Consider the following 121,896-nt stretch of genomic DNA (forward strand, 5'->3'; position numbering starts at 1 on the left):
CAGTACATGTGTTTTTTTTTACACTTTTTAATGCAGCTACCAGATTTGTAGTTGTTTTTATTTTTATTATTAGACCACTCGTGTGGAACATAGGATTAAGCAATACCAGTATTATATATTTTTATACTGAGAAAACTTAAGGCAGTCGACTCATTCCAAAGCTACTTATGTCAAGGCAGTGTACTCATTTCAAAGCTTCCTCTGCCACGTTTCACATTTCTGAGGTCGGTTTTTTCTGCATTTGTTTTTAGTCCATTCCCATTTTAAATATCTGTACTTCTTTTTTTCTTCTGAACATAAGCAAATTTAATAGCATATTGTTGTCCTTTCATCAGCCTCAACTTTAGAATTAAGTGCTGCCATTTATATAGCTCTAGAATTGTAGCTGCATTGCAGATGTAGCTATTTATGTTATTTATGTACCAGCTAGTGAAGAATGCAATTATTCGTTAATTTTTGTTTGATAATGAAGAATTTTTGAATTTTTATTGTTCATTAGATAATGAAGAATATCTTTTACAGGCGTTTGGAGAATATCTTATAGGCCGTGATAAAAAATCTGGTGCTCACAAATTATATTACCCAAATGATTACAGTGCTGCTAATTGCAGACAAATGATGACAAAAGCAAGGACTGAGTCACTTGAAGTGAGGTATAATGTATTCCAGGTACGTGTAGCTTAAGATACTAACTTTTTCTAGGTCTTTTGTTTATTAAAGTAATGACGAGAGATATATGCCAGTTGAAGCATCTTGAGGAAATTTATATTGTTATTAGCAAGTTATCAGAATTGCTTTTCCTGAATCTACCCTCCATTCAGGAATAAACAGTATGAAAGTAGACCTTTTTACTTTTTACCTTAAAAGGTTGTGATTCCAGATAACTTATGATGAATTTTGTAGGACAGCAGTAGTGCCCAAGTTCATCAATTTGGGTTGGACATCAGTGGCTTCAGCATTCCTTTTGTATCACTGATAGTCCTCCAGCTATTACTGCAATTTCTTCTCACTGCTTGCTTTGCCAATGCTACCCAAAAGAGGCTCAAGTTTTCATCTCAAAAGCTTCATCTGTTTTTACACATACTATAAGAAAATACCACCCAAAAAACGATAATATGTGACACAGACTGGTGGGCTGGTGGGACTGCAGACCATAGCTTCAAAAACTCGACTTAAGAAATTCTTAGTTATGTTAACATCAGAAGAGGGAAATTATACTGATACTGGACCTTCTTGACTTGATTTGAAATCCCCCAGGGCCAGCTCAAGAATTCCTTACTGTGCCAGAGGGTTTTCCTTGAACATTGCGTTAAGGAAATTGGTTTCATTTTGTCTAGGTGTCCTTTGACCAGCTAATAAAAGACATATATTTTTATTTCAGAAACATTAAAACTTAAAATTTTAAGATAGACATGAACATACAAAAATGTGAAATATGGTAGTAAACATCATTTGAACCTTTCACTTTTTTTAATATAAATTGCAGTGTTAAAGTAATATTAAAAAAATACCTCCCTGATCTCAAACATACTTGTTGATAAATTTATATACACTCTTAATGCTGTTGTTCTGAATTTGATTAATTTAGTATGTTTTCTTTTCAGGATATTTTGAATAATTTCCATGCAGTCTTCAGAAACTTTTTCTTTGAAAACTACCCTTCACCGCATGAATGGTATAAGCGCCGTTTAGCTTATACTCGCTCAGTTGCAACAAATTCAATGGTCGGATACATTTTAGGTCTTGGTGATCGACATGTTGAAAATATCTTGCTTGACAAATCCAGTGCTGAGCTTATCCACATTGATTTAGGAATAGCTTTTGACTTTGGAAAGATTCTCCCAACTCCTGAAACAGTTCCCTTCAGACTAACACAGGTAAGATGAAAGGTAACAGATGTGTAATGACATTTATTAAAAAAGAGTAATAATTAGTCGTAAGTATGTTGATTTTGGCCAATTGGGAAGCCTGCTAGTGTCCCCTAAAACTATATTAAACTCATTCAGTTGGGCCCAATTAGATGACCCATATAAGTATAGTAATCTCATCAGAATGTGGAAATGTTAAGGAAAATGTGACTCAGTGGTGTCAATAAATTAATTTATGTCCATGACAAGCTTAGCCCATTTGTAATTTCATAATATTTAAATTTACCGTATCCATTTGTCTACACAGGTATTCTTTTAATGGTTAGTAGTTTATACGCATGTGAAAAGCCAAATAAGTTAAACATACGGGAGAATGGAGGAGGATTATGTTTTAGATAGTATCTCCACCCATTTATGAACTAGGCAACCACTGTCTGGTTCTCCCCGGCCCAAGCTTAGGTGGAGAGGGACCTGGGAGCTCATCATGTTTGCATATGCTTGGTCACTAGGGATTTAAGCAACAGCACAGTGACTTTTATCCCTTGCCTGTGCTGCTGATGAGCAAACTTCAATGCATATTAAATGCTTCAGCAGTGATTATTTTTCATGTCATTTCTGGAGGTGGTGTATCATCTTGAAGAATAGTAAAAAGCTGGTAGTGCACCAGTGGTGGACTTTGAACCATTTTACTACTAGATATACAAAATGTTGGTGACCTGATGACTGGACTGCTGTGTTCAGTGAGAGTTCCTCTCAAAATTACAACCTTCATCCATCTTAGGTGTAATTTATACAGTGAAGAGAATAGTTAGAGGATGTATATGCAGTGATATTTCAGTTATGGAAGGCAGAGAGAGACATTGAAATGCCAGAAGAACAGCACAGTAAAGTAGAAACTCCAGTTGACCATGTACAACTGGGCTGCCACTCAGACATTCGTAACACCTGGTTTGAAGAGGAGTTCATGTAAGATACTGATATGATTCAAGACTTGCATAGCTTGAAAAACACTTGACTTGTAGCAGACCTGTCAGTAAGTTGGGCAGCCTTAGGAGTAGATAGTGGAGACCCAGGCCATTAAATACTATTAAAAGAGAAACTATACAACAGGTATTGGCTTCTAAAAAGATCGCTTAACTGACAGTGACTTGTTACTTAACCCTTCTGCTATATAACAGAATTCCGCCAGAACATGGCTCTTCTTTTGTTTGTATGGTATACCTCTTACAGAACACCTGAATTCTCTTGCCTCCCCCCACGCAAATCAGGAACAGTGACCATGACTTGAGCAAAGTGTCCTTCAGTCACTGTTAAACCACAAAACAAATCATCAATATCATTGAAAACATTTTGTGGTACCTTATTCTAAATTATTTAGGTGATGCTTAATGAGGTTTATTGGCAAAGATTTAGATCATCACAAACTTATCCTCAAGCAGTTCCACTGCTATGAGATACTGTTCTATATAGTATTAAAGTTTTTTTTAATTTAAAAGTTCAAATATTTTGCCTGAGTTTAAATTCCCAAGTACTTACATTTCATATCTTTATATTTATTGGTTTACTGTATCAGACATATCCTATTTCTGCTTCCGAGTTTTGGTGGGTACATCAGTTCTGTACTTTGTGTAGCAGAAACATGGACACTGACAAGGAAAATGGAAATTTTTGAAAGGTGTTTCCATAAAATGTTAATATTCATAAGTGGCTGTGGTGGGAAGATTATTTCAGATGAAGAATTTCTGAGGAAATGTGGCATGAAAACAAGGCATGAGATCTCAAAGATGGAGATGACGGATATGCATTAGAGGATGAGAAACAGTTGGTCAAAAACAGCCAGTAGATATGGAAGTAGGAGTACCTAGGAAATCGTGTAGAAATGGGGTAAATAAAGAAATATATCTGATGGCATTGGAGGCACAGGACAAAGAAGAGTGGAGAGAACTCATGTTATATGTGTCAACCACACTAAGGGAAAGGGTGACATGAAAAACTTTTGTGCTGATGGTAATGATGATTTCTATTATTTTTGGTTTATCTTTATTCCATTCCTAAAAGAGAGAAAAATAAAATATTTTGTGGCGTAAGAATTTTATGTTTTCAAAATTAGCATTATTATTACATAAACAATTATAAAAGACAGTTTAAAGTTTTGACAGGAAATGCAGAGTTCAGTGTCACCTGTTTATGCTATTAATGTATTTCAGGATGTCCGTGATGGGCTAGGTGTGTTAGGAGTTGAAGGTCCTCTACGGCAGTGCTGTGAAGCCACCTTACGTGTCCTTAGAAGCTCAGCAGAGGTGTTGGTTACTGTTGTGGAGGTGCTGCGGCATGATCCACTGTATCAGTGGACACTATCACCACAGCAAGTAGCTCGTCTGCAAGATGAGAGTGGCCAGGGAATAGGTTAGTTCAGTAAAATCTGTTTATGTTTTGTAACTAAGCCTAGTTTTCTCCTGTATATTATTTTTAGTACACTGTATCAAAATTCTTTTGGAATGCATTGAACTATGTCAGTTTTATGTTTTTCACAAATTTTTGCAAACTCATGCCTTCAATTGGTGCATTGTAAGTTATTATCTTTTGCAAGATTTTGAATGTCATGATCTTAAATCCTTTGTAAGTTCTTTTGTCTTGACAGCCTCACTTAGTAATTAAGTTTTGTACATTGTAAGTTGTTAGTGTTAGGCCAGTTCTTTACACACTTTTTGTTTATTTTTTTCTTTCTGGTAGGGTCACTTTATTATTTATGTTATTCTTGTTCAGTTTTTTGCTGCAATATCCTAATGAAAGTTATCTTGTAGACATCATGGTGCTTTGAAAGACAGGATGATGTATATGTACAGAATAGTGGGGATAAGTAAACAGTTTTGGAATAAGGTATGGGTATTGCTGTCAGTAGATAATAATGTTGATTGGGGATAAAGAAGAGAAGCTGCAGATTTTTTAAAGAGCTTGAAAGTTTTTGTAAGATGAGGAAATTAGAAGTGAATGTTAGCTTAAGGGTAGGTGGAAGCTAAGAAAATGGAGCATTTAATACCTTCTAGTTTGGATTTGGCTTTGGTTGTAACTAGTCTTGCTCGAGCCCCCTATGAACCATTGCAACAGACTACAGATAGAGACTTGACCTTCAGGGCGGTTTTCTTGCTGGCCCTAGCATCGGCAAAAAGGGTAGGCGAACTCCATGGTCTGTCTTATGACGTCAAACACACTAGAGGTTGGAAGTCTTTAGCTTTCAAATATAATCCAGAATTTGTTGCAAAGACTCAAAATCCTTCAGTCCATGATGAAAGATTTGTCACAGGCTGGGTCAGGAAAGAAATGTCCAAGAATACAATCTCATTTTGGCTACGAGAAACTATCATGAATGCCTATTCACATGCATCAGGAGCTTCAGACGATGTCGCACAGGCAAGAGCGCACAACATTAGAGGTCTAAGCTCTGCTTGGCATTTAAGAATTTGTCTGTTTATAGAATTCTGCAAGCTGGTGTGTGGCGTCGCCAAACCACTTTAACCCTTAAATGCCGACTGGACGTATCATACGTCGACTGAAATTGTCTGTTGGGTGCCGAGTGGACGCACCATACGTCGACGACAAAAAATTTCAACCTTTGGTCAACTTTGACTCGACCGAAATGGTCGAAAAACACAATTGTAAGCTAAAACTCTTACATACTAGTAATATTCAATCATTTACCTTCATTTTGCAACAAATTGGAAGTCTCTAGCACAATATTTCGATTTATGGTGAATTTTTGAAAAAAAACTTTTTCCTTACGTCCGCGCGGTAACTTGACCGAAAATTTCAGAAATTCTTTTGTCATTTTGTCGTAGTTTTTGCACTGTTTTATATTAGCCGTTATATAAAGTTTTATATATGAAAATGTGCGCAATTTCATTTAAAATACAACAAAATACAACCCATGGTTGTAGCATTTATCAGTTTGGAAATATTTTCATATAAATCACGATAACTGCCAAAATTTCAACCTTCGGTCAACTTTGACTCGACTGAAATGGTAAAAAAACGCAATTGTAAGCTAAAACTCTTACATTCTAGTAAAATTCAATCATTTACCTTCATTTTGCAACCAATTGGAAGTCTCTAGCACAATATTTCGATTTATGGCGAATTTTAAAAAAAAAAAATTTTCCTTACGTCCGCGCCAGAAATTCTTTCGTCACTTTGTCGTAATGTTTGCACCGTTTTATATTAGTCGTTACATAAAGTTTTATATATGGAAATGTGCGCAATTTCATTTAGAATACAACAGAAAATAACTCATGGTTGTAGCTTTTATCAGTTTTGAAATATTTTCATATAAATCACGATAACTGCCAAAATTTCAACCTTCGGTCAACTTTAACTAGACCGAAATGGTAAAAAATGCAATAATAAGCTAAAACTCTTACATTCTAGTAATATTCAATCATGTACCTTCATTTTTCAACAAACTGGAAGTCTCTAGCACAATATTTCAATTTATGGTGAATTTCTGAAAAAACTTTTTTCCTTACGCCTGCGCGGTGTTTCGCCGAACATCTCAGAAATTCTTTTCACACACGAATCGTAATGTTTGCATCATTTTTACATTAGTCGTTACATAAACTTTTATATGTGAAAATGTGCGCAATTTCATGTAGAATACAACAGAAAATAACTCATGGTTGTAGCTTTTATCAGTTTTGAAATATTTTCACATAAATCACGATAACTGCCAAAATTTCAACCTTCGTCAACTTTACTTCGACCGAAATGGTCGAAAACGCAATTGTAAGCTAAAACTCTTACATTCTAGTAATATTCAATCATTTACCTTCATTTTGCAATAAATTGGAAGTCTCTAGCACAATATTTTGATTTATGGTGAATTTTTGAAAAAAAAACATTTTCCTTACGTCCGCGCAGTAACTCGGCCGAACATCTCAGAAATTCTTTCGACACGTTGTCGTAATGTTTGCACCGTTTTATATTAGTCGTTACATAAACTTTTATATATGAAAATGTGTGCAATTTCATGTAGAATACAACAGAAAATAACTCATGGTTGTAGCTTTTATTAGTTTTGAAATATTTTCATATAAATCACGATAAATAGAAAAAATTCGACCTTCGGTCAACTTTAACTCGACCGAAATGGTCGAAAACTGCAATTGTAAGCTAAAACACTTACAGTCTAGTAATATTCAATCAATTAGCTTCATTTTTTTCAACAAACGGGAAGTCTCTAGCACAATATTTCGATTTATGGTGAATTTTTGAAAACATTTTTACGTCCGGCGCATTCTAGTTCATGCATCATTTTGTAATAATATTTTCTCTGTGTTGCTTTGATCGTTTTACAATTTGTTATATACCAAAATCATCGCAATTTAGTGTACAATACAAAGAAAAAAAAATAACCCGTTAGCTTTAACCGTTTTGCTCACAGCGCGATTTGTATAAAATTATACAGTGAACCCTCGCTACTTCGCGGTTCAACTATCGCGGATTCACGACTTCGCAGATTTTTTCCATTACGTATGTATATTATAAGAGAAAATATATAGCGGATTTTCCGGAAATTTCAAAAATAGTCGCGATATATGAAGACCCAAATATTTCATTAATTCCATTAATAATTATTAATATCTGCTAGTACTGTTGGTTCATTGCATTATGACATATAATTCAGTACAAAATGAAGTTAAACAAAAGATGCTTCACTGCATCATGGATTTTTCAGAAATATTCATCGAAAAATTAAAATTAAAAAGTACCGCCATATCGGCAGCCATATTGCGGAAAACAGCGATGTTTCATCATGTTACGTGTGAGAAGAACGCTTTGCAGCAGACCGACGCGCAAGGACTGGAAGCTTCAGATATACCCACAGGCACTCGGACAAGGCATGTGAGTGGTACATAAGAGAATATCTTATCACTGTTGATGTTTCATCTTAAATCACTGTAAAATAATTAAAATCCGAATTTCATACGTAAGCAACGCAAGGATACTGTATACAGTCTCGCCCCAAGCTACTGTGCTGTACAGTACACACCATCTCTCTCTCTCTCTCTCTCTCTCTCTCTCTCTCTCTGTCAATGAAATATGAATTACTGTATCATAAACTTTATGTACAGAATTAAAAATAATTTCATTGACAAATTTGTTTCTTTTTAGCAACTAAAAATTATTTTCCTAATTTTTCGTTATTAGTGAGCAGCTTCAGTCAGCTGATTCTCAAAACGTAAAACATTACAAATATGGACGATCTTTTTTTATGCATATTACTGTGATAGGAGATCAAAATAGTAATACAGGCACTCGGACAAGGCACGTGAGTGGTACATAAGAGAATATCTTATCACTGTTGATGTTTCATCTTAAATCACTGTAAAATAATTAAAACTGAATTTCATACATACATAAGCAACTCAAGGATACTGTATACTCTCTCATCACCAGCTTGTCAAGACTTAGTCAAGACTTAGTCTCTCGTCCCCAAGCTACTGTGCTGTACAGTACACACCATTTCTCTCTCTCTCTCTCTCTCTCTCTTCTCTCAATGAAATATGAATTACTGTATCATAATCCTTTATGTACAGAATTAAAAATAATTTCATTGATAAATTTTGTTTCTTTTGGCAACTAAAAATTATTTTCCTAATTCTTTCGTTAGTAGTGAGCAGCTTCAGTCAGCTGATTCTCAGAACGTAAACATTACAAATATGGGACGATCTTTTTTTTATGCATTTTACTGTGATAGGAGATCAAAATAGTAATACAGTGTTTAAGTGCATAGAAGTGTTTATAACAGTGTGGGAAAGGCTATACAGTAAAGCCTTTAAATATATACCATGTATATACATATATGCCTCCCTAGGGAGGGGCCAATGCTACTGCTGAATTTCACTTATTGGGGTTCTGGGCCCCATTATCCGATAGACGAGGATCACTGTATATGAAAAATTTTTTTGCACTGTCATATATTTCAATATTTATATATGATAATATTTTTTTCATTTCTGATGGTTGCATACTAAACTTCAGGCAATAACAAAGAAAAGGAGACAAAAATGAACTCTTAATCTTAAAAACTAAGCGTACTGTGAATTTTTGAAAAAAGCTTTTTTTCCGCTTCGGCGCTAACTCCCGAACGCCGCCGGCATACGGGAGACGTTTTTGTAAATAGAGGCTTGGCGTTAGAGTGTTAACTTCCTTCTACTTGAAGGACGTTGCCCATAGGTCCTTGGGCACTTTTTCCTTGGGTCCAGTGGTGGCTGCTCGACAGCTGGTGTAGCCTCATCCAGTGCCCCTGGTGGGTCAGTTTGTATCTAGTCGAAGATGATGGTATGAAAGTGAAATGAATGGGATGACTGGTCTCTTTTCTTTTCGTCTTTCTTCTTTACCTGAGGATGGTAAGAAGAGGGTTCCGTCATGAGATGGAACTGACATGATATAGGTGAGTACATTGGCCATACTGTTAGAGTGATCATTAATGTAAGGTTCCTTTCAGTAGCAATATATTCCTCTCTTTAGCAAGGGGAGAGAGGAACGATAACAAACCTACATAATTGACTACGTTACTAAGGGATTCAGAACCGATGAAACACGGTTTTTCAGCAACAACTTTTTATCAAAGCATCGGATAAAGCTGAAAGTTGGCAAGTGTATATTTTATAACCCTACCTAATTTTTGCAAGTATTATTTAGAGCCTAAGTTCGATAGTTTTGATATTTATAGAGTAAATGAAGTCACCGATGCGGGACCGAAAAATCACAGACAAGGATCCTAAAACAACCAAGACGTAAACATAATATGACGATCATAAGGCTCCGCCCATCCACCAGGTAGGCGGTGAATGGATATGTTTAAAGAATTTAGGTTTCGACAAATTCGATAATGGCCAGCAGGATATGGAATTGTCCCCGTGGTTGCAAGATGCATTTGTGCTCTGCTTTACCACTTTGTATTGAAGCGAGAAGACCTGTGGCAAGATTTATTTCTAGTGTGAATAGGTAATTATTTCTATGGTGGGTAATGGTTACTTAGCGCCCCAAAAGTGGCAGGAGCTGTTAGACAAACACGCCATTTTGAGGAAGAGTACTTGAAATCGGACATTATCCATGAGAGCGATGGGACCAGTCATTATTGATCTCATGCCAGCTTGATGAAAACGTGGATGATGACCTCCTCCTCAGAGTGACGACGGCGAAGACATTTTTGTAAATTAATTATGTATAGTGTTAGATGTTTTTATTTGTACCTCTAAACATATCTATTAAAACACATGATTATAACAATATGTTCCTCATTCAAACTGATTTCAGTATATTTTCCTTTCATGGCATATCAATATAAATCGTTACATTTGATTGATATTGAAGCAGGTAAATAATAGCTTGAGCTTGCCCTCAAAATCTTGACTCTACCAGTACCTTTTATTTGCAGCCCAGTATACAAGCGCTGTTTAGGGTGTTATATGATATAAATAAAAACCAAGAAAATAACAATGGTTACATTAACTGAAATAAAACAATGGCGTTGACTTTACAACTCTAACAATTGAGGGAAATGAGGTATCATTGCTTTTTCATTTAAATTCTACTTCTAGTGACCGCTCCTGACATGCTGCAAACAGAAGGCTATACAGTGTCAGAAACCTGAGATAAACAAAATGGATTATCTTTGTATTCCCCGCCCTGAATAGATGTAGATCTAACAAATGAGCTATAGACTGGTTCATTATGTGGATGAACTACTTGCACTGAATTATTTGTAAAAAGCAGAAACATTACGAATATCAAGAAAATGGAAGAAATCCAAGCTAACAACTTAGTCCTAACAACTGCTGTGAAGTTGCAATGAAACTCCACAAAATAATAATAATAATAATAATAATAAAATTATTGAGAATGATAGTGTTATCAAGGGGACGATGACAAATCCTGCTCGCCATCATTGATATCGCTGAAGCCTTGTATGGGTATTAAAGGCCAAGAGAGACAAGGTCTACCCAATTGATGTCGTTGCCTCCTGCTTGGAGTAACTATGTAGGCGATGACATATCTTCGAGGTACATGCTCATTGCGGCATTCACCTGCTGATGCAATAAGGAAGTAGACAAAGCTCCACCTACATGGGATATTTGGGGAAAGTAAGCAAACCTTCCCTTTCTCTTGGCCTTGGGTGCTAATATCAATTAGTGAATATGCCATCGCCAGTAGAGCCACAGTGAAGAGACGTTTTCCCCATATAAACTTCTCTTCACTGTGGGTGGAGCCTTATGACGTCATAGGTTAACGTCATTATTGTGTTCAAAAAAAAAAAAAAAAAAAAACCCTTACCTGATTTTGATGGCTCTGGCATAGGAAACCCACTTTTACTCTGGTAAGTACCAGAACTATTGAACTTAGGTAGTAAATAACACTTGCAACAATTAGGTAGGTTATAAAATACACTTGCCAACTTTCACCTTTTATCCGATGCTTTGATAAAAAGGTGTTGCCGAAAAACCGTGTTTCATTGGCTATGAATCCCTTAGTAGTTTGTTATAAGAGCAGATAGCTTCTTGTCTTCTGCATATGCAATGAACTGTGACATTGTATTGAAACCCAGAAGTCTGAACCCAAGATATACATATATCTGAGGTTCAGAAATAAAGGTCATGTTTCTTAGAACTCTCATATTCAAGAGAATGACCGAGTGTGGCAAACCTCCAGTCGGTTAATTTATTTACCTCCCACCAAGAGTAAGCCTATCCTAATGTTAAGACCGAGGCTTTGTTTCATATATGAACAAATGACAAATTTATTAAATTAATTTATATTTTTCATAGCTAACAAACCTGAGGTCTTAACATTTACGGCCCACCTCTAACCACCCCTCTGACAGCTTAACCTGGGGTGGAAGAATAACTGATGAAGCCACGGAGTACTGCTTGGGTATGGGTGGTCTCACATGACTCATGACTAAGGACAGATGCCACTAGTCCTTTGCATATACAATTTTATTGATTTTACCAGATTCCAGCTGGCACCGGAAGCTTATCCTAATGTTAAGACCTCAGGTTTGTTAGTTATGAAAAATACAAATTAATTTAATAAATTTGTCATATTTCCCATGTTGTCCAGAATTCCTTAAATTGTGGTCATGAAGTTCTTATAACTGGTCTTGACTTTGATGATATTAATCATGAGACACATGTCTTCAAGCTGAGATAGATGGGATTTATGGACCATTTCTTAGTATAATTGAATTTTTAACTAGTAAATTACAAAGGATAATTTTTGACAGACACTAGTAATTTTGGGAATGTAATCTGCAGTTCCTCTAGTCAGTGCTCTTGACCTTCTAGTATTTATATTTCTTAAATGTGGTTTGGCTAGCTTGATGCTTAAGCAGTTAACACAAATGTTTTATGATTATAGACCAATTGGTACATGGTCTTTGAACTAAGATTTAGTTCAAATTAGTGTATGGGCATGTTATAAGGTCTGAAGTGAATTGTTTCTTGATCTACACACATTCCTTTAAATTATTGCAGCATTTTTTATGGCCATCTCACTTTGGAGAAAAAATCATCTTCAGTGAGCAGAAAATTGTCAAGAGTATCAAGAACTCTGTAGACCTGTCTATCTATAGGAAGAAATTTTTTTTTTTCTGCCATATTTTGAATATTGTTCCTCAGTCTGGTCTTCAGCAGCTGACTTGCATCTTATATTGGTGAACAAAAACTGAGTTCTATTCAATTTCTTATTCCTCATATAAGTGTAAAACTCTAGCATAGTTGTTTCATTAGGTGATTGTGTATGCTCTGTAAATTTTTCACAATTGTTATAATTCTATACATTTAATTCCTCTAAACAGTACTGTCCATCACACAAGACTAGATAGTATATTGTTAACCCTTGAGTCTCTGCTTTTCTTTTTTGGTTTGAGCTGTAACCAAGTTATGGAATGACCTCAGTCGTGTAGTCAAATCTTTAGGATTTCAGAAACTCAGACTAGGTGTAAAGGCCGTCTTACTGAGCATACTCACATGAATCTCACCTCATATGTAAAATGTTTCTTAGTTTTTTCTTTGCTAATTCTCTTAAGTTTAATTTTACTTTTGCATTTTTTCCGTGCTGGGTTGGCTGCTTTCTCTGTTTGGGGGCTGTGGAATGAAGCATTCTGCTTTTTCAGATTATTTTGATAATATTGAAGATGCAAGAATTTTTAATATCTTGAAGCAATCCAAATACAATCCAAGGGCTTTGAGACAACTATGAGCATTGAGCAAAACGATATGCAAAAAGTAAACCAGATTCCTTCTGAATCCTGAGGGTCACTTACCCAAATGTCACCTAAGTGACAAATACTGTACCAATAAGCACCCAGTATTCTTCTTCCAGTGTTTGCATTACCTGGGGATTTTGCACAGATGCATGGAAGGCTAATTAAAAGCAATGGGTACGTTGTAAAACAAAATTAATTACGTAATTACAGGTAATCTTTTGTCTTTCATGTTAAAGACTACCAGTAAATAGTCACTTAGGACTGCTCTTTTTGCATAATATTGTATAACTTAGTCTGTGATAATTTCCTATTCAAATGCTTGAGACCTATATATTAAAAAATATTTTTATTTCTCTTTACTTATAACTACTGTTTTTTTTAGCTTGAACTTACGTTTCAGATATTAACTCGGCATCTATGGCGGACCGAGTAGTATTGAGACTGCAGCAGAAACTGGCTGGCTTTGAAGATGGTTTTTCTAGGAATGTGTCAGAGCAGGTAACAGTCCTTATACAGCAAGCAACAAATGAACCAAATCTCAGTAGACTCTTCCCAGGGTGGCAGCCCTATGTCTGAATTTGTATTAATAGCAAATTCTTTTATTTAGAAAAAATTCTTGGCGGGAAGAATATATTTTTCAGTGTCTTGTCAGTCTGAAGCTTTCAGTTCTTCTTATATAACATTTATTAAAGGTCAATGTATTACACACATTTTAAAAATAAAGTCGAGATTGCTTTGAAACTTTCATTTTTCAATAGGGAGTTAATTGTCTACTCGTGTGCTTTGGGCATGGACCGAAGGGAATACAAAACAGTTATTGTAACTTTCCTTCATTATTCAGATGTATTCAAGATTTCTTCATTTTTCTCATCACCCATTCTCTGTAGGATCATCATCTCCATCTATCCATTGTGTAATATTTTCTTTGACCAGTCTTTATATCTTATTTAGGAGCAGATCCCATGGTCTAATTCTGTGCGGTAACTAGCCGCGCAATCAAGATTCTATCATATATTCTTCTGCAAAGTGTGAGTCCAGATTTTCTAGTGAGTTTTCATTTAGGCTATGTTAAACAATAGAACTTTTGACTATACAGTACTTAACACAACAAGGTAATTATTAACATAAGATCTTCACAAATTAAATACTATGATAGGTAGTATGCATATCTACTTAAAAACACTAAAAAATATTATGTAATGATGGACAAGGAAAAGAGAAATAATATGAATTTTATTACCATGGGGCATTTTGCATTAAAACATTAGCTACAATTTGCATGCATATGAAAGTAACTTGATACAATGCTGAATAGCCTTGTAACATAAAATACAGTAGGGTCTCGGTTTACACCGCACTCGACCTACGTCATTTATCACAGTCTCCGATAAGTTTTTTAAAAATTCTTGTTCCGTCGTTCGGACATAGATTCAAACTTCACGCAGAACGGATGAATAATGTCGTCTCAAGATGGAATGCAGGGAAGACGGCGTCGGTCACTTGCTATACCCCGTCCTGAATTGTGTTTCGATTGCTCTCTCTCATTTGTGTTGCTTTTTTGGGAACATTTTTTCATTGCATTATGGCTCCCAAACTGTAAGGCACTCTTCTGGTGCAGTGCTATGAAGAAAAGAAAAGCCATCTCCATGGAAGTGAAAGTTGATATAATAAAACGATCCGGAAAGGGCAAAACACCACCTAACATCAGCTGCATGCTGGGGTTCAACCGTAAAACTGTGTTGACGGTCGTCGAAGACAAAAAGTACAGTCATACCCCGAACTTACGCGAGGTTAGGTTCTAGAACCCCTCCTGCAAGACGAATTTTCGCGTAAGTTTGGCACAGTCTCTAAAAATGTAAATAAATGCTTATTTTTAAAGTTTAAACCCTAAATATGACCCTAATCTTGCTCCCAAATTATTAAGCTAACTTTTAAGTGAAATTAAAAGTTACTGTAATTTCATTTAAAAGTTAGCTTAATACATTACCCTTAAAAAAAAAATAAATGGTTGACATAAAAATAGAGTTGGAAGGGAATTTCTTCTCTCTCTCCCTCCTTCCAACCGATCTATTTTTAGAAGTCTCCTCAACCTCTTTTTAATAACTTTTTTATTCTATGTCTCTTTCTCTTTGTTCTGAAATGCTTTTTCATGAACAGTGTTTTTTATTTTGACTAATACAACTCTTAGTTATTATGTCTCTGTGCTTTAGAACGTATTTGCCACACTAGCGCATTTATACTTCGTAGACGGTACAGGTAAAATTAGATCAATTTAACTATCTACTGTACAGGTAAAGATGTAAAGAGAAATAATAAGTTGTAAAAATGTGTGAGTGCTAACTATGAACAAGAGGGAGAGGGAGAGATAAGGTTGTCCTTACTTAAGACTGCAATTATTTATCAATTATTACGGAGACTGAGAGAATAACACCCAAGAGAGAGAGAGAAAGAGATATTGTCCTTACTTGAAATATCAAGTTAAATTATTTATGATTTACTACGGAGACAGAGAGAATAACATAGAGAGAGTGAGAGAGAGAAGTTATTCTTACGTTGATTATCAAAAGATGGAAATTCAATATGAAACTAACTTTTAAATGACATTGAAGTTACTGTAATTTCATTTTAAAGCTAGTGTAATACATTACCCTTAAAAAAAGAAATAATTGGTTGACGTAAGAATATAGGAGAGAGTGAAGATTAGTATACTATTTCTCTCTCCCCCATTCCACTGATCTATTTTTACAAGTCTTCTCAACCTCGTTTTTAAAAACTTGAAACTTCCTTATTCTGTCTCTTTCGCTTTGTTCTGAAATGCTCTATGTCTCTGTGTTTCAGAATGGTGCATTTACAGTTTGTAGATGGTACAGGTAAAATTAGATCAGTTTAAAATTATTTACTGTACAGGTAAAGACATACAGAGAAACAGCAATATGTAGGTTGCGCTAACTACGAACGAGAGAGATATAACAGTTGTCCTTACTTAAGAGAGTGAAATTTTTTATGAATTATTACGGACATAGAGAGAGAGAGAGAGAGAGAGAGAGAAAGAGAATTACGTAAGAAACCTTTGACCTGCTAATCAGCAACACTCCCCTTTCTTGTGATGTTCAAGTGACATCTGACAGCTTTGCCTTCGAGCTTCTTCTCAAAAGATGAGGGAAAGATATTTGTTTGTTTAAAATACATATCACATACGAATTTTGTAATTACAGTTATATTATTATAATTATTATTATTATAATTATTATTATTATTATTATTTGAAAATTAGTGTTTTTTATTAGGTAAATAATTTATTTATCATACAAAACAATTAAACATATACATGTACCATAAAAATTGTCTCATCTCAGTAAAAGAGAAAGAGAGAGAGAGAGAAAAATTATTACTTTTATTAATTAATGTTATTCAGTTTAGACATTGAAGATTGAAAACTTGTAAATTACATAAAAAATGAAACATAAACACTTTTGCAGGGTTTCTCAGTATTCAAAAATGTTCGCATGTCTGAAAAAATTGTGTATGACAATTAGTTAGGTTCCAATGAAAAGTTAATGTGTCTGTGAATTCGTGCAACTCAAATCGAGCAAGTTCGGGGTATTACTGTACATACTTGAACAAGTGAAAGGATCTGCTCCTATGAAGTCAACTGTGATTACAAAGCAGCGCGGTGGTCTCATTTTGAGATGCTTTGGCTGGAAGGCCAGCATCAACAGCATATCCCAGTTAGCCTGAGTTGATTCAGGAGAAGGCTGAAAGTTTGTTTGATACCTTGAAAAGAGAAAAGGGGGTTAGGAGGTGAAAGTGAAGAGTTTGGGGCTAGCAAAGGTTGGTTCATGTGGTTTAAGGCCCATGCAAATTTGCATAACCTCACGGTGCAAGGGGAAGCTGCTAGTGGTGATGAGAAAGCAGCAAATGGGTTTCCTAGTGCGGTGGCTGAAGTAATCAGGGAGGGGGTTACTTTGCTGAACAGGTGTTTAATGTAGACGAGACAGGTTTGTTCTGGAAACAGATGCCTACCCAAACTTACAGTGCCAAGGAGAAGACCACACCAGGACACAAAGTCAGCAAGAACTGACTTTGCTTCTTGGGGCTAATGCTGCTGGTTATCTCACCCACCTTTGCAGTGCCCATATGCAAGACAACCACAGGAGTAAAGGTAAGGAATTGTTTCTTTTTATTTACTGTACAGTAAATGTAAGGATAACATTTACCTTTGCACTGTATGTATGTGATCAGGAATTGTTTTTTCTTATTTTTTTTAGTTTTACTGATTCACATCATTATATCTGCTTAAATTCTGGCTTACAGACAAAATTGGGTTACGTCCTTGCAGTAGGAACAGGTCTCGGACGTAAACCAAGACCCTACTGTATTATGATAGTGTATAGCAAAACATGCTTATTAAAATCGTTAACAAAAGCAAAGTTTTTAAAATTTACTGTGATGATGAATAATAAACTTGGAGGAAATCAAAATTTTATTACCAACACACACAAACCATAGCAAAACATTGATATGCCTCTTTTTTTTTAATTCATTCCTTATACATTCGTTTTTGCCTGCTTCTGTTATGAAAGTTATAATCGTCCCACTTTTAAAAATGTATCCAAAGACCCCGCAGTTAAAAACAACTATAGGCCAACCACAATTGCTACACACATTTCTAAAATGCTAGAATTAGTATTATTAGCAAATATAAGGGAATTTTTATATACAAGTAAGTATCAGTTTGGGTTTAAACCAAATCTAGGCACAGAAATATGTGTTTATGCTTTAAAAAATGTTATCAATTATTACCACGTACAAAGTACGCCTGTATTTTTATGCTTTTTAGATACCAAAACGGCATTTGATCGGGTGAACTATTGGGAGCTGTTTGGTAAATTGTTGTGTCGAAAAGTACCGAAACATTTTGTCAAGCTACTCACCTGTTGGTTTAACTTTCAAAATTTTGTTGTCCAATGGGATGGTCAATTTTCTGGCTCCTTCGGTAGCAGTAATGGCTTGAGACAGGGAGGCATTCTGTCACCCTACCTTTTTGACATTTATGTAGACGACCTGAATATTCGACTGGCTGTTCCAGAATAGGATGTCACATCGGGGATGTTGCTTTTAATAATTTTAGCTGTGCAGATGATCTAGTTATTCTTGCTTCCACTGCTAGGGCACTTCGAAAACTTCTAAAGATTTGTGAAGACTTTGCCATAGAACATGATATATTATACAACACCAGCAAAACTGTGTGCATGTTAATTCCTTCATGTAACAACAAAAGTGAGGAATACCCATGGATTTCATTGCAAAAGACTTATTACAATTTGTAAATTCATTCTCATATCGGGGCCACATAATTACTAGTAACATTAAGAGTAATGAAGATACTGAGCAGCAGCGTCAGAAGCTGTGTGTGAGAGGGAATATGCTTATAAGAAAATTTCATTTCTTGATGATGAAACTAAAGTTCAATTATTCAAAACTTTTTGTACGACAATCTATTGTTCTTCACTACACACAAGAAACTTTATGAAGACTAAGAGTGTGTCATAATGATATAATAAGGGTCGCCCGAAATACATGTAACAGTGCTTCACATGTTTTTGTGACACAGGGTTTGCCCTGCCTTGATGTTATCTGGCACCACGCAGTATTTAGTTTAAAACAGAGATTGGAGAAATCAAATAATGTTTTGATACAACTGCTAAAAGACAGTGATGCGTCTTTATTATTTACAGTACATGATGAATGGCACAGAACACTACTGACAGATAAAACTGGTGTTTTTTATGCTCTGTATTTGGATTGATTTGTGCATGTTTTTTATGTAGATGGAGAATAATATAGTTGGTATTGAGCTTATTTACGCTTGCTTTTTAGGTCTAGTTGCATGACCCTTTTCTTAAAGTTTTTATGTTTATTGGTAAGATATACACTTTTGTAGTGATAATTGTATTTTTTTCTGTAAATTTGTTTGTTTAATGATAAATCAAAATTGTAGACTTGGCACCACTACTTTTTTTTTATGAATGTATTGTATATGAATTCATATTCGAAATAAAGTATTATTATTATTATTAATTCACACCTCAGATTGATAGTCAATATAATAACATGTAAGATATTATGAAGGAGTATAACTAGTCATATATGCAATTTAAATTTAGTAACAAAAAAGAATTTAAGAATTTTAGTGATGAACAATAAACATAAAAGGATTTTTTTTTACCTGCGAACACACACAACATTCAAGGTATATTTACTATCATACCTGTTCCAGTTTTGTTAGATTTGATAAACCTAGGCTCTCCAAACTTTAGCCATATAAAATTTTTCTCATTAAAAATACCGGTGCGTACTATTTAGTTTAAGCTGGCAAACACCAGCCAGAGGAGATTATTTTTATATTTCCAGTAACTCTGTGTCCCCTGCTGACTTGTCTTCTTCTCCTTTCATGAATATGCAGAGAATTTCACTGCTACATGTACATAACAAAACATTATGGGTAGGATGTTGCAAAAGATGCAGAGATATCCAGATTTATTTTAAATTTTTAATTAAAAAGTTGCAATGTCTATGTACAGTAAAAAATTGCTACTTTCAGATTTTTACAGCTAGTATTGTTTATTAGTTGTAGCAGGTTATATACTGTTAACTCATGCTGTTTATAGTCAAACATAAAAAGTGAATTTTTTCAATGTTAGCTATTCATCATCTTACTTTTTTTTTTCAACTGCATGCATGATAGAAAACACTCACTTTAATTGTAATATTTCTGGAGTTACTTTAATTGTAATATTTCTGGAGTTGCATATTTTTTAGGTGTTTATGTCCATCATTATATTTATTTTTCTTTTTGACTGAAGATGCAGATGTATGTTGTAGGATAGCATTGTATTTTGTTTGATAGTAGTATTTGGTTGATAATACTTGATGCTTGAATCATAGCATAATGTTTTAATGTGTAATGTAGCCCAGCCTTTTATGTTGCAGTTTGGGTTGATATGCCACACAAACATACTGACTTTGTACTTCACACATGGTGCAACTCACTGAAATTAAGCTAAGTCATGAGATACATGATAATATACTGTACTGTATATGTTTGTCACTTACACTATTTTCTAAGTACCCCTGTCACAAAGCTTTGTTCATAACTGCTTATTCTCGTTGGTGCAGGGGTGATGGAATGAAGTCAGCTAACAAAAAATAAGCAGTATGCTTGGCCTGTGTAATGTTTACTTTTGAAAGAAAATTATTTTTTTTTAGGCTACTCTTAATGCGTTTTACAATAGAAATGTGCATTCAACAGTTACTTTAACTGATAGCCATATAAAGACTGATTCATAGATGAGTTAACCATTAGCAGTAAAAGTTTTTATTCTGGCTACGAGAAATGATCATGAATGCATATTCATCATTAGCAGTTGCTTCAGCCAATAGTGTGCATGCAAGATCACATGACATTAGAGGGCTGAGTTCCTCTTTAGCTTTCAAGAAGAATTTATCAGTTCATAGAATTTTGAATGATGGTTCATGGTTTCACCAAACCATTTTCACCTCCTTCTACCTGAAGGATATTACCCATGGGTCCTTGGACACTTTTTCCTTGGGTCCAGTGGTGGCTACTCAAGTTGTGTAGCTCATCCAGTGCCCTCGGCAGAACAGTTTGTGTCTAGCCTAAGATGATGGTATGAAAGTGAAATGGATGAGATGACTGGTCTCTTTTCTTTTCTCCTTTCTGTCTTCTTCTTTTCCTATGGGCAGTATGAAGTTTGTTCCATCATGAGCTGGAACGGGCATGATACAGGTGAATGCAGTGGCCATGCTGTTAGAGTAATCATTAATGAATGAAGTTACCTTTCAGTAGCAGAACAATCCTCTTTTTAGCAAGGAGAGAGGAGGATGATAAACCTACTTAGGTCGCTACATTGGTTTGTTATTTGAACAAATAGCTCTTCACCTTCTGCTTATGCAATGAACTGAAACCCAGAAGTCTGAACCAAAGTTATGCACATATCTAAAGTTCAGAAGTTTAGGTCGTCTTTCTTAGATTTTGCTCATACAAGAAGAATGACCAGGTGTGGCAAACCTCCAGTGGGTTAATGATACTTACTTCCCACCAAGAATAAGAGTATCCTAATGTTAAGACCCCAGGTTTGTTCTGAGTATGAACAAATCAAAAATTTTAAAAATAATTTTTTTTTTTTTTTTTTTTTTTTTTTTTTATAATTAAAAAACCTGCGGTCTTAACATTCAAGGCCCGCCTCTAACTACCCCTCTGACAGTTTAACCTGGGCTGGAAGAATACTGATACATCACGAGTCCCAGCTTGGGTTGGTGGTTGTTCCACCTAACTCATGACAGAGGACAGATGCCACCAGTTCCTTGCATATATATACAATTCTATTGAAATTTTTACAGGTTCCAGCTGGCGTTAGAAGATTTATCCTAATGTTAAGACCAAAGGTTTGTTAGTTATGAAAAAAAGGATTTTGACAAAGGAAAAATCTATTTCTTGGGGGGGGGGGGTGTCACCCGGTGAAATAATCCATTCAGCACTTATTTCTAGGTAATTCCGTTGCTAGATACCAGAGAAAAGCTAAATGTAAAGCTGGGTTACTACCCCCCAGAGCAAGCTCAAGAAATGGAGTCGTATATGGTAAAGGGTGAGATTGTCACAATCACGGGACCCTGCCCTATAAAGATTCCCCAATGTCAAAAGTCCCAACGAGAGGTGCCAATACAAGCCCATGCACTACTCGCGGACTGCACACAAGGCAATACTAGTCGCATTCCATGTTAGCACCCACCCCACTAGAATGATGTTTACCATGGTAGGAGAGAATGAAAACGGGTGGGTCATGGGATGACACCCCAGAAATAGATTTTCCTTTGTCAAATCCTTTTTCTGGATCGGGGACCCGTGTCAGCCGGTGAAATAATAACAGAGAAATAAATATTCTTATGCTATTAAAGACTTAAAATAGAGACGTTGAAAACTAGGGGAGAATTCCACCCTGAACATTAGTAAGGTCCTTGAAATTCATGTAATGAAAATAATGTAAGTGGCCACTGCTCTAAGATCATGAGCTTGGAATTGAACCTGAATAGGCTTGTATTAAGAAAATACTTGTTGCCTGATAGCAGACACAATGACAAATTACTTTTAAAATTTGTGAATTTTGCCTTTGGAAAAGTCATTTATTCAACACAAGCCTCTTACCACATATATACCTTGATCCCAATAAAGGAGTAAGACTGATCAAAATCGTTCAACCACTGGGTTGCCAGAAAGGGACCTGTCAGTCCATTTAGAATTCTTTCAGGCATCATTAAGAAGCAGAACCTTTGACTATGCAAGGCACACTGGGAGTTGTGATCAAGAGCCAAAATCCAATTGAAGAATATTTTTTTTTGATGGACATTGCATTTAAGCAGTTTTTGAGTTTCTGGTTTATCTCTTTTGTGTTATTCTGTTATTAATAAATTGGGTGACACATGTAGATTATTCATGGAAGTAGGGATGTGCATTTAATTGTGCGAGTCTAGGGATTTTGGTCACTTCACCTGTTACATTGTAATTCAGGCTATTATGATCAATAGTTTAGTAAAAACATATAATATTTATCAGTAAAATAAGTTTTCATAAATACCCATTAATCATAATTTTAGTGCCCACCTTCCTTCCCACCACCTCCAGATTCAGGTTGGGCAGGCACAGAGAAATGAGAGTTGTTATGCAGCCAGTGGAGCATGAACTGGGCACTCATGTTTGGACTTTTCTTCTCTCAACTCTTGGAGTTGGTGTGACTTTGTTTCACCTGGAATAGAGGCTAATTATAATTAATGGGTTTGTATAGAAACTCGTTGTAAAAATATAGTTTTACTGTTAATGCTGCATTATATTGCAGACAAGAACTGGGCCATAAGGTTGGTCAGTAGGTAACTATGTAAAGTTCAAATGACAACTGGACTTGAAGCTTGTCATCAAAGCTGAGAATAGTATTATTTTACTATTAGAATTGAGACAGTAATCTGACACTGTGGTAAATAAAATAAAATGGTAAAAATCAAATTTATTACAATGAAGTTGTATTATATTTTAATACAAAATGTGACTAATTCAATGAGAAACCCTGGCTGTGAGCAAATATGACAGTAATGAGAAATGGGATCGTTTATTTGCTGTGACAAGGCAAAATCAATGAGATATGAACATCATTGGTGAAAACCAACCATAACCAATACAGGATTAATTACAAACAATGGATTTCATATAACTAATTAAGGTGGACCATTTCCTATACCTTTAACCTTTACAAAAATTACTTGATTAAAAATAAAAGTTAAATTGAAAAAGTTAATTTCATGAATCAAAAGGATATTACACTTTCCCATTGGAATTAATATTTCACCTACAAGGTAATCTATAACAGAAATAAATATAAATATTTTCAGCTACTTTATATACTGGCAAAAGTAGTATTTGTAAATGAATAAAAAAAAAGTATTAGATACATTAGCACTCATAAGGAAAGAGACTATACTGCACTCTATCAGATTTCCAAAGGATTTGAAAGTATACCCTACTACAATAATACTAAATTATAATTAAAGAATAAATAATACCTTAACCAATACTGTACTGCACTGATATTATACTTAGAATAAAGCTTTCAGGCAAATATTAAGTTACCAATTAGAAATGTAACATCTACTTCTTTCATAAAAAAAACACTGCACTTACAACAGTATGAACATTTAATTGGTACCCATGATATTGGCAGTGTAAGTTTATCCATCACTGGCAGTGATAAGTAATGAAAACAGAAACACATGTGGCATATCAAAGGATATGACAAACAAAAGGTTATGTTGAGCTCAGAATGAATAACAGCTGTAATGCCACAACAGAAAGGCATTCTAAAACCAAACACATGATTGTTACCCTCAAAATATTTGTCTAAAAGTTTATGAAAGACTATCAATTAAGTTTCACTGAAACTACCCTTATCTCAAGACCATATTTAGTTAGGAATGTTGCTGAAATATCGAGAATCATATGTACAGTAATCAAAATTTCCTTTTAGGAGGATATTCACAAATGATCATAATTTTCTACATTTAAAAGTTACATGAATTCCCTTCAGTTTCTCAGGTCCTTAGTCCAAGTCTGCATGCTTATATAGTTCTTAAACTGGTTTTCAACTCTTGTAAGATGCTTAAAATATTTTTCTTTAACAAACATTGCTATAAGTTTCTTACTTCTCTTCCCCTAATACTTTTGTACTTTCTCTTCCCCTGGTTTTATTTCATCTCCATTACAAAGTACTGGATTTCACACAGTATAATTGTTCATATCACCCCTTTAGCAATCCTGTGTGTGTGTGTGTGTGTGTGTGGTGCAGTCTTTCCTTCTTCATTACATTTTACTGTGTATTTTCCTCCTCCGTCAAGTCTTTGTTGTTGTTGAAACATAGATATATTTTATTAAAAGTGAAACTTATGTGCGGATCAGATAGGTATGCATATTTTTGTAACACAGTAAAGGTGCGCTGTCTCCAATAGGTTGGTCCGGTGCACCTGCTTCACCACAAACCTGTAATTGTTTAAAACCTCAAACCCACCAAGTTTAACAAGGGCAAACTATGGAATAATGCATCTGATTACAACAAATTATAGCAATATTCACACCAAAAAGAATACTACACTGGCCATTTTATCCAGTCTTACAACTGACCATACATGTTTTAACCCATGATTTATCTAATGAATAGCCCACACGACTGAATACTTCAACACAGAATGCAGGTCAAGAGCAACAGTTATACATAACTTTTGATTATGTCCAAATTTCAACCAAACAGTGAATGTCAAGTTTTGGAAATGACTCTGACCTTCATTTCCATTTCATCTAGTTATCAAATTTTTAAGAACTGCAAGTTAATACATGAAATTTAAATTCTATTAAGACAAACCCTTAAGGCCATCCCTATTACGTTTAGTATTTTGACTGAACTGGTTAATTGCTTATTATTTTGGACAAAAGTGGGTACAATTGCAGAGTGAAATCGTAAAACACCCAATAATCTAAATTATCAAGGTAGCAAAACGTAACTGCAAACATTCTAATTATAGTAAGTACGATAGTGTAGATGAGTAGCTTTGCAAAGCAAAAATTTCAATATATAAAGTGCTGGAACAAGGTAATACAATGCTCACCCAGAGTTGTGGTTGAGATGTTCTTTCAAGCCTGGTTGCAACCAAACTTTTCTAGCACATTTGGTATAATGTGCTGGTGATAGTTTCTGTATATGTTTTAAAACCTAACAATTCAATATGGTTTACTTCTAGTTCAAGCCAATACTTCAAGGATCGCTCAGTTTTTTTGGGAATCATTGATCAAAGTTTTGTAATGCTAAAGTAAACATACCAATGCAGTTTACTGATTCAGTGTGAAAAAAATTAGCTTGAGAAATTGAGCATCGGATTGACTAACCTGGCAAAGATTCTACAGAATTTCTCATTCACTGTGAATTGAAAGTAGTTACATTGTTAATGTTGGTTTGCATTGTCTAGAGACAGGAACTGAATCTCAAAGGGTGGCCGTTTGGTAACCAAGCCTTAAACTTGTAGCTAGTTCTCAGGCAGGTAATCACCATTTCTGCATTTTCATTTTTGCAGGATGACCACTGTAAGGTTGTTTTCATTTGCACAATTTATATAGTAAGTATCAAAATCCTGTCATTTGTTCATCATGACATATTTTAGTAATGTACAATACTCTACAGGAATTTGAAGATTTGAGCTATTCATGGTTGTTGAAAGACTTTTCACTTTGTCACCTGACAGGTAAGTGGAGAGAACACATTATATGTTCAACCCTACAAAGGGAAAACCTGATGTAAAAATGATATAGATGATGATAACATAGTTGTTGATTAACATTAGGGTAGTAATAAATTACTTTCTCACTTGAGAGGCATCGTAAAATTTCATTGGTCAAATGTGTCTAGTCTGAACTCTGCTGCAACGTTAAAATAGTGTATTATAATCCTATGGTAGCTTAAAACTCAGCAATGCCAAGAAATCAACCAATGAACATTTATTTATGATTTAGTCATAGAGAAACATCTTCAGCTGCATTGTAAGTATCATCTATGAATTCATGATTATTATTAGGTAGCTTGATCAGACCAGCTTAAATTATATTATTTTTCTTGATGTTCCACACATGGACATTTTGTGGAAGATTGCTCAGGAAGTTGTAGTCTTACGATTGTTCCAAGGTCCCTAATGACCCATCACACACATGCAGTCAGTGCACACCCCTTTACCTCCCACAACTTTGAGCAGCAAGGTAAATTACTTATGACTCATTAGGTAGACTTATGCTTAGCTCACATGGACAGTAATGTGATATGCCAGTGAAAAGCTTTCAATCCATGATTGGCACTTAGGAACAACAATGGCAGCTAGCAGCCAATTTCCTTAAATGATTGAAAAAGGGATCCAATAAAGTTCATTAAAATGAACACGTAATGATCATGAATTGAACATAAGCAAGCAGCCTCATCACATTCTTCCACTCAGATTATGGGATTCCTTAAACAAACTTAAATGAAAGGCATTGCACTTCTGAAATTGGGATCTGTATTCAATTATAATCAAACCCCTGAATGATTAAAGAGGATTTAAGATCATAGTCATGTTGGTCTGCCATAAATGTAACTAGCTAGTCATCTAATGTCCACTAGTCAAACATGACTAAATAAATTCGTAAGTTTACATTCTAAAACTTGTCAACTGGTACTAGTTGACACTGCATTAGTTTGAAAATGCAACACTACCAGGATTGTATTTCATAATTTACAATCACTGGCTTGAGAAAAAAAAAATTTCCAAGCCAAAAAATTTTTTTTATATGCAAAGTTCAATTTTAGTATGCCTGGGTTGGGAGGTTTTTCTTTTTTTTCAGTAATATGAAGCATATTATGCAAACTTGAGTAAGATTTCCATGCTATTTGATGATACAATGATAATGGTGGGAGTGGAATTAATATTGCTTCGGCAATTTTAGAACTTTTTTCTGTGAAGGCAGTTTCCCATTTACAAGACTGACAAGACAGGGCAAGTAAAAACATAAGGTATCCATAAAGATCACTATTTGTTGTTTAACCAGATAACTGAGCTAATTTATTATATTGCAGCTCTAAAAAAATTTTATAATGGGTTAACTGCAAATGATGTAGACTCAGACAAAATTTCTTTAAAGTTGATTTGTTTCCAAAACCTGACATTTGTTGTCAACTGTATTTTGGGCATTCGTACAAAAACTGTTGAACTTTTAGAGTTACTCTAGTCTGTACATACAAGGATTGGATCATGGGGGCTATTCATTAGATATCCATGTGTCAAATGAGTGACAAATTCTAACACATCAAAATTACTTGTCTGTCCTTTTGAAATAATGAATCCCATATGCCAAAGCTGGGCATGATTTAATTTGCTACTATCATGTTCATTGTTCCATATCTTCTGCCATTACTCATAAAAATGGGTTTTAGATGTTTCATTGTGTGATCACGTGACAGTAGTTGCAACTTTGGCTACTTTATCAAGTTCTTCATTTCCTTTAGTTGGATTTCTAAAGTTTCTTCTTTATATAATGTGTAGTGAAAAGTTGATTTGCTGTGCAAGGATAATTTTTTTGGATATATAATTCTATAATCACTAAACCTTACATATTTCTGTGATTGTGTATCTTTATTCACTTTAATGGCCAATCTTACTGCACATAATTCTGCTGTAAAAATAAAAGCATTATCAGGTAAGGAAAGCTGGTGTTTTGTTGGGTGTTATGGCTGTAAACCCAACACCTGATGAAGATTTGGACCCATCAGTGTATACTGCATAGTGTGGACCTTTACCTCTTATTTGTTCTACTGCATGTTGTTTATGATGTTCTCGGGTATCTGCATAGTTTTTGATAAATAGTTCAAGTGTGTAAAAGTCTGATCAGGTGTCTAAACAGGTATATCTGTTGTCTCCACACTAAATAAGAAACAGCTACTTTACAAGATCCTTGGACAGATGAAGGAGATAAAGATGCTTTGAAGCTGGATCAGATTTTCCATATTTCAAAAAATTTTCTATGGTAAAGGCTGAAATCAATGTTAAAAACTAAGCACATAAAATTTTGTAATAAGGTAGTTAAAATTTTTTTATTATTAGGTAGTTTCAACTTTATCAGTCAAGAGTACTCATCTCTTATGGAGCTGGCAATAAGTTTTAATACTAAATTTACTTAATACATTGCAGTTACACTTGTTTTATGAAAAATACATGCATACCAATAATGTTTACATATACAACAGTTACTATATAATACTGGTAAACTATGCTACATGTTTAGGTATTTCACTGAAAAATGTAGACTTATAACTGACTTTGAAGTCTTGTACACTTCTAAAGTGCAAGGATCCTGTTCTGCTAATTTCAACACATTGTATATTCATGAATGCAGTACTAAACTGGCAAAATCTCTCAAAGTTTCTGCAAATGCAACCTCATACCATTTCTACACTTAACTGCTCGGTTCTAGCAAGACATGCATTGAAAATTCTTGTTTCTTCATTAATTCTGCATTGCAGAATACATATCAAGACATTGGTTCCAATATCCAAACTTGAATGTATATCGTAAGTTCATAAGTTAAGTATACTTAATGCCACATACCTCAATTTCTACATAAAGTCTTGAAAGCTATTTCTCAATAACAAAATATGTGGGTAAAAAATTAAAGAATTAAATACATATGTCTGCAAAGGTAATTTCTTTACCTAAAGCCCAAGAGAAATTGTGTTCATGGTCATTAAGGGTAAATAAAACTAAAACTAATGGAAAAGTGGAAAAAAATCTCCTCCCATATTCAATTTCAGAACCTGAAATTACAACTATTTACAGCCCAAATGTACAAATAGGTACTTAATCCAAGGCGACAAGAATTATCACAGGGAAGTAACTTTGGACATGGTGAGAACTGGCAATTTATATGTGAGAAACAAAAACCTGAAGAATGAGCAATAAAAAATTGTACTCCGAAATATCAGAAATACTTCTAAAAGAAGCAAAATTATCACTTTAGACCAAGTTGCTTCAAACCTCCATTAAAGAAATAATTTAATACTCAACAAAAACATATTACCTTGAGGTTTTGGGTAGCTTCTTTTGATTTTTGCAAAAATAAGACAACAGGTTAAGCTTCAATATAGCCTAACGAAGGGTATGCAATGCTGTACAATCAAACTATTGTTTTCAAGTGTAACCCACAGTACCCTAGGAACAAAAATTCTGAAATACCTACTGTATATCTAACAAATTGGAGGGAGCTAAACACCACATCAAACAGTGCAAGTATCTACATTACAACGGCTTTGTTACCAATGACCATCTCTAATTATTGCAAACTTCAACTGCATAACAATATGTTTCTACAGCTACAAATCAGGTCTTTGAAACTTCCCTTCACACTCTTAGTCCCACTTTATAATACATGTACCTTAAACTTAGCTTAACAAAGCCTCTACAATTACATGAATCACCCTCAAGTACTTCAGCAGCATTAACAAATATGTCCATGACAGGTTGATGATTTTTCTTAAGATAAAGCACTCATGTTATAAACAAAAAAATAGTTAAACCAGTTCATAAAATACGATCTGGGTAATTTTTACATCTGATTTCCAAGAATGAAATTTATTCTTACTGTTAATTTTAAATAAACCAAAATAATAATCATGATTTTCATACCAACTGTAATATAAATATTACCAAGAATATGGGTGCAAAGAATTTTGGCCATGAAAAATAAGCAAAAGCTACTACAATCACATGTACAATAGACCACTTCAGTTTCACATTGGGTAATGTGTCTCATCCCACTTTCATACTTGCCATCATAATACAAAACTACCGGTTTAAGGTCAAGACGCAACAGTGCTTACTCTTTCCATTAACATAAATTTGGAACTACAAACCTATGTAACTATACCTGGGCAGACATTATAAAACTCTGTTTCATAAGATTTTACTTACTAATCCAACACAAACTGGTAGACAAGCAATACTAACATGTCCATTGCTTTCTCTCACATACCATATGGTAATGGTATTTGGACAAGACCAAATTATTCCCTACAAACATGCAAAACTGTCCAGTGTTTAAGTACAATTTGTGATTAACAGAAGATAGTCATCCAAGGAAAAAATATATATAACAGAAGCCAAACATTATGACACTGGATTCTTCTTTGATGCTTGTCCCTTTCTGTGGAACAAAGCCAGACCAGACCAGTTTCGGCACCAAACCTCATTTAGTAAATTACACAAATGACCAAGTCCACTCCACTCTGAGACTGACATAAAGACTGTGTAAAAATAATTGGAAATCATGAAAAAAAACATTCAATACTGTAGTGCCTTCAAGCAAGCTTTTACTAACTAAAATTAGGACAGCCAAATAACTGTTTACTCTACAATTATTTACTCTACAACAATTAAAGACTAAATCACCACTTTTTAATGTCAAGTGCTCCATCCAAAAAGTTAAATAGTTTTGAAAGTAAAAGGTGTTTCTTGTTTCCTTCCAAGTAACCTAAATAAAATTATTTTATCAGTCTTGAATAATCCTGTTAAATATATACAAATTGCTGACTAAGAACACAGCACTGGAAATTCTATATTTCATGGAAAAACAAAATTTTATTAACCTGTTAAAATACTGTACCTAAATAAATAGTCTCTAAAAAAAAGTAAATACCATGATTATACAAAATTACTCAAGCAAATATAAGACTCCAGTACTGTACTGTCAAGAGTTTTGTTGCATGATAAACAGTCTTAACAAGAAGTGTAAGCTATAATAATTATAGTTTGAGATGTAGGTCCATAAGCAGGTTAAATGGACAGACAGAACCCTTCCCTAACCCCATAATGCATGACAGTCTGATCACGGTTTCCAAATCTACCTAACTTACATCCTCACAATCACCATTCTCTATAAAATAAACAAGTCTTATAGCCACTATTAAAGAAGTCCAAAGTACGTATACTTCTACAATAGTTGCAAACATTACTGTCAGTACTTTAAATGGCTATCAATTAAACTGGATAAGTTATTATTTCATCAGATAACTAATCTAATAAACTCAAAAGGTGCCAAAAAAATAAATTTACTTATATATTTATTTTCTGTGTTCTGCATACTTTTGAAAAATAAATACTCGTTAGTAATTCAAGGATTTTGTTACCATGATGAAACAAAGGCAAAGAACCTAGCCAATCAAGACCCACAAAATTAGAAATTCTTATAAGAATAGTTTTCACTCTTTGAACATCATAACTCACAATTAATGACAACACCGTAAGATGAAGATACAATATTTAAGAAAAGTTAAATCCCTTTTATATCTACCTTTATGAACAACAATGCAACGCTTCTGAATCTACCAAATCAATAAAAATCCACATACAGCCAAATCTTTCAAAGTGTCAGGAAAGAGCTAAACAAAAATCATAATCTCCTAAGTCCACAAATTGGAGTAAGAGAGAAGTCAGAATATCTGTTGGTTAGATTTCCAATTTCAACATGATGCTGCAGTTGATAATTATATACAAATATATATCCCAAAAATAAATGTGGTTTAAAATGGAAAAACCTGAATATTTTTCCAAATTCCTTTGTACAATTAAAAAAGGTTTGTATCTTTTTGACCTAATATCCTCATCTAAATATACACAGTATAGATTGCTGGCTATAAATTCTGATACCATGGATTACATATGAAAAGTACCATCCTAAGGATAAGTACAGCTATAAAAGGTATGTTGCTATAATAGCTTGAAACAAAACCCTAAAACCTCTTAGCCATATTTGGTTACACAGACTTAAAATTAGATACAAATCATCACTGAAACATCATTACTGGCACACCTTATGTTACTGATGCTTATATAAGTCTTGTAATAAATTTCATTTTCCACTTATCCCCCCCTATTGGTTGAATTTCCAAAATATAAAACTTTTAAACATATGTAACAATAATTTTGGGACTACTGCATTTCACCAATCTCTAACCTGGACTGAATATTCATGTTTACAGCAATGCTATGATTTTATAATCGGTATAAACTATATATAGTGTATTACACGCTGACTGAAATATATATTTTTTGAATGACCAAACTATAAAATCTTATTTAAAATTTTAACCATTTCAACTTACTCCTACAATGGCATAAATTACAAGTCTGCCCACATGATAAGAACACAAACCTGCATAACTGAAACTCAAGCAAGCACACCTATAAAAATCAATCAAATTAAAATTCATGTAATCACAATACAAATGTATGCAAGTGACATCATATCAAAAATAGTTACAATAACCATTTCAAAGGCTTATCACTTGGAGTGTAAAGGAGGCATTGACTTCCAGTTCTACAGATCTGTGTTGTCCTTCAGTACATGCAAAAATAAATAAAATTTAAGAGCATGCACTATTGCAATGTGCATACTACAAAAATTCATGTGCCTCTTACAACTTAACAATAAATATAAACATGTATTTAAAACTCAGCTCTTCTTGTGGAACTGTGTGAACCGTCTGATTTCGCCTTCCATTTCCTGAAATGTAAAAATATTCTGTTGATTACTATTCCATTTGGTGTGGAGTAAATGCAACTATGAAAGGATTGGATTCCACCCATAATTATTTTACTGCCTTTTAGTTTAATAGTGGTTTTCAATGTTTCTGTTCTCAATACAATTCTCAACCTATTAACCCAAGTAAAGTGAATTTAAAATTAAATATCCACTACAAAAAGGAAACAGCATTGAAAACAGACTAGGAAGGATCATGAGATTTTGATTCACTAAAAATTGTACACCTTACTACTGCACTACTACGTACGTACCTCACCTTCCATCCATATTTGATTTCGGTAAAATCCGTTGACATATTCAAAGACCCAAATACCTTATTAAAACATGCTTTTGATATACAATGCTACAAATATTCTAAGTTAAAAGACGTAAAGACAGACAGACACCATTTCTACCTTCATTGACATAAGCGAGCCTCAAATCCATCTAATGAAAGTTCTACCAACTTTAAGAAAAATGCAATTATCAACAATGTTGCTTGCATTATTCTTTCTTTTTACTCATAATAGCTTACCTGAAGCAAAAGAGTTCGATTAATAGATGCAATGTGTTTTTTTATGAGGACTGAGAGGGATGTATATAGTCGCTGGAGATCATCAACCATTGCTCCATCAGTGGCAGAAATGCATGACTCGTAAACAGCTTCCAGGTGATTCCAGTCAATCAAAACCCCATTTTTTTCTGTGGTGCCTCCACCACCACCCTGCTCAGATGATGAAACTAAAAGGAATGTAAAATTAGACTACTAATTAAAAAATGAAATATGAATAACTGGATTCTCATATCATTAATATCAACACTAAATAAAATATAACTTTCATGTTCCCTCCCATGAACCTTTCCATACTAACCAACAGAGTCTTCTGTTTCAACTGTGGTGTCCAGACTCCTGTCATCCATGTCATCTTTTGCAACTTCTCTTGTATCTTTGGTTAAATTACCAGCCTTTGCCGCCAATTCATCAGCAGCAGAAGTGACTCTCATGCTGTCGTGACTGTCTTCAGTACTCAAGTGACCATTAAACAGAGCAACCTCAGACTCAACACCAACCTGATAAAAAAAAAATCTTGTTTGTTTAAGCTTCATCCAAACGTCTCAAATGAAAAGTACATGCTAGTCAGGTCATTATAAAATTCTGTTTACGGAGCAAGCATGTAAAAGTAGTAACAATATAAGAGTAAGAAGAATATAGAGAGAAGCTACAAGTACCTTCAATCATGCCTAGTGTACTGTGCATAATACATTGTAACAGGCATCCAAATTTTGGAGCAACAAAGCAAAAAAGATGGCATCCAAATTCTGAAGCAACAAAGCAAAAAAAGATATTTAGTCTCAAAATTATTTTATTTCCCTACACTTTTACTTTTTATTATGTGTAAACTTGCTCTTTAGTTGTCTGACAATGTAGCTGTCAGCAATTGGTGGGGTTGGGAGCTAAACTCTGTAATATAAGTAATAAATTTTTATTTATTTATTGTTTTCATGGGTTTTTCATCATAAGCCAACCGCTTTATAATTTAGGTAGGAAGGGTTGAGCTGCTAACACCCTAAAACCAGCAAAGTGAATTGCAGAATCTGTTTGAAGGCTCCTACGATTGAGATACAGAATTCATTGCTCACAAACAAATGGGGAGTCATACTTTTGAGACACAAACACAATGTGGAAAAAAAAAAAAAAAAAAAAACAGGCTTTTATACAAACACATTAATCATTAATAGCCTTTTATGTGTGAAATGGACCCAGTCATACTGACTGAAAAATTTGAAGAAGAGCAGTCCTATGCCTAGCCCATACCCCATTGTCCCACAGAGCATTTCCTGATTCCTTTGCGTCAACTTTCATTTGGAAGTAGTTAGAACTGAAAGACTAAACATTATGAATAATGGGTTTGTATAGACTTTTTTATTGTAAAAACATTATACAAGTACATTAATTATAATTAGCCTGAAAAACAGTTAAGCCCTGAAGAGAAAAGTGGACCTGGATGACAGGCGTATAGCTTCCATACAAAACAGATGCACTGGAAAACATAACCCAAATAATATGAGACAAGTACCCGGGGCATAAGCAGGTATTTCAATAAGAACAAATCTCCATGAGAGCTAAAGGGAAGGCTGAGGAAGAGATGAAAAAGAGTACAATGAATTAACAGGGACACTTGGCTAGCAGCACACAACCTGTGAAAACCACCTGAAGAGAATCATCCACAGATCTGTACCACATGCATATGCATGCATAAAAACATCTGACAGAAACCTGTGAAGTTCAAAAAACTGCTTGAGTTATAACAAACAGCTACAACCAGGATGAAGGAGGGTATTCCATCTTCCAAGTTGTGGCTGGCACAAAGCAGCATGAGATGAATGGAAAGATGCAGTCTGCTGGAGGGACAACTTAACAAGCATCCTCCCCCAACCAAGCTAACATCAGAAAATCAGGGCAAAGCACCAGACATAACGGGCCAAGAACAAACAACTTAACAGATAGTCTTGGCCACAGACTCCAAGGAAAATACAACTTAACAGATAGTCTTGGCCACAGACTCCAAGGAAAATGAAAGTCTCCCACGCATACTGTACATTATGCTGGGAGGAGTCAAAAGGGGTAAGACGTCCACTGAAATGCTTATATGGGGCGAGGGGAATCAGGAACACAGCCCTTAGGGGCAAAAACAATAACTATGAGCACCATAGGACATATTCTACATCTGGGCATTTTTACTTCCTTCAGTGCCATTAGGGTAAAATATTTTTTTTTTTTTTTACAAAATCTCAAAAAATAGTTCCTGACATACTACCAAGATGGACTTTGCCCAGCATGTTGGAGGGATGCAGAATGCACCCAGCATGGAGCTGGCATACTTCAGGGCCTTGTCACGCTGTGAAAAGTCCATTGTTTAGTTGCGTATCTCATAAACAATTACCATTGCATATTGTTAAGATTCTCTCACCATAATTCTGTTTTATCTGAAGGTCTTTTTTGCTGAAAAATTTAATGTAGATTTGTGAAGCATCTACTTTGGTTTTAGTTTGCTCAAAATACCAAAAGGTGTTATTGCAGCCATGATTAAGGGCAAAGTTGCGGGGCATCTTGACGTTTCTTTTATTCACACTTTTGCATTTCTAATTTATGCCAAGAAAGATTTATATTTAATTATTATAGAATAGAATGATGATGTTACACACACACACATTACTTGTCACAGAGACCCATCTGTCACACCCAGACATCTATCAAATATCTCTTATCAACATTTTCTTATATTTTTTGTCCAAATATATAAACCTATAAATAAATGAAAAGGAAATTTCATCAGCTTTACGATACAAAATCTTTCGATAAGTTTCACTGTGTGAGCAAACACTGAAATTTTCAAGTTTTTGGTCAAAAGTGCAATTGCCTTAGTCTGTTACTTCCACATCCCACGAGTCCAAACCATCACTTTTTACTCCATTACACATCAAACTAAAATGTCCCCAGACACCACACCCCACAGAGGTCTCACTATGCTTCAATTGTCATCTTTAGGGTAAGATTACACAAAAGTTAGCAGTTTCATTGATATGTACTGTCACCTTCAAATCAAGATTTTGAGCTGTGTAATATTAGTCTGCATATGTGTGTGCTATACACACATGAACATCATGTTAGGACGCACTACACACACATTGCAGTGGCCGCCTTCTCCCTCTCCCTCTGATCTAGCATATTTACTAACATCATTCAATGCAGTAAAGTACTGTATTTCATACAGAAATGTAATGGCACCTGAACTTAACCGATTTCACCAGAGTCCAATAAACATATATTGTACTTACAAAAGATTATGCCTAAGAGGGTAGATGGTGATCAAAAGAACCAAAACATTTTGACTGACATTTTCCTGGCTGCACCTGTAAGGTGGTAGTAAACAAACGTGCGACGCTTTCCTCTTTGCACTTGTGAGGGCTGACAGTGAACAAATGCGCACATACATGAAACTGACAGTTTCCTGTTTCAGCCTATGAGAGTGGAACCATTTGTTTCCAGGATAAGTGAAAAGACAAGCCCCAGTCAATCATTTGGTGTTGGCTTTCTACCCTTACAGAACCTGTGCCCTGTTATCAATATCCCAAATTTTCAAAGTGATTTGTATTTTTCCTACAGTACACATAAATGCAATGGACCTGCCCATATACTAGCTAACAAGGGAGATACCCACGAAGATGGGGGGAAGGCTATGTCCCTTCAACCGACCTTCCTCATTGGACTCCTGGTCACAAGATATGCACCACAGGTAGAGAATGGGAGTCAGAGGAAGGTTTCCTCCAATATGAAAGGTTCAGCTTTGTATACCAACGAACATAACATTTCATAATTGGAGAATCACTAATTAGGAGGCGAGTGTGCTAATGTGCCTGGAAAATGAGTAAAGGTATGACAATCTGACAATCCCTTAGCAGTATGTACTTGGTTGACCCAACAATCCTGTTAGGAGGAAAACACCCCTTCCCCTTAATGGGAGGCAATGTGAGTAACACTAGATAGGATGAAAGTCGAAGTGCCTTCTTGGCACCACTCCTCAAAGCATTACCACTGAACAACCAAACACAATTACACAAATGAGACCCCCCTCCCCCCCAAGGAGGGGGTTGTCCTGGTAATCCCACTATTTGTCGGGCTGTCACCGCAGGCTTTAACAAGACTGTAACTTTGGACTTTTGAACGATAACCCTCAGACGGAATGAGGTGGTGATCTGACACCACCTGACTGCAGCCCTCATTACCTGTTGCACCAGGAAGTTCTTGCAGAGTACTAGCCAAGGTCAAATGACCCAAAGTTCATAAGCATGTGGATGAGGCTGGGTTCGATTCACCAGCTGACAACCCACAGGCTCTGGAAATGTCTTCTCTTAACTAAAAGGAGATATGTGTTCTTTGGTACCTCCTGATTTTTTCCTGTTAGCTCACCAACAAAATCCTAGAAGGAGGGGACTGACATGTCAAATCTCAGATCAAGAATTGAAGGGTATTGAGTCTTATCTACAAAGTCCAATACAAACAGGTAAACTGATCTTTGACCATCAGTATGTTGAACAAGGCAAGATAGGCCATGCAACTCCCATTCTCACTTGGCTGATGCAAGGGCCAAAAGGAAAACCACTTTCAAGTTAAATACCTGTCAGATGCACAAGACAGCAGCTCATATGGGCAAACCCTCAGACTCGAATACTGTTACAGGTGGGGGGGGGGGGGGGGTGCTGCTGCTGCTCAGTAAAGACATAGTTTATGCTTATACAATGTGTAGTGTACGGTTACATTTTAACATCAGAATCTATTTAAAATCACACTTACTGGCAAGATTACCGGAAAAGTAATAAATAATCTTACCTGGTTGTTGGTTTCTATTTGGTTAACCTGAGAATTCCTGTTGGGCTCTAATCCATCTGAAGTGTCTGTAGAATGAACACTAACATCTTCACTCCTTTCACAGTCCTCATCCGAATTTTTCCTTCCCTCTTCTTCCACGTCAACCTTATCATCACTGCCATCAATGCCCTCTTCCTTCTCATCCCTCTTTTCAGAATCCTTGTCAATATTTCGTTTTTTCTTTGGTTGCTTTATTTCACCACGTGCCCATGCAGTACGGAACCTTCGTTTTTTACGTTTGTAACCATCTGATTTGGACCGTGGGCCTAAAAAAGCAAAAAATAGTATGAGTTCTTATTACAAAAATCTCTATCGCTAATGAGCACTATATTCAATTATACTTATCATGATAATTAGGCAGGTGAAATATATGGTTTTCAAATTATATATACTGTATATATATAATATAAGCAAGTACAGTACCAATTTTATAAAATAATAATGTTTCACATACACACACCTCTGTAATTGTTCGAGCACTAATGAATTATAGCCAATAGTGTAAAGACCAATAAAATCACAAAAATTTAAATTTGTTTCTAAAATAATTAATTTCACAAAAGCCTTTTGACATTTTTAATATTGTAGTTTAACCCTTTGAGGATTTGGAAGGAGGGGGATGTCAAAATCTGTCTGCGTCAGAACACTCACCCTTCACTGACTGAGCAAAAATGCTTAGCAATGACTGTCTTTGATCAGTGTGTAACAATGTATTTTGTGCTATTTTAATGAATTTGGTGTCATTTTAAAGCTACAGGGCTGAACATCATATGTTTAGAATGCCCCACCCAAAAAATCAATATCATTAGCCGTAATGAAAAAACTACTTTTTTAAATGGAGAAAAGATATCCAGTTTTTGTTTACACAGTGTAAAGTACAATAAATTTCTTTTCCAATATGAGATTCATTTCTGCTTATGCCACATGTTATCAAAGCACATTAAATAAAATGCAAAATATACTTGAGTGGCATAGTATGCCAAGCAGAATAAATGGTTTATATCACTTTTTATGCCATAAATCAGAAAATATACTGGTCTCCATAACTACAAAAGGCACCCATATACATATTCAAATGTCACTGCTATGGTGCATCTGCCTTAAATCAGAATATATACTGGTCTCCATAACTACAACAGGCATCCATATACACCATATTCAAATTTCACTGCTATGGTGCTTTTTACGATTTATGGCAAGTTTGTTAAATACTATCTTTCGTTGACAAGTATGGTCATAATCAGAATCTCAGAGGTTGAGAAATGGATGAAAATCATAATCGTCATCAGAATCTCAAAGGGTTAACAAATAGAACAAAAGCTTTATGAACTGAAGTCCATGTTGCTCAAAAACAATCTTAACAGAAGCAACTGATGTTTCTTTCATTTCACATATGAGCTACTATGTGGATTAGGAAAAATTCACTCAATCATTATCTGAATTGTAGGAAGTCTTTAAATTGATTGGAAAGCTCTATATGTTCCTACAACTTACTATGCTACATAACTCTCAACAGCACACGCATGAATCTGGATTACAAAGTCTATATTCCATCCAGATAAAAATAAAACCTATCTGTGGGATTTGTTGATACATAAGTTATGAAAAGGTAAACAGAACTTACAATATACTGTACACCAACTTTCATTCCCTTGTGGAAAACCTGTGGAAGTTTCACCTGTTATGAAATTAACAAAAGATCAGTCATGTTGATTCATGTAATATAAAAGTTTTCATCAAATTGCAGCTTCATTTTATTAAACACAAAATACTGCATTAGCTACCCTAACCAGCATTTTGTAATTTACTGACAATTCAAATTCAGCTATATTTTCAAAATGAATTGCTTCCAAAATTATGTAAGATACACAAAACTCAAACAATATAAAAAAGACCATAAATATCTTTGGCCTCTGTTTTAACATAAATTACAAAGCACTGCACACTCACTGTGCTTCCCAGCACCATGTTACCGTTACCATAGCCGTTATTAAAAAAAAAAAAAAAAAAAAAAAAAGTGGCTAGATCTACGAATCTCTTAACATTTCAGCTTAATGTAATAGATATTTCAATTCATAACATTCCTCATTTAAAAAACTGTAAGAAAATCTATGATCAAATACTGTGTATATACATCTCTGGCAATAGCAAACTTGGTGACAGGCCAAATAACATTTGAAAATTTTACATCTGATTTTATCATGTATTTTATTACTGTAGAACTACAATTACATTTTATTATTTAATATGTAATTTTGTGCATAATAATCTAACACTGTACTGCATAAGATTTCCACTTAATATTGCAAGGAACAATATTTAATTGGTGTCACACGAGTCATAGGACTACAAGGACATCACTCAGTTTAACACTTGTTTTTAATATTCATTTTGTAGATGCAATGTTTATATTTATGAATACAAGCATACACATTAAGAATTATACTTTATGGCATTTTTTTTTTATTTGTAACAAAAATCACAATACTATTAGTTGAGAATTCATCTAAAAAAATGTTTGTATGGATGTGAGGTTAACAAATTTGCCCTGACACAACTTTGAAAAAATGTAACAGAGCAAAAACATACCTAAAAAATAACTTGGCTAGGTTGCTATGCAGCGATATTACACACAGCACAAAAGATCATATTTTGATATGATCTGACATCTTTTTATGAGGCAGACACACATAATAACTGTTCAAGTGAGTGGAAGGAAGCTAAAGAGCTACCGATGGGTTACTTACCCTGGAATCAATGGAGCCACAAATACGTTAGATATGCAAGTATCGGTTGTGTCCATTTTCTTGATCCACTATGTCTAGCTTACTTACTGGATTATGAAGTTAATACTTATTCAAAACTAAGATACATCCAATAACTAACAAAATCTGGTAAGTTGAACCCCATAAATTAAGGTGCCAGTGTACTTGACAAACGACGCCAGTACCGATACCAATTGGAACATCCAAAACCAGAAATTCAAAATAGCATGTCAAGGTATTGTACTGACATTTAACAGCGAGACTACAAACAGCAGAAAGCATAAAACTGAGCCTGAGAAAGCCTCCTGACAGGTGCAAGAGAATTTTTTTTTTTTTTTATAGATTATTCATTCTTCAGCACTGTGCTCCACCCGAGGGGAAATGAGGATGTCACTAAAAGTTATGATTACTGGGTTTGTGTAAAAACATGCTTTACTGTAAAAAATAAGATTATTAGAAACTCAGTAATAAAATAGCATGAATCAAAATTTAGGAGGGAGGACAAAGCAGAGCTCATAAATGCAACAAGTCCAGTTCCTAAAAAACACTATGCTTCCTTGCATAATGGATTTGCACTGGCAGACGAACCAAAGACAGTACACTCACAAAGCACAATATGTAATGGCTGGTACACCAGGATACATTGATTAGGGATGAATTACAATAAGGATGAGGATGAATGATCTGAATCCCTCCCCATGGAAAGTACGTGGCCTGCCTCACACACAGATCCAAACAAATGCAAATTATGAATTTATGAGTGACATCAAAGGAAAAACTTAGTCAAGGTGCTTAGCAATGCCAGATGCCCACTGCAACAATTGACAGAGCCCCAAATAATTTAATAAGCCACCAAAGATGAGAGGGCCTGAACCTCCAGAATCTTGATAATGTGTGTAGCAAGGCCCTCACAGGTTGTAGTTACATAAACCTGAGAAATAACCTGTCATAGGCAATGAGGTACATTTTAAACACCAGCAAATTCTTATAACTTGTGTGTTGGAACAACAAATGGATAAGACTTAGGGACCCTCATAAAAGACTGTCCTCTTGAGTAGGTAAAGGCATGGCAGGGATGGCAAAGCAATTTGAAGAGAGAACTGTACCTCCTAAAAGACAGATTCTTGGCTAAGAACTCTGTAGCGTGGAAGAGACGACCAGAGATCAGCAGCTCAAAAGTGACACTTTACCTCAAGGGCATGGAGTTCACTTGCTCACTTTGAAGAGGCCAAAGGAATCAAGAAAATGTTTTTGAGAGTCAAATCTAAGAGAGATGCATCTGACAGAAGCTCAAAAGGACACTTACTATAACCATGGTATGAAAAGTCAAGCCTCAACTTGGAGATTTCCTCAGATATTGAGAAATGGATCTGCCTAAATGACAAGAAAAGTTGGAAATGGTCTTATGATTCCTAATGTCTACGCATCACTGGAGAACGACCTAACACAAAGTCAAGCCATAACTTTTAACACCTGAGAAAGTTTCATGATGTACTAAAGTAGACAGAGGTCAAGCTGCATTAGTATAGTGGAAGTGTGGAATTCATCAACATGGCAAATAAATCTAACAAGGTCTTCCAAAACCTACCAGAGCCTTACAAATGAGCTCTGCTGAAAGCATTTGCCATGATGTTACGAGTAACATCACACCAAATAAAACTTTAGCACAATTTTAGAATAATATTGCTGTGTACCTGATCAGCTCCAAATTATACTTATAAGGCTAATAGAGACCTAGCTAGCATACATTTTATGTGCCTTTTCCTTCAATTCCGTTAAGACAATTACTGATACATAGAAGTAAGCACTTGTAATAACCTGGCAGAGCCAAAAAGGTAACTTTCTTTGGAGATCTGGATTGCCTATATGAAGGAGGAATCAAGAACAGAACTCTTCAGTTAAGTCTCACCATCTTGACAGGTCAGAGGAGGCGGTCATCTCCATTAGAGGGAGACAGAATATGGAAAGTGAACGTAGCCCATTTTGGCCACCAGCGCAGGAGTATTGTACCTTGGCTACAAACTCTGGCTCATATGAGAGCACAATGGACGACCTATGCTCCAAATATGACATTCTCAGCTAAGGCATGCTGTTGGCCAATATGGTTGGAGGAGAAGAGTCCACAGCAGATTTTAGCAACAAATATATAAGGACTTCAACAATAAAAAAATGACAAATTTTAAAGTAATCTGTATTTTTCATAACATACAAACCTGAGGTCTTTACATTTGGAAATACCTTCAGCGCAGCTGGAAACCAGCCATTCAATTCTAAAAAGGTTGTTAGGTAGTTAACTACCAGCAGTAGGGTGGGGAGTCCCACCCTTCCATCCGGCAATGCATTCACTCATCTTCTGGGCCAAGTATCAAAATGAGAGGTGGCCTGAGGTGGGCAGTATATGTAAAGACTGATTATATGTTAGATTTATTATAAGTTGATGGTCATCATTTTATTTTTATTTTCTGTGTTAGTGAAAAGGTATGGGCATTACAAAATGTACAAAAAGCACATGTTCAATTTTATAAAATGTTTTTATAGCAAAGTATTCTTTATGTTTAAAAAGTATCTCTTCTTGTTGTGATGTCATAGGTAGGAAATGGCGGGAGGGAGAGAAAATGTAAACAAATGCGGGCGGGAGTATTGAGCTTGGAACAGAGTGTAGTGCGGTAGAGAGAGCTCTCTGATGGTTAGGTCGGTAATTTTGGTTTGTAAGTCTCGTTTGTGGGTTTTTGTTGTTGTAAGCTAGATTGCATAATAAAAGAAGAACAATGTGAGCAAGTGGGTGGATCACATAACTGAAACATTTTTGGATGGGTTACGCTAGGAAAACTTTCAAGTGGAAGCAGTGTGTGGCTGGTTAAAAATGGATGGGTCTGATGGTAAACTTTGGGAGATGATTAGGGAATAAAGAGGAGGGGGAATGGTTGGGATCAGAAGGTTGTGCGAATTTTGGGAAAGGGAGAGAAAACCAAAGATATCGGGGAAAGGTGAATCGAGGTAGAGGTGGAAGAAATCCTTTAAATAGAGAAGGGAAAGTAACGCCGTGTGCAATATGCAAATCGGAATGGCATTGGGCTAGAGATTGTCCTCAGAATTTTCAAAATAAGAAGAAATCAGAAACTGGACAAGAAGAAGAAAAAGTTTATATAGGCGAAGTTAGTAAAATAGAGGAAGAATCTTGGGAAGAGGTTGATGCAATTTTAGACACAGGATGTAAGTCAACGGTTTGTGGGGATTGTGACTAGCACGCATTGTCGTGGGTTTGAATCAGGAAGAGTTGAGGATAATGAATGATATTAAGAAAGAGTCTAATAAAGTATTTAATTTCGGTGAGTCATCATACAAGACGAAACGAGTAATGGAAATACCAGTGATATTGAAAAACAAGTTTTATTTGAAGACAGAAACTTTGCATGGTGATATACAGTGTTAACAGGTAAGAAAACCATGAGTAAAATGGGTATGACTATAAATTTAAAAGAGAAATGTGTTAAAATAGAAGTGTTAGGGGAAATGAAGGTAAAGTTAAGAGAAGACAAATAGGGCCACTTAGGAATACCAACTTTGAGAAGGAAGGTAGAAGAAGAATTGTTACTGGAGAAATGGAAGGAAAAGAGTCTAAGGGAAATTAAAGGTGCAATGATGAAGTTACTTCTACAATTTGGACACAGAAGTGGAGATAAAATATGGAAGCTAACAGAAGAAGCACAGTGGAGCGATGGTTTAAGAGAGGAAGAAAAAGAGAAAATAAAAAAGTTTTGGTTTAAGAAAGAAAAAGAGAAAATAAAAAAGTTACTAACAGACTTAATCGCAAGTTGTGAGGTGTGTAAAAGATATAGAAGAAACCCAGCTAAACCAGTAGTGTGATTTTCTTGGAGTAAGACATTTAATGAAGTTGTAGCAATGGATGTGGGAGAGATAGAAGAGAGAAAGTTCTTGGTAATGGTAGATATGGCAACCAGGTATTGTCAGGCTTTTTGTATAAAAGACAAGAAACCAGACACTATTATAAAGACACTTTTTGACAGGTGGTTTGCTATATGTGGAGCACCTTCTAATATATTATCAGACAACGGGGGAGAATTTCAAAATGAAAAAGTAAGGAGGATGGCAGCAAGATGGAATATTAAAATATTAGCCACAGATCTGAATCTCCATGGAGCAATGGATTGTGTGAAAAGACAGTAGGCATAATCAAAGAAAGCTTAAGAAAGAATAGGCATAATCAAAGAAAGCTGAAGAAAGATGAAAGATGATGAGGAAGTGGATTGGTCCATAGCATTAAGTTGGGTAGTAAAAGCTAGGAACTGCTTAATAAATAATCTTGGTTTCTCCCCTAAACAATTAGTATTTGGGAAAACCCTTCTTTGCCAAATTTAATGGGAGACGAAAGTTCAAGTCCTGCAAGCAGAGAGAAAGGTATGGAAGAAAGCATAGTAAGGGATACACTGAACGCAATGCATAAGGCCACAGAAGTGTTTATCAAAAATGAGTCTTGTAATAAAATAAGAATTGCTTTAAACAAAAATGTCAGGGAACATAAATCTGAAAAAGCAGTGGTGGGAGACGAAGTATTCTATAAGTGAGAAAATGAAAATGAATGGAGAGGACCTGCTCAGGTAATGGGAGTATCGGGTAAATCAGTAGTGGTTTAACATGGGGATTCTCTAAGAGAAGTAGCTAGAATACATGTTACTAGGATTCAAAGACTATCACCAGGAAAAGAAAAGATACCTAAAATAGACAAAACACACACTGTGAAGGATGAATCCCTTGCATCAGAGGAAGGGAATATAGATGGGCAGGTTAGTTAGTTATAAATGATTTGTTTAACCAGACCTCTGAACTCTTTTAGGGTTCTTCTCGGGCTGGGAAATATAAATGGGCAGGAAGGAGAAGGAAAGGAGATGATAATGGGCTGGAGAAGGAATGCCGATATAGAAGACACTATAGAAAGAGATTTGGCAGAGGAAACAATGGAAGATGAAGGGGAAAGTGAGGTAATAGAAGAGGAAAGGGAGGTAATAGAAGATGAGTTAATAGAAGAGATACCCAAATTCAGAAAGGGAAATAGAGTTATAACTACAAACAAAAATACAGGACAAGTAGAAGTGTGGACTACACTGAGTCTTGCAGAAAAAAGATCAAGCAAATCTAGGGCTGATTCATACAATGTAGAAGACTCACAGTCAGGTGACAAGGGATGGGTTAACTTAAGAGATTATAGTCATGTAGAAAAAATTGAAGATGAAGAAGAGGTTTTGCTAGGATTTGAAAACAGAAGTGTAATGAACCTAAAGAAAAAGAACTGCAAAGTCAGAAAGAAAACAAGGTATATGAGGAGGTAAATGACGGACAAAAAGCTATATCTACAAGATGGATAGTAACTGAAAAGGTAAAAGGGGGGGGAAGGATATGTAAAGCAAGATTGGTAGCTAGAGGGTTTGAAGAAGAAATGGCCCAATGGGAAAAAGATGCTCCTACAAGCAATGCCAAAATTTTAAAATTTTGTTTGACAATAATAAAACTGAAAGATTGGAATTGTTATACATTAGATGTAAAACCTGTGTATCTACAAGGCGATGAAATACGAGAGATATATTTAAAACCACCTAGTGAAGATGGGTGGAGAGGATTATGGAAATTAAAGAAAAACTGTTTATGGGCTCAAGGATGCAGCAAAGGCATGGTATTGTAAGGTGGTAAAGTGGTGGTGGAGCTTAAAGGCGAGAGGAGTAGATTAGAACCTAATATATTCTATTGGAGGAAAGACAACAAATTGAATGGTATTTTATGTACACATGTACATGATTTTTGCTATGGAGGAACTGAAGGATTTTTAAAGGAAACAATAGGGAAATTGAAAGGGAAACTGCAAATAGGAGAACAAGAAAGCAAAAGTTTTAAGTATATAGGAGTAATAGTAGAGCATAAGGAAAATGGAATTTGTCTTAATCAGTGGCAGTATATAAATTCTATAAGAGAACCAGAAGCTAGAAGATTTACAGGTAATAGAGTATTAGGACAAAAGGAGTTAACAGAATATAGATAGATCAGTGGTAGGACAGTTGAATTGGGTATTGCTACATACCATCCTAGAAATATCATATGATGTTAGTGAATTAAGTAAAGCTTTTAAAAAAGGAATGACTCAAGATATGAGAAAGCTGATTAAAATAGTGAGGAAAAACTAAGAGCATAATGGGAGAAGTGATAATAAGTGAGTTAGAAGAAGAAAAGATTTATTGGGAAGCCGATGCAGATGCTTCATTTGGGAATATTGAAGATGGTCATACACAATTAGGTTATGTGATATCATTGACAGATGTTAAGAGGAGAAGTCCCATATGGTAGAAATCCAGAAAATCCAGAAGAGTAGCGAAATCCACCATTGAAGCAGAAGCTCTGAGTGTGGGGGAGGCCACGGAAGGATTGATATGTTTCAAACATTTTTGGGAAGAGATAGTAGGAGGGAGAAAATTAGAAGCATTGGTTAAAACTGAGAGCAAAACCCTAATGACTGCAATAACATCACATTGATACTGCAGCAATAAAAGAAACAACAGAATCTGGAGAAATAAAGGAGGTAAGATGGATAAAAAGAAATCATCAAATAGCTGATGTATTGACCAAAGCTGGAGTCTCAGGAGAAAGTATTAGAAATTACACAGAGGGTAAAGAATTGGAGAATAAAGGAGACTAGGGGGGATTAGGATAACAAGAGGCTGGAGGGGAGGGAGAAGGAGATAAGTGTGATTATATGCTAGTTTTATAAGTTAATTGTCATTATTTTTATTTTCTACATTAGTGAAAAGGTATGGGCATTACAAAATGTATAAAAAGCACAGGTTTAATTTTATAAAATGTTTTTATAGCAAAGCATTTTTACGGTTAAAAAGTATCTGTTCTTGTTGTGATGTCATAGGTCAGAAATGGCGGGAGGGAGAGAAAATGTAAACAAATGCAGGCGGGAGTGTTGAACTTGAACAGAGTATAGTGCGGTAGAGAGAGCTCTCTGATGGTTAGGTCGGTAATTTTGGTTTGTAAGTCTGGTTTGTGGATTTTGTTGTTGTAAGCTGGATTTTGCATAATAAAAGAACAACGTGAGCAGGTGGGTGGATCACATAATTGAAACATTTTTGGATGAGTTAGGCTAGGAAAATTTTCCAAGAACTCAGGTTTGTATGTTAGGAAAAATACAAATTACTTTAAAATTTGTCATTTGTTCCTACACAAATACAAACCCTCAGCCTTTACATATGGAAGACTTACTTTTTGGTGGGAGGATTCTCAGTAAGCTTCTGAACTGATTGGTGGTTTGCCTAACCTGGGCCTCTCTTCCTGGTAGTGTAGAGGAAAGGAAGGAGTACCATGCTTCTGACCTGTTGAACATATGAGTGTTCAACCACCAGACTTCTGGGACTTTCGAATTAATGGGTTTGGGAAGCATCATTGATTCGAAAAAGGTCTGGGGGAACCTTTAATGTCAGAAAAAATAACGCTAAAGATAACCAACAGGTTTGTTTAACCGTCAGCCCCTCTTCCCCCTTGCTAGAGAGAGGGTAGGACTTGCTCCTATTATTCTACAGTACATTAGATAATAGAAAGGATGCTCAAAAGTGTAACCTGCTCGGAAATGTAACTCACCTGCATCAAGCCCATTCCAGTACATGACAGCTCGCCAACCAATCCTCTGCCCAAGGGGAGAGGAGGGGTATAAAAGAGATAAGGAGGAGGCCAGTCACACACTCCATCTCTCTTTCAAAACCGTATATCTTAGACGAGATGCTATCTGTCGCACTAGGGGAACTGGATGAGTTACACAACTTGTTGAGCAGCCACCAAAGGACCCAAGGAAAAAGTGTCCAAGGACCTATGGGCAACATCCCATTGGTAGGAGGTGAATGTGGCCTGTCACTACTATACTCCTGCCTTAAGCACCTGATGAACCTGTCCTGCTTTCAGTACCTGATGAACCGACAGGTTCTTCCTGAACGTGAGGGACAGAACAATGCCCCTGACCTTGTGAGCTCTGGCCCAGAACATACTGACACCCACTTCATCAGGTGTAGAGTACACCCGTTTGATCATCTCACGAAGCCAGAAAGAAATGGTGTTCTTGGACACCACTTTCCTGGTCGAGCCAGTACAAACTAAGAGTTCTCGACACCCAAGCCTGAGCTGCCGAGTCCTCTTAAGGTAGCACTGCAGCACTCTAACTGGACACAGTAGCATCTCGTCTGGTTCATTACCAACAAAGGGAGGGGGTCAAGAAGGACTCAAATCTGATGTCAGGCACCGACGGATTCCGAGTCTTTGCTACGAATTCTGGGACAAATACAAGCAATTAACATCAAAAGAAAGGCCATGTAGTTCGCCTACTCTCTTTGCCAATGCCAGGGCAAGCAAGAAGACAGTCTTGAGGGTCAGATCCCTGTCTGATGAATCTCATAAGGGCTTGTAGGGTGCACGAGTCGGGCTCCGAAGAACGAAAGTCACATCTCACTCAGGGGGCCTGAGTTGCCTGGGAGGGCAAGACTTCTCAAAGCTTCTCATCAGCACAGAGATCTCACATGAGGAGGAGAGATCCACACCTTTCAGGTGAAGGAATAAGACCAGGTTGGCCCTCTTGCCCTTGACAGCTCAGACGGAGGGAAGCTTCTCTCGGCAAAGGGAAACAAGAAAGTCTGCTACCTACTGAATATAGCTGACTGGAGAGATACCCCGTCTGCAATACCAAACACAGAAGACAATCCATTTCCCCAGGTACACAGCCACAGAGGACTTGCGAAAGGTATCCAGACATCTCTGTCATTGCTTGACGAGAAAAGCCTTTAGCTCGCAAGAGATGCTGGATAGTCCCCAGACGTGAAGAGATAGGGACTCTATGGACTAATGGAACCTCTTGACGTGCCGCTGGCAAAGGAGGCAGTGCCAAGGAGGAATCTCTCTCGGTGCCTCAGATAGCAGAGCTAGCCGGTCTGGGTACCATTCAGCATGTGGCCACTTGGGAGCCACCAGGGTCACCCTGAGATTCGTGATGATCAATACCCTGTTGATCACCAGACGAATCAGACAGAACGAAGGAAAGCATACACTTCAAGATTGTCCCAAGGGTGCTGAAAGGCATCTTCTACTGCTGCTGCCCATGGGACTGGGATGACCAAACAGAACACTGGCAACTTCCTATTGTGGCAGGTTGCAAACAGGTCTATCACTGGTCGTCCCCAAAGGTCAAACAATCTTTCCACAACGTCTGGGTGTAGGGACCACTCTGTCCCTATCACCTGACCCTGGCAACTGAGTTTGTTTGCCACTACATCTGGCTGACAACTCCACCAAGAGAGCTACTACCCACTAGTGCACCTGTACCGTCAACTCATGAAGCTGAAGGGATACCAGTCACCCCTGCTTGTTGACATATCCCATTATCGTGGTATTGTCGTTCATCACCATGGAGTGCCCCATCACTTGATCCTGAAACTCTTGGAGAGCCAAGAAGGCTGCCTTGAGTTCTACGACATTGATGTGGAGGTACTTGTTGTCATAATCCCACAACCCAGAAGCTAGCAACTCTTTCAGGGCTGCAACCCATCCCTCTCTTGATGCATCTAAGAACATAAGCATCTCTGGAGGGGGTGTGCGTAGACACTCCTATTACAAGGTTCCAGTCATCTAGCCACCAGGCTAAGTCCTGTCTCACTTCCCTCAAGACAGGACTTAGCCTGGTTCCAGTTGTCCAGCCGCCAGGCTAAGTCCTGTCTCGAGGGAAGTGTGGGAAGGTATGGGGAGTCCATTACCAGAGACCAAACTCCTTCATTCTCCACTGAAGGGAACAAAGGCGAAGCCACCCATGAGGGACCAGCTTCTCCAAGGATGACAGGTGACCGAGAACAACTTGCCACTGCCAAGCTGTTTGTTCCTGCTGAGACAGGAACAACCACGCTACCTCCCTGAATTTCCTAATATGTGAGTCCGAAGAGAACTCTCTTACTGCTGCCATATTTATCAGCATGCCCAGGTACAAGGAAGTCCCCAGTTAACAGCAGGGATTCCGCTCCCGGCCGAGTGCCGATAACCGAAAGTCATTGATAACCAGAACATCACAGTAATTATGGTAATGAATGGCATTCATGATGCCATATGCGCCAATCGCCACTGATAAACCACTTACTGATGCCAATAAACCGCTTACCGGCACCAAAAACTGCTTTCCAACGCCAATAAACTGCCTACCAAAGCCAATAATGCACCTACTGTGATGAAAATCTGGTTAATGATGTTGTTAGCCATGTCGTAAAGCCGAAACGCGCTAACCAATGCCACTGGCAAGCAGGGACTGCCTATATTATCCTTTGCTTAGGTATGAGGTCGGACTTCTCAAAGTTTACAAGAAGATGTATCCAATTCGAATGGGCCCAAGCTGACACAAGGGTGAACACTCGTGTGAACACCTGGGGAGTGGCTGAGAGCCTGAAACAGAGTGCTCTGAACTGGTACACCATCTCCTGGGAGGTACTTGCATGATGGATGGGTATTGGAAATACGCATCCTTCAGGTCCACCGTAAGAATGAAGTCGGACTCCCTGATGGCCACAAGCATGTCGTTTCCATCTTGAACTGATTCGTTCTCCAGACTCGGTTCACGATGGAAATGACACGCTCATGGCCATCAGGGAGTCCGACTTCATGCTTACGGTGGACCTGAAGGATGCGTATTTCCAATACCCATCCTCATGCAAGTACCTCCCGGGAAATGGTGTACCAGTTCAGAGCACTCTGTTTCAGGCCCTCAGCCACTCCCCAGGTGTTCACACAAGTGTTCACCCTTGTGTCAGCTTGGGCCCATTCGCATGGGATACATCTTGTAAACTTCGAGAAGTCCAACCTCATACCTAAGCAAAGGATAATATAAGCAGTCCCTGCTTGCCCTGTCTCCATCCCACCGCTGCTTTCTCTACGAGACAGAGACGGATGTAAAAGCCCAGAGACCAATCTGTCACGACTTCCATGGCATTGCTTTCACCTCCCCCACAGGGCAAGATCCTTCAATGAGCTGGGAATGTAGGTCTGGGGATGGACCGGATGGCTGGTGAGAGGTGGCAGAGACTCGAAGGGAAGTAAATATCCTTCCTGAAGGACATTCACTACCAAGGTCTCTGCTCCATGTCACTGCCATGTTGCCATATGGCTCAATAGGCATCCCCCCCGCCAATGAGAGAATGTGGGAAGGAATGCCACCCTAGCGTCCTCCTCCTCCTCCTTACCCTTGCCCCCTCTCCCAGTCAGGGAAGACTGAAAGAAGCGCTGTTGTGCACCCCTTCTAGCGGGGCAGAAGAAGACTGAATATTCCTATGAGGGCCCTTCCAGCCTGGGGCTTTCAGAACCATAGAGGAAGTGCCAACCTGACCCAAAGGTCAGGCTGCAGTGGTATGCGAAGACCTGGTAAACAAGATGGTCGTTGTTATCAGCCCTCCATCTGTCCAACACGGCATCCACTTGCTCTCTAGGGAGGAGAGAAGCGGAGCCCAGCAACGGTCCACTCCTCAGGGTCTCTCGATCTTGGATACAGACAGTGTCCATCAATCCAGTCAAAAATTTCCTGGAGTGCTGCCATAGCAGTCAATTTCAGAGCTGCTGACTCCTGCTACGAGAGGGACTCCCTTCACATGGAGCTGGTCCGGCGACAGGCCAGGGGCCTACACGAACCAGGTCCAGGTCAACCTGTTTGGTCAGCAGTGACCTCTCTGGGGGCAGGTAGAAACGCTTCTGACAAGGAAGAGGAGAAGGAAGTATCTTGGATGAGCAGCTAGAACTAAGTGAGTTCTCCCGCCCAGACACAAGAGAACTCACTTGGCCCAATGAAGCTTTGGGTTCCTTATGCAGTCCCGAAGGCTTCGAGAGCACTCAACAGTGTCATGGAAGTCCGTGGGACCCCGTGCAGCAGTAAAGAACTTTCACCAGTCCGTGAACAAGGCTTCCTAGTTCTGATGTCGGTGACACGGGGTTTTGTAGAATCCATGCACCTTTGGTGACGCGGGTGTCCTCGGAGACCCGTGTATGCGTAGTACCCAGGGCACCGGGGTCCATGCAGCCCCGTGCAAAAGTTGGGTGTCCGTGGAGGTCAGCGCACCTGTTGCTCCCATATCACAGGGGTCCAGAGAGCCCCATGCCACAGTGCCTGTGCCTGTAGACATGGGAGAGCAATCAAGAGATCCCAGTGTCTCTTCCATAGAAGGAGGCTGACCATGTGCACAACGAGTGAGGAGTGAGGATCAATCTCAAGGGGGGGGAGAGCAAGCGACTGAAAGGAATACTCCCCGTGCCCAGGCAATGACTCATGGCATGAGGCTTCCTCTCCATAGGCTGTGATGACTCATGGGTTTGCATAAACACAATAGGATATCACAGTAATTAGAAATATCACACAAAGATTGATCAAAACAGAAAACCAGGATCGCAATGAAAACGAGTTGAAGAAAAACCAGCCAGCGGCAGAGGCAAAAGAGATGCATGCTGCTTGTATAGTGGCCAGAAGGTAAGTGGATGCATTGCCAGACAGAGGGGTGGGACTACCCACCCTACTGTCAGTAGTTACCTACCTAATAACCTTGCTAGAACTGAATGGCCGGTTTCCAGCTGTGTTGGAGGTATTTCCATATGTAAAGACTGAGGGTTTGTATTCGTGTAGGAACAACTTATGTTAATTGCACTAAACCAAATAAAAACAAATTAAAAGGAAAATAAAGGAAACATGCAATAAAAAAAGCACAAATGCAATAATTCAGGGAGATCAACTAAATAATGTCCACTCTGTGGAGCTGCACTGCAGAATGAGTGACATCAAACATCCTGCGCATGTCTGGCTATACACAGAGGCCTCTCTATCTTGAATGATACAAGTTGTGGCAGCAAGGAATTCATTGCATAAAAGGCAACATATGATTAATTGAGTTTTGATATGCAAACTTGATTTGTCTAAATTTTGTATACATTCTTAAAGTGTCAAATTTAAGTAATTCAGTATATTTATCATTTAAGAAACTCTTTTCAAAGTTATTAAAACATGAATAACATAGCTCTGCTATGAAAGAGAGAGGGGGAGCAAATATTATACAGTACCTCTAATTTCAGAAGTGTTGCAATGAGGTGTCACAGGCTCTGATGAACAACCAGACTTGTGCTTGTTCTCTGGATTTTCCTGGAAAACCAAATGACACTATGTTAAAACTTATAATTCACCTAAGTTAGCAAATTACGGCATAGAAAGTTTACCTTCTAAAAAAGGAACACCCTTCAATATGATGGTTGTAAGTTCAAATGAGAAATGAATATGCATTGTTTTAAAAATCCATCTCTGTTAAAAAATCTTCAGATGGCAAGATACTTGTGTCCCTATTATATTTAAAAGTTATAAGAACACAGCATACGGGAATGGTGAGGTACTTCTTTCACTTTAAGAAAGATCCAGTGCATATTCTCAATCTTTGAAAGTCCACAAGGCTTACTTTCCTGTACTCCATATACTGTATAAAATTCATACTGAAATATCTGTAATAATTATTATATTGACATCCAATATAACTGACCAGCAATTGAAGTTGTACAGTTGCTTGAAAAACAACTGAAGTGGTGCAATAAATGTTTATTTAGGTTAATGTTTTAACTTTTCTTCCAACCAAGAGTAGGATCTTTAAAGATGAAATGCTGTAGTAAGATGAGTCGTCCCTCATGGCAAGATGTGTGCATTTTATAGTAAATTTCTGAAAAACACATTTGGTACTTAGATCATACTGCTGTTAAGGGGATTACTGTAAAGAGCAGTGCATAATTATCTTCAATTTCTTGGAATTTACGTGATGAACTTAACTACTGAGATTATCTTCAATTTGTTGGAATTTACATGATGAACTTAAGGGGAGCGCACGCTTCGATTTTTGATGAATATTTTTGAAATTTTAAAAAAATGGTTAAATGGCCGTAAGACATGAGCAACACCTTCGTTACCACGTGACCAAAGCATTTTTTCGAAATATTAAAATTAAGGGGGTTTTGGGCCTCCGCCCCCCAGACAGTGACTTAGAGCTGACGTTTGGCTCCCAATGACTACTTTCATTTTTTCCTTTATTTGCCTAATTTATTCATTATTTTGGTTTTTACATCACCTTATCTCCTACGTCTGGCAGCGTATGGCAACAACAATGTGAATGCGTGGTGTAAGAGACAACTCAGACAAAGCGACCGAGTCAGTGGCCCCCAAATGTTGAAAGGTGGAGGTGTGGAACTTTTTTCTCTGAGCATTGTTCTCGCTATTTTCGGTGTTTTTTGCAGTTTTTATACATCTATTAACACTAAATACGATCCATATACTTCTGTGTGTGTACTAGAGTGAAAGTGATACAAAATGCCAAAACGGAGAAGTGCAACTGAGGCCCTTTTAGCAAATTTTGCTAAAAAGAGACAGAGGGTCGACGATTCGAGTAGCAAGAGTGAAGTTGGTGGCATGTTAGCCATGCCATCGTCGCCGCCATTGTTGCCAGATGTTTCCAGCTCTTCCCAACACCATCACCACCACCAGCAACACCATCAAAATCAACAAAATCAACAAGAGGCTCTATTTTGATAGCTGAGAGCCCCGGCCCCATTACTTCGACGTCATCTGCCGCACAAACAGCTGATGTTCTTTCACCTTCGCAAACACGTTCACAGTTGATGAAAGGAATAAAGGACGACGAAAAGGGAATATATGATGACAAGTTTATTATATCTAGATCCCAGTTAGAGAAAATAGTGTCGGGTGTTGGATGCAAGGTAGGAAATTGTAGGGGCAAAGTTCATGTCGATATCTCTGCCAATAGATGGGATACTGATTTATTTATGAAGTGTCAATCGTGTAGGTATACAGTTAGTGCCCCAGCAAAGCGAATTAGCAATGGAAAATCTCAGCACCATCAATTGAGTGAGGTAAATATTGAGGAAATTTATCATTCTTTGATTTCTGGTGTTGGACAAGCTGGGCTTGTGAAAAGGAGTGGATTTATAGGTAAGGACCCTATTTCATCGGGGTCATATGCAAGACATTGCCACTTTTTGTATAATAAAATGAAAACACATAGTGATAAATATCAAAAGAAGGCACATGAGTTCATAAAGAATTATTATATAGAGAAAGGATTAGCTGAGATGGATGAAAATGGTATGATAAACATTGAAGTTTCCTTCGATGGGACTTGGCTTACTCGGGGTCACAAGTCCCATGTAGGTGTTGGTTTTGTGATTGAAGTGTATACGGCAACTATCATAGATGTGATTGTGCTAAGCAATTATTGCAAAGACTGAGAGAAAGAAAATGAAGAAGCACAGATGCAATAAGAATTTTGATGGCCTGGCAGGTGCTATGGAAGCTGAGGGAAGCGAGGCGTTTGTGGTCCCGATCAGAAAATTATGGGTTCTGATGCGTAACATTTGTGGGGGACGGTGATTCAAAGGCATACACAGCTGTGTGTGAATTGAATGAAGGCAGAGGACCATATGATGACCATCAAGTAATAAAATTGGAATGCATAAATCACGTGCATAAACGTATGGGTAATAGGCTTGAGAAAGCAAAGAAAGCTGCAAGTGAACTTTATACTAAAAAATCGGGCAAGATAGTGAAGAAAAGTTTATTGGCTGGGCGAGACAAGCTCACAAAGACCACAATTGAAAAATTTCAATCTTTTTATGGAAAAGCAATAAGAGACAATATCGGCACTGATGTGGAAACAATGAGACGTGCAATAATGGCCTCTTTTTACCATCACACATCATCAGACGATCGGAAGGAACGTCATAACTTGTGCCCCAAAGGGACTTCATCATGGTGTTTTTACCAGCGAGCTATTGCACATGGACGGAGACCACCATCTCATAAAGACCAGAAGATTTTGCTGACTAAAATTCCACCGGAATATTATGAATATGTCAAGGGAGTATTTACGGACCTTTCATCCCCAACCCTTCTCCAGCGATGTTTGAAAGGGTTCACACAAAACCCTAATGAATCCATTCATGGGGCACTTTGGCAGAAGTGCCCAAAAACAAAGTTTTTTGGCCTAAATAGAGTTTATTTTTGTGCACAAATAACAGCAATAGAACATAACTTCGGCTATGAGAAGTTCAATTTACTAACACATCTGTTTGGCACAAGCGAAAGTATAGAAAAAGTTCTAAATATTCGAGAAACAAAAAGGCTTGAAAATCAAACTCCAAAGACAAAAAAGACCAAGCAAGTGAAAAAACGACTGAAAATGAGTCAAGAATATCAGCCTGGTAGTTACTAAACTTTTACTTTCTGTTTCAAACCAGGCAACAATGAGTCAGGTGGTACTTGATGATACCCTCGCCTCGAGCGAATAATACCCATTTTTATAAAAGGGGGGGACCTGGAGCCAGAAAACAAGAAAAAAAAAACACTAAGAACTATTAGAAAGAAGGAAAGGCAGTCTGAACCGAGCGTTAGTGAGTATTAAAGCTCTTAAATTAAGTTTTTTCCACGAGTGCCAAGAAAAAAAACACTTGTTGACTTTTACGGTCGTTTTTCTCAGTTTTCACTTTTTTGCACTTCAAATGCTAACTACTTTTTTATTTTTAGGCCAATTTTAAAGTTAAATATATCATTGGAAAGAAGAAAGAAAGACGAATACTTTGTTGGGGCTAGATTTTTTCTTAGGTTGACGGGGAACCCGTAATAACCAAATTAAACACATTTTGGGGGAAAATCTCCCCCTCGCCCCCATCCAAAATAAAAAGGGAAAAATAGAAAATCTGTTCCCAAACTTTTTTTCCTACTATGATATACTTTCTGTGTATGAAGCCGAATTGCAATAGCTCTAAAAATAAAGGAGGAGTTACATTTTTAATATTTTAATTTTTTTTATTTTTTTAATAAAATTAAAAATATTCATCCAATCACTCTCAAAATTTTTCAGGAACATCACCTTATATATATGCATAACATATTAAAATTTCTTAAAGATCAGAGCATTATTTCTATGTAAGCGTGCGCCCCCCTTAATTACTTACATAATGTGAAAAACAGTTTTCTGAAATTTTATTATTATATGTGAATCCTTTACATTGAGTAAAATCTTTACATTAACTACACACTAATCCTTGTCATTTTAAGATTTTCTTGCTTGCTCTACAAATTAATTTCCAGTTTTGTACATAATCATATAAAATTCTGAGTACTTATAACAGCTAATTACCGACATCTCAAGTACTCCTTGCAATCATTTTTTAAAGCCAAAAAAAACCCATAACATTTAAAACAGAATGGGAAATGAGTGATAGATTTCCCTTGCATACAGGTAAGGCACTTTTCTCAAAACATGGCTTTCAAGTTTCTTATTCATTTAACTTACATTAATTGTATATTTGTTCTTTGTTTCAACTTTATATTTTACGATATAAAATAATCAACTTACCAATGTCTGCTGCGCCATGACATGTAAGAAATTAGGTGCAGCAGGATTCACTCTGTGTGTATAACGTTTTTTTCGGTTGTCCCTTATATCACGACACTTATATTCAAAGTCAGTGTCCATTTCAGCTTTTATGTAGGCATAAGCAGTATCACGAAGGGTGCATGCCCGATGACGGATAATCTTATCTGAGAAAAGAAAATTAATTACCTAAAATATTACCAAATACCTCAACATTAAAACAAACCACATACAGCATAAAAATTCTATTTGAAATACAGATAAAGGTGTTGTGTAGTATATGACTAGCTTAGATTATGTTGTAAAATTCAAGCTTCAAACTCATGAAATTAAAATAAAAATCAATATAGGACACTAAAGTACAATTTGAGGGCATTACATGGGTATTTCAGAGATAAATTTTAAAACTTCATAAAAGTACTTGCTTTCAAAATATAATTTTATTCCCCCCAATTTGCAATGTACAATCACTCAAAAATTTTTTGCAACATACTTCAAGACTTTTCGAACAACAGCTTATAATAATGACATCTGGCACTATTTGGCAACTCAGTTGTGAGCGCCTGACACAACTGACCACTAGTGGTGGGTCAGAGAAATTACCTGCAGTTTCCCTTAAACAGGGCTTTTTCTGATCCTGCTTACTGTTGGCATACTTTACTTAATTAAAAGATGTTACTATAATACTTCAGAGGTCATCGCTGTTCTTATGTTTTAATATTTTCATCTCCAACTGCCATCACTATCGTTGTTTTGTCTCCTTCATATGTGTGAACTTTGTAGACATAGGCCTACTACTGTTACAAGTTGAACTATTAGTCTTATTAACATCAACAAATACGACTTTTGTAATGATTTGTTTGCACATTATTAATAAAATTTTTGAATGACTAATCCTATGTATATTGTGAACTAGTGGAACTTAATATAAAATATACTGAATTAGACTAACAGATTTCACGTCTATTTTTGTAATACATAGAATATAATCGCGAGCACACACACACACACACACACACACACACATATATATATATATATATATATATATATATATATATATAGATATACAATGCCATTATCATGTGTAATTTCTCATTTCTTTCATTGCTACTTAGGCCTATCATTTTGATGCTTCTTATGAAGTTAACTGAATATATAATGCCTATTTTTGTATTTCTTATTATCTAAGTTTCTAAAGAATTAAAATTAGCAAGAAGTTCAACATTAATTTAGTTAATGCTAAATGCCAGCAGTGAAGAAGACTACCATGCTCATCAGTGGAGAAATTCTCCTCCTCATTGCAAAAGATGACTCTTACAGAAATCATCGGCCACTGGATTATATTACAACACAAGTCCTAGCCTCTGTTCTTTGTGTTTCGCTGATGTGAAGTGTTTCTTGGCAGGAGTATGATGAAATAATATCTTGGTCTCATGTAGCCTGTTACAGATGGTGTGAGCAGCAACTTGAAGGGAGAGCGTAATGTTTTCTCTTTTTAGCAACACCGGCTGTAAGGGGAGTTAGGTGGAACTCCTTCAGTGATCATCTGATGATGATCCTTAACAGTAGCGCACCGATGGGGTCGTCCTCCACTTTTTACAATGAATTTATCATATTTCCTCGTTCTCTCTGTTGTTGTATCCCTCTATACGATTGTTTTATTTACGCTAAGCTGCCGAGCAATATCCACAATAGACATTAGTCTTATGCATGCGATAAGATGTTGCCCATCTTATCGGTGCAAGTGACGAGACAGTTTAGTTTAACTTTCTTGCCCGAATGTGGAGTCACACGATAACATACGACGTTATGAGATTTTTTCTTTTTTGTTTTTGTCAACAATAATGGTTGAATTCTTTCTTTCTTTATGTATATATAATTTCATTGATGATTATTCAATATTATTTTATTAGTCAATAAGCTTTTACCTGGATTCAAAATATAGTTTCTTCTTTGACTCTTTTGCCCAATCATCTGAAGTGAAATTTTTCAAAATGTTTCGTCATTTTTCGTAATATGAATTTCTCACTCACCATTCTTTTTTATATTGTTAACCGTATGATTAATAACCAAAGTTGAATAAAAAAATTACATTTCCTTGTAAATATCAAAAGAACAAATTACTGTTAGGTGAACGAAAACTTCTGGAACATGTTGCAAAACATTTTTGAGTGACTGTACATAAAGCAAAAGTTGACAAGGTCAAAAGCACAAAGAAACATGTTAAAAAACTCACTACTTAATATTAGGATATACTTAAAAAAAAAAAAAAAAAAAAAGCAAAATTACCTTCTGGATTTCGATCTGGATTATATTCCAATGCATTATTACAAATGAGGTCAATGTCACTCAAGAATTCTTGAGCACATTCATACTGATGTCGATCAATCTTTGTCATCATGGTTTCTAAGTCCATTGGCTCTTTGATTATTTCACGGTAGTCAGGAACCTCTTCTTCATCAACAGGTTTCGTGAACATGTAAAACCTGGGACATGCAATGACATAATGATAAAGTAAACAACTCTGATAACCTGAAAACTAAACATAGTTATAAAGCAATTTTCCTCTATAAATTTACCCTTTACAGTTTTCCATATATACATATACACACATACACATAATCTTAATACGTTATGCAGAACGAAACATGGAATCCAGTGGGGGCTAATTATAGTTGTAACATTGGTAACATTTTACATTTTAACGAAACTGACAAATTTTTAAGTTAATTTGTATTTTTCATAGCTAAGAAACCTGGGGTCTTAACATTAGGATAAGTCTTCTGGCGCCAGCTGAAAACCGGCATAAAAACAATAAAAAATCATAAATGCAAGGAATCTGCAGAAGGGCAAGACTGAGATGAAGACTTTGCAACTGCCTGTTGGACAAGACGATCATTAGTGTCAGCCCGATGTCTGGCAATTGCAGCTTCCAGTTGTTCTGAGGCAGAAGCTGGGATCCTAGGAGATCTCCATTCCACAAGGAAAGCAAAGATTTTGCTACCTTAGAGAGGGGTGCATCCCTTCTCATCAGTATGAAGTTAGCTCATATTTTAGCATTCAACTGGCCTAGGTATGATATGGTCTTAGCACCAGATTCCAGTAACCTAATGAAAGAAACCTTACCAAGCGAAACTCTTGCTGAATGGGATGAAGAAATCCTAGCTACCACTGAAGACCACAAATCTAGCCACAAGACAGTCTGAAAGGCAGAAGAGGCAGTCGACTCCAAGGTAGATGCTTCCCAAAAGGTTAAGTAGGACCATCAGCCCTAACCCGGTCTAGTGTTAACCCAGGCTTCACACAAATGACATCAGAGTTGAGCTGTCTACTCAACAGAGGTACGTGACTCGCTGAGTACAGTAATACTTCCTATGATGAATCAGAGAAGGGGGAAGAAGCTTAAAAGATCTGTTGGAATAAAGAGAATTATCCCATCCCAAAACCAAAGAATTCACATACTTTAAGATTAAAGTAGCATGCCTGGAACACAGTAACCCAAAAGAAGTTCTTATATCCTTCTTTGGTCCAAGTAAAGCTTCTATGCCCGTAGGAGTCACTGAAGGAGCCTCAGACCTCTCAGCGAGATTGTTGAACTCACGAATGAGATCAATGTCCTCCCTGTAGGAAGCAAGAAACCCTTGACTCTCCCCATCCTCTGCTTCATGCACAGGAGGCTGATGTCCTGAGGTACATGGAAGAGAGGGATCTCAATCACTTGACGGACGTAGGCTATCCTTTGCCAATGACGAGTCACGTCCACGAACGTAGAAATGCCCATGCATCAGCTCTTGGACAAGAAGTCATGTACACGGATGGGCAAAGACGAACAACATACGCGATCCCTTACAGCAGAGAGAGAAACCAAAGCACAAGACCTAGGCAAGTCACGTCCACGGACTCAGAAAGACAAACGACGTACATGGGTCTTCCTAGGTGAACGACACTTGGAATGTTTCAGCCTCTTGGGAGCCGGAGAACCACGGTCACTATAAGATCCACGGACATGGCTAAGAACATGTCCACAGACAACTCACTCAGGAGAAGAAACCCTAATTCTCAAAGGAGAATGTCTTGTAGGCCTCGGAACAACTGGACTTCTAACAGGGGGGGTTCACCACTTTCGACTTCTTAAGCGGAGCCTTATCATCTTTCCACTGAACTTGCACGGATCAGGAGGAGAAGAATGAACGACTGAAGCCGACTTCTGAGGGGTTGCAGAGCAATGAACACCATCCACAGGAACACGGACGCAATTACGTCCATGTATGTGAATCGGAGACATGCCCACAGGAAGACGCTGATGAAACAGTCCTGGGGTTCTTCGACGGTGAACCGATGAAGTCTTTAATCCTCCAACATCTAATTTGAACACAGGTAGGGAGAGACGAAGACGGCGAAGAAGGAGGAAGTCTACGCCTTTTTTTGAGTGAAGGACTGCCATACCTCTCTCAAAAGACAGAGTCCAGTCTGTCCACCACAGTCTGACCAAATGCCTCCAAAGGATTGTCAACTGCAGCAGATAACGTAACAGCAGCAGTCGTGACATCACGGGAGCAGTTGGAGGAAATGACGTCATGGATACTGTCGTCAAGGGGAGAGATGACGCAGGGAGAGACGTCACAGGAGCAGGAGTCCAACCCCGGGCTGATGGAATTGCTGCAGGTAAAGATGACCCAGGATGATGCGTAGTTAGTAATGAAGACGTCCTGCTAGGTGGCATCACACAAGAACCAAAGAAGTGGAGGCCAGGAGGGGGGGGCGGACTTCCAGGGGAGCCGACACTGTTAAGCGTGAAGACGAAATGCGACAACAGGCCATCCAGAGAGGGCACCCCAGATAGGCATAAGGAGGTCCAAATAGACGACATCTTTTGCTCATCAGAATCTGAAACGAAGGAACTAGATGGTGCTGCCTCCTCTCTCCCTGAAGGGGAAATACCCCCTCCCTAAAGAGACAGGGCAGCACGATACATAAAATCACCTTGACCAATTCCCAGTGCTTCCAAAGAAGCAATGGAAGAAAAAGGAGAAAAGGCATCAGTGGATGACAAAGCAGATGGAATAGGCCTGGAAGAAGAGGGAGCAGGAAGCATCCACTTTTGTGTTCCCTCTTCTTGTAGAACTTCTTCCACTGCACAACAAGGCCAGGAACAACATTCTGGGCACGGACTGGTGACATTACAAAAACCAGGACAGCACCCACTGCAACAAGAATGGGGGTCTATCTCTGAAGAAGCCAGGAAGCAAGAACATGGGAACCCTTGCACACCAGGACACGTGTTGGCGCTCACTGGGCTTCTTGGATTGATTAGCAGAAAGCATGATAACACCACAAAACACACAGACACCCAAAGACACAACACAAGCAGTAGGAAGGTATCACAAGCTTAGGACAAAAACTGGCTTGGGGAAAGGAGAGCAAAAGCGAACGTCCGCTCTCCAATGTGGCTGAAGAAAAACTGAATGCATCATGAGGTTCCAGCCGAGTCTCTGACCCACTTCCACCTCATCTGCGTATCAGATGCCAGATGCCATGGATTCCTTGCATATATGATTTTTTAGTTCTTTAAACCAGTTTCCACCTGGCATCAGAAGATTTATCTAATGTTAAGACCAAAGGTTAGTTCCAAGTATGAACAATGAAAAGTTTATTAAATTAATCAGTACTTTTCATAACTAACAAACCTGAGGTTTTAACATAGGATAAACTTCTAGTGCCAGCTGGAATCCGGTAAAATCAATAAAATTGCATATGCAAGGGACTAGTGGCATCTGTCCTTAGTCACGAGTCATGTGGGACCACCCACACCCAAGGAGTACTCCGTGACTTCGTCAGTTTTTCTTCCAACCCAGGTTAAGCTGTCAGAGGGGTGGCTGAGGTGGGCCTTTAATGTTAAGACATCACGTGTGTTAGTTATGAAAGATACCAGGACTATGTTATTTGACATCTATTCTATTTATCCAAGTCTTGTAAGTAATAAAATACTAATATGGACCCTCATAAATTAGGGTCACTTTTAGATACTGATATTGGTATTAATAATACGATTCAAAGCAAAAACTATGGTAAGAGAATACAATTTAGTTTTAACACGCGATGACATCCTGCATTTTCGTCTGATATAACTTTGGATTGTTAATTTCACAATTATGAATTGAATATATATATAATTTAGGCCAAAGGCCAAGCACTGGGACCAATGAGGTCACTCAGTGCTGAAACAGAAACTGACAGTAAAAGTTTGAAAGGTGTGACAGGAGGAAAACCTCACAGTTGCACTATGAATCAACTATTAGGAGAGGGTGGAAAGTAAGGTGGAAGAAAGAGAACACTAAAGGAGGTACAGTAAAATGAACAAAAGGGGTTGCAGCTAGGGGCCAAAGGCACGTTGTCCATTTGCTAATGTTCATATGGAAGAAAAACCAATCTTTTGTTAGTAAACTGCTCCATAATGGCTTTCCCACCTTGCTTTTACAAAAGCCATCTCTATTATTACATATAAATCTAACAAAAAATTAAGATCTCAATTTGCGATTAGGATTTGCATACACAAATATATAAAACTTTGCAAATATTAATTTATCAAAGCCTGTAGTCTCTACCTTTCAAAACTTTACCATGGTTGTATGAAGGCTCTATAATATTTAAGTTGTGGCAGAGTAAGATATCTAATTATAATGTATGCAGCTTTTATTCCTGTGTTTTCTATCTTGCATTATATGAACAATGTGTAATTCTATATAATAATAGTTTTCCCATAACAGCTATTACCATGGAATACCATTCACTGTATTTTGCCTTCTTTGGTTATAAAAGCACCCAAGATAACAAAAGGGCAATAAGAAATTTCTTAAAAGTCCAGAGGCTAAGTAAAAATACTACTAACATTCTAGAATATGTGCTATCAAACATATTTATTTGTTCAAAAACATACCCAGATACTTTAGTCATACCACAAAGCCTACAAACAAGCGATATATTATGTATAAATTATACAACTTACGTCCTATTTTTAGCCAGCTTTGCACATATCTCTCGAAGAAAAATACGTAATTCCCTGAGTGTAGCTTCTTCGAGTTCTTCAAGTCTCTTCATCTCTTTGGAATTGAAATGATGCTGTGGAGGTGGTGGTGCGAAAGGCAAAGCCTCCAACGGCTTCCTGATAGTTCGGACCTGCAACACCATTATAAAGTTTTAAAACAATATTCAACAAACAAGGAATCTAGAAATGATTAACATTATATCTACTGTACTGTACAATACATTCTATCAAACTATTCCATGAAAAATAAAAAATTAAAAACATATGACACAGATGACTGAATACTGCTATGCCAAAAACCTTATTTATGACTAATGGCCAGACACTGCATAGGATGTAGCGAGTTAACTTAGGCACAAACAAAATAACCAGGAGGGCTTGATTAAATTAAAAAGAGGAGTGTAAAGCTAGCAAAAGTAATCTGTTTGGATATGAGAATGGACCTTTGGACACTCCTGAAGAATTCCTGCATCATAACCTTACTTTTGTACATAATTTTGATCTGATTCCAAAATCTTATTCAGACTGCCCATTGTTTGAGTTGCTATTTTAGACTTTCACAGAAAACTTTAAAGAAAACTAGTACTTTGATTGGAAATAACTTCCTAAATATCTAAAGCTTTCAACCTTATTAATCCTGTCACCATATAGTGATATCGTATCCCTTTGTGAATACACTGTCCCCATTACTTGTTTTTCTTAGCGTTGCGATGCATTCCATTAAGCTAGCTTCATGAAGCTTGTGCCACATTACATATTAAAACTACATCACCTGCACATTCCGAGGAGGCCAAGCTTCCACTGTTACTCTAAACTTCACTTGCATCCTCAACCATTTTTTTTTATAATACCCATGAGAAGGGCAAACAACAAAGCTGACATGACATTTCCCTATAGCACTCTATATTAACTAAACTTTGGCAAGACTCTGTCAACATCAACTCGACATCTACCGCATTCATGGATAATTTCAATATGCTTCACAAATCTAATGGGCATGCATTAATAATGGTCAGTGGATTCTGTAAAATACCTTCTTGTAATCGATAAAACCCATCACAAAGGAATTTTTATATTCTCCATACTCTGCTGAAAACTGACAACACAAATATTTGACGTTTCTTTCACATTCTAGAGGTACACTTCGTAAATATTTTTGTTACAGCTGACGTTATTCAAAGGATATGTGTATTTGTAAGCCCCAAAATTTTACTAACCATTAGAACATATGTGTATGCACAGAAAATTTTACTGATCGTCAGGACAGTATCCTAGTCACCAGTTTTGGATTACTACATTTCTCAAATCATAAAATTTCATCCAATGTCCGAAAAAAAACATGAACAACCTAGGACTACTTGTAAACTAACAATATTTTACCTAATTTTGCATACTTTTTCTCAGTTGAAGCATTATATTATAACTTACAATAGGAATATAGGGTAAACGTCAAAATAAATACCTTTGGTTTCTGAAGAGTATTTACATAAAACAATGGCTTAAAGAATTGACGTCTCTCATCTTCAGTAGGATTTGACATTGCCAAAACTTCTTCATGATAAACACTAAACAACATCTGAACCTAAAATCCAGGAAAAATATAATTGTAACATTTTCTGTACACAATACTTCCTTCTTAGCTGTTCATCTGATGACTTCATAAAATTAATTCCAAAGGGTACAATTCATGACAAAATCTTTTAAAAACAAAACTGACAAACTTTTAATTAATTCGTACTTTTCATAACTAACAACCCTGTACAAATCCATTAACCACAATTAGCCTGATTCTGTGCAAAACACACCCAGCTGAACTGGCTTGAGTTGAAAAAGCCAGGTCACAGCATGCTTGCCCAGCTGGCAGTCCAACATCAACCTGCAACATCTTATTCTTGTTGCCAACCACAATCTCGAAGATTGATGGGAAGGGAGGAAGGGTATTGAGGATTATTAACGGATTCATGATATTTTGGCCAATCAGCATTAATGACAATGAAAAAGAGTGAATTAGAAAGTGAGAAAAAGGCAATAAAGCATAAGACCTATAGGTCAAACTGGGAGAAAAACCCACAGTTGTTTGAAGCAGAAGAGCCTCTAAACACTACAGAAAACCCAGAGGAAAGTAGTCTAAATCCCATAAAAAATAGGGCAGCCAACAATCTTGGAAATTCAGCTGGCACCCTGAAGTAATGAACGCAATGGAAGACATACCCCTGGACAGTACATGCTTCAAGTGCCTGTGGAGCTCGAACCCTGAGGGTATTATTGATGTTGGTGAAATCTTCAACTACAAGCAACCAAGAAACTTTAGAAGCCAACACAAATGAGAGGTCTTGAGTATGATTCTAGTCACTTAAGAGAAAGTACACATGAAAACGAAAAGGCATTACAGACTCAGACCATTGGAGCAAAGAGCTGAGAGCCCTATTTAGCCAAGAACTGAGGCAAACTTAAATCTTCACTGAACACCAACAGCTGCTTGAGAGACTGGTTGGAAGAAGTAAGAAGTCCACAGAAGTGTTTAGAAGGGGTGAGTGCAAACAGGAACAAAGCCTAGAAGCTGGTATCCAACAGTCACCCAAAGAGTAAGGATGAGTGGGCAACTGTCTGGGCAACTTAGAGGCTAATGAAAGGGCTTGGAACTGTAGTTGTCAAAGGGGGAACAATCAGGAAAAGTTCTGTTGCTGGCCAGAGCCCATTCCCTTGGAGGAAGCCTACAGACGGCATGGCCAAATCCCAATAAGAGAAAATTACAAAAGCCAACCTGACAGGCCTCAGAGAAGTCGGTATTATGGAATCCGAAGACCAGGGCAACAAGAACCCAATGCAGCACATCAACCATGAATCTCTTGGGAAGTATGGAGAGGCTGAAGGGAGAAAACCTGCCATTCAAGCAGCAGCTGCTACCACAACCAAAGTTTGCCACACTCCCTGAAGTTACCATAAAAAAATTCCCTTCCCTAGCTCAATGGGACATAGATGATGAAATCTATCATGCCCTAAGTGGGGCTTGAAGTTTGGACCACCAAATGTTGTAGTCTAAGCATAACCAACTGAACTATGAAAACCCTAACACATAAAACAAAAGAATCTGCACAAAGAATATTAACTGAAAATATAAGCTTACAATTCAATATGCATAAAGCCCAAGCATATAGTTCTGTATACATAATTAGGATAGCATTCTTCACCAAAGGCTAGCACAAGTGGGGATCATTAATAACAGGATAACAAAACACTGATTCACAGTCCAAGAAATTACATTATAATAGCAATAATTATAAAATGGAGCAAAGGCATACATTACCAGGAACAGAGAAAAAATAAAATTCTTCCCTGAAAACTAATACAAACAGGAGGAAGAAAATACAAATACAGGTTGACCATCACTAATCTGGCATCACTGGGACCTGGAGGGTGCCGGATTAGCCATTTTGCCGGATTAGCCATTTATTAGGCTAGAATACACGAAACCCAGTAGCTAAGCACACCACCTTAGAATTAAAATATCCCATAAATCAGTACAAGTTGGATAATAAAGAAAAGACAATTATCAGATATGGGTAGTGCTCGAGTTACGATAATTCGACTTACGATATTTCGAGTTCACGATTACGATGGGGTTAGGATTGGGTACGAAAATATTTAGGAAATATTTTTAAAATTCGCGCAGGTGCAGGCAGCAGGTACAATCAGGCAGCGAGAGAGACCAACTTACAATAGAAAAACTTCTTTTCCTCCATCTCTTTATTCCATCTGCTAGTTAAAAAAGTAATAGAGAATGATAAAAGTATTGTTAGTAACGTTATACTCTTGCAAAAATGCGTACAGCCATAAACAACCGAACGGGAAACTCTTGTTTTGCTAATAATCGTATCAGATAACAACTGTTTTGCTTATATTTCAACCATCGTACGGTAATACAAAATTACCGTAGTTGTTACAAATGACGTTAAGTACTGTACAATACGACTGATATAATTTGTACACTATACCCTTATTTGCTTTGGAGAAAAGATCGGCAGAGAAATATACTGCTATAGTAACTTAAAGCTGTAAGTTGTAGCTGAAGCTGAGAAAACAATGTTCAAGCTGCTAATGACTATAAATTATCGTGCATTGGCAACATGGATGAAACTTGACCGTAAATAAAACTGGAGAGAATGTATTTTAATAAAACTACTGGGCATGAAAGAATACAATTACTACTGTTTTCACGCAGATAAAAGATAAATACGTGAAGCTCGTATTATGATATAGCGAACGGAATCTTGATTTTTTTTTTTACACAAAACAAACATGCCCCCAAAACGGCCAGCCGTGATTCCCGCGAGTGTCATATATTAACAAAAATAGCTATATTAATTTCACAACGAAACATTTAAGTTATATTTCAACTTAAAACACTTCGTATAACGAAAAATATCTGTGTCCCCAAAAAATAAAGTATCCATATTCATTTACGCTAACTAGAAGCAAGAAAAGCGCTTTGAACTTAGTTAAATGCGACGAAATAAACAGCGCGATACCGATTCCCAAAACAAAACATTGATCGCAATTTATAATACAATTGGAAACAATTTAGTAAAGCATAACTTTTTAAAAGATCCATGAAAGGGATGCACATTTGTTATGTTGATGTTTGTATAATACTGTTAATATGTGAATAGAGTTCAGTATAATGTAGGCTGGCTAGGCTACCAGTTTGTTGATGCAGCACACTGCGCCACCAAATCGAAGCGGCCGGCGAGCGAGTTAGCGCAGCGACCCGGGAATTTTGAAAATTAGTGCGGAAACATTGGAAATTACTCTAGCCGAAATTTGTGCCGGATTACTGATTGTTCCGGACTACTGATTGCCGGAATAGTGATGGTCAACCTGTAACAATGACTAAAAATTCATAAAGCTCAATTCAAAATATTAAAATAGCAATATCAAAAGAGGTATGGAGACAACTATTACTATGAAAACAACAAAAAATTAAGTTAAAACATGAATGTAAAATTTTAAGTGAATACAGTAAAGAGTACTCCCTGAAGAACTGTACTTATTACTAATGTTGGAATAATGAACTAAAACTGTATACTAAGAAAACTATATAAAAAAAAGCACGAAGTCTGGGAAAGAACTGTGTAAACCTGGGATGCACCATAAACATCCAATGTAATCATAATAAGAGTGAAGGTGGCCAGCAGGCTGGGAATGTACAGTAGAACAACTCTTTTTTCAACTCTTCAAACCAGTGCAGCAGGGTAGTTTACCATGGAATTGGGTTATTACCATTATTGGGGTTATTTAACATGGAATTAAGTTAACTGTGATCAACTGGATTTTGAATAACAAATTAAAGTAGAAAAAATATTACAGCACGGGGGAAACAGGTTGTTACAATAAACTTTTTGTGTTAAACCAAAAGAAATGTTCAATAAACTTACATCACCATCCAATTCATCATAGGGCACATCTGAGGTAGCTAAGAGTAAAAGTGGAGATGTAGGATCCAAGTCATCTAGCAGTGATGCAAATGTTGCACGTAAGGTATCTGAGGTAGTTCCCCACCACTGATCTATGTGAGGTACATAAACAATACTTGGAAAACTGCGACGAGCCTCATGGAACACCTGCAGTTAAAGATGAATATCATTAAAATTGGTATCTATTAGTTCAATAAAAAAAATGCCTGCATCATTATCAATATGAATAAGCTTATTCATATACGTGATAAACTATGTTGGGTTGTCTAGGTCTCACTACATTACCAGCAACTACTACCACTTCCTTGGCATATCTCTCTTGACTATTATATTTGGTTAAATTACTGAAAACAGTTGTCTTTTCATCATATCTTCTAATATGTTACTTGTTACATACAAGACCACTATTACGTATCAGCCTTATTTCATATAAAAATGACCCAGTCACACAATCTTGAAAGAGTCTGAAGGGAGAAAGTCACTCAGTGAATGCTTCAGAAACTCATCTGCTTTGCCCTCCCTCCTAAAGTGCAATTCAGGCCAATTATGACTAATTGGATGGTATAACAAATAATGACTTTACATTAAATCCTGTTTTTATACATGCCATTCATGATCTTCAGTGCCCTTCTCCCTTTCTTCGCTCTTCCAGATGAAGTGTGGCCCAGAGTAATGAGAAGTGTTCCCAATGCAATGTGATTTTGTCAGTTTCACTCAGAAAAATACCAATTACAAAAATGTGTTTGCATATACAGGTAGTCTCAAGTTTAATTATAAACATTTCATACTTACTGGCTGTCATTTCCTCCATAGAAGGGCATAAATTAAGTGTACATTTTTTGAAGCATCCCTCTACCCAAAACTGTAATGCTTTATTCCAATTACTTTTCACCAGATTCTTTTTCATCTCTTAATACTTGACATTCAAACTTCTATTAACCTGACTGTTGTCCAATTTCCAACCTTCTCTCAAGAACAAATCCTCCATATGAGGCTTACAGAGTCCAAAGACATGACTTAGTTGTCTCATTAAAACAATTTAAAGTACTAGTAATCTCTAAGGAATGGATGAAGAGTATGACAAAAATATGCTGTATTTGGGGAAAAAGGACTGGTCTGGACTGGACAGTAAGCCATTCAGGACTTACAAAAACCTATAGTACTGCCTATAGTGTGCAATACAAGGTACACTGTAAACAGTGTCCTTAACCCTTAAACGCCTGTTGGACGTAGCAAACGTCGACTAAAATTGTCTGTTGAATGCCGAGTGGACGTAGCAAGCGTAGACTACAAAAAATTTCAACCTTCGGTCAACTTTGACTCGACCGAAATGGTCGAAAAACGCAATTGTAAGCTAAAACTCTTACATTCTAGTAATATTCAATCATGTACCTTCATTTTGCAACAAATTGGAAGTCTCTAGCACAATATTTTGATTTATGGTGAATTTTTTAAAAAAACCTTTTTCTTACGCCCGCGCGGTAACTCGGCCGAAAATTTCAGAAATTCTTTTGTCATTTTGTCGTAATTTTTGCACTGTTCTATATTAGCCGTTACATAAAGTTTTATATATGAAAATGTGCGCAATTTCATGTACAATACAACAGAAAATAACTCATGGTTGTAGCTTTTATCTGTTTTGAAATATTTTCATATAAATCACGATAACTGCCAAAATTTCAACTTCGGTCAACTTTGACTCGACCGAAATGGTCAAAAACGCAATTGTAAGCTAATACTCTTACGTTCTAGTAATATTCAATCATTTACCTTCATTTTGCAACCAATTGGAAGTCTCTAGCACAATATTTTGATTTATGGTGAATTTTTGAAAAAACTTTTCCTTACGTCCACGCCAGAAATTCTTTAAATCACGTTGTCGTAATGTTTGCACTGTTTTATATTAGTCGTTACATAAAGTTTTATATATGGAAATGTGCGCAATTTCATGTAGAATACAACAGAAAATAACTCATGGTTGTAGCTTTTATCAGTTTTGAAATATTTTCATATAAATCACGATAACTGCCAAAATTTCAACCTTGGTCAACTTTAACTCGACCGAAATGATAAAAAAACGCAATTATAAGCTAAAACTCTTACATTCTAGTAATATTCAATCATGTACCTTCATTTTGCAACAAACTGGAAGTCTCTAGCACAATATTTCGATTTATGGTGAATTTCTGAAAAAAATTTTTTCCTTACGTCTCTTGTGTGATAACTCGGCCGAACATCTCAGAAATTCTTTCGTCATGTTGTCGTAATGTTTGCATCGTTTTACATTAGTCGTTACATAAACTTTTATATATGAAAATGTGTGCAATTTCATGTAGAATACAACAGAAATTAGCTCATGGTTGTAGCTTTTATCAGTTTTGAAATATTTTCACATAAATCACGATAACTGTCAAAATTTCAACCTTCAGTCAACTTTAACTCGACCGAAATGGTCAAAAAACGCAATTGTAAGCCAAAACTCTTACATTCTAGTAATATTCAATCGTTTACCTTCATTTTGCAATAAACTGGAAGTCTCTAGCACAATATTTCGATTTATGGTGAATTTTAAAAAAAACATTTTCCTTACGTCTGCACGGTAACTCGGCCGAACATCTCAGAAATTCTTTCGTCTCATTGTCGTAATATTTGCACCGTTTTATATTAGTCGATACATAAAGTTTTATATATGAAAATGTGCGCAATTTCATTTACAACAAAAAATAACTCATGGTTGTAGCTTTTATCAGTTTTGAAATATTTTCATATAAATCACGATAAATAGAAAAAATTCGACTTTCGGTCAACTTTAACTCGACCGAAATGGTCGAAAACTGCAATTGTAAGCTAAAACACTTACAGTCTAGTAATATTCAATCAATTAGCTTCATTTTTCAACAAACGGGAAGTCTCTAACACAATATTTCGATTCATAGTGAATTTTTGAAAAAAAAAAAATTTTTTTACGTCCGCGCGTTACGAATTCACGCATCATTTTGTGATAATATTTTCTCTGTGTTGCTTTGATCATTTTAAAGCTTGTTATATACCAAAATCATCGCAATTTAGTGTACAATACAACTAAAAAAAATTAAGTCATTAGCTTTAACCGTTTTGCTTACAGCGCGATTTGTATACAATTATATAAGTTTTTTTTTCCGCTGTCATATATTCCAATATTTATATATGATAATGATATTTTTTTTCATTTCTGATGGTTGCATACTAAACTTCAGGCAATGACAAAAAATAATGGGCCAAAAATGAACTCTTAATCTTAAAAACTAAGCGTGCTGTGATTTTTTTAAAAAACTTTTTTTCCGCTTCGGCGCTAACTCACCGAACGCCGCCGGCATACGGGAGACGTTTTTGTAAATATGGCTTCGGTGTTAAAGGGTTAATGAACCAAATTATACAGAGGAGAGCTTCCTTTAAACTATACAAATGGTAAACAGCAGTCGACTTAAGAAGAATAGCAAAATGACGACCAATATCAAAAAGAAATAAAGGAAATAACTTTAAGTTACAACAGAATGATGCTAACCCCAACTAACAGATTCATATACGTTATTCAAAACTTCAAGTCAATGTGTCATAAAACATCAGTCCATCTGCAGCTAATGGCAAGCCTAATCATAAAAAAAAGCTGAGCCATACACCCATTTATTTTTCTTAATTACACTTATTGTGAACTTATATGAAGTATTTTTGTGCTAGTTCTTAAATTCTGAGTTTAGTCATCTAATATTTCCATATATTGTACATATTTTATCAACTTTTTCTTGTCCAGTCATCTCCTCAAATGTAGGCTTGGTTTGGAACTCATAGTTTTCTAAAATACTTTGTTTATGCTGTACCAACAATAACAATACATGTAATAATTAAAGAATACAATATTGACATTAAAACCAGTATTAATATGCTGTACCTGTGCACAAGCTTCTTCAGGTGCTCGGGCTGAAACAGAGTACAAAGCAGAAAGATCCAATTTATGGGTTGGAACTTTTTCAAGAGCATGAACAATGGCTGGACCAAGATGTGTGCTCTGACCCTGGGCTCTTATCCCTGTCAGTAACAATCTTGGTCGGTGAACAGCACAGTCCTTCAATTCAACATGCTTCGCAAATGCGTGTGGAAAACTTCTACCTAGAATACGCAAAGCCATGGTGAGGGAAGCTTCAAGTAATGGCTGCACTGAAGTACTTAACCGCCGGCCTACAGCTGCTGCTGATCTCTGCCCTGCAGCAACTATCTTTGACATTGCAACCCTGAAGTGACAAAGCTTCACCTGAAAATTGGAAATGAAAAAATTTAATTGTTCCACAAACAACAGCTTCTAATGTAGCTTTTGCATAATGCTAACAAATTAGAAAATTTTACATTACGTATAGACAATATTTTTTAGACGCAACAATGACAAGATTCAGCCTACATATAACAACAACAATAATAATAATAATAATAATAATAATAATAATACTAATAATAATAATTCACTGTATATATTTATTTTCATTTATATACTTACACTTACAACAATGTAGATTTCTTCACAAATAATAATAATAAAAATAATAATAAAGTAGCAGACCCTCTTCCAAACATGTAGTGTTGAATGTTATAGCTGCAACAGCTGCATTCAATTTATAGTTTCCACTATCTTTCTAATAACTGGATTTTCATTGTTACTGCATTCTGCCACTAACTTGCTGATGTTTGGCAGTCTTGGAGAGGAAGAGTTGCAAATCAGGGTGTAAAGACAGTTGCAAATCAGGGTGTAATTTTATATCTGGTGAATACACTATATCTGTAACAGAAGTCTGGTGTCCATCCTCAACAGAGTTGTCATTCTTCTGTATAAAATCTTTGTTAGTGGTGATTGTAGGACACATTTCCCTCAAGAGTGGCGGGGCCTGCTCTTTATATACGACAGGGTCAGTAAGGGGTTGAATGTACACTGAATGCTGATTGGCTGAGGGTATTTGGGTGGAGAAGGTAGAGGATTCTTGTATGACATCACCACGTATCCTTGACAACTTCGGGTGTTGTCTGCACGGATGGGAAAGTTACGAGATTTCTTTCATGACGTCACCAAGTAACCGTGACAACAGGTGGAGTGCTGTCTGCACAACAAATAAGAGGCGATTACCGAGAAGCAAGAGCTGTTCTATCACCCGGCTAATTCACTCTAGATTTATAATAAAATAATGTTAGAAACTAATAGTGATGCAGCCAGAGGTCCAGGGCTGGGGAACAGTATAAGAGGAGGTGATGGTTCCTCAACGTTGCAAACAGGACTATCGACGGCTTTCCCTGCCATTTCCACAAGTTGGTGCACACCTGCAGATTCAGTGTTCAATCCAAAGGTAGAACCTGTCTGCAGCAACTCAACTCATCCGCAAGAACGTTTAATTTGCCCTGGATGAAATTTGTGACAATCCTGATGCTACTGCCCTTTGCCCCAAGGAGAAGATCTTTGGCTGCCTCATAATGAAATCCCTCCCTGGCTCTTGATGTACCCCAATGCAGTCGTGTTGTCTGCATGGACCATGTCTGTCTTGTTGAATGTTGCTGTTGCAAAAGACTAACCCTGGAACACACATCGTAAACTGGGAAATAATTTCTGATGAATATATCTGAAAAGCGTCACAACCTCAGAACGTTGTAAGCTGGACCTGTTGTAACCCGGGGACTGCCTGTATATACATATACATACATAGGCCTATTTATGTGTGCATGCAAAAACATTACACATATGCAAAATATATATATACACCTGTGTATATATATATATATATTACTCTTCCAGTAATCGAGCTGTAGCACTAAGAAAGAAATACCGCAACCAAATTAGGCTTAAGTACCTGACCTATTAGAGGCAACTTCGGCTATATCATATGTAAGACAACCCAGCTCTAAGCCACTTCAAAACTGGAAAAGATGCGGTATCATCCCTCTAGCACTTTGCGATACTACATAAAATTCCATCATCTCATCAGATCACTCATTACCTTGACATCAAGAAAACCACACTCGTGCCTCAGTGGCCATTCTGCAAAACCGAAAGATTCAGTTTCCACAAACTTTCTATACAGCCTAATGCTTTCATCTTTGCTTGGTGTAGCCGACATAATGCAATAAACAGAAAACAAGCACAATACCATACAGGACAAATTTAGCCAGAATCATCAAAATATAACTACAGATTCACACCATCTGTAGAAGGAGACAGCGTGAAGAATTCTGACTCAAATGTAAACATTCCGACACCATCTAGTGGAAAACAGGTGACTGTTGACAGTCCTAATGGTTAGCCAAGCATGGTTTGAATTTTTTAAGTGCCAAGTGCACCTGATGGCACAAAGATTTAAGCTAACTTTAACAAAAAGCAAGATTCATTCCAAATAATTAAATTACACTGAATTAATTACATATACTTACATTAACCTGAGACACATCTATCAGAAGCTTCTGTTTACTTGCATAGATTTGTGGATATCTTGATCTTAAGGCTACAAGAGTTGCTTCAGCACAAAGTGATTTGATATCTGCACCACAATAACCAACTGTCTGCTGTGCCAAATGACACATGAGTTTTTTGCTGGGCTGAGGTTCCCATTTCTCAGTGTGGATCTTCAGAATATGTAAACGTGCCTGGAAGAACAAAAGATCATGGTAAAACATTACCTAAAAATTTATGCAAATAAAAATTATATATTAATTTTACCCCACCAGAGAATCAACACTTAGTATATCAGATTTGTCATGTACATTTGTGTTACTACCTTTTATTACCTCAATCTACATGCACTCTCAACAACTCAAGTGAGCTTCAGTTTCAAATTTTTGTTAAACTAGGTCTCTATTAAAAAAATTGGATTATCTGAAGTGTAATGTACTCTAAGTCAGATGTTTACTTATAAGTAAAGTAACCTTTTTAATTTTCCAGCAATGCAACAGAGCAAATGGGGAAACTTCTGATGCAGAAAAAAACTTAACTTTCATGTACCATACTTAAAATGGGACAATCATCCAGATCAATCTTGTGCATTTGCCAGAGGTGCAACCAAGCAACTGAAAGACTTTGATTTAAAAATATATACTTTGTTTCACAATCAATTGATTTTCATTGAATACTTGGATGAATGGATTGTGAAATGAATATTTTTGTATACCAAACCACATAAATAAGTACTGTAAGCACTACTGCTGTAAAATCATAACTTTTTAAAAATAATTTGTATTTTTCATAACTAAAAAACCTGTGGTCCCAACATTTGGATAAATTTTCTAGCACCAGCTGGAACCAGTAAAAACTTCAATAGAATTGTATAGGCAAGGAACTGGTAACATCAGTAACATACAATGTAAGAGACAAAGCTGGTAATTCAATACAATGATTTATCAAATTTAATGTTTGTTTTGGAGGAACGATGGTAAACTTTTGTATACTTACATGTATATCATACCACATAATATCGCATTATTCAAAAATAGCTTTAAGCCTTGTTATACAAAAAATTTTAAATTTATAGTATTAACCAATATAGTCATAATATCTCAGTACACACTAGCCCTTTGTTGGCCGACTCGGTTGAGCTTTCGACTGTCGCTCGATGGGCCCGAGTTCAATTCCCACGGCCGGCTGATGAAGAGTTAGAGGAATTTATTTCTGGTGATAGAAATTCATTCCTCGCTATAATGTGGTTCGGATTCCACAATAAGCTGTAGGTCCCGTTGCTAAGTAACCAATTGGTTCTTAGCCACGTAAAAATAAGTCTAATCCTTCGGGCCAGCCCTAGGAGAGCTGTTAATCAGCTCAGTGGTCTGGTAAAACTAAGATATACTTAAAACTTATCTCAGTACACAATACAACACGTTTTCTGCACTTATGGACAACTTCATCTTTACTTAGTTTACGTTTTCCTTTACTGTGCACATTGCCATGGATTTGTGTACTCTTAACCTAATTGAGTATTTTTTGTTTTATCTTTACATATCAGATTTGCAATACTGTATCAATGTGATAAAATATTGTGTACATATATTCTATTCATCTGTCTTTTTAAATTTTTATGGGTTACTTACATTCCTAGCCTACAAAAGTCACCTAATGGTTTGTGATAAAGGAACTCCTATGTGGCTCAGCAAACAGGGGTCAAATGAGATGGCCTTCTCTTAAAACAAAATGCAATTTAGAGAAAAGTAAATAAAAGTCTTTAATTAAAATAATTTTTGCATCCAATTACAAAATTTCAAATGACTGGGCAATGAGTGATTATTGTATTTTTACCTTATACGAGGGAAGGGGGAAGTGGAATTCTCTATCAAATCGTCCTGGCCTTCTCAATGCAGGATCAATAGCATCAATTCTATTTGTTGCCCCAATTACTATTACTTCTCCACGGGAGTCCAACCCATCCATAAGGGCGAGAAGCGTTGACACTATACTAGAGTGAATCTGATCCTGCCTAGAAGATCGAACTGGTGCCAGCCCATCTATTTCATCAAAAAATATAATAGACGGGCGCATCTGGTAAGCCTGCAATAATCATAATTTAAAATTAAAGAATAAATTGAACATGATTTGGTACAAAGAAAATGAAGGAACACAGAATTTAACATGATATGGTACACATCAAAGAAATGCTCATAATGTTAGTAACGTCTTCATGTTTAACAAAAACTCTTACAGGCAGGCACAAGAATACTGTCTCAATTTCTATAAAATGCTTACCTGATCAAACAAAAGTCTTAGTTGTCTTTCAGATTCACCAACCCATTTGCTAAGACAGTCAGCACCTTTGCGCATGAAGAATGCAACTTTCTTGCTACCAACACCACACTCATTAGCCAAAGCCCTGGCAACAAGTGTTTTTCCCGTACCTGAAATGAGATATATCTACATGGGACAAGCTCAACCTTGAAGAGCTGCTTAAATCTAAAAGCGCTTGTTTTCACCAAAATTAAGGAGCCTGTATTATTCTGTGAAAAAATGCATCAGGCCGTGAGACTCAAGTCTTTTATTAAATTTTTAATAAAATTGAAACCAATTAGCATCAAATTGTATTGTAGTACCATAAATTAATTCAATCAAATTACAATTCCTTTACAAAGAGTACTCAAAACAACTTGAATGTTAGACTTGGAGAAAATCATGCATTCTAAGACTTGTACATTTGAGAATATATATATTTATTATTAATCCTCTCTCTCATGAAAAGAATTTCAAGTCTAAAAACAAACAATCCAATGAAATTCAACTAACCCGGAGGTCCATGAAAAAGAACTCCTCTGGGAGGAGTAATCTGGAATCGTTCAAAGACTTCAGGATACATGAGGGGAAAAACAATCATTTCCTTCAAGGATTTAACATGGTATGACAGGCCTCCAATAGAATCAAAGCTAACATCACGGTCCACTGTCATTGGGTCGATGTCTGCTAAACTAGATCCAACTTTAGCTCTGTCCCTGTAAAAGATGGGGCAAATTATTAAAAATTATTGCAAAAATATACAAGAACTGTTAAAACATAAAAATTTTCCTCCATTTGCATCTATCTTTACTTAATTGAGGCCGTTCCTTTCTTATATATATTTCATACCATTATAGTTTTTCCTATGTACCTTTTCCCTTTCTCCTTCAGCTTTAACACTGTACAGCACACTTTTCATCAACTTGTCACCATTAATCCTTTACAAAAGAAAGGAACATCTTTTCTCCGACTTCTACTACCATTCAATCTACACAGAGCTCACTCTAAAACCCTATTTTGAACATTTATACAGTCCTTGTACCCCTTACACTTTTGTCCACACCCCATCAAAGTATCATATTTGACTGGGGTTGGATACATATTGGAAAAGTGTTAAAAACAGAATCAAGGGAGGAAGTGGTAGAAATGTTTAAAACATGAATGAGAGGAACTGAGAAGAGAGGACATGAAATAGCTGTAAACAGAGCAAATACAGCAACTGGAGAGGATAAGGAACAAGTACAATATGGAAGGTCGCTGTTGGAAAGATGATGTTGAGCTGTGTTGTGCACTGAGTGCAACAGATGGTGTCCTAAAGATGGTCATGATAAAATATACAAGGAATACAAGATTTGAATGCCTGAAATGTAGGAACATTATATTTTGATAGTAGGGGAGGCACAATGGACTTTGAAGAGTTACTGAGAGGGCAATAAGGAAAAAGTGTTGACAACCTGGGTGAAATAACAAATTAGAAATAAAGATGTAATATGTATTTTTATAAATATTACTGCTGTTTGCCCTCGATGTATTTAGGTAGGAATATTAGTCCGATTCACCTCGACAGAGAACATCTCTGCCCGCCGGTAGGCTAGGCAATTTAAAAATAACAATCACCGCAGTAGACAAATGGCGCCGCATAGGCTGGAAAGTTTGTAAACAAAATATGCTAGGGCATTAGGGACCTAAGCCTCAGAGAGGGTTTACGCTCAATGACCCTAGTTATGGTGGCCCTTAAGCTTTATTCTATGCATTCGGCGATGCCTTTGTCAAGGTCGGATTGCCCGGGCGGTATAAGCCCTCACCTGGCGGGAACGGCGAGGTCGGGTCAGACAGTGAGAGAGATTCCAGCGGTCACTAAACGAGGGTGACGCTGCGTGCGTGTCCGAACGATATTCTTTATTCTTTATTACTTTTCCTCCTACGTCTATCTTAATTAGTGAATTGGGAAGACTGCCAGAATACGACTCCTGAGGTCCTCGTTTTGCGCAGCGACTCGACATTCACGGTAAGTCCGATTCTTGTTGAAGCTTCACGTCGATTGACTAGTACTTTTCTGTATTTCACATTTTTTCTTTGTTTTCTTCCTTCAGCCACCACTTAGGGTATATGTGTTTACAAAGTCTAGATTAAGCCTAATTATTTTATTGTTAGCTTCAACCCCATTATTCCAGTAAAATACCTAGGATTTAGGTAAGCAAAATCAGGTTAAATCTCGATGCTTTTGTATGCCTCGCGTCCGGTCCGAATGTTTGGGAGAACGTTGCGTTTAAAATCAAACTCATCTCAAATATTCTTTGTTAAGGTTAATAACCCTTAACTGGCGACCTTTGGCTAATTAACGTCTGTCTTTGAGGTTAACTTTTGGCTTCAAGTGACAGGTTACGTGTAATCTTGGTTTGCAGGGCCGTAAAATTTACGTAAATTGAATAATACATGATCAACCAAGACTCCTCACACGTAACAGTATGTTAAGGAAAATACAAATATATTTCTAATTTGTTGCTGGTTCTGATACGAATACTCCCTAACCTTCATATACTGTATAGGAGTATTCACCTCTAGGTGGGAGGTCAACCTCTCTTAAAAAAATGTAGCATGGAATGACCCATATTTTTAAACCTGTAAAACAACATTCTATGAAATGTACCCTCTAGATTTCCATGGAGCAATTCATTCGAGTAACGGAGCTTAAACCACCTGCTGTGCTGCCACACCTGGACCCAAGGTGAATGTGTCTAAGGATTTATGAGTTAAGTCCTCAAGGTAGAAAGAGGTAAAGGTCGTCTGTCTATTCCAAACGCCTGCAGGCAGGAGTTGTCCCACCACATAGCTCTTCTTGAAGGCTACTGAAGGACCTATACCTCTAATGTCATGTGCCTTGACTCTGGTCAGGACAGGACTTGTGCACTACCTTCTGAACTGTAAGCTCTTTATCACCTCTCAGCCAGAAGGTGACCATGTTCTTTGATATCTCCTCCTTTGTTTGGCCTGCACTAATGAATGATCTACATTCACTGGTCTACGGGAAGCTGTCCGTTTTAGGTAGGCTTTCACAGCTCTGACTGGACATAGTAGCATTTCCTCTTGATTGTTCCCCACAAAGTCCTTGAAAAACCATCAAACCTTGGGTCATGTGTGGGGGGCTTCTAGTGTCGTTGCTACGAACTCTGGGAGGATTGTAACCCCCAATTCCGTCCAACCATGGGTATGAGACCTCATACGAAAGGGCGTGTATTTCTACGACCCTCTTCATCGATGCCACTGCCGAGAGAAACACTGTTTTTAAAGTAAAGTCTCGGTCCAAAGCAGTCCTGATCAGTTCATAAGGAGACTTAGTCAATGAAGCTAGAACCCTGGTGACACTCCACTCAGGCAGTTTTAAAACTCTGAGTGTGCAAATTTTTTCAAAATGTTTTACCATATGCCCCTTGTTTTAAACTCCTTAGAAAGGACAGGCATGTAGCCTTTAATTGCTGACACAGAGCGGAGGTGTGCCTGGACAGGTATGGCAACTGAGGACGGGGAGTGACAGACCAGCACTTGGACTATTTCCAAGAGAGATGGTTCTTTTCATGTCGCTCATACCTCAAGGAAGCACTGTGCCGCGTTACGCTTCTAGAACGTGAGCAGGTGGTGTCCCTGGACAGATATGGAGACTAACGACTCTTCTCCTACTTCTCCCATCCCTAATCCGGTTCGTTACGGAACAGTGACCCTTTCTCTTCATCCCAGGGGGTGATCTGGTCGACGAAGCTTCTTCTGTCCTGAAGCTGGTTGTAGAGGGGAGTCTGACTCAGCAGAGGAAGCCCTTCGTCTCATCTGTTGGAATCCACAGGGCCCTGCCTGTTCATGGTCTCCCATGTGTAGGGAAGGGCTAAGGGGGGAGTCCACTCCAGAGCGCTTCCCAGTCTTATTCTCCCATACCAGAACCATCGTGTTGCCCATCACACTCCCATCCCAGAATTCTTTGTTGAATGTCTGCCACAACACCAACAACACTTCCTGTGGAACTTCCTTAGGAGCAGGGGAAGAAAGATGAGGAAAAATGTTCCTACTAGGCGTGACAGGTAATGGAGGAGTATGGATGGGTAATGTGAGTGAGGGAGAAGGGATGCAGGTGAAGGTGATACAGGGGGAAGATTTCTCCCACTGAGGAGAGGGCCACTTTTCACTCACTACAAGTGGCCTTCCAAACACATTCCACTACAAGTGGCCTTCCAAAAACATTCAAGTCCTCCACATGAAATACCAACTGATTGGGGGTCAATTAACACAGGTGACATGAATTTCCCACGTGCTTTGCCTTTGCCCATGCATCAACATCATTCGTGTTTTCTATTTTCTTCCATGGTGGTGGCAGAAACACGAATCCGCTTCAAAATTGCTTGTTGAGGTAACACACTATTACCAACAAAGTTGGAAACTTCTCAACACACTTCACTCAGTTCCATATAAAAAATACAGACCAAATCTTTGTCATAAGATTGGGAAGACTGAACAACACTCCCACACCAACTCTTGATCATGTGATCCAGTCACCTGTGGGTATCTCTGCATATCACTGATAGAAACCTAATTCTATAAGCTAGTTCCCACTTTGTCAACACAGAAAAAATAAGAGTTCAGAAGTAATGTAAAGGGAAAAGAACAAACCCCATAAAAAACACACGAAATTAACAAGAGACTACAAGACACAGAAGTGTCTAGGTATGCACTATCACACGCTCGGCTGGAAAGTAATTGACCACGTGTGGTAGGATCAGACTAGGGCAAACAGGAAGTAAGTGGATTTCAGCAGAACGAGTCTACACTCAGCCGAAGCATGCAAAGCGCAACGGGAATCTCCTATATATAAAGGTGTAGGGAGTATCTGTATCGGAACAAAGAGAGATTTCTGGATGAATTCTACACAAAAGTATCCCTTTAGAAAAGTCCACAAAACTTATCATACATATGTAAGGCCCGTATTCCTGTATGCAGAAAAAACACAGGTACTAACAAAGATAATGGAAGAGACTGAAGAGGTGGGCTACAGAATGATAAGTTTTATGTCCAAAGTAAAGAGGGGAGATCATACTAAAAAATGAGGAAGTTGTAGAGAGAGGTGTTGTCCAGGAGCTGGAAAATAAACTGAGAGCTAATATACTGATATCATTCAGACATGATGATAAGGAATGGGGTACAATTAGTCAGGAAAGTAGTACAGTAGATATCGAAGTAGCATGACAAACACCAGTAATCAGAGAAAAGGAGCATAGAAGGTCTTGATCATATAATTCAGGGAGCAAAACAAAGAGTAGAGAGAAATTCCACATCCATATATCTACATGGAAAATCTTTGGTAAAACATTAATGATGATAAACGTTTTGCGTTACAATAATCTGACGATAGTAAAAGTTGAATTTCCACCAGGTAGAAAGACTAATGGGAACAAATGAATATACAACAGCAAGGTCAGAAGATTAATGGGAACAAATGAAAAGTACAATAGTAATGTAACTGGAAACTCACAAGGATTATAAAAACTTTTAGTCTTTTCTAAAGTGAGCTGCTCAATGTCCCTTTAAAAATTTCTGGAAGACATTAACAGTTTTATAATAACAACGCATTTTTAACAGTTGTATAACACATTTTTAAGGGAAGTGCTAAAGCATGAAGTCCCCATTAAAAAGTAGGTAATTGTTGCTACCTTATGACTGAAGGGATTTGCTTCAATTTTTACCACTTATTCTACAACTAATAATGAAAATTCTCTCATGAGGTTATTTAGAAATTCAACCTCTAAGTTCCTTTTTTTTTGCAGTTAAGAAAAATGATGTCACTTTTCAAAAATATGCAAAATAAAAACTTTCACTCAAAAATGAATTTGCTGAAGACAAAATCAAGATATATAGTTATACTACACTCTATAAAAGTTTCATTGAATTTGGTTCAGTCTGCTTGGAGAAACAAGAATTTATTTTTGAAAAAAGTAGTTTTGAGAAAACAGCAAAAGAAAAAAATTATGGCTTATTTTGTAATAACTTTGACAGAAAGATGATTTTTGCACTAAAACTATTTCAGTATATGTGGAATATGCCCTGAAATTTACAATATAATCAAATTAACAGAACTAAGCTCTCATTATAGAGTACATGACTGTTTCTACCTTATGACTGAATGGATTTACTTTAAATTTTTACCACTTATTCTTCAACTGAGAATTTATTTTTGAAATAAGAGGAAGTTTTAGGAAACAGCAAAAGAAACATATTTTTGGATGTTCAAGAACCCTGAAACAATTAGGAAATCTTGATCAAGTTATCCCAGTATCATTATAAACCATTTTCTCTGCGACACTACTGCTAGAGAGAATGGGATATTTTAGTGGGTGACTATTTTTGAATAAATGTTGTTAACAATTTTACATGATCTTTTTCACAATTCCTCATTCATAGTGCCATACAAGCGATGAACAAAACTGTCCATACACCAATCTAAACATTTTTTGTTAGCAATAACATTTCAAAATATGTTTATTTACACATTTAACAGTCCAAAACAGTGTACAACTTACTTGAGCCTATCCTGAATCATTCATTGAGATGTGTTTTACAAGTCTTTTTTACAATTTGTGGTTCACAGTGTCATACAAGCAATGAACAAAATTGTCAATAAACCCATCTCAAAAAATTTTTTTACATTATCACTTCAAGATATATTTATTCAGACATACATCATTTGAAAACAGTTAATAACTAAAATCTGATAATTCCTTGAAATTCGGCAATTGGCACCGTTAAGGAACACTTACTTGAATGATGTTAAAGTCAAGTCTTCTGCAGTCATATTCATTGGAAGACAGCGATTACGAGCTTTAGCCATAGTTTTTGCCTTCCTTTTTTCAAAGTGACTCTCATCTGAACTGCTGCTATCACTGGAAGTTGTATTATGGGCTGCCTAAAATGAAAAATCTTACATTATTCAATTTCACTAAACCAGCAAGCTGAAAGCTTGGCTGTACCTAAATTTTGTTATTCAAAATAATTCTATTCATTTTATACTTATAAAAACCTGAGGCAACCTGTGTGTGGACAGAAGCAATGCAAGATTTTACACTTAATACTGGATCTCAGTCAGCCTTTACACAAGACACTGAAACAGGCCGGCAGAAATTTTCAGTTAAATAGTTGATCATTTTTGCCACATATCGCAACAAATTTAAAAAATGGGCAAAGAAACCATCACTCCTTGAAGTCCCAATAGGTTAATGCATGGGCACCTGGTCTTTCCAGTCTATATGGGAAACACTCGCTTCTAGTGTGCCTGCTAACTCAAGAGATTTTGGGAAAGTCCAAAACTCATATGTGGTAAAATATAAACACACTGAATTACATCTTATAAGCTTAAAAGATAATTTTCTTTAATAAATTGCTGTAAATTTGTTTCCCATGAGAGTACTGTACAGTATGTCAGTTTTTGTGTCATTTTGAAGCCAAATAACTATACTGTAATTTATTATGGTATCTCTGAAAATGTAAAACGTTTAAAATTGTCAGAATGATGCATTAAAGTAGGACAAAATATGTCTGTGTACTTTTCGTAAATATTTAAAAAATCCAGATTTATAAATTCTTTTGCACACTAAAAACGAATAAATTTCCTTTCCAGTGATATATACAATATTGTTATTTAATGCCAGTTACTGAATATAAAAAAGCAAGGAAAAATTCTGATTGACAGGCAAAAATTTTTATGATTTTCTTTTAGAACTAGTTTAATAAAAATTTTCCTTGAACACCTACATGTACTTGCATGGGCGATGGAGTTAAATAATCCCCATCCCACTTCAGATGTCAAAATATATATAGTTGTTTTCTTTTATTTTCTACTGAACTTTATCACAATGTTAAAGAGTTAACTGAGCATTATCTCCACTGGCTTCATGTTGTTTTCATAGACTATTTTCTTTAACAGAGTTTCTACAGAACAGACCAACTATTATAGGAATTAATTACCAAATACAAAAAGGTATACTAAAATTTACTGATTATTAAAACGTACTGTTATTTACTGAAAATAAAAAAAAATATACAACTCTAACATAGAATGGTGTAAAAATGTCATTTTCATGTATGTTTTTATTAGCCAGAAAGTTCCCAGCATCTATTTGTTTACTTCACACCTCTGACATATTCATACAAAAACAAAAAAAAAGTAAAACTGATACCTTAGCCTTCCTTCACTGAACAAGAAACAAAACAAATTACACATACCCTCCGTTTGCGATGAAATATGTGCTTCCTTGCAGGTGAATTAACGTAACGTTTATGGTTTCTACAATCTCTTTCTCTGTGGTGTGGACTTTCCTCTCGAAACTCTCTTCCACGTGCCATTTTATCTGTATATAGTACAATAGCTTGGCTTGGATTGGATTGTCAAAAATAAACACAATAAGACTTCATAACAATAAGATATCTATAGATATTCCTAAATGAAGCTTATAATACTTTATTAAATGTTTTAAAATTTTACCTTTGAATAATAGTCAAAACTTGCATATGCTAAAGCTGACATTGATATGTGCACAGCCTTAAACTACATACTAAAGCTTATGAAGATTATATCAGCAATCATAAAAGGAGGCACCATGACTTGAGTGAAGATGAATGACTGCAGCCCTTTGGCCATGCTTGTGTCCTTCATTTTATGTACTAATATACTATCACTTTTTCCCTTAGTAAGAAAACAAAAACTTTGTGATCAAGTTAGGCAGTGCAGGTTAGCTCACTGAAGGTATTACATGGTTGTAAGGCCTCATCCTAAAATATTCATGGTATACACATTTACTTGCCACTTTTTGGTGTACCTGTATACTGATGTTTGTTAAATAACCGTTTTAACAGTTACTATATTGCTGTTCTTGTGCTTTGCTTATTTTCTTTCCTTACAATTATTTTTTATACTCATCTTTACCTTCCTATATCTTATATTGCTTACTTCATAATCTCACCTTATTCACTGAATTTGTATTTATATATTTCATTACATAAGATATACTATATTAAAAATGTGCATATTTGAGACTTTATAAAATACAGTAATATACATCGGCACCACTTAGCCTGCAAAAGTTACACAAATGGGCATGCCATACTAGGCTTGTTCTGTATAGAATTGCCTATGTCGATAGCAAAATGCAAAAACAGTCAATATCCTACTAGCTGGAATGTACACCAAAAGTTAACAATGGCAAATCTGTAAAGGGTTTATGATGTCATTAAAATATATTTTAACTATTGTTACAACAGAGATGGAGCAGAAACCTAACAGAACCAGAACTGCTCACCTGAAGCATTAACTTGGAATGGTCTACACTCCCTTCTATTCTGACGAAGTGAGTAACGAGATCCAATCTGTGCTTCATCTTCCTCTTCATCATCGTCATCATCCTCATCACCTTTATCACTATCACTTTCTTCAGATGACGATACACGTTTACTAACCGACTGGCGCCTCCTCTCTTGAACTTCATCTTCGTACATGAACCGCTTTACTGGACGCCTTTCTCTTTTGACTCTTGAATACAAGTCTTCAAACTGCTTTAGAAAAAATATGATAATAATATTAAATTTGCATAAGAAATTAATACAAAACTATAAATAAGACATACTTTCAAGAAAAAAATTTATCAAGATTCCAACAATGTAATATTTCATCACCCAATCTGTAACCATTGAAAATTATAAAAAAATTAGTTTAATATACCCTTGTACAGCATCTCAGCGAACGATCACTGAGCATGCACCAGCAGTGACAGAATTACTGAGTGGCTGAAACCTAAAGGGTTTATTGCTACAGAAGAGAAATGTATTGCATGAGCATCTCCACTTATCACATCAACCCTTGGAAATGACAAATAATTAAATCTTTTACTTTCGTGTTTCTTGTTTTGCAAGTGCTAGAGCAAATGAGGTCATATTGTGTCAAATTCAAAGTTCTAATGAAGAAATTTAATATCGTTACATAATGTGATGTAGAGTTGAAGGTAGTTTTTAAAAGTGAAAGTGTCAATCTCATTCATCTGGCAATCAATTGCTCAGAAATTCTGACACATCTAGTTAAATAAACTGTAACTGCACGCATATTTGTACTGTACTGTACCTGTATTTCAGAATAGGCAATCACACTACTGAAAATCACTGTTACTCAAAAAATCTGTTCCTAACAAATTTTTAAAAGTTGATTTTACTTTATTGCTTGATTACATACTCTGAAATTCTAGGAACTGTGGTGAAAAGAAGTACATTACAATGTATGTGTATTACAGAATAGGAAATTATTGTTAATCAAAGGTATACAAATTGTTCCTTGTGCAAATCTTTCTTTAAATAATTGTGCCATTCTTCTTTGTTTCACCGTTCCAGAATGTGCTCTGAAACTTTTGAGTTTCTGGTTACAAGTACAATTGCCTTAGACTATCACTGCCACACTCCATGAGTTTGAAACACTGTTTATTCCATTATAAACAAATAGAATTCACCAATATGACTCAGATTAAAATGTCACGAGTTATCACAATCCTACTGGGGCTCATTACCTGTTTAATGTAAATGAGGATCCCAATACATACATACATACATGGACATAATGTGTACACATATACATATGCATGTATACATACATGCATACATCACTTATACATACACATAAGTATTACATTAAAGAATATTACTCATTCTAGCACTCTCTCTCTCTCTCAAAAGTAATTTCATTGACTTTCATCAAAATACAGTATGGTATTTAACAATGTAATGTAGCATTAAATATACATTTTTCCAGTCTGTATTAAGTACATTCAAGTTGCATGAGCATCACAATAAGATATGTCACAGATCTCACAAAATTCCGAGGATGAAAAAGGCAAGCAAACACGCAGCGTTTCATTTGCATCGAAGTGGTGCGTGCATGTACATTTATGCAGGCACATGTATAAATTGTAGAATATACTACAAACAGAATGCCACATCACAGTATTAAGTACAATATTGTACATAGCTGAATAAATGTCAATAAAAATACAGAGAGAGAGAGAGAGAGAGAGAGAGAGAGAGAGAGAGAGAGAGAGAGAGAGAGAGAGAGAGAGAGAGAGAGAGAGAGAGAGAGAGAGAGAGAGAGAGAGAGAGAGAGAGAGAGAGAGAGAGAGAGAGAGAGAGAGAGAGAGAGAGAGAGAGAGAGAGAGAGAGAGAGAGAGAGAGAGAGAGCACAATAAGTTCGTTTGTTTCCCATAACAATGTAAAGTATACATATACACAAGCACAGAAATAAACTGAAAAATATACAGGTATTGCCCTGCTTACGATGGGGTTAGGTTCCAAAAAACCCATAGTTTGTTGAAAAAATCGTATCTCGAATATGGCCTAGCCTACACTAGGGTAATCAGTACCATCTATACATATATGGTAGCCTAGCCTACACTACACAGTATACTCTATACATATACGGTATAGTTATTATTAGTGTCAGCTAACTCTGCAGGTTCAATGCAGATTGACTTATGATAATTCAGTATAAAGAGAAATTGAATAACAAACAAGTCATAGCCGACACTTTGGTATATCATATACGGTAGCCTAGCCTATATTATACTGTGCTCTATTTTCACATATTAACACCATATTATACAAACATCAAAATAATGAGTGTGCATCTTTCACTTGGATCTTTTAAAAAGTTATGCTTCACTACACTGTATCCAATTGTGTATTCTCATACTGCTTTTTCATTATAAACTGCGACCATAACAATCAAATGTTATGGTTCGGGAATCGATCAAGCGGTGTTTATTTCGGCGCATTTAACTCAGTTCAGATCGCTTTTCTTGCTTCTAGTTAGCATAAATCAATCTCTAGATACTTTATTTATATAGGACAAGGATAATTTTCGTTATACGAAGTGTCTTTAAGTCGAAATATAACAAATATCTCGTTGTGAAATTAATTTAACTATTTTTTTCGTTAATAGATGACGTTGGCGGCTGGCCGTTTGGGGGCATGTGTTTTGTGTAAAAAGAATAAAGATTCCGTTCGCTATTTTCTCTTGATTTCATCATCATAATACGAGCTTCACGTATTTACCTTTTATCGGCGTGAAAACAGCAGTGATATGTGTTCTTTCATGCCCAGTAGTTCTGATTAAAATACATTCTCTCCAACTTTATTTATGGTCGAGTTTCATCCATGTTGCCAATGCACGATAATTTATAGTCATTAGCAGCTTGAACATTGTTTTCTCAGCTTCAGCTACAACTTGCAGCTTAAATTTACTGTAGCAGTATATTTCCTTGCCGATCTTTTCTCCAAAGCGGATAAAGGTATAATATAAAAATATATCAGTCCTATTGTACTTAACGTCATTTTTAACATAACTATGGTAATTGTTTAACCGTACGATGGTTGAAATACAAGCAAAACAGTTTGTTATCCGATTCGGTTATTAGCAAAACAGCAGTTTCTCATTCAGTTGTTTATGGCTGTACGCATTTTCGCAAGAGTATAAGGTTACTAACAATACTTTTATCATTCTCTTACATTTTTAACTAGAAGATGGAATAAAGAGATGGTGGAAAAGAAGTTGAGCTATTGTAAGTTGGTTTCTCTTGCTGCCTGATTGTACGCTGTTGCCTGCGCCCGCGCAAAATTTAAAAATATTTTATAAATATTGTTGTATCGGTATTAATTGCTTACCCCATCGTAAATTCGAATTATCATATGATGAATTACCGTAACTCGAGCACTACCTGTACTTGTTTCATAATGTTGTACAGGGAGTCCACGGTTATCCCCAGTTCAACAGTGTGATGTTAAGCAAAAGTAGCCAGTAACTGAAAATCGCTGGTTTTTCGGTTATCGGTGCCTCTGTTAGGTATGTATCAGCGCCAATATGCAGTTACTGGCGCCAATAAGCAGAAATCGGAGCATTTCGATAATGAAAATCGCCCATTTTCGTCGCTAGACAAGCTCCGAAAAACTGGATCGCCGATAACCAGAGACTGCCTGTATTAGGTACAATAATGTACTACAGGCAATCTCCAGTTATCGGCGGGGTTCCGTTCCCAACGGCGTGACGATAACCGAAAATCGCCAATAACCAAAACTCTGTGATAACAGCTCTTATTGGTGCCGATATGTGGAGATCAGCACATATCGGTGCCATAAATCCAGTTATCGTCGTCACTAGACAAGCGCTGTAAAACCGGATCATCAATAACCAAGGGGGCCGATAACTGGGGACTGCCTATATTAAATTTCAATAAAAATACTGAGAGAGAGAGAGATGGGGGGCCACAGCATATGCATAATTTTTCAGCTTAATGCTATAAATGATTATACATTTACACATTCAAAAAGACTGAAAAATACATTTACGTAACAAAACTGTATTAGGTAAAACACCATACTGTATTATATGTCAATAAAAATATTGTACCACACATTTTTCCTTGCAGTTCTTTAGGTTAAAACTGGCACACAGGTTTACGTTCTTGCTTCTATACTGTATAAGTTTTGAGTAGTTGACACATTTTGTAAGTAGAACTACTGCAATCAGCTATTTTTTATACGACAAAACTTTATAGTACTGTCTAGTGCCCATGTTTAGAAGCAATTAATTTTTTATATTTTTCTGATATTCATACTCTCAATAGCAAGGTAACAAAACAGCACTTTGGATAAATTAACAGTTACTTAATAAGGAATAGCTGTTCACTATAAGCTATTCAAGTTGACTCCCAGGAACTGCGTCATGTAGGCTACTTGCCAATCTTTACTATGGTACTTACCAGGAGGGGCAGACCCCTGTAACTGTTAGGTTAGTTGAGGTACCACCACATAAATTATATACTTACTGAACGGTCTTTAGAGGAAGTCAGAGCTGTAGCCATGATTGGGTCCCTAATCCTTTTCATTTTCTTGATGGGCTTAGCTCGAACAACCTCCTCATCCTCATCCTCCTCCTCCTCTTCCTCATCCTCCTCATCCTCTTCCTCCTCCTCTTCTTCTTCTTCTTCTTCTTCTACTTCATCTTCATCCCTCTCCTCCTCCTCCTCCCCTTCTGTGTCATCTGTTTTCTGTTTGTTGGAGTCAACACTACTTCTAGTTCTGATTCTGCGCATGGGAATCTCTTCTTTGACTTTCTCGCACACTTCATTTTCTGCTTTTTTATCACTATACTTTTCTTTATTATGCTTTCTTGTCTCTTTTGCCACAGATGCTGACTCATTCTTCACTTCCTCAAAATTTTTGTTTTGACCAGAGTCTTTATTTTTGAAACTGAACCTAGTCTTCATCTTGCCTTCATCATCGTCATCATCAGTGTGCTCTGGCTCTTCCCTAAAATGTGAAGCAATCATTAAAATAATCACATACTCGTATAAATTCTGCCTTTGTCAAGTCACCATCGCTACTGTACCATCAACGCTAACAACAATAAAATAATAGTACCAAAAATATCAGGATAAATCAGACTGAAAGATACTATGGGGATAAATGCATGATGAATGCCTTATTACTGAATAAAATCTAAATAATGTAGCTTAAACCTACAAGTGTTAAAACTGAACTTTTATTATATAATACAATTTTAAGAATACATTGTGGATAAGTGAACACCAACATCAAGCTCCTTGCAATTTCTGATTGGCATGTCAGCTCTATTTCAAAACTGGTACATCTTATGACTGATTATTTGACTTATAAACTACAACCACTATCATTACGATGGAAAAAAAAAAGAAAATAATAATGAAGGGGGAAAAAATCAAAGAATTTGGCATAGGACATATGCTCATCCATACATACTTATTGAAAACTTCTATAGACACCTTTCATATAAAAGATCACAAACTGAGAAAAAGGAAAAAAAGTTTAAAGGAGTATTATATTAGGCTTAAATAAGAAAATTAAGCAATATTTAAAAAATGACCAATTTCTTCAGTGAATTTAAATATATGACTAAACTTCTCCAAGTACCTTGAATTTAAATAATAATACAGGCAGTCCCTGGTTATTGGCGGGCGTTCCGTTCAGAGGGTGTAATGATAACCGAAAATCGCCGCTAACCGAAAATCAGCGATTTTCGGACTTATCAGCACCGAAAAGTCCCAATTTTCAGTTATCGCTTTGGGCTTATCAGCGCTGAAAAGCGCCGATTTTCAGTTATCACTGCCTCTGTTAGGTATGTATCAGCACTGATACCCAATTATCGGCACCGGTAAGTCGAAATCGGTGATTTTTAGCACCGAAAATTGCCGATTTTCATCACTAGACAAGCACCGTAAACCAGATCGCCGTTAACCCAAGCCCATCTTTAACCGGGGACTGCCTGTAATAATAACTGATGTTTCTGCCCCTAAGTAAATATTACTTACACGAGACAAAGACCCATTAGCCTACATGACATTTGTGTCTATTTTCTTATTTTACAATATTTTTACAGATGAACAATTTACAAAATTGTGTATTAATGTTAACAGAAATTCCCAAGTTTTTCTATTTACAACTAAAATATCCAATGCAGCACGAAGGAATGCATGCTTGAGAATATCACAAAACCCACGTAAGAAGGTGAGTGAAAACCAGGACTTTGAACAAGTACTGAAGGTGAGTGAAAACCAGGACTTTGAACAAGTACTGAAGGTGAGTGAAAACCAGGACTTTGAACATGTACTTTCATAGTTTATTCTACATTTTCAAGGTCACACATGAAAATGTAGAATAAACTAACAAGGTACTTGTTCAAAGTCCTTGTTTTCACTCACCTTCTTGGGTGGATTTTGTGATAACTAAAATATAAATGCTCATTAACTTTTCATAACTAATAATAATAATAATAATGCTTTCTTCTACTAAGGAAAAGCCTAGGTGCAATAAGTCTGCAGCTCTTACTCCTCCACAAATAGACTTTCACTACTCATACAGGACAGAGCCACCAATTTTCACAACTAGAGGATGCCAGGATATGGCCAGGATGGCAATATGGTAACTTTTTTTTTCTTTAAATCTTCAGCTGAAACCCCTTATGGACTGTCAACAGACTATAAACTTGAGGCTTCCAAAGGGAAATCAGCCTGCAGAGAGAGAGACAAGATATAGGATAAGGTGATAAATAAATATGAAGGAATAGAAAATAAAACCAAAGCCCCTGAAATTCAGGAGATGACAGCAGAAAACAGGAATGAATTTGCTCCTGGCCTCAATGTTTGGAGATCAGAAGATTCCATAACTGCACTAAGCAAAAATATTCACATTTCAGTTGTGGCCAGCTAGAAAATTACACACTAATACAGCAGCAGCAGCCTGCCTAGTGTTGCAAGCAAAATCAGCTAGGTCAGGTAAAGAAGAGTGCAGATGATGTTTGTCACAGGAGCACAATTTATGAAAAAAACATAATGAACTTACTTTGCATCTATGCCACAAGTCAATAATAAGAGCTGGCATAATAAACTTGACTGATGACATTACTATCCAAGAGTTGGCAATGAGAGTCAGCACTCCAAAGTAGGTTGAAGAGTTGAAACACTTAAAACACTTAAATATACTAGTCTCATCCCAAAACATAATAAGTTTTTCTGCAATATGACAACTTTTAGAGACATAGAGAAAGCAATATTACATTTATGCTTCTCAAAAGTCAATTTCTTATCAAAAATTACACCTAAAATCTTAAAAGTCACTGATATTTTAAAACCATACCATTTAAATGCAAATCAGGATAAAAGCAAAAGTGCTCTGTCATGGAAGAATCTCCTTGGGGATCTTGACCCAGTAGGATTGCACTCTTTAGCCTTGTGAAGCAGACTTACCAGTTCTAAATCAAATTAGACAAATCCTTATCAAAGCTCTAGGCTACACCATGCTCACTGAAAATCAGCGGCAGCAGTTCTGCAACCTTTGGTGGCAAAAACAGTTATTGTGTTGGTGCAAAAGATGAATAACTCAACACTCATTGTAGTGGCGGCATTGACTACAACAAGGTCCCATTTGCCAAATCAATTGTTAAACCATGTCCAGGTGGCAGTTGACGCTCAATATATTTCTGAAATGACCGTGGCCATGAATTAAAAAAAATCCCCCACTCACAGCTGAAACTGATTATCTCCATGCATGAAGATAAATGGATTCCAGCCATGGCCTTGAACTCATAAAAAGCCTTTCTCAGAGCTGAAAATGTGTGAAGGTGAACCTACTTCAGCCGGTCATGAAATGTGGAAGTGAGCTTCTTCTAATGAGCCAGGCCCAACAGCTCTGTTGTCAAGGTGATATCTGTCAATCAATCATGCTGACACTACAGAGGAGCTATCCAAATCATCCTCTCTCTCAGAACTTGTGCAATTTACTAGCATCTGCCATTTTTACCCAAAGGGGGGGAAGGTATACACTTCTAGAATATTCCAATTCTGCATCATCCTGTCTGTCCCCAAGCCAAAGTGTCAGTTGAACAAAGCAGCAAACCAGAAGTTTCTTGTCCAAGCTTGCTACAAATAGATTGACCAAAGTCGTTCCCCACAAATCTCAGTTCCTGGCAGATTGGTATGTCTAAAAATCACTTTGACCAGAGAATATGAAACCAAATGCTCAAGGAGTTGGCCATGAAGATTCTAGTACCTCAGCCAAACCTCAGGAATAACACGTCATACATCCCTGCCCGGATGAAGATGTCTACAGTTAAGCAATGTGCCTCGGAATGAGTAAAAGAGCAAGGCTTTATAAATGATAATTTTTAAAAAGTCAACTTATTTATGGTTTTATTTAGGGGATATTGCTGATAAATCTCTAGATATTTCCCAAATTAGCCCAGTGGTTGCTGCTGCCTGTGTTATACCTGTTTCAGGGGAGACTTCATTCTTTGGATGTACCATAACCTTTGTCGTGACTCATCACTCCTCCATGGCACCTTTTGGAATCACATGCAACCAGCTGTACATGTGTTATTCTCAAAACTTGCCAGTTCTTATTTACGAAAATGTGCCTGAAATCTGCATGGATGCACAAAAGTCATGTACAAGTAATTGGTTTGTTTATATTTAAAATTTTTTCTCAAATTTCTGATTTGTCAACGTGGAAAAAAGACAGAATTAACATAACAGCTTACCGGTACCGTCTGGCTGGAACACGGCGCCTACTACGAGGAAGAGTGATGTCTTCATCAGAACGGTCACTCTTAGGAGAGCAAATACGATTTGGTCTTTTTGGTCCATACCGATGTCGACCCCTTCGTCTGGACCCAGCACCAGCATTACGAAACCGTGAAGAACGACTCCTTGATACCATCACTGAATCAGAACTCATATGCCTATGCAACCAGAAAAAATACAAGAAAAAGATAAGATGAAAAAAAAATACAAGAAAAAGATAAGATAAAATCAAGAGTCTTACCATTTTTAATTTTACAAAAATTACCAGCGATTACTAAATGGTTTAAGGGAATTCCATTAAAAAGGACTTACTGTAAAACTTTCCAGCAAACCCTTGCTTTACCTAACCCCTTCATAAAGTTCCCTAATAATATTAAGCATTTTTTACGAGAGAAAATTTCTGAAATTATGGGAATAACCAAAGCCCATGAGGTCCAAATTTCATTCAAAAAAATTCTTTCTTAAAACAAGAGATCTCTAACTATATCAGTGTTGTAAAGACACAAATCCATCAACAATTTTTTGAAGCTTTCTGACTGTACTGAGAGGAGGTATCAATAGGAATGGAGCATGAAAAGAAACTTTCAGACAATGAAAAGATTGAGCAACATATTCAACCATTCTTACCTGCGCAACTTCCTTGCGGGGCGTGGTTCGTCATTCTCCGGTTCAGAACTCGGAACCATGGTTGGATAACCTCTAAGCTTCTTATTTCCAACTAACCATGACTGCTGATCAAAATCCTTGTACTTTCGTCGTCTTAAGCTACGTCTCACACCTAAGGGCCATGTAAAAATTCACATTTGTTTTTCTTTAAAGGACATTTCTCAAACTCTCTATCATGAAATTTCTACAAACTCTATAAGAGCAAACAAGTACAATTCTGCGAGTACTGACCCTTGTGAAAACCAAACGTGGAATATTTTCAATGTCAGCTTATAAAAAAACTCATGTTTAAAACACTACATAAAATTGTTAATTCCTATACTGTACTTGGTTTGTTACACAATAGGTCACTTCATCATTCTTAATAGACTGACGTACAGCGCAACATCTGTTCACTTAATTTTCAAGGTATAATATATTCATGGGTCTGGGTCACAGTCACGACCGCCATAATCCCGGCGGACACAAGCCCGACAGCCAGAATCTCAACAGGCCAAGATACAAGACCCAACATACAACAATTAATGCTATATTAAGAAAACACTTGTGTTAAAAGTAAAATACCCACATAACCCACTTCTTAACTCCTCCCTCTTCGTACACTGTGCATATAGTCCTGTCTGTGTATCTTTTCTTTAGTTTGCTCACGAGAACTGTCTGTGTATCTTTTCTTTAGTTCGCTTATAAGAATAGTCAAAACCTCGCTTATAATTTTGAAATTATTTGATTTCTAAACCTTCCACAGAAATGGAAGACGCTTGTGAAACGATTTTTACACAAAAAGGAAACGCTTAAATCAACATATGTAGATATTTGATGGTGAAGGATAAAAACGGAAACGATTCTTATTAATGGTAGTGTGAATTTTGTAAACCTGATATCTGTAAATGCAGAGCAGTTACTAAACTTGTAAATGGAAAGAATTCACTAACAAAATTTGTTGAGCACAATCACTCTCCCTATGCAAGTGCTGCTGGTGTTATAAAAATCATACACAAGGTGACAATACAAGCAAAATCAACAAGAGATCAACCGCATCTAATTATTCAATCAAGTACCGTTCTGCTCCTCAAAATATTGTACCACATCTACCTTCTAAAGATGCATTAATTAAGAAAGATTATGTATAAAATGGATTAGGTACTGTGAGCGTCCATCAGAACAAAGGTCATTACAAGAAATCAGCATCCCACCAGAACTAAAGCTTACATTAAATGGCGATTTATTTTTGGCAAGAGATTCTACAGCAAAGGATGACAGACTTTTGGTATTCACCACAGCGGCAAATCTGAAGAGATTATCAGAAGCTCAATATTGGATCATGGATGGTACTTTTAAGACAGTTCCTACATTATTTTACCAGCCGTACACAATTCATGCACCTGTGGGATGTGGAAATTGCAGGTAGGGTCTTTCCACTTGTGTACGCTTTAACGACCAGGAGGGAAGAGCGAGTAGATCATGTATAAATATACACTTGTTTCTAGATTTGACTACATTCTATAATATCAGATTTAGAACCAGCTGCAATTCAAGCTTCTATAAGCAAATTTGTTAATGCCATTAGCAAACTTTGTTTTTTCCATTCAGGACAGTGCTTATGGTGAAGAATTCAGTCAACTGGATTATTAATTCGCTACAGCAATGATGAAAACTTTAGTTCAATGATACAATATTTATGTGGCTTAGCATTTCTTCCATCAAATGAAATTCCGGAAGCTATCAAAGTTTTAAAATCTTATTTGCCAGGAGAAGCGGACAATGTTGTTACATGGTTTGGAAATAATTACCTACACATAAACTCTTTTAATTATACATTTACATCTGATCCTTCATGTGAGTGTGAACCTATATTTTAATTATACATTTAATACCATCATTATTTTTCTTACCCAACAAAATCATTCAAAAAAACAAAATGTATGTTTTCTGTCAGGATTTTTAGGTTGTTGGTATATTGGCCGGTCGCGCTTGTAGCTGTCAGGATTATGGCATTCACGATTCTGTCTGGCTCCCATATTCATGTATACTTGAAAGTCCGATCATAAATTCTTCCAGATATAACCATGTTAACATGTTCTGCGCCACATATAATAAGTTACCCTGACCATAACTTTTTTTTTAAGTGCAGGGGAAAATGGGATGGAAAGCAACACAGTACTGAAAAAAAATAAGGAAAAGGAAAGCAAAAGAAAAAGGATAGAGCCTAACCCAAGCTGAAGCAATAGACCTGCTCCTTAAAGAAAAGTTGCAATACAAAAACACACATGGCAAGAAAGGAATTCTGAAAGTTGCAATCTGATAATTACTAACCTTCCAATTTAAAAATTACCAACTACCAGAGTAAATGTGGGAAAAAAGTGGCCTGGTAAGAGAAGAAACGAGTCCAACACCACAGTGACCCCCAACCACATGTGTACATAAAAAAAAAAAAAAAAAAACTTAATTAAACAAACCACTGTTATAACATTCTTAATTCTCACAGGGCTGGACCAAAGGATTTGATCTTAGGACGAAAATTATTTTCAACAAAACTGCAACTCTCAAGTTCAACAGATCAGGGACTGAAATTACTTTAGTAATTAATATAACTGAACCATTTTCTTAAATTCTCAACTTGCATGGAGCTGACTTGAAAGCTTTGTTTTTGGAAAATAATCTAAAACTTATTTAATAACCTGCTACTAAAACTCAATGACTGGATAAACTGAAAAGTCCTAAAAAATTTAATGCTGGTAAAAACTGACAGTCGGTTTATTTTGCAAGTTGGGTTTCCATTTACACAGAAGCATTTAAATCTATAGCCTCAAAAAACTCTACCTCCTTATGGCAAAGACAGGCATTTCTAAAAGTATAAGACACTTGTGAGTTATAAGTCATGAAATAATGGCCATGGCTACCTCTGATTTTTAAATAAAATATGGATGTTAATTCTAATGATAATTTTGCTTCCAAGAGATCTACATTTTTTCATTTTACTCAGAAATTTAATCTGCAAAACACTAAATATTTGCTCACTGGTCCTGTAATTGCCAGGTATTTGAAAGGGATAGGGCCTTTTGCTCACTTCCTCCTCAGTCTCATAGCCCATATTCCATTTCCTCAAAAGCATGGCATTTTTGGGATATTGGTGCTTAAGACTCTCTACTACATGATTCCAGTCCAATTCATGACCTGTTCTAGTACAAAAACCTGGTTTCCTGTTGCTTCTCACTCGGGTCCCATACACCAGCACCCTACTCCAATCTGAATTAGATACAAGTAGCCATACCACCTACATAGCTAACAGAGCAACTGTGAACATATGAACCTATATCTGACATAATGTATCCATCTCCTAACCCTTTACACTGATTAACTCACACAAAAAGTGCAGACTGTCCCTAGTATGTTTTGTGAGCCCTGCCTTCCAACAGCAACTTACTACATGACAATAACAAAATATTAACTGTAAACCTGTATAACTTACCTATCTCATCTTCCACAAGTCCTTCATCTCCCAGATCATCACCATTCATCATATAGACATTTTTCCTAACACTTTTCTGATTTTTACCACGCTGTCCCCGAGTACGTTGTGACTGACTGTGCTGAAAAAGCTCATCATCAGTATCAGTATCCCCTTCTATGCCAGCTGCCTCATCTTGCCTTTTATGTGACAGTGATCTCCTTGGTATAGAATCTGAAAACAAAACAAATTTCTCAACAAAAAATGTCAATAAACCTGCTTTTACATTAGTTTTCAAAAAGAACGCTTTTTAAAGGTTACAGTCATCTACATCTTTAACCACATGCACATACATTCATCATCCGTTGGCTATACACAATACTTCCATCCTTATTTTCATGTATAAAACCAATTTCTACTTATGGTGTGTTTGAGTGAAACTGCTATAATGAATACAGTAATTATGGCAACCACCAATGCTGTGTAGAGTATGTTCTTAGCGGCCTTGAAATCATTCAGCTCTCGCGCAGATTATCCCTTAAAAGGTTGTAGCTGTAGCACTCTAAAATGAAATACAGTGAACACCCCGTATTCACAGGGGATGCGTCCCACACCCCCAGTGAATAGCTAAAATCCGTGAATACCTAAAACCCCGTTAAAAACACTTAGAACTGCCCATTTTGATAGTTTAAACACAAGAAAAACCCTGTTAAAATGCTTATACCTGAGTATTTTAAAAGTTTTATCACAAAAAGTGCATTTATTCATGAAAATTATATGAAAATACAGTAATTAGTGAATATTTCTCAGTGAAAAATACCACGAATGGGTGAATTTTCCGCAAATAATGGGTAGATATGTTCCATAGAGAAACCCGTGAATGCGTGAGTCCGCGAATCGTGAAAACGCGAATACGGGGGGTTTACTGTACTTAAAAATAATCAAATATTTAAACATCAACAATTACCTGATTTAATAATTTCAAAAAATTCCCATTCGCCATCATCATTAACATGTCTTTCATCAAAAAACCACCTCTTTACGATAGCCATGTGCATCCATCCAAACTATGAAACACTCAAATGAAAAGATCCTCCAATTCAAGCTGGCAGTAATGTATCCTCTTGCTAGTTAGCAAATATGATATTTTTCATAATAAAATTAAGTTTCATATATACTTACCAAGTAATTACATAGCCATAGTTTCCAATTATCGCAGCAGCTTAAATTTTGAAATTCGCAGTAGTGCTTCTATTGTTTTAGTGTAGGTAACTAGCCCTGCCCAGTTTTGGGGAAGAATAGGTACAACACAGCTGAAGAGCTCAATTCATTTGAGCCCTATGTCCATGGAAGGGGACGGGGGAGGGCTCCGATGCTATAATTACTTGGTAAGTTACTGATATGAAAATTATATTTTCATAATAAAATTGTTTCAAATATACTTACCGAGTAATTACAGCATTGGAGCCCTCCCTCCCCTTCCATGGAGGTGGGATACATTGACATATTCTACTCACAAACACTCAGTAATGGTAATGAATTTGAAATAGAAAGGTAGCTAACATAGGTGAAATGCTTGGAAAGGTAGCTAACATTGGTGAAATGCTCATTGTAACCTTACCTGGTACGAGAGCTACAGCAGGAAGATATTACCTCTGGTTGGTGCTCATCTCAACCTGTAGTGGCTTGGCGGTATAGCTGTGGAGAGCCTCTACTTCAGTGGGAGTTTTGCAGTGAAGTACTCCGAAGGCTAACAAAACATCAACAAGTGCCCTTGCCCTGGGCACAATACCACAAAGAGGAGAAAAAGAAAAAGAAAAGAAAAGAAAAAATAAAGAGAGAGAGAGAGAGAGAGAGAGAGAGAGAGAGAGAGAGAGATTGCCGTTATCTATACATAAAATAAAAAACTCTACCCATACACTAACAACAAACTGGTGAGTACTCCACCTACACAGTAACCCCCCAGAGCTCCCCAAGACTCGACAATCTGTATCAAACCGAGGAAATAGAGAATAGAAGGAATACTTCCTATGCTTCGTCGCCCCAACACCTTAAAAATGCTACGAACGAAGTGGTAGAGTTCTGACACCGTAAACATAACCTTAGTGGAATCGAACGCCGACCTGCGAGAGGAGTCAATCAGGCTGGAGAAGTTCCCCTGGGAGGAGGCAGCGACTCCCAAGGAAGACTCTGCAGGCTGATTCCTTATCATAAAAGCCGATGCAAGAGAAGTCGGAGCCGCTGGGGTGAAGAAGGTCAGGTAAATAATCAAAAAACATTTAGAGAGCTGCACATGCCAGGGTAGCGTGATCCTGCTCAACTGCTTTATTGCTGGATGAAATCGAAGGAGGAGCCAAATCCGATGGATACTGTGCCACTGCAGTAGGCTTCTGCAAAAGTCCCAAATACAGTACTGTTAAGCTGGCACTGAATGGGCTCCAGAGAAGGATCAGGAACCTCAGGGGCAGACGAAACTGCCGCAACAAACTGAAGAGGTGGAGTCTGGCGCCCAGAGTGTGGCGCTGGATGCCTGACAGCTGGCGCCAAACGGATAGGTGAATGCGCGGGCACTACTAGGCATTTGTACACTACTGGGCGCTCAGACACTACTGGACACTCGCACACCTCTGGGTGAATGGAAGACAAACGCTTCTGAGAGGTGGAGGAGCATTTGGCACCAAATGCTGGTGCTCCAAAACTGAAATCTCAGGAGACAAATGTCTGGGACTGTCCCAGAAGCTACAAGCAGGCTGAGGACTAAGCTCATGATCCCTGGGCCGCTTCCAGAGGAGCAGAAGCATGATCAGTAGTCGAAACCTGGCTTTTCAATGACCGAGAATCACTGGAAAATTACCGACGATGCTTGTTGTCCACACTAGAGTCCGAATTGCTAGAGGACAAAGCATGCACTTCCTCATGGAGTCCTTTCCAATGGCCGTCCACCGAGGCCCGGAACTTAAGGACAACAGGCATGACTGAGGGGAGGACAACTACCTGTGGGTTGACCCCACTGACCTCCCTTGGACTTCCAGTATGCCTCCTCCCAGATTTAGGGGTCTGACAGTCACCTGTCTAAGAGCATTGGTGGGACGAGTAGTCACCTCCTCCACTGGCACTACATTTGCACCTATATCACTAGCACTCGTCTACAAGGACCTTAATGGAAGCCCTTAATTGAGCCATGGTATTCACTAATAGACCGAATTTCTGGTCTATTCTGGCTTCGAGGCTGGCGATGGCACTGGGGTTGGAAGCATGGGAGCCAGGTAATGGAGTAGATGGAACAGACAGAGGGTTGGTACTGGGGGAAAAGACAGTCACAGGCGAAGGCAAAACAGATAAATCAACAATAGCCGATTTTGAAGAAAAAACCTGCCTAGCTGAACTCCTAGCTTCGACTCTAGCAGCTGCCTTCCTCTTTCTGTCTCTCTATAGTCTGTCAAGGTGTGCCTTTAAAGTCTTCCATTTCCCCTGATCCCAGTCCCTACACTCATTACAAGTCAGATCAACTGAACAAATTTGTCCTCTGCAATTACTACAAATCGTGTGTGAATAATACAAGGCTTTCATCAGTCTGGTGTTGAAGCCTTTGCTGCAAAACCGGATACTAGTAAAATTCGAGTCAGACATAGTCCAAAAACTGTCTTAATCAGGGAAATGTCTAAATCAAAATCTCCTAATCTAACTATAATTAGCATGAAGGCTACCAACAGAAGGAATGTTTCACCAAAACGGCGACCAAACACAACCATCTGTTGAAAATACAAAATCAAACCGCTCCAACAACTGAAGTTCAATTGTTGACCGGCAGAAATGAATTGAGCTCTTCAGCTGTGTTGTACCTATTCTTCCCTGAAAGTGGGCGGGGCTAGTTACCTACACTAAAACAGTAGAAGCGCTACTGCGAATTTCAAAATTTAAGCTGCCGTGATAACTGGAAACTATAGTTATGTAATTACTTGGTAAGTTACTTATATGAAATAATTCTTTTATTTTTGGTTTGACCTCTTATATGAAATTTATTCAAGATTTTTGGATTAAATGCTTTATCTTGTGTTGAGAGTACAATAGATTATTTTAATGGGATGCATGAACATGCATTGGAGTAAACTAAAAGAAGCCATAAGTATAAACAGTCTACTTGCTCATCCTGATCTTCATAAAGGCTTTTTGGTTACATGCAATGTAATTACTGTATCTCAAATTGGTAACAATGGGCCAGAGCATCTGGCCTCCTGTATATCAAGGGCACTGAAGGGATATGTTCATGCAAAGGCCAAGCTCCAGTCATATTTGACTGGGGGTTAAAAGTAATCAGTCAATTGGATTTTTATTAGGCCACCAAGTATTATGAAGACAGTTAGGAGAAAAACATTAGTCAGGGAAACGATCATGATGAATGGTGTCTAGCATCACAAGGTGAAAAAGTTTTTAAGAATTCATTTCAGTATTACTAGTATTGATTACACTGCCTACTGCTCGCTACAGAAAAATAAGTTTAATAAAAATGTTAAGTGCAGTATAACACTTGTGCTGTGCAGCAGTGCTTATCTCTTAAGGTTGTCTGGTAGCATTTATTTTAGTTACCTGTAGCATTCATTACTTACTATAAGATGAAAAACCACACACATGCACCATACCTGCAGATTACATGTATGGTGATACACAGACTTGATAGTGAATACCTAACTGTTCATTTAAAACCAATCAATTAAAAGCCAAAAATGCTGTTGAAATATCACCACATATGCCAACTGCGTATTCTCAAGAGTAAAAGACAAAAGAAGAATGGCTAAGACGGACTAAATGCACATGCACACCTATGGACTGGCTGGTGCAGTATTAACAGTACATAACTCATTCTTTCACATGTCTCAGGACTATGCACTTCAGTGGAATATGAACCTCAGCTCTGTCAGTCATGCAGGAATCTGATTGATTCTTTCGTTTTCTTTTTCATTTACATTTGCTTTTATTCCATTTTTTTTTCATTTCTGGTAATTAATACCCTCTTACTCAATGTAGATGTCTGGTTACCTTCCCATATTCATTCCAAGTTTTCATGATATTGAATTCTGCATTTTTCTTTCAGTACATAATCCGAAATACAGTATTTCTGCCCTGTTTTGTGGTATAATCTTACCAAAAATAAGTGATTTTACTTTTGGTACTTTATTTAGTTAACTACTTTAAGACCCGTCAAGTAACTCATTCGTTGCATTCAAAGCACTAATTTTTTTGTAGCTGCTTCACTTATTTTTCAGTACTGTACAGATCTTTATAAATTGTTGTTTTGCCCATAACTGATATCTGTACTAACTGCTTATTCCTTTCTGCATTTTGAATGTACACATTTCAGGTGATGTCTTGCATCATTATGGCATTCCAGTTAAAGATGTGAAGCTAAATGAAATTGTCCACAAACTGAGCAAATGCAGAGTTAATGCTGTTGGGGTCTTGTCAACTAAAGTTAATACAGTGGTGGGGTGATAAATGGGAACACTTTTATTTGACATTTTCATAATTTTATAATGAAAAAAAGTGGTCGGAGATACAGAAGAGAAAGTTGAGATTCAAGTAATGACAGAAGCTTGACATTCTTAGAATATACAGACAATGCTGTTTCAGCATAACACAAGATTGACTTAACTTACCTAGTAGAAATGAGATTCAACATAACTTTAAGAAAAAGAAATGAAATAAGGGCAGACATTACATTAGCTGGAGAAAAGTATCAAGTTAAAGTTTTCAAATATTCAGGAACAATGATACCCCATACAGGTAAGCTGAAGAGTTGAAATTTAGTGAGACTAAAAAATGAAACTTAAACAATGGGTAGGCTGAATAAGATTTGCTGACATGAATCGTGGTATGACAGTGAAACTATATCTAAAATATTTTGTTGATGTGAAAATGAAGAATACTATGACTCAGATGGCATGGAAATTAAGGAAGCTCCATTTGCAGAGGAGATAATGAAGAAAGGGAGATGAGGGAATATGCAAGTGATAGCTTAGCCTTGGCTCTTGTGGACTCCATAAGACTTGGAAGAACCCGACTTTAAATAACAGCTATGAGAAGGGAGGCAGAAGAGTGGAGATTTGTCAAGAACAAAGCACAGGAATGACTGAGCTGCAGCTTTCAGAGGTCCTTTGCATCAAGAAGTGCTGGAGAAAATGATATGATGGTGCATCATTTTTCATATGTCCTTATCCCTGCAGCTTTACTAATGTGACCACTTTTACTCCTCTAATGTCAGCCCTAGCTCATATGCTTCTTTAAGCATTCCCTGTTGTAACAGTGCCTCCCGTATCATTCTATTTCATGAGCAGCCAAACCTCCTCTCCTACTTTCCCATGTTTCTGCATTTCCTGCTTCTTTGCCCACTATTTCAGCTACACAGACTCTATTCGTAGCTACAATTACTGCTGATATAACATTGCCCTAGTCTCTCAGCCAGCCTTTCCTTGCTTTATCAACTTTAGGTACTGTTGCATTTGACAACTCAACATTCTTATACAGTCTACCTGATTGGAAGATAGCCCTCTTCCCAGTAACATGTATTCTACTGTCTTCTCTGGGAACCTCTGTAACAGCAGTAGTCCAGAGAGAAGTACAAGTACAACTGCAGAAAAGTAACATTATTAAGTATCTATTACAAAGGATCATGACTACCACAGGGATTCCTGCTCCAGCCATTCGAGACCTTCTGCTACTTTACAACACCAATATTCACCTCAGTCTCTGGTAATCAGCAAGCAGCTCTCAATGCCCAAGTTTTCCACTTTTCAATTATACCTTCCTGGTAGGTTTTTATTTTCTTCAAGTCCTAATGCACATGTGGCATCTACAATTTACTAGCAATCCTTCAAATGTCTACAAAACTTCTTCCAGTCTTAAGACAAGCAAAACTAATATTACGTTGCTATATTCAACCAATCCAAAACCAACACCTGTTTCAAACATTAAGTCATGATCATCTCCAGGAGTGCAAAATAAGCATGCGCGCACACACACACACACACACACACCTGGTTTACAGACAACTTACTAAAGGACACTGTTAAAGGAAAATATCTGTCCACAAAGGACTTTTGCTTAGTTTACGGCCACACAAAGTAACCGGCTATAACATAAATAGCAGTAGGCACATCCATGTGCCCAATCCCATGTGGTTTTGGCTGGGAACTGTAAGGTTCCCAGCTGAAACAAAGAGGGAGAGCTCAGTTCACACACAGTTGTCACTCAGTTCACAATTCCAATGAATTGTTGTGTTTGAGTTATGTTTTGGTGAGTCTAGTGCTAATATAGAGTTAGTAATCCTGTGGCCCAAGCCAAAAACTTTCATCACATACCACATACTGGCATTACAAGTGAGAAAAACCGATTTGTTTTATCTATTTACTTCTATGTTTTGTGTATAGTTTCTTCATGCCAGGCTTGTTAATTTTACTCTTATTTATTGTATTTTTGGAAGTCTGAAACGGATTAATCCAATTCCCATTATTGTTTATGATAAATATTCACTCAGTTTACAGACTAGGTTAAAAGACTGCAGGACTGGATTTAGTCTTTTAACTATGGTATAACTGTAATATAATATATACTGTATATACACACACATATATATTTATTTATAATGTTGAAAAGGAACAGATCTGTGAAATTGTAAGGATGGTCCAGCAAAATAAGTACCTATGTAGAAAAATACAGATAAATGAAAAATTAAGGCAGTAAGGTAAACAATTTTACTAAGGAAAGCTGAAGATAAAATAATAGGAACATACTTATCTATAAAGTGTATACTTTTTTTTACCAGACAGGTATGTAGTTGTAATAACCACAGTCCAGAAGTTAAGAGGGCATTGCAGTTATTACAATTACACACACACACACATATATGTATATATATAAATAAAGATAAAATCCACGAAGGAAACGGAAACACTGGAGTGCTGCGAGGGCCTTTCGACACTAGTCTTTGCTTGGCAGTCTGCTAGTAAAGGACTGAATGTGAAAAATGTTCGTTTCACTAAATGAACCTATCTTTGTTATATATTCATCACGTTCCATATTTTCGTGATTCAGTTATACATATATATATATATATATATATAGAGAGAGAGAGAGAGAGAGAATACTACCCGGTGCAGATGTACATGCAACCTTAGTGCCTTGTGAGCTTTCATCACTTTGTGGTATGTTACCCTTCTTAGTTTGCTTTATGAAAATCAAATATATTGTGTATATGCAAGTATGTTTACGTACTATCTACACACACATACTAGTCATTAACATTTTCATTGGAATACGGTAGGAGAGCATGGACTACTACTTGGGTTGACTGAAGACTTTGAAAATACATCATAAACAATAGTTTAGAAGAAAACAGCAAAGTTTTATAGCAAATATGTACTGTTTACTGTATATTTTTGTACCAACAGGTACAAACAACACCTGAAAAATCTAAATGGTTTAGATTCTCATATATCACACCTTGGAAACTTAAGAGAATACTAATTCAGCGATGTCTAAGAAACAACATGGTGATGTCTAAGAAACAACTTTGACCGACAATTTATTCATGGGGGACACAAGCTGCAATAAAATGATACAAACATACTAAGACATTTAATGCTAAACACAGAACTTCAACAATATTATCATCAAAGACTAAATAAAAAAAAATATATAGCCTCAAATGACAAGTTACTAGATTTAAATATACCCTGAACCCAAAGACTTGATACCATGACTATACTTTCTTGATTCTGACTGCTAGTAGTGTACATATGAACTTGAATAGCATTTCCAACAGTATCTACATATTCCCGTGAAAGAAATTTTTCTCCCTTGGAGCACACACTTTTCTGTTTCTAAATAACAGACACTGAAGTATATTACTAGTTCAAAACACCAATGTTTTACAGCAGGTAAGATTTTATATCTTCTTCCTTCAAGTCCTTATAAATAATAACTTTCATTATTTCTTAGCAGAATTCTAATATTATACGGAAACTGTGTGAGAAAATAAACTGATTTTTTCCAAATTTCTCTACTTTCTCCAACTGTTCTACCACTGCAGAACAGCATCACCTTTTAGAATGAATTCCAGTTGTTATGACAACACTGCACCCAAGAAATATGCTACATCCCATAAGCACTATTAACACAACATGAAACCCTGTGAGATGGGTACCATGCAGTTTTAGTTTTATCAGTAACTTCCCACCAGAGTATTAAATTAAGATAAACACGCTCTAGTACACTGCATAACACAACTAAAAAAGCACATTTCAGCATTTAAATAAAATGACAAAACCTCACACCCCTACTAAAAAAAAAAAAGTACAATAAAAATTTCCGTAGGATTATTTCAACAATTCTGTGAAAGAAAAATTATGCAAACCACTACCAAGCTTCACCCAAATATCCTCACTGAGTAGGGTAGTGTTTTCCATGAAATAACCTGGTCTCAAAATTAAAAATATGAAATGCAAATATTTTTTTTTAGTGAAGCAAAACCTCCAAATTGCTTTTCTGTATTTATACCCTTCAACTCTCACCAATAAAGGATTCTAACCACTATCACTGAGAATTCAAATATTCAACAGTGTGTTCTAATTTTGAGAAAATTACCAACAAAATGTTAGTGACAAACACAAACATTAAAATAACCACAGCATATGCTTTAAATTTGTTTTATCACAAACCCATTACTTTACTATAACCTAACAGTGCCTCCAGCTCAATTTCCAAACTTGCGCCCATAGAAGTTTCCTATTTGTTGGCTGTACATCCAGGTTTTCAAGTAGCCACCATGGCAGTAAGTGTTTTTCCATGCCTGGCTTGCCTTTCATAATATTCAACTGTTCAATAAAATGCAATTATCTCTAACTCAATTATTTCAAATGAACCATTTCGCAATATACAATATGTATACTGTATATGAATTATGCTGATCACAGCTTTTTTATTTTTTCAACATTTTTAAGTCCTGTGAGTCTCTCCTGTAGCAGTTCCTGACACTTTGTTATTTAATGTTTCTCTTAAGTTTTTCATTTAAATGCTTGACAGCACCTCATAGATATTGTTTGCTTGCTTGTGAATTAAAATTTGTACTAATATGCAAGATTTGAAAAACGATAAGAAACTATAGACTAGGTTCAAGTGTTCCTTAACTATAAACTGCAACCCAACATGAAAAATGGTATTGATAGTTTTGATAATGTGACTGCCACAACAATGTTTTATAGGTTCCCCAGCAAGCAGTGTCATACTTTCTGCAGTGACTGCAGGGGCCAAGTTTGAGCTCTCATGTAATGAATGTAAATATTTGGTCTCAAACTTAGTTCTTTTTTTTTTGTGCAGGAGTAAGCATTGCTATAAGTTTTTCAATGCATTTGGTCATCAGCTTGTGGACCCTCCGGGACCACCTCAGCATCATTTCATTAGGCCTCACTGAGACCATCCCTTCCTAGTAATTTTTCATCCCAGTCCAACTAAATTATAAACTTTTTTGACTAAACATCCTAAAGAAGAAAGACCCAGTTATTAGAAGGATCTCAAACACGCTCTCTTAATCAGATTTCGATAGCCAGGGAACAGCTGATATTATGGAACATCACTTATTTCCAGCTCCTTTAGTAGAAATAAATGATGGAAATTGCAACCTACAGCTAACAATAGATAAAGGTTTGAAAAATTGATCGTTAAAAAGTTTTCTTTGCCTACAAATTGTAAATTTATTCTCTAGTAATTACCACAATAAAAAGTATTTGTTTTCCTAAATAAAAATAAATCATTTTACCTCAATTCCATAAAAATAATTAAATTCACACATGTTGTGATTGCACTTTTCCAATATTTCCATCAAAATTACAAACTGTAATAAAGCCATGCAAAACCATATTGTCTGACACACTGACAGGCAGATATTAAAAGAAGCCACTGACAAAATGTAAAAATAAAAAAACCAAACTACAGCTGCAAAAATCATTGATACTAACCTAAAGATAAAAAACAACTGATCTAGGACTTGTGGCATCTTTAAAAGTGACATTCACACTACGAGTTCTGCGACGTACTCTTGACAATTGGTCATCGCTATCCCAAAACAACTGTAAATAGTTAATCAAAATAAAAAAAGAAACTGCAAATAGCTAAAATGCAGTTATCTGTGACACAACCTCTATAAGAATAAGTTCATCACCAGTAGCCTGCCTTCTTTTTCTCAGTCCCTCAAAATATATATATATTATATATATTATACATATATAAATACACACACACCAAAGGATTATGTTTGTATATAAAAGCCTCAAATCTAACTAAAGTACCATCTTATACTATGTTGACTAAGCTGTAATTCCAAATATGAAAAAATACCTGCAGCTCTGAAATACAGTAAATAATTTTTTAAAATTTTATTTTAGTATACATAACACCCCCTCCTTACATGTTTGTTTTACAATTTTCAATCCAATCTTCAATTCCTAATTTTGCAACTCAACCACATCATAAACAGAAAAGGTTAAATACTACACTCTAGCAGTTTCCCTAACTTCTCATCACTAAACTTTACTGCAGTATTTTTACTGAACTTCTTTATCTTAGAGAGGTAAGATGTTATTCCTGACTGACAGTTATTTAGGGTTGAAGTGGGAGAGCGAACAGAAAATGCTATACCCTACGCCTCTGGGGAGCATTGACAGAAAACTATACACAAAATTACTGTACAATTTGTATGTTGATGCTGGCTGTTCCCCAGACCATTGTCCCTTCTACCTGTTACAAACAGACTAAAAAAAGAATCAGTATAAAAGTTTCATGGCATCTAAACCACTAACTTATTTATAAAGCCTAAGGACAGAAATTTGAAGACTAATTCAACAGTTACTTTCAACCAATTGGGATTGCACACTCCTGTTGGAAAACAGCTTTAAAAACAGATGCACATCAAACTGCTACTTTGATTCCCTTGTACATGTCATAAATAAATAATTGGCCACACATTTATATAAATAAATAAATAAATAAAATAAGCAATTAAAATAAATAACTTTAAAACTAAATTAGTAAAATAAATTAATCCTGAAATAAGTACTAAGGTATGTTTAAATAAATAAATTAAAATAACAGCTTAAATAAAAATAAAAAGAATAAAATACTAGAACACATAATCAATTCAATAAAAATAAACAAAAAATTGTTAAAATAAATAAATTAAACCAATTTACTGATAAACATACAAGTCAAGAAAGTACTGTCACTGCACAGCCAACATAAATGATACTAACTGTACTAAATAAATAAAAGAAGATATTTAATAAATTTAATATAACACTTTGGATAGCTAAAATAACTAAAACTACTTATAAAGTAAATATTTTCCAAATGCTATCAAGCAATACATAGAAAAATAAATAAATAAAAACAAACTCCAATACCTAAAAGTTCAGGTAATAAAAATAAAACAAACAAACTTTTTACTCTAAAAATAAATTTCCATTTTTTCTTTTCAGTAGAATTTAAATAAATGAATAATTGCAAAGAAAAAATAACAATAAATTATTGTATAAAAATAAATAAAAATAAAAGATGAATAAAAATAATTATCTGTTACTAAAAAATAAATTTGTTTACCTATTACATTATCTGCCTTATGTTCACACATGTAATAAACACAATTATTTTGCATCTCAGAATATAAGCCTGACACAAATGCCCATTCATTAAATGAAGAAAAAAAATCCATAAACAAAATAAAAAGTCCTCAAGATACATAAAAATAACCATAATAAAATTAAATAAATGAATAAATAAAACTAAAACACTAATTTACAACTGGAGAAAATAAATATATAAATGGACTCAAAATAATTAAAAATAAATGGCCTGCAAGTAATCCAGTGATGGAGCTAAATTAAATAGAAAAATAAATAAATAAAAAAAGACAGATGGATGCAAATTCAGTGTTCAGCATTCACATTTCTATAGTGACATAAGGCAAACCAAATAAAGAAACAAAATTTTTAATAAATAAAAATGGCAAATAAATAGGTAAAATTATTGTGGGTAGGTCTATCCTAAATAGTAAAAAATAAATAAATATTTACACTTCCATTATGAATAAATCTCCAAATAAAGCAAAATAAATAAATAAATAAATAAAATAAGCGTAAAGCAGTGAATAAAAATAAAGTTGAATAAAATTAATGCTGAATAAAAATATCAAACAGAAGGCATACAGCATGAAACAGGACTACAGATACATGAAAACAATTAACCAGATACAAATCTGCAGCATTCACTTAAACCCATAAAAAAACATCACATTCACACTGCAAGATTTAGAAGAACATCCCTTTGACTTGACCTGCAACTCTCATACTCACTGCTTGACGAGGCTTGGTACGTTTAACCCCAAAGCAATCATACCCAATACCAGGAATTTGAAAACCTACACCTTAACAGAGTGAGCTCCAAAAGAAGCATCTCTTTCCTAGAATAACTACTTACAGAAAATACACAGAAAGAGGCACCATCAAGTAAAAGAGCATTAAAAAAAAAAAAAAAAAAAAAAAAAAAAAAAAAGTTAATACACCATAAACATCTTTGTCACAAACTCCTCCGAAGACCATAAATTTCTCAAAGCCTAAAAATCTAAAAAAATCAATGATCTAGGATGCTCAAAAAGCTTGATCACCCAACAAAATAAACAAATAAAAGATCATTTAAATCTGACCAAACCTGTTTTCTCATAATTAACCACTAGGAACATTCATCACAGTTTACCAAATTCCTGTTACAAACAGCTGGGGTTTGGTCACATATCTGACTGTTGGAATTGATTGGTTAAGCAATCAAGTTTCTAATATTTATCAATTGATAAATAAAAATTCTTGACCTTCCTTCTATAAACTAGACCAGAATCTTTGCAAATAACAGTAATAAAAAAGGCACACATGACAATTCCACTTGACAAGATATAATTTCAAAGGTAAACTTTAATGCAAGAAAAAATGTCTCCCCAGCCCAACTCCTCCTTTGGGACCTTAGTGTAGGCCTATTGTAAATAATCCAACAAAACGCTGGGTTGTGTAGCTACTGTATCAGTTTATACTCTGAAATATAAAAAACATAAACCATAACTTTAAATGGTGTGTGTTGATAATTAAACAAATAAGATAAATGAGCCTAAAATACCTAGAGAAGATAAGGGGGAATGTCAGGAATTTATTGGTGGTTTGGGAGCACCGAACCTGAACCACAAACTTTTTTGTGTAAAGCCTGCTCCCAGTATCTAATTCCAGAAAAGTTTCCTCTGACTTTGGAAAGCTGTGCAGGCTAAACCTTGAAATATTTCTGAAGCTGTAAGCTAAAACACACACCATTAGCTTCATCAACACCAGTAACTAACAAACACGTGTGAGTTCTTATACAGCTACCATAAGATTAAAGTGATAAGTTCTTAAAAAGGATTATCCTACCAAAACACAGAAAAACAAAATCATAAAAAAATTAGCTTTCAGCGCAGTGTAAATACCAGGCTACTATAGAACTTGGTAAACTTGAGTAACTGATCCACTTGTCATGTTCATTTTTATTTTTAGCCTTATCTTTTTATAAATTTCATAAGGCTTAAATCTATGAAACAAAATAAATAAATCTCCACTAAATAAATAAAAATAAATAAATAAAGAAAATTGGAAAAAGGGTAACATCAGTAATATATAGAGGAAAAGTAAGGCACTTATGTGAACTGTGTGGATTGTAAGTTTGGGAGAAATTATTGTAGGTTGTTATGAAACATGCAAACAACCACTGTCCGTTTCGTTTTAGAATATGGAGGCTGATGAAAAAGGCAATCTTTACTATTGGACTACTACACATTGAACAAAAATTTTAAATGAAAAACCATTTTAGTATACCTGCAGGTCCTGATAAATATCAGATGATACGTAGAACAATCACAGTAGATAGATATTAAACAATCATACAGACCAGGAGACTCAATAACCAAGTAATGGTCATACAGTATACCAAGACAAAGATCTAACTTGGACAGTGGCAGGCATGTCAGATTTTTGTCAAATAGTAAATGCTAAGTACCTAACTAAGAACACAGCAATGACCACTTTATTCTTTTTATCATAGTAATGCAGGATGCTACTGGGGTCTGTTGAAATGAAAGGTCTCTGAAGGCTACTGTATAAATGTACCCTTGATTCAACAGCAAACCAAAACCCTGTTTCTGGTGACAAGAAAAAGAGCAAGGGGTGAAGGTTCTGCCTGGATAGGAAAAATATGGGCATTTTTGGGAGAAGTGTATTTGGGATGAATGAATGACGTAAAATTAAGGCTAAAATGCCAAGCACAGGAGCAATTCTGGCATTCAGAGCTTTAAAAGAGAAGAGTACCTATGTAACAGAAAATTCAAGCCAAGAAAGAAATCAACTGATCAATGAAAATTTATATCAAAACCAGTTTTCTTTAAAAGCAACATCAGATTATCAATTATCAATCACTGACTATGTAATACGGTAATTCTTCTCTTGATTAAAAGAGGTGCTGATTATGAAATACTTCATTGTTTCATCCCTTTAACATGTGTTAAGGTACACACTAAGGCCTCTCCCCAACCTACACTTTATGCTAAATAGGCTACCCATGGATGATGCATGCATCCAATAAAAAGCCTCACTAAAATCATGCTTGTCTTCCTATCAAAATGACCGGAAGTATGGCCTTCCAATTGAAATTGAGAATCTATCACAGCTGGCTGGCCTCTATTTCTTAAATAGGGATCACCATCTGGGTTAAAGAATATATAGTCAAGAAATAATGTTACCCCCCCACAGCCTCTCTAGCTGCCCTATAGAGCCTCCACAGCATCCTAGGTTAGGTTTGAGTACAAATAGTTAAGTAAATAAGTATCCTGATTTAAATAAATAACTTATGATGGTTAGGTGGGGAGGAGGTGAGAAATTGTCACTAAAACTAAATCAGGTCAATAAAAAACTGCCTGAATGAAATAAATAATTAAATAAATAACTGACCTCAGTATTTTCATGTTTTACATTTTTGATGGTTACTGTTATAAGCACAAACTACAGTACATGTTTTTGCAAATAATGAGTGTGATTTATACATTGACCACTTTTCTGACAGGTACAATGCGCTAGTTTTTGGTTTTTCCCTGTGCCTAGCCTACTCATGAAAACCAGTTTCCTTCTGGGGATGCCAATTATTGTTGGATTTAGGGGGATGAAGAAAAACATGAAATCAAGTGGTCTGGCTAAATAAAATTGATAAGAAGTGTATAAAACATAATGGGGTAATTCTACAGAAGAGATCCATGGGGCACCATGTTTTGTACCTGCCCCTCAAGGATGAACTTGAAAAAAATATTATATAAACTATTATATATATTGTTCGGTCAAAAGAGTTAATAACAATAGGCTATTTCTGTGCAGAGCTATTCTGTAGAATTACCCATAATGTAACAAGGGTAATTCTACGGGCTCTGCAAAGAGATAATAAAACTTTTTGAATGAACATACAAAACAGTTTAAATAATTTGAGAAATAATAATTACGAAGAAAATTGACAAGAAAGTAGGCACCTCCTGTGGATGCTCTTGAAATTTTCTAGAGTCTTGGTTTATGTTAAAACCGTGATGGGACTGGGGCTCTGATTGGATTTCGTTCGTGTGAGTGCATTGTGGGTCACCATGGATTACGTATCAGGATCATCTCTTGGAACTGTGGGTCCATGATAAAATACTGAATTGTGATTGGTTGTTTTGTTATGTTATAGCAATTCTGTAGGATTTGGAAATCAGGCATCCCTTCAAAAATCTGACTCCAGTTTGCAGCAGCTGTGTCCTCCAAACTCCTGGGTTATTTTGGATATATTGCTAAATTCCACACCATATTTTGCCCTCCTCACACAGATACTCTTGTTTTCCTTCAGGAACCTGCTTTATCTAATACTTTGCAATGTGCCATGAGTACTTCTTTAAGTTGTGGGGGCAGAGATGTTATTCACTGATGAGGCAGAGATGGCATTCATTGATGAAATCTTTGGTAGATCTAAGCCGGCTGTCCGCGGTGAGCTAGGCTATGGCAGTTGATGTTTTTCTATAGAACTTTACCTGCTGAACAAGAATTTTAAGAAATATTTTGGCGGTCAACTGTAATTAAGCTGTAAATTACCTTAGAACTGTAGCCGACGGTAAAGGGGACCCGCTGGAAATCGGGATTTTGGGTGTGGTAAAACCCTTTCAAAAATAGCTAACATTAAGGGGGACCCGTTGGGAATTCGGGGTTTTTGGTGGGGTAAATAACTTGGGAAAAGTTTGGGTACCTTATTGCTGTACTTCCAATTATACATGTCGTTTGGAACACGAAAAACAAGCGTAAAAAGGAGAGCGAATAAATGGATAGCGGGAGCCGTTCTAAAGGCACTTTTCATTCACTACTAGTACTGCTGTTTCTAAGCCTTAACACGCATGCGCTCAGCTTCCGGTTCACCAATCAGCATGCGGTTTTCTGTGTAAGCGAGCTGCGAGACTGGCAATTGGCGTTTTCTATGTTATTTTACTTGCTGAACAAGAATTTAAAGTAATTACCTCTTGCCAGAGCATACGAGCTTGCCAGAAAACTTTAAAAATGCAGATAAGGTGTGCAGCGCCATTCTGCCATGGCGACCTACAGAGGCCACCAAAGTTGAAAGCGGAAATGGTAATGTTTTGCTTCCCATTTAAGAAAACTTCAAATAGTGTACAGTGCAGCTAGACTGTGGCAACTGACTTTTTCTATGTTAATTTACTTGCTTTTAAGAGTTTAAGGTAATATTTTGCGGTCGGCTGCTGCTAAACGTAATTTATCCTTGAGCTGTGTGCGGCCACTGGTACAGGCGTTGCAGTTTTCAAGGGTCAGTACATTTAGTCCCAGCCGACCGTAAGTATTATTTTAAATTCTTGTTCAGCAGGTAAATAGCATAGGAAATGTCAGTGCCATAGGGTAGCTCACTGCGGACAGCCGGCTTAGAATTACCAAATCTTTTAACTGAACAATACAGAAAATGGTGTAAATAATGCAGCACTGATGAGATTTCAGAAATCTACTCTTAAACGGGTTTTAGACTAAGTTCATCCCAGAGAGGTTAGCATTAAACATGGCCTATCTCAACCATACTGCATCATGTTAGTCAAAAATATTCATTAATGAACAGTATCTGAGCACAGCTCTTCCTTAGAAACAACTGTAAGACAGAAAACAATGTTTCATGTAACCCAGGCTATTGGGATAATAGAAATATTTCCCAACTAGCACATCCTGCCTTTACCATTCTACTTTTTAACTTAAACTACTTTTTTTTTTATAGAGAGAACCATAACCTTGCAAAGCCCCACCTCTGTGTATGGTGCTAACCTACCATAGGCTTGACTACAAAAATTTTCCTTCATCTCTAAAAATACCCCACCATTGAGAATCTTCAAATTCCCTACTACTGGCAATCTCCCCTTTCCACTTTCGAATTTACCCAGCATTAGCCACGGGCCCAGCCTAGTCTCTTAACATCGTCCCTACTTGCTCAGGTTAGGCCTATGGTCCTCAACATTGCTTTTGTATCCAGCGTATGGGCTTTAAAATTACTTCCCTTCGCTGCCCATTACGTTAGTATACATCATTAGATTGCTTTTCGTTTAGGAAAATGAAAAAGGGAAACTGCTATTCGTGGGTTACATGACCGATCCTTTGCTATCGGCCTCGTAGCCATTGTTGAATAAACCGAAGGTAATACTAAAAGACTCTAAGCTTTACGGACCTATTTCCGTTAGACTTCAAAATGACGGTTAGGGTTCCCTTCACTTATTATTCTACCGGTACCGAAGGGTTACGCATGCCTACCAGGCATTGGTCTACGGGTTAGGCCTATGGCTACCCGCACATCTGCAGCAAGCCAGAGCTACCGGTAGCATTTCAAATTTCGCAGTGGGGCCCACGGGGTCTACAGACGCCACAACCCTCATGCTACGAAATCCAAAAGCACGGCTCACGAGTCCTGGCTTCGCAAAAGCGACTCGTCAGCGGGCGATCACGTAAGGATAGAGGAGAGCTGGGTACGAATTTCAAGACAAAGAGTTCTGTTCTGTTGGGCCTACCTCGTCTTCTGGTTCCTGCAGAGCCCCTCTCGTGCTCCGACGCGATTCCCTCGACGGCAACGAGCTTTTCCTTCCACTGTCCGCTACAGGATTCCCTCTGGTAGATACCATAATAATTTAGTGGGCACTACTATTCATTGATATCAGTCTCGGCACGGTAATCACTACAGACAGTCCCCACCAACAACAAACACAACAACACACTCACTGCTGCCACCTCCAGACTACTGGTTCACTCCTCCCCGGCCGGACAACTGCGGGAAACAATATAGTGCTCGTCAAAGGGCGCAATTTTCGCTGCGACGGTGCCTTGGACGCCCTCCTTCACCCATCCGTGGCCGCAGGGAAAACAAAGCCGATCTAAAATGAAATAACAAGTATTCACACGCTCAGTGGAAAGCTTTCCTGTTTGTTGATGCGCAGCAATACAACAGTGGGAAAAAGGCGCGAAAACTTGAAGAGGCTTTTTGGGTAGCAGCAGCAGCATCCCTACGTCAGATGACGCACTCAACCCCGCTTAACTGTCCGCCCTCACACCCCCTTCTTAACGTCCTCTTTTTCGAAAACCCTGGTTCTTTTCAATAAAATCATTACCTACATAAGGACATGAGGCTTATCTGCAATGCACTGC

The 121,896-nt window shown here is 36.7% G+C and overlaps 2 protein-coding genes across 8 annotated transcripts in view; one reads left to right on the forward strand and one right to left on the reverse strand.

The window, feature by feature from the left end:
* Positions 1-13,869, forward strand: part of tefu (Serine/threonine-protein kinase tefu) — a 154,391-nt gene extending 140,522 nt beyond the window's left edge. For all 5 annotated transcript variants that reach the window (XM_067118592.1, XM_067118621.1, XM_067118596.1 and 2 more), the window contains exons 54-57: positions 523-669; positions 1,605-1,877; positions 4,076-4,274; positions 13,535-13,869. In XM_067118592.1, the coding sequence (XP_066974693.1) occupies positions 523-669; positions 1,605-1,877; positions 4,076-4,274; positions 13,535-13,710 (795 nt within the window). In that variant the 3' untranslated portion in view covers positions 13,711-13,869. The remainder of the gene's footprint in view (positions 1-522; positions 670-1,604; positions 1,878-4,075; positions 4,275-13,534) is intronic.
* Positions 13,870-29,034: 15,165 nt separating this feature from the next.
* On the reverse strand, positions 29,035-121,552 carry LOC136847208 (ATPase family AAA domain-containing protein 2-like). 3 transcript variants are annotated; one of them, XM_067118649.1, is made up of 24 exons: positions 121,266-121,552; positions 102,113-102,325; positions 98,605-98,755; positions 97,935-98,135; positions 93,691-94,174; positions 89,134-89,386; positions 88,061-88,185; positions 86,599-86,744; positions 80,315-80,517; positions 79,784-79,932; positions 79,340-79,588; positions 77,488-77,700; positions 74,975-75,334; positions 71,008-71,193; positions 67,035-67,154; positions 65,534-65,703; positions 60,817-61,013; positions 58,507-58,691; positions 54,161-54,239; positions 39,898-39,951; positions 38,235-38,539; positions 33,715-33,913; positions 33,378-33,583; positions 29,035-32,824 (listed from the first exon to the last, which is right to left on the reverse strand). In XM_067118649.1, the coding sequence occupies exons 2-24, from the start codon at positions 102,162-102,164 to the stop codon at positions 32,774-32,776; spliced, it is 4,338 nt and encodes a 1,445-aa protein (XP_066974750.1). In that variant the 5' UTR covers positions 102,165-102,325; positions 121,266-121,552; the 3' UTR covers positions 29,035-32,773. The 3 variants fall into 3 exon arrangements, with proteins under 3 accessions (XP_066974750.1, XP_066974760.1, XP_066974770.1); XM_067118659.1 differs by having other exon boundaries at positions 89,134-89,383; positions 121,266-121,523; XM_067118669.1 differs by lacking the exon at positions 39,898-39,951.
* Between the last annotated feature and the right edge of the window lie 344 nt (positions 121,553-121,896).

Source organism: Macrobrachium rosenbergii, chromosome 2 (genome assembly GCF_040412425.1).
Source record: "Macrobrachium rosenbergii isolate ZJJX-2024 chromosome 2, ASM4041242v1, whole genome shotgun sequence".
In the NCBI taxonomy this organism is placed as follows: domain Eukaryota; kingdom Metazoa; phylum Arthropoda; class Malacostraca; order Decapoda; family Palaemonidae; genus Macrobrachium; species Macrobrachium rosenbergii.

Coding starts and splice junctions, on each gene's coding strand:
- LOC136847208 (XM_067118649.1), bottom strand. CDS start 102,164: ATGATGAATGGTGATGATCTGGGAGATGAAGGACTTGTGGAAGATGAG. Junction 38,540..39,897: donor AAGTTGGTGTACAGTATATT/GTAAGTTCTGTT, acceptor TTGCTTTTTTAG/GCCCACGGTCCAAATCAGAT. Junction 33,584..33,714: donor TGAAACAGAAGACTCTGTTG/GTTAGTATGGAA, acceptor CATTCCTTTTAG/TTTCATCATCTGAGCAGGGT.